The sequence below is a fragment of the Lathamus discolor genome, chromosome 11 (assembly GCF_037157495.1).
Source record: "Lathamus discolor isolate bLatDis1 chromosome 11, bLatDis1.hap1, whole genome shotgun sequence".
Classification (NCBI taxonomy): Eukaryota; Metazoa; Chordata; class Aves; order Psittaciformes; family Psittacidae; genus Lathamus; species Lathamus discolor.
Window position 1 is genome coordinate 1 of NC_088894.1, and position 136,207 is coordinate 136,207.

General features: G+C 43.2%; 9 protein-coding genes and 1 long non-coding RNA gene across 27 annotated transcripts; 7 read left to right on the forward strand and 3 right to left on the reverse strand.

Moving 5' to 3' along the window:
- Window positions 1–4,742: 4,742 nt before the first annotated feature.
- Window positions 4,743–51,655, reverse strand: LOC136020252 (uncharacterized). The gene is made up of 3 exons (XR_010615257.1): window positions 48,353–51,655; window positions 23,798–23,920; window positions 4,743–9,284 (listed from the first exon to the last, which is right to left on the reverse strand). It is a non-coding gene; the product is annotated as an uncharacterized LOC136020252 (long non-coding RNA).
- Window positions 21,943–35,895, forward strand: LOC136020250 (protein-glutamine gamma-glutamyltransferase E-like). 3 transcript variants are annotated; one of them, XM_065691142.1, is made up of 13 exons: window positions 21,943–22,036; window positions 23,892–24,059; window positions 24,371–24,613; window positions 25,160–25,278; window positions 25,793–25,921; window positions 27,568–27,745; window positions 27,908–28,043; window positions 28,951–29,054; window positions 29,535–29,780; window positions 30,996–31,301; window positions 33,052–33,209; window positions 33,418–33,551; window positions 35,449–35,895. In XM_065691142.1, exons 1-13 carry the CDS (start codon window positions 22,027–22,029, stop codon window positions 35,594–35,596), a joined length of 2,079 nt encoding a protein of 692 aa, XP_065547214.1. In that variant the 5' UTR covers window positions 21,943–22,026; the 3' UTR covers window positions 35,597–35,895. The 3 variants fall into 3 exon arrangements, with proteins under 3 accessions (XP_065547214.1, XP_065547216.1, XP_065547215.1); XM_065691144.1 differs by having other exon boundaries at window positions 33,052–33,122; XM_065691143.1 differs by having other exon boundaries at window positions 27,908–28,025.
- LOC136020249 (protein-glutamine gamma-glutamyltransferase 6-like) lies at window positions 37,470–51,243 on the forward strand. Its single transcript, XM_065691141.1, has 14 exons — window positions 37,470–37,523; window positions 38,514–38,638; window positions 39,732–39,905; window positions 40,095–40,334; window positions 42,706–42,824; window positions 43,756–43,884; window positions 44,047–44,227; window positions 44,501–44,636; window positions 45,888–45,991; window positions 46,092–46,334; window positions 47,721–48,038; window positions 48,651–48,814; window positions 49,559–49,683; window positions 50,766–51,243. Exons 2-14 carry the CDS (start codon window positions 38,632–38,634, stop codon window positions 50,914–50,916), a joined length of 2,091 nt encoding a protein of 696 aa, XP_065547213.1. The 5' UTR covers window positions 37,470–37,523; window positions 38,514–38,631; the 3' UTR covers window positions 50,917–51,243.
- A 3,820-nt stretch (window positions 51,656–55,475) lies between the features above and the next one.
- Window positions 55,476–69,026, forward strand: LOC136020643 (protein-glutamine gamma-glutamyltransferase 6-like). Its single transcript, XM_065691917.1, has 13 exons — window positions 55,476–55,513; window positions 55,708–55,919; window positions 56,658–56,897; window positions 57,392–57,510; window positions 58,668–58,796; window positions 59,569–59,746; window positions 60,563–60,698; window positions 61,689–61,792; window positions 63,708–63,950; window positions 64,617–64,961; window positions 65,923–66,080; window positions 67,482–67,615; window positions 68,873–69,026. The coding sequence occupies exons 1-13, from the start codon at window positions 55,476–55,478 to the stop codon at window positions 69,024–69,026; spliced, it is 2,190 nt and encodes a 729-aa protein (XP_065547989.1).
- Window positions 69,027–80,539: 11,513 nt separating this feature from the next.
- LOC136020248 (protein 4.2-like) lies at window positions 80,540–91,355 on the forward strand. 4 transcript variants are annotated; one of them, XM_065691138.1, is made up of 13 exons: window positions 80,546–80,689; window positions 82,563–82,748; window positions 83,469–83,681; window positions 84,257–84,375; window positions 85,091–85,210; window positions 85,624–85,801; window positions 86,176–86,314; window positions 86,697–86,800; window positions 87,099–87,341; window positions 88,525–88,845; window positions 89,157–89,317; window positions 89,758–89,891; window positions 91,092–91,355. In XM_065691138.1, exons 1-13 carry the CDS (start codon window positions 80,680–80,682, stop codon window positions 91,240–91,242), a joined length of 2,079 nt encoding a protein of 692 aa, XP_065547210.1. In that variant the 5' UTR covers window positions 80,546–80,679; the 3' UTR covers window positions 91,243–91,355. The 4 variants fall into 4 exon arrangements, with proteins under 4 accessions (XP_065547212.1, XP_065547210.1, XP_065547211.1 ...); XM_065691139.1 differs by having other exon boundaries at window positions 80,547–80,689; window positions 83,472–83,681; XM_065691137.1 differs by having other exon boundaries at window positions 80,548–80,689; window positions 83,451–83,681.
- Window positions 91,356–91,820: 465 nt separating this feature from the next.
- On the reverse strand, window positions 91,821–99,595 carry CCNDBP1 (cyclin D1 binding protein 1). The gene is made up of 11 exons (XM_065691146.1): window positions 99,439–99,595; window positions 99,305–99,364; window positions 98,592–98,671; window positions 97,561–97,642; window positions 97,030–97,126; window positions 95,904–95,977; window positions 95,527–95,603; window positions 94,782–95,035; window positions 93,639–93,699; window positions 92,591–92,637; window positions 91,821–92,225 (listed from the first exon to the last, which is right to left on the reverse strand). Exons 1-11 carry the CDS (start codon window positions 99,503–99,505, stop codon window positions 92,117–92,119), a joined length of 1,008 nt encoding a protein of 335 aa, XP_065547218.1. The 5' UTR covers window positions 99,506–99,595; the 3' UTR covers window positions 91,821–92,116.
- An 88-nt stretch (window positions 99,596–99,683) lies between these two features.
- On the forward strand, window positions 99,684–106,346 carry DDX27 (DEAD-box helicase 27). 3 transcript variants are annotated; one of them, XM_065691134.1, is made up of 21 exons: window positions 99,684–100,102; window positions 100,321–100,455; window positions 100,548–100,607; window positions 100,891–101,047; window positions 101,350–101,396; window positions 101,539–101,625; window positions 102,358–102,463; window positions 102,545–102,718; window positions 103,013–103,163; window positions 103,318–103,417; window positions 103,525–103,666; window positions 103,765–103,894; window positions 104,010–104,091; window positions 104,167–104,344; window positions 104,480–104,586; window positions 104,732–104,837; window positions 104,942–105,036; window positions 105,137–105,263; window positions 105,495–105,579; window positions 105,788–105,862; window positions 106,133–106,346. In XM_065691134.1, the coding sequence occupies exons 1-21, from the start codon at window positions 100,013–100,015 to the stop codon at window positions 106,146–106,148; spliced, it is 2,250 nt and encodes a 749-aa protein (XP_065547206.1). In that variant the 5' UTR covers window positions 99,684–100,012; the 3' UTR covers window positions 106,149–106,346. The 3 variants fall into 3 exon arrangements, with proteins under 3 accessions (XP_065547206.1, XP_065547207.1, XP_065547205.1); XM_065691133.1 differs by having other exon boundaries at window positions 99,686–100,102; window positions 103,741–103,894; XM_065691135.1 differs by lacking the exon at window positions 106,133–106,346 and having other exon boundaries at window positions 103,741–103,894; window positions 105,495–105,618; window positions 105,788–105,865.
- An 899-nt stretch (window positions 106,347–107,245) lies between these two features.
- On the reverse strand, window positions 107,246–109,802 carry SNRPB (small nuclear ribonucleoprotein polypeptides B and B1). Its single transcript, XM_065691901.1, has 7 exons — window positions 109,672–109,802; window positions 109,449–109,600; window positions 108,902–109,013; window positions 108,479–108,631; window positions 107,947–108,085; window positions 107,647–107,772; window positions 107,246–107,429 (listed from the first exon to the last, which is right to left on the reverse strand). Exons 1-7 carry the CDS (start codon window positions 109,672–109,674, stop codon window positions 107,392–107,394), a joined length of 723 nt encoding a protein of 240 aa, XP_065547973.1. The 5' UTR covers window positions 109,675–109,802; the 3' UTR covers window positions 107,246–107,391.
- A 34-nt stretch (window positions 109,803–109,836) lies between these two features.
- ELMO2 (engulfment and cell motility 2) lies at window positions 109,837–130,039 on the forward strand. 11 transcript variants are annotated; one of them, XM_065691895.1, is made up of 25 exons: window positions 109,837–110,062; window positions 111,236–111,283; window positions 114,206–114,308; window positions 115,304–115,405; window positions 115,910–116,027; window positions 116,159–116,199; window positions 116,704–116,776; window positions 117,095–117,145; window positions 118,061–118,242; window positions 118,891–118,990; window positions 119,193–119,344; window positions 121,476–121,554; window positions 122,166–122,201; window positions 124,689–124,739; window positions 125,075–125,197; window positions 125,836–125,970; window positions 126,411–126,515; window positions 126,592–126,700; window positions 127,198–127,334; window positions 127,607–127,770; window positions 127,849–127,961; window positions 128,267–128,374; window positions 128,710–128,792; window positions 129,101–129,178; window positions 129,758–130,039. In XM_065691895.1, the coding sequence occupies exons 5-25, from the start codon at window positions 115,950–115,952 to the stop codon at window positions 129,956–129,958; spliced, it is 2,199 nt and encodes a 732-aa protein (XP_065547967.1). In that variant the 5' UTR covers window positions 109,837–110,062; window positions 111,236–111,283; window positions 114,206–114,308; window positions 115,304–115,405; window positions 115,910–115,949; the 3' UTR covers window positions 129,959–130,039. The 11 variants fall into 11 exon arrangements, with proteins under 11 accessions (XP_065547967.1, XP_065547961.1, XP_065547963.1 ...); XM_065691889.1 differs by having other exon boundaries at window positions 115,913–116,027; XM_065691892.1 differs by lacking the exon at window positions 109,837–110,062 and adding an exon at window positions 110,282–110,387 and having other exon boundaries at window positions 115,913–116,027.
- A 102-nt stretch (window positions 130,040–130,141) lies between these two features.
- Window positions 130,142–135,081, forward strand: SLC35C2 (solute carrier family 35 member C2). The gene is given in 12 exon segments (XM_065691902.1): window positions 130,142–130,361; window positions 130,363–130,412; window positions 130,415–130,456; window positions 131,697–131,760; window positions 131,964–132,003; window positions 132,005–132,037; window positions 132,219–132,387; window positions 132,641–132,724; window positions 133,058–133,105; window positions 133,108–133,236; window positions 133,926–134,045; window positions 134,192–135,081. Coding segments are annotated over 12 exon segments (966 nt in total). The 5' UTR covers window positions 130,142–130,296; the 3' UTR covers window positions 134,314–135,081.
- Window positions 135,082–136,207: the final 1,126 nt, after the last annotated feature.

Sequence of the window (136,207 nt, forward strand, 5' to 3'; positions counted from 1 at the left end):
ATGGGCGCCGTGGGGGGGCAGAGCGGGAACGGGGCGGGACTGAGAGTGACTGACAGGCGCCTCAGCCAATGGGCGCCGTGGGGGGGCAGAGCGGGAACGGGGCGGCACTGAGAGTGACTGAGAGGCGCCTCAGCCAATGGGCGCCGTGGGGGGGCAGAGCGGGAACGGGGCGGGACTGAGAGTGACTGACAGGCGCCTCAGCCAATGGGCGCCGTGGGGGGGCAGAGCGGGAACGGGGCGGCACTGAGAGTGACTGACAGGCGCCTCAGCCAATGGGCGCCGTGGGGGGGCAGAGCGGGAACGGGGCGGCACTGAGAGTGACTGAGAGGCGCCTCAGCCAATGGGCGCCGTGGGGGGGCAGAGCGGGAACGGGGCGGGACTGAGAGTGACTGACAGGCGCCTCAGCCAATGGGCGCCGTGGGGGGGCAGAGCGGGAACGGGGCGGCACTGAGAGTGACTGACAGGCGCCTCAGCCAATGGGCGCCGTGGGGGGGCAAAGCGGGAACGGGGCGGCACTGAGAGTGACTGACAGGCGCCTCAGCCAATGGGCGCCGTGGGGGGGCAGAGCGGGAACGGGGCGGGACTGAGAGTGACTGACAGGCGCCTCAGCCAATGGGCGCCGTGGGGGGGCAGAGCGGGAACGGGGCGGGACTGAGAGTGACTGACAGGCGCCTCAGCCAATGGGCGCCGTGGGGGGGCAGAGCGGTAACGGGGCGGGACTGAGAGTGACTGACAGGCGCCTCAGCCAATGGGCGCCGTGGGGGGGCAGAGCGGGAACGGGGCGGGACTGAGAGTGACTGACAGGCGCCTCAGCCAATGGGCGCCGTGGGGGGGCAGAGCGGAAACGGGGCGGCACTGAGAGTGACTGACAGGCGCCTCAGCCAATGGGCGCCGTGGGGGGGGCAGAGCGGAAACGGGGCGGGACTTAGAGTGACTGACAGGCGCCTCAGCCAATGGGCGCCGTGGGGTCGCAAAGCGGGAACGGGGCGGGACTGAGAGTGACTGACAGTCGCCTCAGCCAATGGGCGCCGTGGGGGGGCAGAGCGGGAACGGGGCGGGACTGAGAGTGACTGACAGGCGCCTCAGCCAATGGGCGCCGTGGGGGGGGAGAGCGGAAACGGGGCGGCACTGATAGTGACTGACAGGCGCCTCAGCCAATGGGCGCCGTGGGGGGGCAAAGCGGAAACGGGGCGGCACTGAGAGTGACTGACAGGCGCCTCAGCCAATGGGCGCCGTGGGGGGGCAGAGCGGAAACGGGGCGGGACTGAGAGTGACTGACAGGCGCCTCAGCCAATGGGCGCCGTGGGGGGGCAAAGCGGGAACGGGGCGGGACTGAGAGTGACTGACAGGCGCCTCAGCCAATGGGCGCCGTGGGGGGGCAGAGCGGGAACGGGGCGGCACTGAGAGTGACTGACAGGCGCCTCAGCCAATGGGCGCCGTGGGGGGGCAGAGCGGGAACGGGGCGGGACTGAGAGTGACTGACAGGCGCCGCAGCCAATGGGCGCCGTGGGGGGGCAGAGCGGGAACGGGGCGGCACTGAGAGTGACTGACAGGCGCCTCAGCCAATGAGAGCCTGGGGGTTGAGATGCTTAACGGGGCCACTCACCGCCACCCCCCCCCATCTCCAACACCTGCAGTACCGCGTTTTGGCCACAGGATGGCAGCAGCTAGCGCTGCACTGAGCAACTCACTTGCCCCCCCCATCTCTAACACCTGCAGGTTAGAAGTGGCCAAAAATGGGTTAGAAACGGCGAAAACAGTTTAGAAATTGCAAATAAAAGCTTAAAACGGTTTAGAAGTGGGCATAAAAGCGTTAAAAGCGTTAAAATGGGTCAGAATTTTGCAAAAATGGTTTGGAAATGGCCAAAACCACTTTAGAAATACAAAAACAAAACCCTCAAAAAAACAACATTAAAATGGACTACAAATGGGAAAAATGCGTTAAAAAAAAAAAAAAAAAAAAAAAAAAAAGCCAAAATGTCTTTTCTGAAAGCTTCGGCTCCGCTCGGGTCCCTGCGCGAGGCCTCGACCCCCGCGGGCGGCTGCTGCCGCCCTCGGCTCCCTTCGGAAAGCTTCGCCTCCGCTCGGGTCCCGGGGGCGGCTCCGCCCCCTTCGGGAGGCTTTGGCTGTACTCGGTTCCCTTCGGAAGACTTCGGGTCCCTTCGGGTGGCTCCCTCCCTTGGGGCTGCTTCGGCTCTGCTCGTTTCCCTTCGTGACAGCAGCCACTCCCGGCCGCGATTACCCCCCTCCCGCTGCTGGGCTGCCCCAGACCCCCTCGGTGACCCGGTTCTTCGGTTCTCCCCCCTTCGGAGCCGAGCTTTGCCGAGCCGAGCCGAGCCGTACGAGCTGAGCCGTGTCGTGCCTAGCCGTGCGCAGTTCTGTCCAGTTATGGAGGGTAATGGGAGGAAATGAAGGGCGATAAGCGGGCAATGTTAGGTGTCGGCTCCTCTGGGACCCCCTCGGAGGTACTCGAGTCCCTTCAGGCGGCCCCGCCCCCTTCGGGTGGCCTCGACTCCACTCGGGTCCCTTCGGGCGTTTCCCTCTCTTAGGGCTGCTTCGGCTCCGCTCGGTTCCCTTCGTGACAGCAGCCCCTCCCCGCCGCGACTACCCCCCCGCCGCTGCCGGGCTGCCCCAGACCCCCTCGGTGCCCCGGTTCCTCCGGGGGCGGAGCCGCCGGAATGTAGCCGAGCTGGTGCGGAAGCCTCCGAAGGGACCCGAGTGGCTCCCAGGGGGTCCCAGAAGAGCGGACACCTAACATTGCCCGCTTATCACCCTCCATTTCCTCCCATTACCCTCCATAGCTGGGGACAACTCGGCACGGTTCGGCTCGGCACGGCACGGCACGGCTCGGCTCGGCACGGCACGGCACGGCTCGGCACGGCACGGCACGGCACGGCTCGGCTCGGCACGGCACGGCACGGCTCGGCACGGCACGGCACGGCACGGCACGGCTCGGCTCGGCACGGCACGGCACGGCTCGGCTCGGCACGGCACGGCATGGCTCGGCACGGCACGGCACGGCTCGGCACGGCACGGCTCGGCACGGCACGGCACGGCACGGCACGGCACGGCTCGGCACGGCACGGCTCGGCACGGCACGGCACGGCTCGGCACGGCACGGCACGGCACGGCTCGGCACGGCACGGCACGGCTCGGCACGGCACGGCACGGCTCGGCTCGGCACGGCACGGCTCGGCTCGGCTCGGCTCGGCACGGCTCGGCTCGGCTCGGCAAAGCTCGGCTCCATACGTGGGAGAACCGAGGAATCGGGGCACCGAGGGGGTCTGGGGCAGCCCGGCATCGGCAGGGGGTAGTCGGGGCGGGCCGGGGCTGTTGTCACGAAGGGAACCGAGTGGAGCCGAAGCAGCCCAAAGGGGCGGAGCCGACCGAAGGGACCTGAGTGGCTCCGTGGGGTTCGACAGAAGCGGCTTCCCCCTCATTTCCGTTACCCCTCATTAACCCCAGTTACCCCACCCTTGTCCTCTATTAACTCCCTATTACCTCCCCATTGCCTCCCCTTACCTCTCCCTCTCCCCTACTGCCCTCCCCATTGCCCTACATGGGATTCTGTGGGGGGATTTGGGGGTCTGGAGTCCCATTATGGGGGTCTATGGGGAGATTAGGGAGAATATGGGGTTCTGGAGTCCCTACATGGGGGTCTATATGGGGCTTTAGGGGTCTGGAGTACAATTATGGGGATCTATGGGGGGATTTGGGGGTCTGGAGACCCTACATGGGGGTATATAGTGTGATGGAGATCCTTCATGGGGTTCCATGGGGGAATATGGGAGGATACGGGTGTCTGGAGTCACATTATGGGTGTCGATGGGGGGGATTTGGGGGTCTGGAGTCCCTATATGGGAGTCTGTGGGTGGATTAGGGGGCATATGGCAGTCTGGAGTCACTACATGGGGTTCTGTGGTGGTTTGGAGACCCTTTATGGGAGTCTAGGGGGGGATATGGTGTGTCTATTGGGGGATTAAGAGGGACATGGGCATCTGGAGTCTCTACATGGGGGCCTATAGTGGTCTAGAGACCCTTCATGGGGTTCTGTGGGGGAATATGGGAGGATATGGGGGGAATTTGGGGGTCTGGATTCTCTCCATGGGGTTCTGTGGGAGAATATGGGGGGATTTGGGCATCTGGAGTCCCTACATGCGGGTCTATGGGGGGATTAGGGTGCATATGGTGGTCTGGAGTCACTACATGGGGTTCTGTGGTGGTTTGGAGACCCTTTATGGGGGTCTGTGGGGGGATTAAGGGGGACATGGGCGTCTGGAGTCTCTACATGGGGGCCTATAGTGGTCTAGAGACCCTTCATGGGGTTCTGTGGGGGAATATGGGAGGATATGGGGGGATTTGGGGGTTTGGAGTCCCATTATGGGGGTCTGTGGGGGAATATGAGGGGAATTTTGGGGTCTCGAGTCCCATTATGGGGGTCTACGGGGGAATATGGGAGTCAAGTGCCTACATGGCATTCTGTGGGGGGATATGGGGGGAGACAGGGTGTTTATGGGGGGAGATAAGGTGTCTATGTGGGGATATGGCTGGCTGGAGTCCCTAAATGGGATTCTATGAGGTCTATGGGGGGGGATATGGGGTGTTTACAGGGGGATATGGGGGGATTTGAGGGTCTGGAGACCCATAATGGGGTCTGTCGGCATCTATGGGGGGATTAGGGGAGATACGGGGGTCTATGGTGGTTCGGAGAAAATTCCAGGAACAAACTCGCCAACAAAGGGTTCAAGGTTCAAGCAGGTATTCTTTATTGCGGTTCCGGCAGACACGGGGGACAGCTCCTCCTAACCTCTGTCTCCGAATTGCTAAACAATCCATCCTTATATTCATAAGCATACATATTCACTAAGCATACATATTCATTACGTACAGACATGCATATTATAGAATCATAGAATAGTTATGTTTGGATAGAACCTCAAGATCATCCAGTTCCAACCTCCCTGCCATGGGCAGGGACACCTCACCCTAAACCATCCCACCCAAGGCTTCATCCAACCTGGCCTTGAACACTGCCAGGGATGGAGCATTCACAACCTCCCTGGGCAACCAATTCCAGTGCCTCACCACCTTAACAGGAAAGAATTTCTTCCTTGTATGCAATCTAAACTTCCCCTGTTTAAGTTTTAACCCGTTACCCCTTGTCCTATCACTACAGTCCCTGACGAAGAGTCCCTCCCCAGCATCCCTATAGGCCCCCTTCAGATACTGGAAGCTGCTCTGAGGTCCCCACGCAGCCTTCTCTTCTCCAGGCTGAACAGCCCCAACTTCCTCAGCCTGTCTTCATACGGGAGGTGCTCCAGCCCCTGAGCATCCTCGTGGCCTCCTCTGGACTTGTTCCAACAGTTCCATGTCCTTTATATGTTGAGGACACCAGAACTGCACACAGTGCTCCAGGTGAGGTCTCACGAGAGCAGAGGGGCAGGATCACCTCATATTCATCAGGCTACTTACATCATTCTTCCAGAAAGTTTCCCCACAGGCGTACAAAAATGTTTTGCTGATCTCTGAGGGTCGTTTACTTCTTCCAACAATCTTCAGCACTTGTGGCAGCCTCTGAAGCACTCTTTCGAGTGAATTCCCTCTTTCCCAGTACTTTCTAAGGCAAAAGTGAGGGAATACCGGCTTTTGACCGAAGGGAGCCGAGCTGAGCTGAAGCCACCCAAACGGGACAGAGCCGCTCAGCGGCACCGCCGGCCCCTCCTTACCGGGAGGCACCGGCCCGCAGGATCGCGTTGCCACTTCCGGCGAACAGCGATAGGGGGCACAGGAGCACTACGGGGCATGCGCGGGGCACCGGCTGCGGTACCGAATTCCGGAAGCGGGAACGGCAGCAGCGGTAGCATCCTCTGCCACACCCGCCCCCCGCCTGCAGGTCCGGGTTTTGGCCACAGGATGGAAACATCCGCTTATTTACTCGGCACCGCAGAGGCAGCGTGCTGAGCAACTGCCGCTCGCCAGCCCAGCGACGCCAGGTGTACCTCCGGGTACAGCAGCTGCTCACTGGGGGACGGCCCTGACGCGTCTCTGCACCTTTCCCGCGGGCAGCCCCGGCTCCGGCAGTCGTTCCCTCCGTACCAAAAACCACTCCAGGCCTTTGCCACTGACAGGACAAGGCTAGGACTGTTGCTGCCACACTCCCCAAGCGGGAAAAGCAGAGGCACGTTCATGTACAAGATGCTGCTCAGTGGATGGATGACCATAGAGCGCTGGGGCTTCCGGCTGTGATCTGAGCGGCATAGGAGCTCTGAATCCCCCGCCTTTACTGCCAGAGAGCTCAGCGGTTGCACTTCGCTGCTGGCATCACGCAGTACGTGGCAGGCGGGATGGGCTCTTCTGCCGGTGTGGGGCGTACGCCGCTCGGTTCCTCCGGCTTCCCGAGGCGCTTCCTGGAAACAGCTACTCCAGTATTTCAGAACCCTCTACGTATCTTCTAGCCTCCAAGCCAGTTTCAACAACCAACACGGCTGAAATACAGTGCTAGTAAAAAGCCAGCTGTCATCTTGAATTGATATCGAAAAGTGTTTGTAAATTGAACCCCTGACTGCTTTGGGATTAAGACTGCAAGGCAAGAAATACGCCACTGCTTGAACAAGCAAGACCCCTGCCAAGTAGCTGTGTGCAGGGATACGTGGCTGCCTGTGACTGATGCCTTTTTTCTGCTAAACCCAGAGCCTTTTAAAGAGGCACTGGCAGTGCAGAATGTACCTCAACTTTACCTGCACTGGGTCCCCAAAGAACAACATCTTAGTCCAGCTGGTGCATGAGCTCCTTGCCCTTGACAAAGTGGCTGCCTCTAGAGGTAGCAGAACTACTGCTGCGCAAAGAGGAAAGGAATGATTTCCACGTAAAAGCTCTACAGGGTGCCTGTGTCCTGTGTAGTCAATGACCTCAGCAGCCTATACACGGGGCAAAGCTTTTCTGGAACTTTTTGTTCACATTTTGGCTATAACTGTGCTCTGCCTGTTCAGTTAATGCACAAGTGAGATGATCCACTTTTAACACCTGTACAGTAATCTCTACATGTTAATATTAGCACCCACTGTGCTACACAGGTGGATGTTACTTTGCTGCCTACTCATTTACCTGAAATTGGGTACTTCAGGAAGATCTAAGCAGGCTGAATTGCAACCAGGCTATTGATGGCAAAAGGTTTCCTCCAACACCAAAGTAATGCAATTCCAATTGTATTGGTACTCACTTTCACGCACTTCTGCTCTGTAACAGTGCCACTTCCATAGTATCAGTGAATGATAAATACTTATAGTAGAAGGCTGTCCTTGTCTCAGGAACTTTAAGACAGGAGTTTTTACAGCTACTTATTTAAATTAAGGGAAAGCAGCAGCAGCATATTCCTTGTTCCAGCTCCATTCTAATCCTTTCCAGTAATTTTCATTGTGGTCTGCTGATACCAGCAAAATTACACCTTACACTGCTGTGGAAACAAATTTTCCTAGAGTTGCTTTGAATTGGAGTCAAGAAGAAGCAGTGTTTATTCCACATAAAGCTTTAATCTTTCTTCTATCTCTATGTCTTACCATTTACCCTATTACAATTCCTGGGGTAGCACTAATTGAGCCTTACTTAAATTGATCTCTCAACTTTATAATTTACATAGTTCTCCCACTTCCTCTTCTGTAGCCTTGGTCACTTGACAACCATCTACTTAAGATAACAACTTGGTGTCTTGCAGCTTTTAAAAGATAATGCTTCATCACTCACAAATACATGTGTATGTATCATACCTCGTGTTACATATACACACTTTGACATGCTGATAAGCTGTTCTAATCACCAGGAGAAACTTGGTTACTTTTTTGGAGATGGAGGTAGCTTCCAATCGGATATATTTGATTTTACTACTTTAGCTTTGGTCTTTTAAAATTCAGCCATGACATTCTAAAAACTAAGCATGGTACCTTTCTGTTTTAACATATGCATGTAAGATTACTAACAGAACCATCCAAAACAAAGATAAACAAGATATAATTAGCAATAGCAACAGGGTGCAAGTGGGAGACAGAAATAACAAACAGCTGTTATCAGTAGTTATCTTAGTTAACCAAGCTGGAACACTTCCTTTTGTAGCAGCTTTTGGTGATATCAGGGGTCTGCTAAACCCATTCACAGATCTGCTGTTACCTTTTAACATTTGCTGTCACTGGCTCTATCACTATAACAAACAAACTTTACATTTCATTTTAACTGAGATGCTGTTAAATTTACATGTTCTTTTTTCTTTTCAGCCCACAAAGGAAAAGTCCTAATAGTGCACCATAATGCACTACAGGGTTAAAATTTTTGAAACACTAAACACAGCAGTTAACCTTTGGTTATCAGACAGGTAGGAACATCATCTTATACTCACCTGCAACATCTTCCGTAAAACACTGCTTTTTATTCTGGTTCAGTATTATTCTACCGTTTGGTATTTGCTCTCAAACACTCATATAAACATGCTTAATCCCTAGTTCTCTCAACCTTTAATTATCTACAAAATGTATGACATTTAATGACCTTCCAGGAACCCTTCAGGCCATTATTCAACCAAAACCAGATCCATAGGTGAAAGACCAGTGCTAACCGTCTCAAGCAAAGCTACCGGTACCTAAATTCAGGAACTCTTCTTACAAAGCCTCTATAGTACTGTTATTGGGTAACACTCAATGGCACAATATATGAAAGACCACTGACATGTTTACAGTCATTTCAGAGGGTTCATCTCACCATTCTCCTTCCAAAAGTGTTCATAGCATTGAGTTTGGTTACTAAAATATCATGTACCTTTCATGCCTTAACAAGTGAGTGAGCTGGTTTACACTGATGGACTTTCATTGATAATGAATGCTATTCTGCCAGAATGACCAGCACAGAAGTGCCTCCAAATGTAATCTCAGTGTGACAGGTACAGTACTTAACCTGGAATCCTCTTTATAGCTTCTCACATGTTTGAGACTCTGCACTTCCCTTGATAACTTATTTGTGTGACCTAATGTAATTCTGTAATGCAAAGATTTGTAATAGGAGTATTAAGGTTGAAATGAACAAATTACAGACAGAAACACATGTATGATAGTACCAGAAGAAATTACAAAAGGATGGAATGACTTGACTTCACCAGCAGATCGCTGAGATCATGGTCAGAGTCTTGAAATACATGGACTGGGAAAACAAAGGACAATCTAAAACTAGACTACTCACAGAACAGGAGACAAGGATGGGCAGTCAATCAACGACATTGCTTAATGACTGACAGACCTGGGTCCCTGAAGGGTATAAAAGGCACTTTTAAAATGAGCACATGGTCACACAGCAACAAGATTCCAGGAAACATGATGATGACTCCAAATCTAGCATCCTTTGTCCTCTGTTTCACCACAAATAATCCTGATTGGATTAGCCATACATACGTGTCTTGGTCCTTGTGGGTAAGGAAAACAAATACGATACACTGACTGAATGAAATCTTCAGGAGAATGACTGTGAGCACCTGAAATCAGTTTTGTTTAAAATAAAATTGCCTTCTCCTTCTGTACACATTTAGCTTTGCTATATTAATTTTACATCAGTGGCTGCTCCCAGTTGATTATTTAAAAATTTCAATAAAACTTAACAGCGTGTGCTTACAGAACGTCAAAGAAGAGCAAGCTATTAAGGGAAGTGAGGACACAGCAAGCATGGAACAGCTTGCCTTTTTGAAGCAATACCTTTTTCCCCCTTTTACTCAAAGGAAGAGACTTGACACACTTACAATTTCTGCTGTTACACCAACAGCTTCTTATTTCACAGCTCACATAGAAGGAATAACTGTTGAAACAAGCTGATTTCTCAAAACTAGCCCCAGGGATGAAATAACAGGAAATGTTCTAAACATTTTTCTGGAGTGACACATGCACAAGTGTGCTAATATGAGCAACCTGAACAGAGGGAGGGCTAAGAAAATGAATGTTTCTGTTTCCTTGAATATGTGAAGCTTAGAAAACAGATTTCAGATGCAAACCATAAACTGCAGGTTAAAAAGCCCTGCAGATTTCATGGCTCCTCAGAGTGCTACTAAGTATTTTACATTGAATGCAAAGAAAAAAGCCAGAATCATTTGCAATAATCAGTGTTGTTAATACCAACAGCAGTAGTTTAAAAATTGGGGGATACTTGGTGCCAGTGTTCATTTCATTTCCTGTGTAGCCACCGAGTGTGCAAATGATTATTCTTCTAAACACAAAGGATAAATTACTGCAGTGCAATTTATTATGAGGTCATTTGCTCAAAAAAAAAAAAAAAAAACCAAACAAAATCCAAACAGAAATATTAGTCCAGTATTTTTATCATAAAAGATGTGAGTAGGACAAAAGGGCTGACAGTAATGTACTGGCATGAGACTTAGGATATCAGATCACTTACAGTGTCCAGCAGTTTCCTCAGCTATAGAACAGGGATACTATTCACTTCAGATACTAGCATTAAAAAATAAAATTAATAAATAAATGCTAAACAAACAAACAAAAAGTTCAAGGTAAGCTGATAGTGTTATAGATGTTCTTGCTATGAAATTATTATGCTTTCAGGGACATAAAATAGGTAGTATCAAAGTCATATCTCCAAGTAAGAACATCTTACTTGTTAAAAGTGACTTCATTCTTTAAAAAGTAAGTCCTATCCAAAACAGTAAGTTTCTGCTGTTGAAACTGTATCACAGTTACAAATGACAGCAGACAGCAGCATTATTCTTTTCTAATGTAAAGCCCTTGCCTTCTTGTACAGCTAGGGAAGTTTAGTCTCATTCATAAACAGAAGCAAACAAGGCAGCTTCTTTAATTTTTTAATGCTTCTTTAGATTTGCAGTGAGACTCGGGTAACTCTCTAAAATACAAAAGCAGGCTGACCTATTGCCTTGGAAATAATCCTCAGAAAGTCCCTTTTGATTGTTGTGTTTCTTGCTTGCCAATCTCTCCCTAAATCTTGTTTGCTCTGTTTACTCCAGTCAGACTTATAGATTCAGTCTAGTTTGTGAACTAAGTGGTTTATACTATAGTTTAGTCATAGTCATATAGTCCAAACTGACCAGATGCTTTCTTGCTGGAGAAACTCAAAACAAGCGTAGGATGGTCCCAAAGCTAAGTAGATGCCACAGTGGTGGCCAGAAATACCTACAGTCTGATTTGAAACTAAGAAAAGTTGTGTAGTTGTGAGTGAAGATGAGCTACAGAGACAGCACTTGTATACAGTGCTAGATTCTGCAGAACAGGTTTGGTTAGATTACTGCTAAGCTACTGACTGGGGAGAAAACGTTCTCAAAACCCTGACAGAGTGTTTGTAGCCCTGTGTACTGCGGGCATGACTTGTTTCTTGGCACTCATGGATTCCAAAGAATTCCCATTCAGAGAGAGCGTCAGACACAATTATCCACTGTGGAATATACAGTGAACTCCTAACTATCTACTTACTTCTAAAGCTGTCTCTGCTGCCTAAAAGTTGAATAAGGAAAGGGACAGAAGAGCTGTAGGGATCACCCAGAAGAAAGGGGACTGCTGGTATGACAGAAGGTGTGGGTAGTAACTACGGCTTCTGGGAGAGGCAGCTCCTACTCCTGGAGTGGTGGCTACCTGTGACAGCAGCATGTATCCCAATTGGCAGCAGTAACAGCTGCTGGGAACTTCTAATACCCTAATACCAAAAAAAGGTGGCATCTTGCCGACTCCCCAACAGCCGATGTCATGGCAGTTTCATGCTTTACTGACTGTTACAGGTCCAGCTCTCACCAGCCCACTGCCAAAGGAGCCGGTAAATTGTAGAACAATATAGCACTACATGATTTCCTTCTAAAAGGAGAAAATGTCTAGCTATGAATGAAAGGATTTGTGGACAGAGATGCACTTAGATCCAGGTGAACTACTGTTTTAAATTCTTGGAACAAATTCAGCATTGCCAAAATACCAGTGCTATTCTAGTGGTACTGTTGCTGCAGCTGTAATGGTCCAAAGTTACACAATCAAAAAGAGCTGCAGGGTGAAACACTCACTTGTTAGGCCAGCAGATGCTAATGCAAAACACAGAAAAGGTATGGGTACGTGAGATTTCTCATATTAGGTATTGCCAGTTCTATTTTAGAGAGCATGTTTGATTTCAGTACAGGAATCGAAATGCAGTATTTATATATGTGCTGATTTTGTACTTTCTTATTCACGATCATCTCTTCACTTTTCTTGCTTGATTTGGTCTCTGGACCAAATCGATTCTCTTAAAGCTTCCACTTCCTTTGTCCCAGATCTTTTCTCTGTCTCACACTCATATCCCTGCCAACCATTCCCAATACCTCCTCCTCAATGACACAAAGCTGAGGGGTACACTTGACACACCTGAGGGACAGGATGCCATCCAGAGGGACTTGGACAGGCTCGAGGGGTAGGCCCATGTGAACCTCATGAGGTTCAACGGGGCCAAGTGCAGGGTCCTGCATGTGGGTCAGGGCAACCCCCAGAATCAATACAGGCTGGGGGATGGTGGGATTGAGAGTAGCCCTGAGGAGAAGGACTTGGGGGTACTGGTGGATGAAAGATTGGACATGAGCAGGCAATGGGCGCTTGCAGCCCAGAAGGCCAGTCATATCTTCAGCTGCATCCAAAGGAGTGTGGCCAGCAGGTCAAGAGAGGTGATTCTGCCCCTCTGCTCTGACCTGGTGAGACCCCACCTGAAGCACTGCATCCTGCTCTGGAGTCATCAGTACAGGAAAGACATGGACCTGCTGGAGAGGAGAGTGTCCAGAGAAGGGCCACGAATATGATTAGATGGATGAATCGCCTCTGCTATGAGGAAAGGTTGAGAAGGTTGGGGTTGTTCAACCCAGAGAAGAGAAAGTGCTGGGGAAACCTTACTGCAGCCTTTCAGTTCTTAAAAGGGGCCTATAAGAAAAATGGGGAGAGACTTTTTAGCAGGACCTGTTGTGATAGGACGAGGGGTGATGGTTTTAAACTAAAAGAGGGGTGATTAAGGCTGGATATGAGGAAGAAATGTTTTACAATGAGGGTGGTAAAATCCTGGCACAGGTTGTACAGAGAGGTGATGGATGTGCCATCCTGGGGGACATTCAAGGCCAGGCTGGATGTGGTTCTGGGCTACCTGATCTAGTTGAAGATGTCCCGTTCATTGCAGTGGGCTTGGACCATCTAGATGGACTTTGAAGGTCCAACCCAAACTATTCTATGATATTTCTTCAAACTTCATTCTCCTTTTCCTCAATTATACTCTTCTTGCACTTTAATGAATACCAAAGTACCATTCTGGTTCAGTTTTCTACATCTTTGGCTCACCTCTAGTTTTCTTCATTTCTGTGATCTTTTTTCCTCTTGTAGGGGAATATTTCTTCCATGAAGAAAATATCAGAATGTGTGGTTTTCCTTTTCCCCTCAGTTGAACTCCTGCCTAATTTCCATTTTTAATTTCTCCATTTTTCTTTTCTCTCTCAAATGTATGGGGTTTTTTTCTTCCTCTCCACTTTCTAGCGTGCTCCATCCCACTTCCTGCTATGTTCCATCCCAATTATTGATTTCCTTATTTATGCTCTAGTCTTTCACACTTATTTGGCTTCTCTCTAATAACAATATTCTCATCCATCTCAAACAATTAATTCCACTTGCCTTTTATCTATTGCAGCATTTTCCTTACAGTTATCAGCTTTCTGAGCATTCTATTTGCAAGTCCCTTGCAAGTTCATTTCATACACTCCAATCCTAACCTTTCTTATTATGGATTCCACCCAGAACTGTTGTGCAGTCTCTCCTTGTAAGATTTCCAGTATGCCTGCTTTTATTCATTTACGCTGCTAAACATCTTGCCCAGGCTCTCGTTATTTTACATCCCATTATGACAGCATTCCTTTGTATAGGATGGTCAAATACAGCCTTGTATACCCTCGGGCTTAGCTGAGCAAATGCTTAACTAACAAATGAAAACTGTGTTAATAAAAAATAGAACAGGAAAACCTAAATCACTGTCACTATTTTATAGATAGTGTATTCTCCCTGCTGTATCATGTTCAAGTATTTTTCCTTTATAGCAAAAAGTATACAGAAGAAACTGAATGAGTATCAGAAATCCATGACATATTCAAAGATATCAGCATGAAAAGAGACTGAAAAGTCTGAAATTAAGCCATTTGGAGTATTATTGTTTCCTATCATAAGACATAATATTATAGATGAATACAAAGCACTGAACAATAAAATGAAGCAAAGCTACGGGTATCTTTTAACCCTGACAGTGTAAGAACTAGTGGATCTTAAATGAAGAAAGGAAATACTTAGAATATTATTTACACTACTAATAATTAGCATGTGAAACTTATAGCTCTAAGGTACAAAAAAATACCCAGTGAACTTCAATGGATTCTAAAAAGGAAGCAGCATAAGGAAAAGATGTGCTTATTTTCAGGTTACTTATTGACTGAAGGTAGGACAGATTTTCATTTCTTGAGATGAACTAGAAAGGCTACTGTGGGGCTTCCTGGTGATTCTTGTGAACTGGCTTACACTGGCAGAAACCAGAATCTCAACTGATGCAATAACAGGCAGATACAGTGCCAATATCTCTGTTTCTATGCAAAACATTCTATTACTTCTTTTAAATAAGCAGTTTTTAAGATGAACATGACATACAAGAAGTCTGTAGGCTTGTGTGCCATATTAGTCAGGAACTTGGTAACCCTTCACCATAGGACACAATGCAAAGTTTATTCACTCTGAGTAAACAGTCACAGCAATAAAGCAAAGGCAAAATGAGACTGAATCAACACTGGATGCAGAATACTTAAGTTTCCCTACTGAGGCCTTCTCTACATTATACAGTTCAGCATCAAGCACCAAGAGCAGGCAACAAGGTAAAAAAGTGTCACTGTCACAGCTTTCATATCAAAGTAAATTCCCCAAGGACAGCTCAACTACACACATACATACTATTCCTGACAAATGTGCATACAGTCCATTCTTAATCTCCACAGAAAAAATTATTTACAACCTACCTAGAGGGTCTACCTGAGTACTTTTCTTCACTCCCAACATTTTTATTCTATGCTTCACTTCAGTGTCTTTTCAGAGACTGAAGGTTTTAACAGCACGACTCCCCAAGTGGTGTCCTCGTTCTATAACCACTTTTCACCTTTTTTCACTTTTTTTCACTTTTCACTCCTCATCATCCTACGTCGGCAGCTGCATCTGGTTTAGATGGGTGTAACTCTGTCCTTCTAAATTTTTTAAGTTCTCTATTCTTTGTATTGTTGAAATTTGTTAGCCCACGGCTAACACAGTACTTCAGCTGAAGCTTTACTAACAGAAAGGGTCAAAGCTCCAAGGCAGACTTAATGGCACTTCAGTCACTATGCCCTTCCAGTTTTATAGTGATCCATTGAAACAATGCAGCATTTGGGGTTTTTTACAGGGAGTTACGCAATTAACTAATATAAGTCCTGTGTAATTGGTGTTTTCAAAGTGTGCTTATGAAAATACCATGGGGGATCTTGCTGCAAATCAAAGCCAATATGTATGATAGCTGCCAATTCTTACTTCCCTGGTGTATTGATCCGTCAAAGCAAAAAAATAAGACTGAATGACTTCTTGGCTAGCTATTAATCATCTTCATCTTCTAGACATTAACAACTTTATCTATTCCAGTAGTTTCCAGCAATTTACATCAAACTAGTTGATGTCAACAATAATTTCTCAGCTCTTCCTCATGCCACTTGTCCCACTTTATGCATAGATACTGTGCTTGTCCATTTCTGATTGTAGGAAATTTCTGCCCTTCACATTCTTTAAGGTAAGCACTAACATACCAGAGATGGATTGAGTCTCTTCTCATTGTAGATAAGTGAGATGAAGTAATAATAAAATGAGACAAAATACCTTTTTTGAATTGTGTAAGTGTAAGGAAATGAAGGAAATGGAAGTTCCTGTGTAGGGGTGGGCAGAGGGGGAGGAGAGAGAGAGATCCAGGATCAAACTGCTAGAGGGCTTATATGAAAAATGAAGTATTAGCCTGAAAAAAAGAATATTGTGAGGCCATGCCAACACATTAATTTCTTTCTATCTATAAAGTATCCTATATCTGCAGATCAAAGTATTTTCACATTTATTATTGTGTGTTTATAGTCAGAAACTAGATGAGTAACCACCACAGAAGCACAAATTATAGTAGTAATTTGTACCTGATACAAAGTACGTGTTTTATTTTATGAGGATGAAGTTTCTTTTTGTGCAGGGAGAGTTAGAACCTGAGATCCTCTCCTCAGAGCTACTCAGCGTTCAGTGGTTTGTCAAGTTAATAGCAGCTTACGTTACATTTGCAGCATTAATACCATTAGTATTATTCACAGAGACTTTAAGGAGGGGCTGGCACAAACGCATTACTGTGGTGATCCCAAAAAAAGGACTAATGAGGTGAATGAAACATTTTGGGTTTTCCTGCAGACTTACAAATGCACTCATAGGAGAGAACCCTATGACTTTTATTATGAATATATAGTTTTATGGCATGAATACTCATCTATGGATCATACTGGGAAAATACATTAATTCATACTGACTCAAAAAGTATTCCTTCCTGAGTGACACAGCACTGTATGTGAAATTCTGGATTCCAGGTATGCAATTAAATGCTCTACTTTTCTAAGTATCTCTGTCAACTGTCTGGATAAATAGCCTGAATTGCATAAGTGCAATGTATTAAAACCCATGAGCTAATATATGGTCACTAGGAAGTTTACATGCCCACTGGTATGACTTACCTGCCTCACCCACCTAATGTGAATTATAATTGGTTTGAACATGAGGAGAGGCCTGAAGTTTTCTCTATAAATGCTGCCACACAACCAGAGTTGTAAGTCGTATCATATAGGCCTACAATTGCTCACAGAAACACTAAGTCCAAGGCACAGGGGAGCAAGGAAGCATGACTGGTAAGTAAAAAACCAAAATAAATAAAAGGGAAGAAAGCCTTTTTGTGCATAAGGAACGGGCAACTGGTAATGTAATGTCAGCTTTCTCTTTGGGGTTGTGTTTTGTAGAGGGCTCTGAATTGTTGGAGTGCACTACATTTCGAGATTATGAATAGGTTGTTTCAGTATTTTTCTTTCCTGCATTTTCCAAAAGACACAAACAAGCAAAAGAAGATAATCCATCCACTACCATACTGGAGTTAAACATTATAAAACCACAAACAGAGCAAAAGAAGTTATGGCAAACTGCAGACTGGTTTTTAGCATGAAACTTAACGTAACAGAGAGTAGTTCAGGTATGAATGAATCTTGTGTTAATGGGAATATATGTGCCAATAATAGACTACAGGCTAGATTCTTTCCTGCAGATTCAGAGTCAGCAAACTGCAATGCCATTTTAAATACCTGTTAAAACCATTGTGAAAGACAAAGGAACTTTAAAATACAGACAAAGCAAGCAGATGTCCAGCAATAAGGTACTGGAAAGATACTAAGTCAATCCACTTCAGCAAGGTTGGCTGTGGTTTTGCTTAGGCCTGACTAGCTAGGACCTCTGCAAAAATGTATGGTGAGGCCTGAGTGCAGATGACACCAGTTTATCTCTTCTGGGCATAGAGTTCATAGTGGAACATAGACTGGGAGGGAATGAGGTGCATACAATGGTCACAAGGCTATTGATTCCCTCTTAAATGTCCTCCACTGTGCAGAGCTTAAATAAATGGCGAAACACAATTTGACAGGTTAAGCTGAGAGACTGGACTGAACAGAAAAGTAATTTTTTTTTTAACAAAAGAACTATATGGTAAAGTGGACACTAAAAACCTTCATCTACAGCAGTGGTGAAAAACCCACAAACCAATTGTTTCTGCATTGTAACACAGCCTCTTAAGCAATGATTTGCCAATAATTTACCCAAGCCATTTTAGCAAGGTGATTCCTAAAAACTTCCTCTTTAAGTGTCATATACCAGCCTCTTCTTAACCACAATTTTCTCATTGCACAAAATGCAAGAAGCAATAGCAGCATTTACTTAACAAACTGGTATTTGCTGATGATGCTCACCACTTGCTTGTGACATACCCACAGCCTAAGAAATACCCAAGCCCAAGTTCAGTTAGAGATGTCAAAATTGCTCCTCACAGTGCTACATGCAATTGTAATGTGAAAAATTGTAAAGGTCTGTGTGCAGGTGTGTGTGCACATAATTTTTCACTCTCCCTCTCTCCCCCTCCTTCCACACCCTCTGACACACACATCCTGTAAATATACACACTTTTTTCCTCAAAACTTTTAATGCATCTGTGGGCTGATCTGTAATGGATCTACTTCAACAGAATCTAGAAGATAGTGCATAAAGAAAAGCATATAAATGCATAAAAGCACCTATAAAGATTCTATAAATTCCATTGTGTTATTTTTTTAAGGGTTTTGATAGTCTTCAGGACACTACCGCTACTAAGGATTCAGCAATTTTATCTCAGCTTCTGTCTGTCACTTTTAAGCTTCATTGTCATTATAACTAAGACATGAGTCACACCTGCAAGCATCTTGGTTTTGTATTAGAATTAAGAGTGCTTGCCTGCAGAATGGGACAGCATGTCATATTCTTAGAAGAAATCAGCAGAGTGACATAGTGATGGGAGCCTGCAAAGTATTCTTTGCTGATGAGTGTGCAGCAGTAGCTAGAAGTTAGAATTTCCAAATAATGTCTTTACTCCATTCCAACCGATGAGATGTGTGCACAAGCAGGAGAGGTAGGGAAATACATTTAAATATAATAGGCTATAAGTAACAGGTTGTGCGTGACTATGAGGGAGCTATCCAGGGAACATAGCATAGATCCATCCCAGTCTGTACACTGTCAGTTCAGCTTATTCCTGTGTGAAGTTCACATAATAGTACATGTCACTACTGTGTCACTGACAGTCTCCCTTCCGGAACACGCCATCTTATCTGGAATGAACCAGGATCCAAATGAAAGAAATGAGCCCAGCTAACAGAGTATCCTACTTTACACAGACAAGATGGAAACTGACTGTGTCAAGTTTGGCTGCCTCCAAAGTCTGTTGGAGAACTTTGGGGAGGCTTCAGACTACAGGAGGCTGCAGGTTTCAAAATTCAAAATACCCCTGCTATTTGGGGCATTGCAAATGGAAGACGAAGGCAGAAAGTAAGACGTCTTGGACAACATAATAGGGTCCAGAAGAGAGCCAAATGCTTTTTCATATGGACTTGAACAATCTACATTGGAGTACTAGTCCTGAAGACTGCTGATGCGAGTCAAGTCACACCACTGTTCTAGGGGCCCAGGTTTCTCCCTAGTGTGGTTCACAAATGCAGTATAACTGTAAAAAAACAATTCCTGTATCTAGGATGGCAGGAGTGGGCTTTGTTGACAAAATTTCTTGCTTAATTATCCAACAAGGGAATGTGAGGGGAGACAGAATAGCCCAAACTCCTCAGGGTACTGAAGCAGTCCCTAGTGAGTCATGGGCATATGGTTGTAGCATGGTGCTTCATGGGTATGTAAGAAAGAGCTGTGCTCAGAAAGAATAAAGGAGCAAGTAGGCTATTCTGGGGATTTATTTCTTATGCTGAAACAAAGGCACCGTTAATAGTATGCAACATTTAATAGAATTCAAATGTCCCTGTGTATTCATTCACAGAGTTGGTGGTGAAGAGAACAGCAATACAAAAAGGGAGAGAATTGTGGGAAATTAGTCTACTGCAAAAGATGTCCTTCACTAGTCAGTTCTGAACTCTTGTACTATATGTTTCTTTAACACAATTCCTGCAATGAGGAAAGAAATCTGGGTATCTCTGGAAAAGGATGTTGTGAGTTATATGACTGAACCAGTTTGCAAATATGATCCTGATATAGCTTATTCTGGGCATGTGAAACAAAATCCTAAAATGTCTTAGAGCATTCGTTTTCTGAGGTCCGAAAGAATCTTCTCTTTCTGTCCGCCAGAGTTTCAAGCACCTAGCTGTGCAATCCTTACATTTACAGCCACATACAAGCTCTGCAAATACTACTTGTCTTACAGGAAACAACCTGGGCCAGATGCCTTTTGTTTGACTAGTATTCTGACTGGTGTTAATATTTCTCATTAATTCAACCCTCATTTGCAAGCTTTGCCCATAATCTTTAATCCCAGGGTCCGTTATGTATCGTTCATCTGTTTTACAAAGCACAGGAGAGATCTGAAAGGCAACTTAGCCAGAGCTGGTGATAAGCACCAGAAGCTGAAGCAATAGACACAACTTGTTCTCCTTGACATACTATCTTCCAGAATAAATGGACTGCATCTGGTTTTTAGAACATACTGTTTATAACTGTACTATCATTCCATCAAATACCAAACCAATTATGCCATTGACCAATAGAGGACAGTGATATCCAGCACACTACTGCCATCACACAAAAAAGGTGAAATATGTGACCAAATCAGCATCAGCAGCTATACGGTGAATAATTGCTGACTTTTCTTTTTTTTTTTTTTTCCTTTCTTTCAACAGTAACTAATCTTGACGCAAAGAGAAACAGTTTCTATGTATCCAAGGATAGGCTGAAATATTAAATCAAATCTATTCTAAAAATTGTTAGTGTGTCATTTAAGAGAATTTAAAAGTATGGGTAGGAGAGTGTCGCTTAACATCTTTTAACCTCTGAAGTTCGGACTTAACATTTTAAAATTAAATTCTAAGAAATTTAAATTTTAAAGTATTAAAATTTTTAAATCACAGTTGGGCTTTGTGTATGATAAAAATATGGTCCCTCTTAAGATTAAATATTATTAATAAACAGAGATTCAAAGCAGTAGTCTGAATCATACCCAGTTAAAAACTGTTTGCTCTAATAACACCCTTTAATGGGAAATATGAATAAAATATGTCTGTATATGAAATGGGCTGACCAAGTTCCAATTCTAGAATTTCCAAGCATAATCCAAACCTGAAAATGGAACAATTTGGGCTGCTGAATACTGAGCACAGCCAATTGAAACTCTGATTTGGGAAGGCACATAGCTGTGACCAGTCCAGCATAATGAGTATCACTCAGAGGCATCTTTAAGGCTGTGCATTGAGTATATCAAATTTTACAGGTTGTTTCATAAAAGTATCAGAATTAGTCTCTCTCTTAACAGACAGTGGAGCCACCAGCAAAGCATAAGCAAAAATCACTCTCCTTGAAATTAAGGAAAAGATTTTTGTACACAAATTGGCATTGCCAGTTGCATGTTCTGAGACATTCTATGAAAACAAAAAATAGTAGTATACCAGCTGAAAACAATGATAGCTATTTTATTACGAGTCACAGATGAACTTACCTATCATCTCTGTAGTGTGTCATGCAAATACAACATGAAGTGCTTGTCTGTTTGACATTGTTAAAGAGTAATTACGTGATAAATGAAAAATTGGTTCTTTAGCCTGATTAAATCTGTGGCAGAGGCAACAGCTTGCTCATTGCTTTGTGACTATTACAATGCAGCAGGATAAAAAATCAGCGTCAGGAAAACAATGGATTCAGTGAATTAATTTAAAGAAGTCACTGTAAATATTGCTCATGAAGTATTACAAATTAAAAACAATGTGGTGCAAGAAGTAGTTATGCTGTTCCTGTAAATTTATCATTCTAACAGAAAGACAAACAGCTAAATGCCAATATTCTTATAAGTTTGAATACATTAAGAAACTCTTAAATGGACAGACTGTCACGAACAAATGTTGTCCAAGCTTCAGTTGTTAAACTGCAAGGAAATGAGATCAGGATGTGGGGACTGAGAGAGTGAAAAAATGAATGAAAAATGAATCCTCAAGCCTTGTTGGTAAGATAAAGGCTGGGGAGAAAAGAAAGTTATTCAAGCTCCACCCTACAGGAAATATTGCAAACAGGCACCTTTACACCTAGACTTTTAAACAAGTGAAAGGCACCAGCCATTCTGTGAGACAGCAGAAGTAAAGGAGGCCATTCAGAGGAAAGCTTCAGAAGCTGCTTATACAGGACATATTGATCAGATATGGGCCAAGGTGAGCAAGGAGGAAGCCCCTTCTGTGGTGTTGTTTATTATTTTCTTACATCCACACCTCATATTCAGCTCTGTAATGGACACTGAAAGATCACAACTTCTCTAAGGAGTGTTGATCCAATCTAGGGTGGGGGCGGTGGGAAAGAAGGAAGAGAAAAATTCTTCTATGAAGAGTTCAGAGAAGGATTTTTCACAGGCATTGCATGCATGGGAAAAGCAAGATTACCAGAATGAGATTCAGGAGAGCAAGTATATTATCTGATGGAAAAATGCTGTACTTTACTTTGCAAATAGGAAAGAAGGGAAAGTCTGTAGATATTTGAAGTTGTCAGGCAAGTGAAAATGAGAGACTGTCAAATGTGACACAAGAGAAAAACAAAGCAGAACTTGAATGTATTGTTGCAAAGGCTGAGGGAGGCTACAATAAGCAGAGAAGGTTGAAACCTGAAGTTAAAGCAGAGAGGATACAAAAATTTAGAGGATCTTTTTTGGTGGTCTGTTTGTTGCAATAGGCTTTTTTTTTTCTTACATGCAAATATTTGTACGCATGTAAATTGACAAGTCTAATAATTATTATAAATGGTCCCATGTTGCTTTTCCAACCTTGTCAGATAACTCCTGCCTTTCTAAAGGCACATCTTCCCTACCTCTCAGCTTGTTCTAGAATAGATGTGGTTCACTGCTAAGGTTCTAAAGATGTGGATTTTTTTTTTTTAAATAGGTATGTTCCTGAAAAACTGAAGTATGTTCTGCTCACCCCAATGCTGTAAAAAAATGATGTTCCCCACATCTGAACTGTGACTACATTGCTGTAGTTACTTCAAGACTTACCTAAACTTGATAAACTTAAGATCATGCTGTAAAAATATCTTTACACTAATAAATCTGGTTGAACATGGGATAATGATTTTTTACTGAATAATGGCACAGGATAATTGTGTTCCCCTACTAAGGACCACACTCTTACTCTTGTCTAGTCTTGCTTTTTGGGGCTGGGGGGGAAGGATGGAGAAAAATAAAAATATTTTTGAAAAGTACACAGTGCCCTTAGGAAAAGAAATTTAAAAATCACTTTTTCTTCTGTACTTCTGCACTTCATTTAAAACATTTGAGCTTCTACTAGAGAACTATCATAGGCTCTAATGATGCCAGAGCCAAACCAATCTCAGATGCTTATCCTTTGGCCTCTGACTGAAGCCACAGTTCACATGCAAAAGCTTTCTGCAACATATTATTTCACATACATTATTTTAGTAGTGTTCAGTCCAATTTTGCCATCTCTCCCACTGCCAAATAACAGACCAGCGTCCATCAATATATTCTTGTTGGGTGCTTCCCACAGATAGCAGCTGTCAGTTATATCAGAGGCACATGACATGTAAATGGGGCTAAAAATCACGTTGTGGTTTAGAACGCGTGTTTCTCAGCTCAACCAGGCATCTTTATTTTTTATTCAGAAGCAGCGAGGCTACGCTTATGTTAGTACAGCACCATGTCTTGGAATTAGCTGAGTTCAGCCAGATTTTTTATCCAAGTAATTCACAAGTATTCAATTCTCTTAGGGTTCTCCCCTCTTAGATGCCTTTCTGATTTTCCTTTAGTACCAGATACGCTACTCCTTCTATATTTAATTACACAGATAATCTCTAACAGATCTACACAAGGTGGAGTCGTGCTTGAAAAAATAACAGTTAGAAATAACAAAATGCTATAAATAAGTTATTTCTATTTTTGGTGGAAGCCTTACATGGGTAGTAGTTACCTGTAGAAATTAACGCACAATTCTTGAGAGTGTCTGTGCTCCTTCCTCCTTGGATGTCCCCCTCAAGTTTTCTTGCTCTTCTCACTTTTTATAGCTGCAACACAGCCAAGTACCAACTGGCACCTGAAAGAAAATGCAAGAGATCACCACACAAGTAAATTTTCTAGCGAAGAGTTAATTGTGAGGAGAGGACAGGCCTTCACTGTCACCTTCAATGGAACAGGACAGCCTGAACAAAATTTAACATTCATCGCAGAAACAGGTATGGCTCCCCCCTTCTTTCACACAAAGAGTAATGCTATCTTGTGACACTCTTTTGGCCTGATAAGCAGTATAGGGTGGCAAGATAATTCCTCAGAGCCAACATGCTGGTTCACACAATAGTGGAAGTGTTCGAGGTGTTTGTTGTACTACTTCCATCTCAGCTAGCAGTGATAGCTTCCTTCAGTTTCCAACATATGGCACAAATTCATCAGAGGGGAGGGTTACATCCCTTCTGAGTTTATTGACAACTAAATCAGTATTTCAGCAAGCTGGGGGAAAATAATATATGTTGTTTATTTTCCTCAAAAGGTCCAAAACCCTCAAAGCTGGCTAAGACCCAGGCCACATTTGGTATCTCCAGCACAATGAGCACAGAGAGCTGGAGTGCAATCCTGCAGTCTACCAGTTCCAGCTCTGTGAGCATCTCCATTTCCAGCCCACCTAATGCTGTCGTTGGACGTTACAAACTGAGTGTTCAAACTACTTCAAGTGGCAGCTCCTCTCCAGCAATCCTTGGCACTTTTGTTTTGCTCTTTAACCCTTGGTCTTCAGGTAAGAACATGTTGGATTTCGCCAGAAAGAACTAAATTGCTTGTAGCTTCATCAATATTTGCAGCTTCTCCATTTGATCTATGCTTCTTTAATATGTGGGCTGAAGATTCACCACATAATGTATCAGTGAGAATAGGGCTTAACAGTTTGTTAGGACCTTCTGGTACATAAAACCAGCTCTATATCATGTGCTTACTAGAAAGCTTCTTGTCCTAAAAGATTAAGTTATGCTTTTGGCAGACCTTTCCTACTTCTGCACAAGTTTAGAAGAATGAGTCTGGTCTCTGCAGAACCAAAAGTCATATCTACCAGTTGAGAACCAAAAGTCATATCTACCAGTTGCCATCTTCTGCCAGATTTGAGAGTGTCACACCTCTGTCTTCACTCAGACACTCCCCACCCACCCTGAGTTTCATTTTTAACATCATCCATTTGTAACAGCAAGAACAGCAAAGGGTGGATATCTGCAAGCGTTCTTACTGATAGAAAATGAGTGGTTGTACATTGTAATGGAGACTGTGGTTGTAGACTGTTTTGGTTTTTCAGGTGATGATGTGTTCATGCCTAACAAGGCTGAATGTGAGGAATATGTGCTAGAAGAGTTTGGCATCATTTTTGCGGGCAATAAAAATCATATCAACAGCTTTGGATGGAACTTTGGCCAGGTAAATGCCACACTGAATCACTAGACAGCGTTCTGTGCTCTGGTTTGCACATGAACTGGGTGATAAGGGCTTGTTTGCTTTTTCCAGTTCATCACATACACCTCTGAAGAGGAGGACACTGTGGTATTGAAATCAGAACTTGTGACAAGCCCTGTTATATTGATTAATATGAGGATTTGTAATTGACTAGTCAGTGGCATGACCTAGGACTCAGAGGAGCAGCCAGCAGAAACCTTAGTATCTGCTGGGCAGTAAAGTACTGTAGCAATGCTAAGAGTCAAAGACCCAGGCTTAACTCCACAGATTCCAAGTTTTGAAAAGCTCTTTGAGGTCTAACCTTCACAGTTTGCTCAGGCTGCCTTTTTATATGGTAACTCCTGGCTGAGCTGCAGCACTTCTTTAAGCAATTAAAAAAAAAAAAAAAAAGAAAGAAAATGCTCACATGGCTCTATTTATCCTGATTATTAGTAATCTGTGTTTCCAGAACACTAACTTACTGCTCTATCTAAAATAGTTTCAAGGAGATATTCTCAATATTTGCCTTTCCATGCTGGATCGAAGCTTAAACTATCGTCAGGATCCTGCCACAGATGTATCTCACCGAAATGACCCCAAATACCTGGGTCGTGTTCTCAGTGCAATGGTAAGCAACATGTTCAAAAAGTCCGAACTACCAACTCACTGTTCTTTGTAGCAGAAAACTTAAGTGAAAGTAAGTACATATAAGTTCTCAGAAATTTTAGGCCACTAACTGTATGCACCAAAAATGTGGGCCAAAGAAACACCTAGGTGGTCCTTTGATCTAAGCCTGCCAGATTTATGTCATCTGCAGCGTTTCTGACACTTACACTTTGATATCCAGTGGTCAAACTGAAATTATAAGACATGGGGTGGTATGTAAAAGGACCAGACTCTTGGAGGTCTTTAGTCCAACCTTCCAGTTGAAGTGGAACTACAGTGGTGCTAGACCAGCTCAGCCACGGATTTCACAGCCTCTCTGCTGGCCCAGTCCTGAGCTGCACTACCCCTTACTGAGAAATTTTTCTTTTATGTCAAACATGATTTTCCCAAGCTACTACTTCCTTCCACTGCCTCTTTAATATAACCTGCCAGCACAGAGAAAAGTTGTAATCTGACAACTTAGTGTGTTCCATTCACAAGTACTTGTAAGCTGCTATTCCATTCTCTTTATCCCCTTCTTAACCAGAATGAACTAGCTGAGTGCTCTCAATTTCTCTTTGTAGATTTTGTGCTCCAGGGCCCCTGGCTCATGCCCTTCCTCTTCAGTGTCTCAACATCCCCTTGAACTGAGGGACGCTAAAGTGGATAGAGGATTCCTGGCACAGCCTGGCTAGGGATAATGAAAGGGGGCTATGGCTTCCATCAATCTCCTGGTGTCCTGGGTTTACCAGCAGCCGTTTTGCTCCTTCTTAACAATGAGTTTGGCCAATCAAGGGTGTGCTGAAGAGCGAGTGGGACAGTGAGTTTCCAGCATCACCTGCAGTTTTCCCTCAGTTCAGGGAAGCATTTCTGGAGGTCTGGCTTCAACTTGATGGGCTGATGCTGGAATAAATGCTCTTTACTGTGCGTTTTATTGAGTTTGGTGCATGGTGTGTCAGCCCTGGCAGGTTGTGCATGCAGGGGTGTGTAGATGCTTCCTGTTTAGAGAGATGCAGTTTATATTGAACATACCGCAGGTGTCTGCTCACTGCTGGGTTCTGCCCCAGCAAAGGGCATAACAGCAGCTGGGGAAACTGAGTATATTGCAAAGGCAGCTGTGTGATCCCACAGGAGCTATTAGTGCCCTTGGTGGAACTCTTAAGTGCTTGGCCTGTTTGCCTGCATCCAAGCACATGGAGGAGTTGTAGCACCAGGTACTAAGAAGGAGCAAAACGGCTACTGGTAAACCCAGGACACCTGGTCACACTTTTTCTAATGTAGCCCAGCTGCATGATATGCTTTGATGATGACATTCAACCAAACAGGGATGAAGTTGCCACCTCATGTCAGGAAGGTTCATTGAAAACTGGTGTTTGTGTTCTTGCCTGATGCTACTGTATACTTGAGTAGGAGAAGCAGTGATTAAGTGCTCTCCATTTCTTGAGAGGACACATATTTAATTTCCCTAAAAAGATAAGCTGCTTTCTGAAAGATAGCTGCATGAAGCAGTGGACTTTTGTCCACTAAAATGTCATTTGAGACTTTTCTCCTTCCTGCTCCCCAAATGTTACTACATTTGTTGTAAACTCTTAATTTATCTCATCATAATTTTAGTGACTATTTTTATAGGTGAATGCCAATGATGACCAAGGGGTGCTGCTAGGAAACTGGAGTGGAAATTATGAGGGTGGGAAAAGTCCAAACAGCTGGACTGGAAGTGGTGAAATCCTGCAAAACTGGAAGAAATCAGGATTCAAACCTGTTAGATATGGACAATGTTGGGTTTTTGCAGCGGTATTGACTACAGGTATGTTTTATATCATGCACATAACTGACACTGAACAGATTCTATTAAAAGAAGCACTGATAATACTTCACGCATGAAGGCCTTTCAAGACATTAGTATGCTATGTGAAATTTCATATTCCAGAAATACTGCTTTCTGACTGGCTTTCTCTTCACTCTTTAGTGCTTAGATGTCTGGGGATTCCCACTCGTACAATTACAAACTTCAGTTCTGCCCATGATGCAGATGGAAATCTGCGTGTAGATGAGTTTTATGATGCTTCTGGAAATCATCTGGACAGGTCAGCTGACAGCATATGGTAAGGCTTTATGATATTTAATGGTAGGACCTCTCAATTCCTATAGTCTTCAGATGCAGAATACAGATTCTAATGACAAATGCTTTGTCACCTTCTTAAAAATTGCCTTAAAAACAACTACAAACACTATGGATCAATTAAAAATACTGCAATATAATAAGACAAAATTTTGCAATACTGCAAAATAATACAACAAAACTTGGTGCTCTTTTTTGGTTAAGCAGAATTGTGACATGCGTTACAACAGCTAACTGAAGCCAGAGCAGGCAAAGTTAACAGTTATGATGCCACAGATGACTGAAAATTTGTGATATTACACTGCAAATATCAAACAGTCAGACTTCACTTAGTTTGAAACAATTCTTCAAAACAAGTTCATGTTAAAACTGTAAAAGTTCAACAGAACCAGCTTCCCTGACCTTTTTTTTTTTTTTTTGTGACATCATTAACAGTGAAAATGATATAATTAGTGCCACTATTGAGCATCAATGGAATTCAAACAAGCTTGTACTCAGCAAAGAATCGGTGCAGTCCTTCATTTTTTGCCTTTACTCCTCTGCTTGTTCTGGACCCATTCTAAATATAAGTGATACCTGCAGCATTGTGCTATAAGTAAACCAGCTAAAACTAAAGAAGTGCATGTGCTCAGAACTTTTAGAGAAAAACTGGCTCAAGACATTTTGTATAATTTTATAAATTTGCTTTCTGCCCTTGAACTTTTATGTCTGTTCCACAATATTCAATTAATCCAGTTAGGATCAGAATGGAATCAGTCTCAGACAAGAACCTATGCAAAGTAAGGCATTTAATACATTTAACTAAGATGTCTGATTAACAGATATGAACCATTCCAACAGCAATCTAGACATACATACTAGTAGCTTACTTTGTTCATTTTTGCACATAGGAATTTCCATGTCTGGAATGAAAGCTGGTTTTCCCGCAGTGATTTGGGCCCCTCATACAGTGGATGGCAAGTTCTAGATGCAACTCCCCAAGAAGAAAGTGGAGGTACACAGATTTAATTTCAAGAATAATGGTGAAAAATTATAAAGTCAGTCATCTTCACAGAGAAGGGGAAAAAAAAAAAAAAGAAAGTAAAACCACTGTAAAAAGTAATTCTTCATCCTGCTCAGAAAGAAAGTCGCAGAAAAGAATACTTTATCCGTTGCATTAGAAAAGCCTCAGATTATTTGTGGGTGCCAAGAAACAAACTAGACTTCTAGGAGCAGTCTTTTGCAGCAATTCCTGTATTTCCAATGTAGGCATCCTGAGTTACTGAAAATCAAGGAATAAGATAAAATAAATCGTCACTTCAGCATAAACACAAAATACACTGATGCTTGGCCTGGTATGAGGGTCTATATGGATGAAAGGGCTAGAATTGGACAACAGCACTAAGCAATTCAGGAGTCATTGATAGATGTCTGTCTAGTAATCTGCTTACTGTCAGAGAGTTGATTAGGTCAACTTTTTTTTTTGGTGCCATAGGAATTTATCAGTGTGGTCCTGCCTCACGGAATGCCATCAAAGAAGGAGATGTGGATCTGGACTATGACTGCCCATTCGTATTTGCAGAAGTAAATGCCGACTGTATGTACTGGAATTATGAGGCCACAACTGGAAAGAAAACATTAATGTTCTCTAAGTCTACTGTAATTGGCCAATTCATCAGCACAAAGGCAGTTGGTAGAGATGATCGTGTGGATGTCACAATGGATTATAAATATGAAGAAGGTAAATAAAAACACTGGTTCTTCTGGTTACATAGCTACTTCATCCCCAAAAACATATAACCTTGAGGCTAGGAGTCTCTTAGTGTCAATTTTGGGCAACTATAAAGGTAGGAGCAAAGTTTATACTCAGTTTATTAAGTTCTAACAGAAAAGGGAAGAGAAGGTAAAGACTAAAAAAATACTGCCTTGCCCTTTCTGATATGGAGTTGCTTTTTGGGACTTAAGTAAAGGAAGTCTAAGTATCCCTGAGCAGAACATTCACTGTTTCACCTACCTATTGCTAATGTTTACTGACTGCCTCTGCTTTGTGAAAATTAGTCTACAGCCCAGTTATTTGACACCAGAATGAAAGGCCTCGTAAACAAACCTAAACTAAATCAGCACTTAGTCCAGGAAAAGCAACTCTTTCAAAGGGTCAAACAGCAGGTCAAACCTCGCTGCCACAGTGAGTAAATAGTGTGAGGGTGGGCAAGAGGCTGGGAGGGGACTCAGCCAGGACAGTGGACCCAAACTGACCAAAGGGATAGTCCATGCCAGTGTTCAGCAATAACAGCTCAGCAAGAGGTGGAGGAAATGGGGAGGGGAGAGTGGGGGCCTCTGTGGTTATGGCATTTGTATTCCCAAGCAACCATCCTATGTGTTGAAGCCCTGCTTTCCAGGAAGTGGCTGAACATCTGCCTTCTATAGCATGGAGTGGACGGGAGTAGTGAAAATATTCTTCTTTTTGCTTTGTTCATGTGCAGTTTTTGCTTTCCCTGTTGAATTGTCATTATCTTGATTTATGAGTCTTCTCACCTTCCTTTGTTTTCTCCCCATCCTGCAGCAATGGGAAGTGAGAGAGAGGCTTGAGTGGATGTTTGGCTGCTGGCCACATCAACCCACCACATGGTGCTATCAGCCTTCCCTTATATCAGGGCCTTTTCTCTATTAGCAAATTAAGAGTACATTTCTAAGTATTACAACCATATAAAGGGAGAGAAATGGGAAGAGTGACCAACTTTGGACTTAAGATACTGTGTTACCAAAAAAAAGCTATTAGAGGGGCAGTGACATTACTAATGGTAGTACCAGAAAATCAAGTGTGGCTGTAGAAAACAGAGGCTCTGTTCATCTGCAAGTACAGATGCAACATTCTGCTGGCTTATCTCTAGCAGTCACGTAAAATAAGAGATGCATGTTAACCACTAAGAATAAATTTCATGGTTGTCTCTGACAGGCTCTACAAAAGAAAGAGATGTTTTTAAAAAAGCCCGTAAGAAGCTGGGACTTGAGGATAAATTTGATCCTACAGCACCAACGCCACAGGAAATCGATCAAAAGCCTGACATCTCAGGGAGGTTCAAGGTGGCTGGCCCTTTAGAAGTTGGCAAAGACCTCAGTCTAATTCTGGTTCTTGAAAACTTACAGTCTGAGGCTAAGACTGTTCATGTAAATATGACTGCTTGGAGCACTGTGTACACCAGAAGACCAGTTCATGAGATCAGGAAGGACTCCATATCTGCCACTCTGTCTCCTAAGGAAGGTAATTTTTCAAATCACTCCTAATCATAGTTGTAAAATTCTTTTATCAGTAAATGGCCATTAGTAGCTAGTCAAATCCAGGGAAAAAAAAAATAACAAAATGCAATCTTAAATTTCTGTGCAGAAAAGGCTGAAAAAAAATCATGTCACACATATAAACACTGAAAAGGCATGTTTCACACCACCATTTCCTTAAGTAGTATTCACATTTTGAAAAATGTATCTAAAAAAAAGGAAAAGAAGATGGTGAGTAAACATGAGGTTTCATTTAACAAAGTTTGCATAAAGAAAATAAGGGCAACATAAGAGCATAGAAATCAACTCCAACTAAACGTGCTCTGGTCAATTATGAAGGGCCCTACTGAAAGGTAAGAGGACATGGCAAACAGCAGAAACAAGAATCTTATCCATTAGCACATTAGAGAATGGAATTAAAGTGTGAGGAATAGAAAGAGCTGAAACAGCCTGCTAAGGTCCACAGAAAAGAAAGCTTCTATTGAAAAACTGTTGAGGAGTAAAGGACCTCAGATTTTTTTATTTTTTTTTCAGATGCAGTTTGATAACCTTTTGGAAGAAATTCTGTATTGTTGAAATATGACATTAAGTTACTGTTAGCAGCTTGGGATTAATAGATATATCAGCATCCCTAAAGTGAACTGAAAGATCACAGATTTGGAACTGTATATTGTATTAATCTTAGGCTTAGGCTTTGAGTCACTAGTGAGAAGCAGAAATAATACTTCATTTCTTTAATATGTAATTTGATTTCTGAAGTTGGGATCTATCAGCTTCCTCTAAAGCATTAGGAATTGGACTCTCAGTGAAGACACAGTTTATATGCCTAATGGCACTGATGTCATGCAGGCACCTAACAATGTCTTGTACTCACACAGGCTGTGTTAAACCAGTAGCTGAATTTACAATCAGCAGGGAGGGTTTTCCCCAGATCTGATGGCAGGGACCATTGAAAGAGATTTTTTTCCCCTCTTCTGGAGGTATGCTCTGTTTGCTAGGATTTGTAGTTAAATCTGTTTGCTACTGCATGAATCTAAGAAATTCACCCTGCCCCCGTTTTCTTGCTTATGTTTGTGGACTTTGCGTTGGTGACTTGTGATCTTTTCTTGTGTTTTTCATTTGCTGTCTACTGCTGGAAAGTACTTCGAGGCTTACAGTGTTTACAAGCAGCACAGCTACTCTACTTTTTTTCTGGACTTGATGTTTATTGTACAAATAGCCAATAATGTGGAAATGGCCTGGATTCAGAGACAGAGGAGACCCCCTCCCATCCAGTATTCCTTGATTGGAACTACAGCATGGAAACTACCATAAAAACACATTATAATAAAAAGTGACTAGGGAAGACAAAAGAAACGTAAAGATGTCATTCACCTCATCTTGGTGTATCATGAGCAACTAGAACTGATGCGGCCTATCAGATAATGTCCTATAACAAATGGAGTACACTGGTAAACTCCTTAAACTTCAGCTGTCTTATCTTTTGGAGCAACTAGGAAGAAGACAAGCCAGTCAATCTGGTAGTAGGGAATGGAGGAGGGATAACATTACATTGAAAAAAAAACCACTCAGTCTCCGTAGCAAACTGATAGATGTGCATTAATTGAATTTGGCAGTGATGGCTGAAGGCCCTCCTAGTCCCAGACACATCATAAAAGGAACATACTAATTTTAGGTATGAAAATCTGTGGGCTTATGAAAGTGTGTATCAATTTATTATTTTCTTTTTCTTCCAGAAATACAACTTCCCATTAAGATATTGTATACTGAGTATCAACAGCAGTTAACTACAGACAACACTATCCAGGTAACAGCTTTATGTCATGTAGAAGGTGGGATTCAAGTGCTAGTGCAAAGAGACATCACCCTTGACAATCCTGCCATCGACATACAGGTAAATTGCTGTCCCTTTGCTCTAATCACAGTATCAGAGAAAGGGTAAAATGAGCTCTTATAAGCACTTTCTTCACCAAAAATATTCTGCTCACATTCTGCCATGGCCCATCATAACATCTCGTAACACCTCCTCTTCCAGTGACTGAGAAGGCCTGGACAGAAAGGAATACTGAGAACCTGGCCTCTCAAGCATTGTATTTGCACAGGTACTTGGTGAAGCAAAAGTGAATAAAGAAGTGGATGTGGAAGTGATATTTACCAATCCTGTTGATACGGAACTGAAGAACTGTGTGCTGCAGGTAGAAGGCAATGACCTGCTCAGAGGAATCCTTGAGACAGAGTAAGTACAAGAAATGCCTTCTTCCTGCTATTAAAGATACATGAGCAAGAATGTAGGCATGGATGACTTGGAACCGAACAGTGGGATGAGACAGCACTTTCTTCTTGCTAGGAGGCCAGTCAATGTAACATCTCATAATGAAGTACACGACTTAGCACCATCATATCCAAGCTAGGCTTTGCCTGCATAGTTTGAGGAGTCAAATAATTGCTGTCGTAATTGGACAGAACTTGTTTTCCTGCCTATCTAGCAGGACTCACCATTTCAGAAAAAAATACATTCTTACTCATGCAGTAAATTTTACTGTCTATGCTACTACATGCCAGATGGGTTGAACCTTCTTGTTCTGATTACAGGGACAACAATAGGATATGTGACTGTTTCTGTCCATACTATATACAAATTATAGCGTATATTAACCACGGAGGTTTTTTTTCCCTTCACTTTATTAAATGGACTGCAAGTGCCAATCTAGTGTTCAGCCTTCTAAACAATTTGTGTTACATCAAACAGATAGACCTACACATATAAAGTGGATGCACAAGTGTACAAAAATGAGCATAGATAGTTTCGACACAGGTTGTGATCTCAAAGGGTGGTATCTCTAAAAAGTGCAACCTCAGGTATACTTCATGTGTAGCTATTCCAGAGAGAATAAATCACAACTATAAGGAGGACAGCTTTTAAAGAACAGACTAAACCACGACCAGCAGCTATCCCTTAGATGATTGAATTTACCTTACTAAAGTATGGAACTTGAGCACAGCTGAAATCCATAAGGCAAGCAGAAAGAGAATAGGGAAAATGGTGAATATTGCAATTAAAGTTTGTGTTGGGTTTTAATAAAAAAGTAAAAAAATCCAAAACAAGAACTAAACTACAGACACACTGATTTTCAAGCTCTCCTTTCAGAACCCTACAAAATAATTATGTTAGGTTATTAATAAACAAAGTCAAGAAACTATTAGATGGTGTTGTGATAGTGAATAAGAAGACTGGAATAAAATAGGTTCCTTTTACTATAGATCCTAGGTTCCTATTCTTATACTTTGAGGATTTTGTATCTTGTTTTTTTTTCCTTCAGTATTTCACAACTGAAACAGAATTTTTCAGACTGTCCTCCACTTTGTACAGATACAAAATTGCACACCCATTTTCACTTGTGCTAGCAAAGGCAGTTATTTTTTAAAAATACCTGGGATGGACTGACTTTTAACTGAATACACACACATATAAACACAAACACACAAAGCAACTTAACATTGTCATTTGTGCTTGAGCAACTAGTAATGGTCTACCCCATAAGCTCTCTTGAGGGAATTTGGCAACCTCATGTTGCCTTATCACATAGAACTTTATCCTCAGGCAAGAACAAGACAATATGACAGTGTAAGGCTGCTTGGAAAAACCATAAAAATGAGTTTCCAAGAATTATAAAATATACTGGTTTAAAACATCTTAATTTTCATTCAGAAGTTCCTGCCATGTAAGCACTGAGGTTTTCTTGATGCTATAATCTATCCTAATTCAGGATATTAACATTCTCTATTAACATTCTTAATAGTGTAAGGTTATTTTTTTTTTTAATAATTCAGTGATGTGTTTTACATCCTCTGTTCTGCATGAAGCTTTATCTCATATGATACCAATATGTCCACCTTTATGTGCTTATCTTGGTCACTGCATCATGTATTCGTGAGTTACCTTAATGCATGGGTTTGAGTATTTAAATACATATCAAATAACCAAGTCCTGTATGGCCTTTTCATGGTCATCCTACACTGAAATGACAGGAGTTACTTAAGATGGGAGATAGTTAAGAACGTCAAGATGATGCACAAGCCTGTTTACAGCTTATATTTTTCCTTATTTTTTTTTCTCTTTCTCCTACTTTTAGTGTACCACCAGTGAAAGCCAGTGAGAAATCCAGTACAAAGTTTAAACTCATCCCTTTTGAGACGGGTCGCAAACATCTACTTGTTAATTTCTCCTGTGATAAATTTGCAGATATCAAGACCTTTAAGATGGTGAATGTGATTGACTAACATGAAGATATACAATTAATGGTGTGCGTATAAATGGAACAAAATGTCACAAGAAATCTTGTATAAGAAAATAATGAGAAAATTAGCAAAACAAAGTCCTTGCTTCCTGTGATAAGGAGTTACGAACATCAGATCACCAAATTTTTACATTGTAATTTTAAATAAACTGAGGAACAGTTGATTCTTCATTTACCGTTCTGAGTGTCCATGTTGCTAAGAAGAGCATCTTACCTTCTATTCAGAGAGTGTTAGTTTGACATTTGTCTGTTTTTCTTTGGAAATCATTTTATTGTATCTGCAGAAACATTCATAAACTCATTTTTACACATTCAAAGCCTTATACAGTGGACTTTCAAAGCACTGTTTCACTTTATTGCAACCGTGATACTAGAAGGCAGCCAGGATGCATTCCTGGAAAAAAAGGATATTTTTCCTTTTTTGGTAAAATATAGTAACCAAATGAAGCATAGGAAATGTTCAAAAAGAATCTGGGTGGTGCCCAATTTGAGAGCCGACAAACACAGAGATAATGGCTTGGCTCAACACACGTGGTATTTTGCACACCACTATTTTGCACTTGCTGAAAGTCTTCTTTGGGAATCAAAGGGAGGGTAATCTTAAATTTTAACTTGAGAAGAATTAGAAATTCTTCACCATAGCTTGTGCGTCAGGAAGTCATCTTTCAGAATTCAGGTTTAGTAAAGCTTACTTAAACCCTTTATGGGAGGACAGCATTTAAGGCCAAAAGCTGGGTTCCAAGAACAAGTGAACTAGGTGCAGCCCAGGGAGTGACTTGGTTTATGGCCAATAATTGTACACCAGTTAAGTCAATCTCTGACTAAAAATGATCTCTGTAGATGAACTGAATGGAAAGTCAAGCTAATGCTCTATTGCACTTTGGACTGCTGGACCAGGAAACCAGTAAGATCTCAAAAAGCGCCTGGAGGCAGCATTTACCCCCAACTCTACCACATAGCACAAAGTACCTGTGACATGCCAAAGGGACACCTCACTGTTACTTGAGCAGCCCCAGCTCAGATTGACTATAGACTCTTTTTGTGTGCTTACCTGGACATACTCACAGAAGGGAATCCACAACATTCGTGGAAGTTATACCAATCTCTTTCTAGTAAAGAGTAGTAACAATGCAAGTGCCTTGTTACCCTGAGGATATGACAGTGCAATACTTGAACAATAGACAAAAATTATTCAGGAGATGAATGGAATAAAAGAGTATGTTTTTCTGTGCAAGTTAGCAAACTGCACTGTAATGTCAAGGGGAAAAGGAGGAACAAAATATTTTGAACCATTTTGGATGATAGGTGGGTGGAATTGAGCTAGGAAAAACACTTGCAACAGTGTTAAGTCATTAGTCACTTAGGAACCATGACCACTGCATTCCAAAGGGATTACAAAAGCAGCTGCTGATGCTTTACTGTGGTGAAGGTGTGGACTGGCAAGTGCCAGTTTGGGATGTAGGCCAGTCCAAGAGAGAGGTTCTGTTGGCTTGGTGAGCACCGCTGTGGGTGTGTCATACAGAGGTAAAGGTGGTGGTTGCAGCGAAGACAGAAAAAGTGTTTGGAGATTTAATTGCTTATGTGAGTAGCAAGGAAGAAGAAAAGAAATCGTCATATTCCAGTGGGAGCAATGTGTAACATCTGAAGCAATCACTGTAAGTACTGAGCACCTGAACTTAAGAACTGGTCGATGCGGTTTGTCACTAGGGCTGTGTGTGAAGATCAGGTAACATCAGAGGCTTGCGGCTCTTATGGTTTCCAAGGAATATGAATTAAGGAAAAGAGAAAAAGACCAACTAAAGTAGCGCTGAACAGCAATCAAATTCATTTGAGGCAGAATCTGGAACACGCTTTGACAGCCTGAACATCCCAGAAATTTCCAAGAGGAAGAAGAACCTCTGAATTATAATGTAAGTGGAGACACCAAGTGTGAAAAAGTGGTTTTAGTTTGGTTTTGGTTTTGTTTTTCAGGCTAGGGCTAGCATGAATGTCATATAAGTAAGTACTCTCCTATTCTTTGTGGTATCAAAGAGTGTTTCTCAAAAAGGCGCAAGTTTTTTGTTTTGTTTTTTTTTTTTAATCAACCTTAGAAACAGCTGTTGGAGCTGAATGGCTGCTGCTCTTCCAGTTTGTGGGGGTTTTGTTTAGTTGTTTTTTCTTTCGAACTTGAAATTCAGACTTATTTCTTTACTGAGTGCTAAAACATGACCAGTGCAGCTGTATGATCTTAAACAGCTAAATATTCCTTGCCACAACAATGCTACTTTATTATCTGTACATGTTTAAGCAAGGGTACAGAAATATGTTCACAGTTGTGAAGCTAGACAGGCTTAGAGTTTGTACTGATTAAAAACTACTCATGGTTAGTAGTTTGAGAGTTCTTTTTGAAATAAAACTTTTGCTGAAAGAGTAGTATGGAGCTAACCAGCATAACAGGTAAACAGACATCTGTTTCTGTTGAGAGTTTATAATTTCACATAAATCAGGAGGCAGTTGGAGATAATTTGTGACCCCAAAAAACCCTCTAAAACCAACTCACAGCTGCTTAGCAAAACCAGAAGTGACATTAAGCAATCTGGAAGTTAAGTAACCAGGAAATGTTCCTTTTTCCTTCGTATGGCTTTTATGTACCACCACACTCCCCATTTCCTCATCCTTAAAGATAACTTCTTCATGGCACACCTATTATCCTTTGTAGGAAGTTCTTCTTGTCTTGGAATTAATGAGAACGCATTTCCTCTGAGTAAATAATTTGGTATCTCCTCCCATAATTACACCCACGTTGAGTAGGAACATTGGCATTAGCCATACATATATTATAGGAACTAGTTAATTCATTTGACAAGCCTACAGGTATTAATAACAACTGCTAAGTACCTCTCCCTTCTCTCAAATTTCAGCTGACAGCACAAAAAGATTGCTGGTTGTTGGTCTTTTGGGGTTTTTTATGATTGACCTGACTTGGACATCCTTGAAGAACAAAGTAGAAGTTGTATGCAATTCTCATAAGCTAAGGGAATGGCAGGTGAGTTCTGCATGTCATCTGCTTCCCTTCAGCGGGTACTTTATTCAGAATTGTTTCCAAAAGATACATGCCCTGTAGGTATCTGCTCAGATCTCTTATCTGAAGGAAATTTCATACTGTAATTTGTTCTTGTGCTTAATTTTCAATGTTCTATCGTTCTATAATAGTAACACCTGTTAGAGAATATTTTTTGAGCTAAGCAGAGGATACTGGGGGGGGGGGAAGGAGAGAAAAGAAATTCCCATTACTTCAGAAGGCACCATGCAGAACTCCATCTAAACCCTTTATTTTTTAAATGGTATTTCAGAGATGTGTTATGCTTTGTATTAACAAAATTAGCTCCATCCAAATGGAGCTGTGAGCATGGAGTCAACAGGAATTGAAAGATGCACTAAAACTCTACCAAAGGAAAGTGATAGTAACAGTGTATCTGCTTTTTAAAGTTGAAGATGACTATTGAACCAGGCAACTGCCAAGCAGAGTTCTCTCTTGTTTAATGATGAAACAAACGTTTTGAAATCAGTTTTTAAAATGCTGTTTGCAAGGAAAGCAGCAGCCTACTGCAGTTCATTCTTCTCCCAAGAGCATCATGTTAAAGATTCTTTTTTTCAGTCCATCAATGCTTGCTCACATTACTTCTTTGTGTGTCTTAGACTACAAAGAAAAAAATTATTCTTCCTTGAATTTAATTATGGCACTTTTTCTTTTTCCATAAGTTAAATGTTACTTTTACTTCTTCCTCAATGATTATGTATAAATTGTAGTTTAATATGCAGCAATATTGTTTCAGATCTGACGTAGTATTTCATTGCAATGCTATATGGTATGAGACAGACTTAGGACTTGTTTGAAGATCCCTACCATAATAATGCATGGTGCCATAGGCCTTAATTCAGCCTTTCTATCCCACTTTTTTGTTTTGTTTTGTTGTGTTGTTACTGTTTTCTTTTAAATTCCCTTTAAAACAGTGGTGGTCATGTTCCCCCATTCTGTCCCATTCTGTCCCCTCTCCCTCCAACCTCACTGCATTTATGATACTAGCATTAATAAAAGTGATTTGGAAGAATCTTCATCTCTTTCTTTTGTTTTATAGATCTGACACCAACACATATCAGCTGGCAGCCATCAGTAAATGCAAGCGCACACCATACTGACAGGTATGCCAACACCGAGTTGACTGTGAGGCGAGGACAAGCCTTCACTATTACTCTGTACTTCAACAGACCAAAGCAGAATGGAGAGAGCCTAGCATTTGTCACTGAAATAGGTAATACTCCCTTACCTTGATCCACATTCTCACAGAACTGTAATCTTTATCCCTTGTACTTCTCCACTTATTCTATTTAGAGATACAATTTTTCCTGATGTATTTTTAATGCTTTCCCCTGGCTAATGTGCTCATTAATATTGAAACTGCACAATGGAATGGAAACCAATTACCCCTTCTTTCTGGCAGGACCATCCCCCTCAGAATCTCATCGTACAAAGGCTGTATTTAACCTCTCTGAGGTGGGGGCGAGTGGATGGAGTGCTGTCCAAGGACCCAGTGAGGCTGGTTATATGAACTTTACAATATCCAGCCCAGCCAATGCTGTCATTGGACGATACAACCTCATCCTCCATGTAACATCAGGGAACAAGATCTTCTCCAGATTTCTGGGGCAGTTTGTGTTACTCTTCAACCCTTGGTGCCCAGGTAGGTACCAGGGCCTTTGCTCTTGAACGTAACTGACCTATTTGCTTTTGTACCTGCACAGTGAGCTTGCTGCCTCAAGCTGCCTCTCTTTGGGTCACCAGTGGCAGCAATCTCAGCTATCTGTTCAGAGATCTGGTTTTACAACTTTAAAAAGCTATTGCTGCACCTCTCCCCTCGTTTTATCCTAGAGAGTTGTGCTATATGGGGTGATATCAGAGACTCTTTCTTCAGGACTTGAGCAGATCACTTTTCTGTAGATGAGGGCTGACAGACTTTTGTAAATTAATTAACTTCTCAGTAACATCCTTGATTTGCACCTAAATCAAAGCAAGACTGTTCTTACAGATGTTAACTGCAAAGACAATAGCTGAACTAACTGATAGAGGGCTAATGTGAGGAAGATTGACATTTCCCAGGTCTTTTGTCATGGGTTAAAAAGGGATATCTCCTGCTGCTGGTTGGGGTTTTTTTCCTTTTTTTTTTTTCTGCAGCCTCAGCATAATACAGAGGAAATGCAAATTCCTAAACACAGATTTTTGCAAACATGCAATAGTCTAGAAACCTAGATTAGCCTTAAAATATACCACGAGTTACAGGAGCTCTTAGACAACCAAGTGACTAAACAGCTTATAAAAGAAATGGAACCACAATCATCCACTGTTTTCTTCTGTGACCCTACGTTAGTCAAGGGCCCCTAACAAATGTGTCAAGAGCCAAGATGAAAAAAGCTGCTACCTAGCTCAGTCTGTCTTAAAAACAGAAATAATTATAGAACTATGTTCAGGAAACTTGGACTGTCTCTGCATAGACAGTCTTTTGGGAAAAACCTCCCCAGAACCCATTGAAAGATCACCTGTGGTGCAACTTCCATGTAACTTCAGATGGAAACCACACTGCAGGCAAGGACTGAAATATTTGACAGCTCCTGAAAAGCTTGTTCAAAGTACTGGCTCTAGAGCATTATAATTGAGAGCATATGAACTTCAGGAAAAAAAATATTCTTCAAGTGATTATTTTAGGACATTTAGATTGCTCAGAATCATAAACTCATGGGGCTAGAAGGATCTTAGGAAGTTATCCAGTCCCACACCATGGAATATTTAGCACTTAGGTCATTCCTGACAGATCTTTAATTCCTTCTTAACCGTCAGCCATCAGGGAAGCTGCAGTACCTGCCCCTGCAATTCATTCCAATTAAACACTAGCCTTTCCATTAGAATTTTTCCTACTAACCACATTTTTTTGCTTTGATTTCAGCATAAAACTTGTCATCCTACATACGATAGACAAGAAGAACAGATTTTCTCCCCTTTCTGCCCCATCCTCTTCACAAGAATTTCTGGAATTGATTACCGTGCCCCATTCCTCACCCCCATTTTTTTTTTCTACCTTAATAATTGAGTTAATTTATAAGTTATATTTTCTTCATAAGTAGTAATTTCAGGATGGCTGAGCATTCTCAGTGCTCTTCTCCTTCCAACTGATTCACACATTGACGTGCAGCACCTGCAACTGCATGCAGTTCTCCAAGCCTGTGCTGGCTCAAAAGCTTGGGAATCAATAATGATGACATTATTAAAAAAAAACCACCAAAAGTGTGGACAGCCACCACAAGCATAGACATTTTTAAAATAAATTATACTATCTATATATTTGTAGGAAGGGAAGGTAAAAAAATTGACTCATGAAAAGCTGTTTTTAGTATGCATTTCCTGAAATCCTGAAGCTTTTAGAAAATAATTTTAAACATTATGAAATTAAACACTGAGCTAAGTAGGCATTGCTACCTAAAGAGTGATCAAAACCTAAATATCTGCTTTCATAGCAGCTACACGTTGTGCCATAGATTAGGGAACCAACGAGTAACAATAAAAATCAAAGTGAATGGTTAACAGACTATCCTAATAACATTCTTAATAGCACTTTGGATTAAGCAAGTAGACATATTCATTTAGGAATCTTAGAACAAGACAACATGACGGGAAAAGAGAGAGAAATGTCATCTGTGTGATTCTTTTCAAACGTCTATTTTAATTATAACTACCCTGAGAAGGCAGATATATCCAGTGAACTAGCCTGGACTTTTCTCCATCTTCTTCACAAAAATACAACATACAGATAGGGGATACTTAGATAACAAAGATTATAATAGAATTAGGGAAAAAGTTAGATTAGTTTAATGTGGAATCCCTCTTCCCCCCAGCCATATACAATAGCAGGCCTTTTCACTGAACTGTACATGTTCAGGGAGCTATAACAATGCATTTTAAATAGCAGTTTTCCCCCTTGCTAAATCAAGATTCAAATGTTTTTGAAAGGCTGCTAGTATTCCCAGATTCAAGTGTAAAAGCATGTCCAACTTGGGTTTCAGGTGACGATGTCTACATGGATAATGAAAACGAGAGACAAGAATATGTCCTAAATGAAAATGGAATAATCTTCGTGGGTAACGCAAAGTACATTGAAGCAAGAGGATGGTACTATGGGCAGGTGAGCCATAAGGAATTCATTTAGGCTCTTACTCTGTCTCCAATAGCATTTTCTTTTATCATTACTTGCCTCTCTAATTGGCATGCCTATTTATATGGAGACTGAACAAACCTGGCCAGCCTTGCTTGTGGTTTGCTCACTGTGTGCCTGACAGGACTTTCGTGTGAGTGGTGGCTTAACACAGCACTGAAGCTAGGACTGACTTCTACATGTGCTTGAAGCTCATGGTATAAGCGTGGACCTCCTCTGTGACCAAAGCACCACAAATGACAACGTACCTGTGTGCCTCCAACACACTCACTATTTTTGTAATGCTGTAACAATGGGCTAGAACAGACACTGACACAGTCATAGAATGGTTTGGGTTGGAAAGGACCTTTAAAGATAATTTAGTCTGACCTCTTTGCAATAGGCAGGAACATCTTCAACCAGATCACATTGCTCAAAGCCCCATCCAGCTTGACCTTGAATGTCTCCAGGGATATAACTCAAGAGAATGTAATAACTGCAATGAGAATAAGCTGGGCAGTTTTAGTTTTACTTTAGTGATTTCTTCTGATGGCAGAACACAATCCTGACAGATTTTTGCTTTAAATAGTTAGCCATGTCTTTAGCCAGTATCACACTGTGAACTGCACAGTCTTTGTGCCTCACTGTCTCTTTCACCTTTGGGCTGGAATATCATAGAAAGGAAGAATCATAGAATGGTTTGGGTTGGAAAGGATCTTAAGATCATCTAGTTCTGAACCTCCTGCCACTGGCAGGGACACCTCACACTAGACCATGTTGCCCAAGGCTCTGTCCAACCTGGCCTTGAACACTGCCAGGGATGGAGCATTTACCACTTCTTTGGCCAAGAACTGCAGCAGAATTTCCTCTAATTCTCTTTGTGAAAATATTTTCTTTACAAAATTATCTTACTTGATCACAGTTTCAAGATAATCTTCTGAACATCTGTCTCACCATGCTTGATCTGAGCCTGTACTATCGTCAGGACCCAGCCATTGATGTATCCCGAAGAGGAGATCCTAAATATGTAGGCCGAGTAATCAGTTCTATGGTAAGAAATGGACAACTCAATCTGAATTACACATGTTTAAGCAGAAAGCATTAGTTATACCACTGAAACCCAGCCACCTGCACCTTAAACAATATAATTAACTACATATGGTGCATTACACACAATTGATTTTGTGCATTCTGTCCATTTGCTTATTTTTAGATCAATGGAAATGATAATGATAATGGAGTTCTCCTGGGAAAGTGGCAAGGAAGTTTCCATTCAGACGAGAATCCATCCAGATGGGATGGTAGTGTGGTAATCCTCCAGAAATGGCGTCAGGACAACTACAAGCCCGTCCAGTATGGCCAGTGCTGGGTTTTTGCAGGTGTCATGTGTACAGGTAAGCTTTAAGAAAAGAGGACTGTGGTGAAATGGAGGCATTTGTGACCTCTGGTTTTATTAAAACTACAAAGCAATTAATTCTACAAGAGGAACAGTGCTCTGAAGACTGCAAATGCTGAAGAATCACAAAATATTTAGCCACTTAACTTTGTTTCTCAGATATATGCAACCATTAAACTAAAGCTCTGTGTGTGTTTTGTTTGTGTTGCTTGGGAGTTGTTTGGGGGTTTTTGTAGTTTTATTTTTTGTATTATTTTTTAATACATTTCAGTTCTAAGGTGCTTGGGGATTCCTACTCGTTTGGTTTCAAATTTCAACTCTGCCCATGATGTGGACAGAAACCTGAGTATTGATAAGTACTATGACAGCTCTGGAAAGAGTCTTAATATCGGCAAGGATTCCACGTGGTAAATATGATTTTTTTTTTTTTATCTCACCAGTAATTAGAGGATTTAAGAGACTTACAAATAGGAACACCAGCAGTACAAAAGCAACTGAGAGGTGCCTGAATAAAATTTTCTCAAAAATTAATACACACATTTGGAAAGAAAACATTCTTCATGGTTTTGAGATAACAGTTCCAACAACTAGCCTAATTTTTTGCAATCCCTGATCTCCAAAAATTGCAATTTTCTTTAAAAGTATGTTTCCATTGACAATATACCGATTGCCAAGGCTCTTTTAATTACTGGCACCTAATCAGTCTGTTCATAATAATGCAGCTGTGCACCTTTCATGCTCTGAACTGGTTTACTGCTGTCATAACTTCCTCTCATCACCACTATAGATAGATTATTTGGACTTTATCTCACTCAGTATAGCTATTTTGAGTTTCTATTTAAACAAAGCATTTCCCACATTTGAAGTTTACTAAACCAAATCACTAAGTATATAGAATAGTATATAGGATAGTTAGGGTTAGAAAGGACCTCAAGATCATCTAGTTCCAATGCCTCTGCCATGGGCAGGGTGGGATGGTTTAGTGTGAGGTGTCCCTGCCCATGGCAGGGGGGTTGGAACTAGATGATCTTGAGGTCCTTTCCAACCCTAACTATTCTATGATTCTATGTCACCCAAGACTCCATCCAACCTGGCCCTGAACACCGCCAGGGCTGGAGCATTCACAGATTCCTTGGGCAACCCATTCCAGTGCCTCACCACCCTCACAGGGAAGAATTTCTTCCTTATATTTAACCTAAACTTCCCCTGTTTAAGTTTTAACCTGTTACCCCTTGCTGTATCACTACAGTCCCTGAAGAAGAGTCCCTCGCCAACACCCTTGTAGGCCCCCTTCAGACACTGGAAGCTGCTCTGAGGTCTCCACGCAGCCTTCTCTTCTCCAGGCTGAACAGCCCCAACTTTCTCAGCCCGTCTTCATACAGCTCCATATATCCAGAACTTAAATCTTTCACTTATAGTTCATATTGTTCCCAAAGCAAGCTGCCAACATCTATATTCTCTCCTTCCCTGTCTGAGGTCTACACCTCAAAAGCAGCCAGTAAACCTATCCTTTGAAGGAGGCAGTGAGTCGCTGTAACAAGACAGCTTCTGTCAGACCTTAGAGAATTAAAAAAAAAAAAATTCCTTACTCCTTTCAAACGGGAAATTTGTAGGACTCCATAGTACTGTGCTTTGAAGACACTGTTCTTTGCCCCCAGGGATTATCACGTCTGGAATGAAAGCTGGTTCATTCGCCCAGACCTGGGAACATCATACAATGGGTGGCAGGTTTTGGATGCGACTCCACAAGAACAAAGTAAAGGTAGCAGGAGAAGTTCTCATCATGACTAAACATTGTGTCTTCAAACTGAGCACGACTAATGAAATTTGAATTTTTTAATTTTTTTTTTTCCATGTTTTAGGATTATTTCAGTGTGGTCCTGCATCTGTGACAGCCATCAAAGAAGGTGATGTAGACTTGGATTATGACACATTATTTGTGTATACGGAGGTGAATGCTGATTGCAACAGATGGATTGTATACCACGATGGAACTAAGAAAAGAGTTTATTGTGATACCGAAATAATTGGCAGGTTTATCAGCACCAAAGCTGTGGGCAGCAACTCCCGTGTGGATGTCACCTATAGTTACAAATATCCAGAAGGTAAAAGAGTTATCACAAATCTCTCCTACTGAATTATTGGTGCTAGGCTAGGATGGGTAACCAATTTTGTTTGATTATTTCTCTTCTTCCTTCAGAAAATATTTCTGCCCTTGTTTTCAGAGTACTTTCTTAATACAATGGGTATTATATTTCTGGGTTTGTGTATTTAGTAGTGTCCTTATTAAGACACGATACAAAATATAATTTAGTCCCTTACAGAGAAGTATAAAATGTAATATATACACAAAACAGGGCTATAAAATACATTTTACTACCCAAGGCAGACAAACCCTCAAGCTGTCATACCAAAAAGTCTTAAAGCTGAGTCCAACGTGTATCATGAACCACAGGTGTGCAGTATGGGAAGTTATAGTTTACTATATGGGAAGTTTACTGCCATGTCTGGCAGATGAAGCAGGTCAACAACCAAGCCACCAATCCAAAACCTTAAACTCCAGTCCTAGACATCCACGTCCCAGCAGACCTCATGCTCAGTCTTTCTCTGCAAATAACTGTTTTCTTGATGTGTCTATTCCAATTCCTCATGTTTCCTTTTGAAGACCCCATTACATCCCACTGCCAAGAGATGTGACTAATCTCGATCTTTGCCTGGACAAATTCATCAAGTTAGGCTCTCTTGTGCTCCTGCTCTGACATCCAGTCATCACCTTGCCAATTAGTTATGTGTTTGCACAACTGCTGGACTTGGCCTCACATTATTGGATTCTGGAAACAAAATACTAGGAAATGGCAAAGGACGAAGTACCACTCATCTGTACTTCAGAAAAAAATGCAACAAAGGTTAAGAACTGCATAGCCATACATTTGCAGGAATATCTTTATCTTCCCTCAAAATCTTGTACCTATGTCTTTCCATCTTTTTTAAATTCAGGGTTACGGAATTCATATATTAGTTTGCTTTATGTTTGTGGCTCAAAGTCTTAAAAAATTGGAAAAAAAAGGAGGAAGATATATTTAACATTTTTTAGTATTTGCCATTCAGAATCAGTGGCCATATTTCAGTACTTCACTCCTCAAGGTTTTAGTGCAACCATATTTAATACAGAGACTGATTATTATCAGATTAGCAAAGTAACACCACATTAATGTATGTTCTGAACAAAGAAAAAGGAATCCTGCATCCTAAACAAATACAAATGCATTTTATTTTATTTTAGTGACTTATTCACCTTATTACAGTATGTTTATTATTCTCTTGTGAAAAACCTGATCAGAGGCCTAATAAAAGTATGGGGAACTTTTAGGTATTGCAGTATTTCTGTGTGATGCACAGCTGACACCATGTATCATTCTGAAAGCCTTTATGCAGAGAAGGAGCAATAGCAACAGAAGTATGAATTTTACTTGGTTCTTTCCTTTGACCAGGTTCTCCTGAGGAAAGACGAATTTATAAAAAGGCCTTGGCCAAGATTTTTGGACCAAACATCACAGAAAGACACAGAGAATCTCCAGATGAAAGGCCCTCAGAGAATATTAGAAACCCTGGGATCTCTGGGAAATTCAAGCTGGCTGAACCTCCAGTATTTGGCAAAGACATTACCCTGATCTTAATTCTCAGTAATCTATCTTTTGACCACAAGACTGTGAAGGTGGACATGAATGCGTCAGCCATCCTGTACACAAGGAGAGCAGTGGCAGAGATCCTGAAGGCAACCACTTCTGTGGATCTTGGGTCTAAACAAGGTAACTTTTAATGTTCATAAGGAGCCAACAGAGCTCTCTTAGCTACATGAAGTTAACTAGAAGGAAGAAACATCAATATCATATCTGTATCAACCTCATAGTGCATCTGCTTGTTCCATCTCTTAATAGTATTTTTATGAGCACATTTCATAAGATACTTTTTATTCAGAAAACTTTGACTAGTTCAACCAGGAATTGAAGGTCTCATGAAATGTTATATAGAAGGCTACTTTTACATTATAGCTAACATATACATATTATATATATATATAACAAATAGGATATAAGGATGGAATAGATAAAAATGATTATACCTCTAATTTCAAGAAATACGAAGAGACAGGAACCCAGTGAAATGCAGATGAGTAGATCCCCCCAGTTTCAGAATAAAATCCTCCATCCAAAACTGTAGGGGTCAAATGGATTAAGAAAAGGATCACTAGAACAGGGACATACACAACCAGTCTCACACAGAAGAAATACAAACACTCAGCTCTCTTACATTCTGTTCTCTTCAATAATTTCAACACCACCACCACCCACCCAGTAACTCTCTTTTCTTTGGCACTCTTTGAGAATGTAATGATTCCTAAATATATGTCCAAATTCCAGGGAAACATATCCGATTAAAGATCCCTTATTCTTATTATGGAAAATATCTGACTACCGACAAAAGGATCCAAGTTACTGCTTTGTGTGAAGTCATCCACATGCATGGGGTAAAGTTGCTGGTGGAGAAGACAATCATTTTAGAGGACACAAACATTATCATTAAGGTAAACAATTCTCTCTCTGATGCCCTGAACAGACAAAAAGAACTAAAGAGTGTTTCTGGAGCTCAGATTTTAAGACAAGAACGTGGGGATAAATGCATTATTTTAGGCTGCAATTTCAGATGTTGCTCTAAAATTCTGCCTGCTTAAGTTGAGAAAGTAACCATGCAAGTGAGCAATTTCTTTGCCTGAATCTGCCCCCTGTTCTTCTGAACAGCTCTGTTACCTTCTTTCTTTCCCAGTCACAAGTTCACAAAACTTGTTCTCATTTCATCTGTATTCTAGTTATTGGCAAGTGCTTGTGTTGGCTTTGAACAACTTTGCCTGCTCACAAAATATAGACTTAAACCCTTAATTCTAATCTGTGTTAGGGACAGTTTATATTGTTTTAATGCTTTAACCCTAATCAATGATGTGCCAAAATAAACTAAAAAAATAAAAATAAAAATAAGCCACTTAGCAACCCAAACAGCAGACAGGTTTAATGAGATGTGTCCACACAGTCAAGACTATTTACTGAAATAGTGCACAAAATATTGCATACAGCTTGACAGCACTGTTTAGCTAACCCAAGTCCAGCTTCAAGTACTGAGAAAGGCGTACCAGTTGTTAGTTAAATTTCACAGCTCCTACCAATATCTCATTCAGCCTCAAATATGAGAGATGTTCTGCTTGCAGTTTGACTGAAGCCTGACTCAAAAAAAGTGTGAAACAGTGAATGATTAGAAATGTGTCTTTGCCATTCAGATTCCTCGGCGGGTTGTAGTGAACAAAGCTGTTTCTCTAGAGATCTCATATGCCAATCCCCTTCCTGAACCTGTGAAGCGGTGTGTACTGCTAGTGACTTTGATGAATCAACAGGTCAAGATACAGTAAGTGAAAGCTGTAACATTCATTCAGTGCTCTGAACATGACCAACAGCATGTCTAGTTTCCTCAGTCAGAAAAAAATCATAGTTGAACTGTCTTTTTCATATTTTCTATTTATGAAAATAAAAAAGCTACCAAATATATATTGAGATACTATGATTCCTCAATCATGTTTTATCTTTTCTAAGTAGGGACTTGTTTAACAACTAAAACCTGCTAACATTCTTCTTTCATCGGCAAGAAAATGGGCATGTCAAAGTCTTTTCCAAACCAGTTGATTCTATGATTCTGCATGTCAAATTCTTTTGTTTCTCTGATATTTCTTCTACAACTTGGCTTTGTGTTTCTATTTTTATATACAGTACCCTAGCACTACAAAAATAAGTCTGAGTTAAAGCAAACGAGTAAGACACTGCCATAGCTCCCCTTGTTTCAGCCCAAAAGAGAAGTTGCTCTGTTCTCCTTTAAAGTAGGAGAAAAAAACTAAGAGCAAAATGTTCTACTACTTTTTTCTTTTCTTCTGGACTCTCCTGCTTTACAGATTAACTCAGTGCTGAGTAGCTCATATTTCCTAGGGATTTATTATAAAACAACCTGACTTGCTGTGACTCTGTAAATATTTGGACATATTCCATAAAAATATACAGAAAACATTATTCCAGTGAAAGACAACCAATTTAGGCCAAGAGGAGACGAGACAAAACAAAGAACCCCAGTCATTAGAAAAATCAGATTATTGCCAAAATGGATATGAACCAAGCAGGCATTGGACAGAGTGCTGACCTTTGACGTGAGAGTTTTCCTGTTCTGTTTGTGTTGACTATCCAAACTCGCACCCAGCCCTAACAAGGCATGACACAGTGCTGCTCATTTCCACCAGGCTATTCAAGAGTAAATGAAGACAGTACTTTTCTCATTTCCTGGTCTGCAGAGAGCCTCAAACCCTAAGTAATTCTCAAACCCCAAGGCTGGGATTCAAGTAACTGTAGGTGTCCCCATTATCATGCACTTCTGCCTCTTGGGAATCTCAAGGTAAGACAATGCAAGCCTGAATTAATTGATTTTTCTTTCTTTTTTTTCTCCAGTCTGGCACCACTGGCACCAAGAGAGAGATCAAAAATTTATTTTGAATTCACACCTCGCAGGACTGGGCCCTTACAGCTGCAAGTAGACTTCTCCTGTGACAAATTTTCCCATGTCAAGGGATTTGTAACCATTGCAGTAGCACCTGCATAATGCAGTGGAATCAATCTCCCGTTTCAGCATTAACCTGCAAGACATCTTCCTCTATACAGGGACAGTAATGACAGCAAGAAACTTAGCACAAAAGTTGGTGACCTCTTACACTGCAATAGAATCAAGTCTCCTGCTTTCACAGTGCTTAATTCTGTAGTCTCTAATTGTTTGGGGTTTGTTGGGGTTTTTTGTCCTCTTGTCTAGAAAATTGAAGTCCCTTTCTGTAGAAATAGTTTCACTGTTCTATCAAACGTCATTGTGTTAAGCTCCTGGTTTTGACTTTTCCATCAGATTATTAATACATTCACTTTTCAAGCACATTCTAATTGTCAGCAATAAATAAATCTATTCCTAGAACTGTATTCTTTGGTAATGAATTGTACATTCCATGGAAATATGAGAAATCACAAGATTGAGGATGATGCTTTTCCCTTCATTTCTCAAGCTTCTTACCTAAAGAAGTAGAAAATCTAATTTCTGTATTTTGTGACACCTATGAACTCTCTGAATGGGGAGATAAAAAGCCTACAAAGACTGGGAAAAGTAATGTTTGGAGTCCATGACAACAATATTTCTGTAACCTGTGAGCATACGACTGTCGCAGAGTGGACCACACATATACGCAGTCAAGTAGGTAACTTAATTCCTGTGTAATGTGGCAGAGTCCTGAGCACCATTAAACACAAGGGGAGAGCCTTGCATTAATCTGGAAGTTCAGCAACAGAAGGTAACTAACTCTTTATGCCCACCAGCATAAGGTCACTGAAAAGAAGGAACACATTTGTCTTCAAACCTTCCCAATGTAACTCATTCCCAGGCAGCCCCTCCTCCACACCCCTGGCAGTGTTTGCATACAGATGCCTCTTTTGCAGGTTCCTGATCCTACATTGCTGGGTACCAGGTTTCACCTGAAACTCACTTTCAAGTAGCCTTAAGGATTCTCTATTACTGCAGGCAATATAGCTTCTTGAGGGACTGTTAGGAAAGGTAATGACTGACAGGACACAGCAACCACCTGGCCACATTGCTTAAGTGGAGTGTGAAGCAGTAATGATGTACAAACAGGTCTGCCGAGCCTGAAGATTTAGATTTGATGTCAGATGTATAAAATGTTTAAAGCAGAATTAATATGGCCAAAATTCTGAACCACAGGGATGTCAGAAGTTCAATATGGACAACTTTTGTCAGACAGCTGATAATATTTCAGTCTGACACATCCAGACATGATCACAAATTCTTAATGAAGATAATGCACAAGAAACCATAATAAAACTTTATATTCTTCTTTAAAAATAAATTTAAGCTGCAGGCAGTTAATTTGCCCAGGTTGCCATCAATGATGATACGAATTTGTAAACAAAACAGAAAACAGCAACAGACAGAAAAAACACAATGTAGAAGTGTAGGGGTGAGGAAAGTGAGTGATCACTCCTGCCTCCTCGGTACAGTCCACCAAAAGTTGGGAACAGTATGCAACCTCCTCTCAGGACCAATTGGCACGGCATGTTTCTAGATAAATTGTGACACAGGATGAGGGAGGAAAGAGCATGAGCGAGCTTCAGGAGTGGAGAAGAGAGTGTCTGAAATTAGAGTGGGCAGGGCTCACACAGCACAAGAGCTCCATAGCTTCCTTCAGGGCTCAGCTCAAGATGCCATGCCAAATAGCTACAGAGAAACTACATACCTGTGTTGTGAACACCAAGCTATAAAGAAAAATTTTTAAGAGTAGAGGCTGCCATGTAATCCCTGGTACACAGGTGACTGCATAGTAATAATAACAATGTCATCTCAGTGGGATGTACTGCTTCTTACTAAGAAAGGCACATTACAGGTAATCATGTCAGGAACAGATCATCAGCACGTCACACCTCTCAGTATGCTTCCAAGAAAGAATGAATTCTATGCAGTTACGTGAAAAGTCTTCAGGCAGACCTGCCTTTAAAAAAAAAACCCAAAACTGGTTTATGCTATTACAAACTAATCAGATCACCCCATGTTCCATACATCCATGCTGTACGATATGTATATTTGTCTATACCTGCCCTCTGTACATACTGTCAAAACCCTAAACAGACACAAACGAAACCATCCAAAATTAAGCTTCTTCTGTCTACTTCAGACTGTATTTCCTCATTAGGTCCAATGTGGGATGTTTTCCTCTCTTAGTAATTAAGACATCAGGATACTGTTTATCATCTTGCCTCAGCCATTCACCAGTTTTAAATAAGCGTAATTAGAATCAAGACTGTGCAATTAAAGCCATCATAAGTAGATGCTCACGTAGGACATTACTACAAAAACAGCAACCACACTGCAACCACAGGTCACACCCAAGTTGTATAAATTCTAAGTTGTACAGTTGAGTCCTAAACCTTTTGTTGCTCATGCTGGTGGAAGAGGATTCAGAATGCTCTTGCACACTTTTGTACCCATAACCTGAACTACGCACAAGTGTAGAGAAGAAGAAAAAACGTTATGGCAGGTAAGTTAAAAACAGGCTGATTGCTCCAGATATCACTTTTCCAATACAGATGAGTGACATTTGCTGAGGAAACAAGATAAATAACATCTGCCTGTTCAGTTCTTTTTAGGTTAATTGCATTTATGGATTATTCTACTAGAACTACCAATTTTCCTTTTTTTTTTTTTTTAATAATAATACCAAGAACATTCTTCTTTTTTCCTATAACACAGAAAAATAGAGTAAGAAAGTCTTTTTCTACCATATCCATTAACTGGTCCATACAGTGCTTTTGCAGCCACACACTCAGTATTTTTGACTCGTGATTTGGGCAAACTGCCACACAGAAGTTCCAGGCTGTAATTCCTCTGTGATATCAAATTGATGTCTGGCCTCAGACAAGTCACTTGATGGCCTCTGGACTCCCAGTTCACCTCCCTGCAGTGTGTCTACAATTAACCTCTGCTATCTATGTATGACATTGCACTTGCTCTGACTCTTATGCTGACTGGAAAGATTTCTAGTTAGAAAGATGTGTCATGTAACAGATACACATGGAGTCTATCTAGAAGCTGAAAAATTAATATAATCTCAAATCCCACCCTCTCTATTTCTGCAGTAGAACCATATGGATTTCCTCAGATATGAACTTCATTAAATGATTAAAGGTGGTGCTAAACCAAGTCCATTGGTCAGCAAAGGGTTAACATGCTCTAGTCATGGTAGGAAGTTTTTGTCAAGTGAAATTCCTTTGGAATATCATATGGGGACTCTTCATCAAGGACTTTAGCAATAGGACAAGGGGTGATGGGTTTAAACTTCAACAGGGGAAGTTCACGTTAGATATAAGGAAATTCTTGACTGTGAGGGTGGTGAGGCGCTGGCACAGGTTGCCCAAACTGGTAAATGCTCCACCCCCGGCAGTGTTGAAGGCCAGGCTGGACAGAGACTTGGGTGACATGGTCTGTTGTGAGGCATCCTTGCCCATGGCAGAGGGGGGTGGAATGAGATGCTCTTAAGGTCCTCTCCAACACAAACTATTCTATGATTTTATGATTCTGTACTGGGGAAAGGCACTTCTCAAACACATGAATTCTATTAGAGGGTTCTGTATTTTTTCTGCTTTGTTTCTGTTTGTTGTTTTGTTGTTGTCATTGTTTTTTTTAACTGATCAAGGAGGAAGAAAGGTTGAAAGCCTTTGTAACAATCTGTACTTCAGTGTCCCATTTTCAATAGTGGGCAATCTATCATAGAATGGTTAATGTTGGAAAGGACCTTAAAGCTCATCCAGTTCCAACCCCCGGGCAGGGACACCTTCCACTGGAGCAGCTTGCTCCAAGCCCCTGTGTCCAACCTGGCCTTGAGCACTGTCAGGGATGGGGCAGCCACAGCTTCTCTGGGCACCCTGTGCCAGCGCCTCAGCACCCTCACAGGGAAGAACTTCTGTATATCTAACCTGAATCTCCCCTGTTTCAGTTTCAACTCATCACCCCTTGTCCTATCACTACAGTACCTAATGAAGGTCCCTCTCCAGCATCCTTGTAGCCCCCTTCAGACACTGGAAGCTGCTGTGAGGTCTTCATGCAGCTTTTCTTCTCCAGGCTGAACAGCCCCCATGTTCTCAGCCTCTTTGTATGGGAGGTGCTCCAGCCCCTGGTCATCCTTGTGGCCTTCTCTGGACTCACTCCAACAGCTCCATGTCCTTCTTATGCTGGAGACACCAGAACTGCACACAGTGCTCCAAGTAGGGTCTCAGTACCCCAAGTTGGTTTCATCATGATACAATCGAGCAATCCATAGCACCACCTCAAGATATACCGGACCTAATGCTACCATCTGTCCTACAGTGGTTATCTTTCTCCAACATAGCATAAAAAAACAGCTAGCTTCAAGTAACAAAAGTGTAAATAACCGAGATACAAGATATAGAAGATAATGTGCAAGTCCAACAATGAAGATACTAGCCTTTTCTTCATCAGCTGTCATACAGCATTTCTAAGATTAGGCATACACTTGCTCATGAGTTTTAATACTTCTTTCTGTACATCTTTAAAGCACTCTGGGAACTAGAGAACTCCCCCAGAAAAAGAGCAGGAACATGGTACAGCAGAACAGCCTCTTCAAACTTTTTACAAAGTCTGATCTAAATACAATAGCTTTTTTGATTTATTTTTTAAATAAAAGATGAATTCCCTGAGTGGATGTTTTTTTCTGTCTCTGAGAGTTGCCTGCATGAAAGATATGGCAGCTGTTCCTCTAAGTTGTCATTGTAAATCCAGCCATATAATAAAATTAAATTACACAAGCTGAAAAGATGTACATATTTGAAGGAACAATGTTTTAATTAACTTGCCTTGTGTCTTTCTAGCCTTGAAAATAGCAAATGTCAACTGGCAATCCAAACTAAATAAAGCTGCACACCACACCTCTGATTACAGCAGCACAGAAGCAATCTTGAGGAGAGGTCAGGACTTCAACATAACTCTGAACCTCCGAACAACAGTGCAATCTGGGGACAACTTCACCTTTATCGCAAGCACAGGTAATTTCCCCACAACACTCACATCCAAGTCACTGCAGCTCCAAAACACAAGTGCCTTACAGCTATGAGGTCCATTCCTGAATCATTAAACTTTGTCCTGTATAAATTCAGGATCTGTTGTCCTTTTAGGCTTAGGAGCTCCCATTTTAAAGTTCCATCTGTACCTCAAGGCAAAAGACAGTTAAGGTAATAATTAACAGAAAGGTAGGGGCCATTCCCATCCTGTGATCATTCATTTTAAGATCCCCAAACATTTTTATAACTCCACCTCTCTCAGATCACAGACCACCCACTCCTAACTCTCTGCTTCACCTGCTTAAACAATCCTTGATTAACTTTATGTGTTCCCTATTATGAGAACATCTATATGACTCCATTCGTAAACTGCATCTTCCCCAAAAAACTTCTCCAAAAAAGTCTCCTGGCAGCTATTAACTCTTAATGAAATGTGTATTACAATGTGTGACCCATCCTGCCTGCATATTTTGGTTTCAGGACAACAAGCTCATCTAGAATGGTTATGGGTGTACTCACCTTTACTGGGTTGTGCATGTAACAGGTTACAGAGATTCTCTGGATCAGAGTGCAGCTAGTTTACATTGAATAAGCATTTGACCTGACACACCACAATCTCTCAATGTAGTCTTCAAAAAAATACAGAAATAAGATCATCACTGACCCCAAGTTTTGTCACCTACAGCTGTCATTCAGAATTGCTGTCCCTCTTCCCTCTGGCAGGACCATCTCCAGCAGAATCACAGCAGACCAAAGCCATATTTAACCTTTCTGAAGAGGGTGCCAGTGGCTGGAGTGCAACCCAAAAGCCCAGTGAGCCTGGCTGCATGAACATCGTAATATTCAGCCCAGCCAATGCTGTCATTGGACGATACAAACTCAAGCTCCATATTGTTTCTGGGAACAAGAGCTCTTCAACACTCCTGGGCCAATTTGTGCTACTCTTCAATCCCTGGTGTCCAAGTATGTTTTGATGTATCATATCCTTCAAATAACTCATTGTGTCTCAGTCAGGAAATCTGGGTGTCATGGTAAAGCATGCAACTGAGTCACAGCTACAGAAAGATATTGTTTTTATTCAACATCAAGGATTAAGTTTTTGCCCCTTCAGTGCTGCAATGCATCAAAGACCCTGTCTTTTGCTTATAGAGTAAGAAATCAGAGGCAGGAAATATTCCAAATATTTATTCTATATTTTTCCCCCCCTGATACTCGCATTCAGTTATAAACCAAGCGGTATCTACCAGTAAGACATATATTGAGATGAGGACAGGAGCATAGTCAGTTCCCCTTAAAGGAACTTCATGCTTATATTATTCACTCTGTAAATGATTATGGAGTCCTAAGTGTGAACGCACAGGCAGCCTGACCTGTTCTCTGAACTCCCCTTCAAATGAGATTTTCACTTACAGCAAGATAACTTTGCTTTCAGTCAGTATGTCTCATTCTGCTTCCAGATGATGACGTCTATATGGCTAATGAAAAGGAGCGATGGGAGTATGTCCTGAATGAGAGCGGAATCATATTTCAGGGACTGGAAAAACATATTCAACAAGAAGCTTGGAACTATGGACAGGTAAATAGCATCACCTATTTTAGAATGTTGAAAATAAGAACATTATTAGGTAAATAGGCTCTTGAGAAGGGACAAAACTTATCTCATTGCATAAGAGTTCAGAATTCCTCTCTCACTTCTGATTTACTTGCACATACATATCTCATTTATCAACACATTACAGCATCATCAGGATCATCTTCCCTGTCTGGTATGTGCTAATACCGAAATAAAAGAAACAAAGCATAACTTTAATTTTCTTTTGCCTATTATAGAAAATGGCAAAATTCTACTTGTTTCTTGACCCTTGTATAGGGCAAGGAAAAATATTACAGTATTAACCTCTAGGTATTGCAGGGCTAGTACATCTAAATATTTACAGAGCTGGTTCAATAATGGGGCAGAAGATACTAAAAGGATATCCCAAATCTCCTCAACTGAAGTAACTCAAGTTGGGATTTTTGAATACCAGTTTGGCTTTCTAGGCATAACTGCTACAGTCATAGCTCCAGTCTATATGTTATCCTGCAACTCATTGGGACAGTCAAAACCATTCCTGACCCCTTCATGACTCACATTTGCACTAGCAGTTGTACACAGTGCTCTTCCTGATCACTGTGACTACTTTTACACTAATAAATGAAACAAGGCCAGACCTGCTTTCTGTCTTAGAGGTCATGCAGCATCCTAGCCTGACTGCATCCACGCAGCACAGCACTTTAGCACCCTGGACCCAACACAGTGTCCCGGTGAATCTAATCCACAATAATTATTTTTGTGGATCTTTCCATTCAGATCATCTGATATAAGGTATAGACAGTCCATCAGCTTTTATAACATAAAGGTACCTGTGGGAGCATGACAGGATGTGTGAGAGTGAGAAGTGCGCTGAGCCAGATCTGGAGTGGTCTTGTGTGTTCCACCAGGCCATGCAATGTCTTTGTGAATATTAGCAATGGCCCCAAACCATGCTCAGAAATATGCTGTCTTTCAAATACTATGAAGGCTCAGCAGCATAATGCTTGTTTTCTTTGTGGCCCTATTTTCTTTAACAGTATAGAAAATTCCTATATTAGCAACATCACGCTATTGCACTAGGAGAAAGAAAGTAGGTGGGGAGTTCATCCTTGGGTTGATTTATGAAATTAGCCTTTAATTTATTGATTGTTTTATTTCAGTTTGAAGAGGATATCCTTGATATCTCTCTGGCTATACTGGATCGAAGCCTGAACCACTGCCAAGATCCAGCTGTTGATGTATCCAACCGAAACAATCCTATCTATGTGAGCAGGGTTGTCAGTGCTATGGTAAAGTGATCAATTAGTTACAGCTGTACAATGCACTTACTAACAAAGACCCCAATACTTTATGGTGAATCCCTTGATGTTTTATTGGAGTAGCTAACTTTTCTGGAAAAAAAAAAAAAAAAAAAAAAAAAAAAAAGAGACTAAATGGAGATGTATTTTCAAAAACAACAAAATCAAGAATAATAGAATGGTTTGGGGACCTTAAAGCTCATCCAGTTCCACCTCCCTGCCATGTGCAGGGACAGTTGCCACTAGACCAGGCTGCCCCAAGCCCCGTTCAACCTGGCGTTGAACGCAGCCAGGGATGGGGCAGCCACAGCTTCTCTGGGTAACCTGGGAAAAGATCTTTCACTAATTTGGAAAGCTTGTGTCCCTTCTGAAATCATTTGATAAGTTTTTCAAACACCAAGAAAAGCATGAAATATTTTGGAAAACCAGTGTTGGCATAGCTGCATTTCATGTGTGTATTTAGTATTCTCCACTTAAAGGTTCAGGGAGACCTGTGTGTATTTCCTTGAACAGTTACATCTTCTCAACACACCCCCATCCTCACATACTGCACAACTAGACCACTGAAAAGTTTTCCATTTTATAACGAATACATGCCTTACTACCACATTCCAACTGTTGCATGTGAGCAGACAAAATTCTATCTTGGATTCAAATACTATACCCCACCGCTCAGCCAATGAGAAAGGTGGCACAAAGAGAGTCCATTCCCTCTCTCCCTTCTGTAAATGTTTCAATACTCTCATGAGAAGGACTCTTTCAGGTTAACAGCAATGACGAAAAAGGAGTAGTGGAAGGGAAGTGGAATGGCAAGTACCGCTCAGGAACCAACCCCCTGCAGTGGAGTGGAAGCGTGACCATCCTTCGAAAGTGGTACAGGGGGAGATACAAACCTGTCCGGTATGGCCAGTGCTGGGTCTTTGCAGGAGTAATGTGCACAGGTATACATGAAGGGGTGAAGAATACTATCAGAAAGGAAGCTTACTAGAATTTCTGTAGCTTTAACTTTGTGATGTTGAAGCTTTGACAGAGAGAGTGAAGAACCTATGCTTTCCATTCATGAAGGGTTATTTTCTTCTATTTTAAACAGCCATAAGTTGTAGTACTGCACCCCAGTTTTCTGAATCACCAAACAAAATGCAAAGCAGTTTGCAGGCTGAAAACAGCAAGGTTTCCTCTTTCAAAGCTAGAGGTCAAATTAAAACTAGTGCTCTTCTACGTCTATGTCCACACAATGCCAGTGTTGTCTGTCTTACTGATGACAAAAAAAAACAAACCACATTTCTGAGGACCTATAAAAGGAGCTGCAAATTGGGAAAAGCATTTCATCTTAGTAGTTTCCATTCAGAACTGCTCTGAGACAAGAGTCACTTTGGGGAAAATACAAAGGAAAAATAATGTAAATGAGGAGTATGTCTCAGACAAGAAGAAGAAAAAGAAGACAACACAGAAACAAACACAGGGAGAAAATGGGAAAGAAAACAGGATGAAGAATGAAAGATTAAAACAAATGGGTGAATCTAACTCTTAAAAAGAACATGGCAGCTAAGAATGGCATGCGAGTGGAACTGTCTTCTAAGCGATTGTGCACAATGACAGTGACTTGCATCATTATCTAAGAGAGAAGTTTCTGAGGGCTTGTTTCCCCACTGAAAACATATATACTAGACTGCTTTTCCTATAAAAACCCCAGAAAAATACTTTCTAAATGTCTGTATAATGGATTTACAGCACTTTCATGCTATTCTATATTGCAGTTCTGCGATCCTTGGGAATACCTACTCGTGTTATTACAAACTTCAACTCTGCTCATGACAGGAATATAAATCTAAGTGTTGATAAGTACGTTGATGTTTCTGGAAAGACCCTGCACTTGACCGAAGACAGTGTGTGGTAAATACAATTATTTCTTTTTCTTAGTATTTCTTCCATTATATTCTCTTCTAATTAAAACATCATGCTCCTGAAAAAACACATGCTCCCAGTGCTATAAAACCCTATGACAAGTGATCACTGGAGTGTTCAGATATGCAGCATGTGGTCAGTTTCAGCATTACAAAGACTTAGCAGAGGAGATATTTTGTACCACTGCTATTGAACATATAATTTGAAAACATAACTGCTAATTTTGTCTCTACTGTATTAAAGTTCAAATAATAAAAAACCCCAAATTGAAGTGATTCACTTCTTGCCCAAAAATGGAACCAGCTGGTCCCTCGATTCCCAGAGCAGAGCACTCTCAGGAGCCCCAAAGTTTTAAACCCAGTTCCTGTGCTACATGCTGTTGATTGTCTTAAGTCTTTCATGATTACCATTATACACCTCTTGCACAGTACTGTGAGGTTACCAAAGTAAAAATGATACATATAATGCAGCTGAGAAATAAATCCATCCCTTAGGAAGAACATGCCATTTCTTTCTAGACAGAAAATATCACACTGCAGATGAGTTGTACTGCATTCGTAAGTGTTTCAGTCACTAAGCACACTATACTATGTGGACCAAACGGGCTATATGTGACATGAAGTAGAAAGCAACTGTTGAACAAATACCAGCAGATAGCAATGTGCACAGGAGACCTTTAGCTGTAAAGTATATTGCTCTGGAATGTCCAGAATTCTTCAACACTTGACTCTGCAATGAATTATTTTCCTTTTAACATTTTTCTTATAACATCCCAACATTTCTCAGAGATCTGAACACAAAAAACTGGCAAAGAAGGCTAAAGAGGTACTCAAAAAAGGAGTTGGCAGCTAGTCTCTCCACAGAGTTTTCAATCACTCAAGAAGGGTTATTTCATGCACTCTACCAGAAATGTACCAAATCTTTCAATATAAAATTAATTGTATGAATTAGAGGTTCCCTATTCTACCTCCCTTATAGGAATTTCCATGTTTGGAATGAAAGCTGGTTCATTAGAAGAGATCTTGGCTCTTTTTATGATGGATGGCAGGTTCTGGATGCAACACCCCAGGAAAGGAGCAAAGGTAACACTGCTGTAAATATAAAAAGCTGTAGATACTGTTACTCCTAAGGACTGGTTCTGAAATTTCAGGATAGCTCTCTTCCATCTGCTCTGTATATGCAGCATTAATCCAGGTGCAGAAGAAAAGTAATACCCACATCAGTCTCCAGTAAACGCTTTTCTGTCAGCCTCTGGGTTGCCTACCAGCATGCAGTTCTTACTTTTATCTTCTGCCTCCAGAAAAACCAGCACACCTTAAGCTCACCTATCTCACCCTTCCTTGTCTGAGCTCCTAACAGATTCATAAAATGACACAGAATAGCTAAGGTAAACCTTCAGAGTTTGTTTACTCCAACCCCCTGCTCAGCACAGGGTCAATTAGAAAAGGTTTCTCAGGACCCTATCCAGTGGAGTTTTGAATATTTCATAGGATGGATACTCTACAAGCTCCCTGGGCAAACTGTTGCAGAGGTTGACCACCCTCACAGTAAACGTTTTTTCTTTTGTTTAAATGGAATTTTCTGTGTTTCATTTTCTGCCCACTGCTACTTGTCCTTTCACTGGGTATTACTGAGGAGTCTGATTCTGTCTTTACGCCCTCCCACCAGGTATTTATACACACTGATAAGACTCCCTCAAGCCTTCCCTTCAGGTAGAACAGCCTCAGTTATCATCCCTTAATCTTTTTTTGTGGCATTCTGAAGGACTTGCTCACATATGTCCTTATCTTTCCTGTCCAAGGAGCCCAGAACTAGACACAGCACTCCAGATGCGGTCTCACCAGTGCTGATGAGAAAGAAAGGATCATGCCCCTTGACCTGTTGGCAATGGTCTTCCTGATGCGGCCCTGGATGTTGTTGGCCTTCCTTACTGCAAGGGCACACTGATGGCATTAGACACATTTGCTGGCTCGCACTGGACAGAGTTAGCAGCAAAACAAATTAAAACCCCTTTTAGTAAAATGCTAAGTAAAGATTTCAGAGCTTGTAGTCACAGGGCTGAACCAAACAGTTTACATCAGAAAATAAAATATGCCCCATGACTCTACCCTGTATTTTACTGGACACTCTGGAATAGGTAGGAATATATGATATCCCTGTGGCATCCAACAACATAGCATATATATACAAAGCCACATGAAAGAAACTCCAAACTGTTCTCTGGTTCTGAAACCAGGTGACATAGAATGGCTGTTGTTCACAGCACTGAACTCCCCATACCAGACCAAAATAACAGTACAACCTGCTGGGAACAAACCCTGTCCCATTCCCTGAATTCTTCACAGCCACTGTCTGAAAGATATCTCATTGACAAGGGAAGAAATAACAACACTAGGGAGCTCACTGGCAAGTAAACAGTGTTGACAACCAATAGCCAGCACTTGGGTTCACACTTTGGCTCTAGTTTTATTTACTAATACAGACACAACTTATTTGATTACCTCCATCAAAAGAATAATTTATTTGGCCATTTAAAACCTATCAAACTCCAGATAAAGTGCTTCTCATTCCCCACTACTGAGTTTGCCAAACTTAGTTTCCTGGTTCTTCTCAATGCACATACAGCATTGATGGCTTGCATCTCATAAGTCTGACTACACTTGAGACTCAGTGCCCATGCTCTCCTTTCACAAAACAACTTAGCATACAGCTTTGCAAGCTTTGGAGGGTTAGAACATTTCACACAGTACACATCATAAAAAGTGTTAACTTCCTACACCTTAGTGGCCTTACAACCTCCTCTGTGCTCTTACCTTTTGATAGAAAATGCAAGTGGAATATCTGGATATGCTGTTACCATAACACACAGATGTAGGAACAAAGCACTTTATCCTAATGCATCTTTGGAGTGACTATGTCTCCTTCTTGTTGTCAGCATGAGGATTTGTGTTCTTTTGCAACAGGCAGTCATTTAACTTCTCCCTCTCTCTAATACAGGCATATATCAGTGTGGTCCTGCCTCCACTAGAGCCATTAAGGAAGGGGATGTGAACCTGGATTATGACAGTTCATTTGTATTTGCAGCAGTGAATGCTGACTATGTTACTTGGATTCACTATAGCAACAAAAGAAAAGAGAGAATTTATTCCAATACTAGGAAGATTGGAAAATTTATCAGCACCAAAGCAGTGGGCACCAACTCCCGTGTGGATGTCACTGCTAATTACAAATATCCAGAAGGTAAGTTCTTTATTACAGTTGTCTAGCCACTGATGGTCAGAAGTGAAAAGAATTTAGGCCTTCATTGGATTGAGCACTGACTTAATTTCTTTACTTCTTCTGGAGTAAAGGAATTGTGAATTTTCAAAGTTGTAGGGTTCACTGTCAGCTGATCATGACTCAATGTAGCTTTTGTAGCCCTTGATGAAATAGTGATGTATTCAATATAAAGTCAAACCTACTTCTGTAAACATCCTGTCCTAGCTGTTCTGATCAGGTGGTGAGAATATTTCTGTTACAACATGCAGCAATAGCCACTTGGGAGAATTGTCTGGGGAGAGTTCTTGCAAAAGTATTTTTTCACCCTTCTTAATTTCTGATGAGATGGCAATTACAGAAGTTTATGAAGCACTGAGCTCTATGAGCTCTTACAGCTTCATAACTTCTAACAAGTGCCTATGATCAGCCAGCTGAAGCTGACAGGCAGGTTTTACGTTCCAGCCTTTATGGCCATGTACACTCATTTGCTTTTGTATGACAGTTATTTAGGTTAGACCTCACTTTCTCCTCCTGTATATTTTTGCCCGCCTCAGCTTTCCTAAACTTTATGTAATGAGAGCAATTATAGCTGCCTTGCACTATATTCAACATTCACAAGACCTCTGATCATGTTATCTTTCAAAGCAGGATCCCGGAAAGAAAGGCAGGTGTATAAAAAGGCATTGAAGCTGCTTGGTGTGAAAAGCACTGGGAAAAGAACCAAAATTAAAAGACACAGAAGACAATCTTCAGTAGCATGGAGACAAAATATGACACAGCCTGCACAAACCCCCAGTATCTCAGGGAAGCTGATCCTTGATGCATCTCCTGTAATTGGCCAGGACATCCTCCTAACCTTGGCACTCAAGAACTTAATCTCAGATTTCAAGACCGTAAAGGTTAAACTGAGGGCTTCAGCCATTCTCTACACAAGAAAACATAAGGCAGAGATTTTGCAGTTGTCCAGGTGTATCAAACTTGGATCTGAAGAAGGTAATTTTAATTTTATTACAGCTTACAACAAGACATAGCTTTGGTTTGTGGCCAAATCACATAGAAATAACGAATGGCTCAAGAAGTGCAGGACCTGCAAACAGTTGGAGGTTAAGGCTATTCAGGGGAAGAGAAACATGTATTTGCCCTGTCTTAACCATTTGCCTTTGAGCACTGTCAGCAAGGATACTGAGCTGGGTGACCTTTCGTCTGACACAGCAGAGTCATTATTAGTTCTACATTAAGACCTTTTTTGATAAGATAGAACAACTACAAGACATACACAGGAGACTACTCAGGTGTCAGCTCCCCATAAGCAAAATATAAACACAGATTTAAGGAGGAAACATAAACTTACGTCTTTTGCAGCAGAACAGGAACTACCTGCAGATAGTGGCCTTTGCCCTATTTTTATAGGGCCAGTGCTGAAAAACGAGACATGTAGAAGAGATGAATATAGCTACCCTCTGAAGCTAACACACACATGTTGTAAGCCTTTTCACTGTTCCAGCAGTAGATTAACATTTTTTCTCAATGTACTGAGATCCACTGCACACAGGCTGACGGTGCACATTCTTTAAGGCAGAGGCTAGACAGCTGCTTCAGCAAAGGCATTTAAACCAATCCACCCTCTCACTTTTGCCTCCTTTGCAAGGAAGGAGCATTAAATGCTCAGCTTCAGACAGATGAAAAAAACCCCAAACCCACCAGCAGGGGTTGCCACATATATCCATCCTCCAAACTGTCCAGCTACCAAACTGTACCTGAGAATTTATTGTTTGATGTGAATGTAAGTATAAGTCACCCATGAGCATCATTCCTGTCTATGGGCTGTCACACCCACAAATGGACAGCCCCAGGGTGATAGCATCCTTGCTAAAATACAGATAGATTACAGATAGCTGGTACTTAGACACGGGAAAAAGAAGAGAAGGAAACCCTGTTTTTATTTACATTCCAGTGAAAAAGATTTCAATCAAGATCTCCTATTCCCAGTATAAAAATGCTCTGATGGATGACAGGAAGATCCTAGTGACTGCTGTGTGTGAAACCAAACAGGGAGCCTCGCTTCTAGTGGAGAAGGATATTGTACTTCATCATCCTTTTCTAACCATCAAGGTAAAAGCTAGTCCCCTTTGTGTCCCTGTAGAAATGTGTTGAGAAGAACCAGAATCCTTATTCCATTTACTCCTCATGGATAGGAGTGTGAGAAGTGAAATTATGCCTGAGGGCGATTTGATCTTGTTGCTCTAGTAACAAGCCATATGATACAAGTGAAATGAAATACACTAAGGAAAAACAAACTATTCCAAGACATAGCTGTGCTACGGCATTCTTGCCAATGCTTGTTGATATGGCACTGATAAAAGTTCTCAGTGTTACGAAGGTTACAAGGTAAGATTATCTCCAGAGAAGCAGACAGAGGGAAACAGAGACACAGAGATTTAGTTCACATCTAGGACTCCACTGTTGTCTGGGAAGTCTAATTATTCTCTTCCAGTTTATTTAGGAATCATGGTTTTTACAAAAGAATCTACTTAACTGATAATACCTGGAACTGGGGCTGTGAGGCTTCTTATTACTAATCCTCAAAGAAGTTCTTTTAGCTTAAAAGGAAAAGAGGCACTTTTCACCTTATAACATCTTCTCAAATGATGAATAATTAGAACCAGAGGCTATTTTTTTTTTCTTTACTGCCTTAAGACAGATGCGTGACAGGTGTTGCACAATGGATAAAAAGCAAATTTTAGTCTAACTAGCCTAACTTCTTTTGGACAGCTCAGTACATTCACATGCTGCATCAGACATGGGATCGAATGCTGTCTGTCTACTGTACTGTAAACAACATACAGGGAGTATGATAATTTGTGGAGTCTTTCAGAGCTCCAGACTACATTAGCTATTCCAAACCACTCTCAGTAACATATGGGAAAAGCAAAGTTACGCAGAGGAACAAAATGCTGGATTTTTATAGGTCTGGTGATTTCTGAATACCAAGTTTTAGTGAGACTTTGTAAAAAGACTTCTATGCTGTATCATGCAAGTAAGAGTCATCTTATATAAGGCAGGTACCTGAATTAAATTACTTCAATTCAGTGACTAAGTTTCAAGAAGGGTTTATGTTTCTGTTGATTGAAACTTCTGTATAAACATACACTCAACAATGGAGAAATGCTACTGGGGTGTTGGACTTCTCCATTATGTTAATTAACATTAATACTTGCATTCTCATTATGTTCTCAGTCTGGTAAGTATCATACACTGTGTTATACTCAACACCATACACTGACGTAGCTAAAAAGTTCGGACTAGGCTGACTAAATCAGCCAGCCACAATGGGTTCAAACCTGAAGTCTGATGCCCCAAAATAGGTACATATATTAATTCTTGGCTCCTTCCTGTCCAGGAGACCCTAAGAGAAGGTAAATAGCTTGCAATGGGAATTAAATAAAAAAAAAAACAACATGAGAAAGAAGTGAGACTAATGCCGTGGCTGAGCAGAACATTTTCTCTCTCTAGGTCCTTGGTCCAACAGTGGTACACAAGGCTGTCAATGTGCAGGTCACATTTACCAACCCACTGCCTGAAGTGGTGACAGACTGTGTCTTGAGAGCAGAAGGTAGCGGCCTGCTCAAAGAGCAACTCAGAATCAAGTACGTAAACGCTATATGGCTAATAACTTCTTCACTTTTGTGGGAAATCTGGAATAAAAGTGGGGTTTTTTTACAAATCAGCCAACCTCCTGAGTTCTGTCTGCACCAACCTCCTGAGTTCTGTCTGCACAAACCTTGGACAAAATACCACCACATCAGTACTCTCCATATCCTACTTGGAGTTCTTTACACCTCCTTTGCCAAGCCTTGAATTACAGAATGCTCAGGAAGTAGAGGGACGGCCTGCTTCTAATGGCAGTGTGTAACTCAACACTCCTGCAGTTAGTGACTGAATTACTTAAAGGGCAAAAGTTTTAAAACTTTCTTCAAAAAACTTTCTTCAAAATCAAACAATCCTTGAAGGATAAGGGAAAAAAATTTTCCTTCAGATATTAAATTACTGAAGAGCCAGGACATACACTGTAATGAAATGTCTTAAAAATGTGTCCACTGCTATCATACCAATTTACCATACACTGTACTGTACAGAAACTGTTCTCCCATCTCCTCCATGGTTATTATTTTTAAAACATTTTTTAAAGTCTTCAGAATTTTTATGTTGGGGAAGTTTCACAAGGAAACTGTGAGGGGAAAACAAAAACAAGATGGCAAAAGTGGGATAATGATACAAATCACTAAGGCTTCATTTACGCTGAATACAAAATTTAGGCCTAGATTGTGACCTTGAACCTTAATTTGCCTTTCCAGCATTGGGTTTGCTCAGCTTCAATACCTTCTTAGAGCATAGAGGCCCTTTTCCCCACACTCTCTATTTTCTGGTGCTAATATCACTCTCCTTGTGTTGGACAGCCAAGAGCCTTTCAAACTATGGACGTAAAATCAACAGGTAATTATATTTACCACACCAAAATACGGCATGAGCATTATCCACAGTATTATAAATGTTGCGAGTGTTCAGGGTAATATACAGTTGGTTTTGAGCTCTTCTAAAGATAATCCTTCTGATCATTCCTCAGGTGCTCAATAGATTTTGCCCTCATGATACAACTCTTAAACCCCTATCACAGGCTGAGAACTGCAACTATTCCACCACATCCATTCCAGCTTGATTAATTCCTCAAGGATGTCTTGTGGGGGCTGTGAACATGGAAGGTTATGTCCACCTGTGCTAGGAGCATGCAAACACAGCAGTCTCTGACTCTTCCCTTCCATACTGTGTTAGATTTGTGGACTCTGAAGAATACATAGTAAGAATTTTTCATGTGCTTGAACTTACAACTGTATTCTTTCTTTCAGTGTGGCAAGAATGGACCCCATGGAGAGCTCAACAGTCCAATTTGAAATCATACCCTACAGCAGTGGCACAAGGCAGCTTCAGGTGGACTTGGTTTGCATCCATTTTTCAGATATTAAGGGGTTTGTGATGCTTGATGTGGCTCCTGCTCAGTGATATCACCTGTACATCAGTACAGTTTTGGCTGTTTATAAGACTGATGTAGCATTCATACATTATTCTGACTGGCTGCTGAGAAGCACAGACTACTCAGCCACAGCACAGTGACACAATATGAACAGAAATTAAGAAAAAGGTACTAGACATTATACTTGTAAAGACAATGTCATCTTTTTCATTCCCTAACCTGTTTTATGGTCCTTCATGAATAAAATTACTAGTGGAAATCGTTACATAATTTAACTTGAAGGAGAGGATCAAGTATGATGGTTTTCAGCATTAGTGCCTGTAGCAATGGTAACAGCTAGTTTTTCAAGGAACATCATTTAAAATCACTGTTGTGTAAGCTTCATTGAACACAACTTAAATATAATCACTAAATATAAGTTCTACTCAATAGCCAAAATACTATCCAAATAGCTGACATAATTCAATTCCAGAATTAAATTTATTATTTCATTTAATTATTAGGAGGAAAATGCAGCAATAAGATATCACAGCATTACAACAGAATTCTCTTTTTATGAATGAAAAAAATAGAAGCTATTCAATAAGCAATACTCTTTGATTCACAGTTGTCCTATTCAGATCATGACTTAATCATGTGATAAATCATTAATAATTAAATGTTTGGCAAAGACATGACTGGGAGTAACAGTACAAAAGCAGATAAAAGAAACAAGTCCTTGATTAAGGAGTGGCAAGTACTAGAGTATCTGAAATAGTAATAGGCTGAAATAGCTATTCCAGAAAACAGAAATTAAGCAGAACACCATTAAACAGTAAAAATGTGACCTGTCATCTGGACTGACACATTTATTCACACACATATCTATCTCATCACACATGCACCACAGTCTCAAAACGCACAGAGTTCCTTCTGAATGAACCACAAGAAAGAATGAAACTTCTCCAAATATAACTGAATACATCATTACTACAGCAAATCTGACTGAAACCAAAGCACATAACTGAACATGAGCTGGCAGTGTGCACTCGCAGCCCAGAAACCAACCATATCCTGGGCTGCATCAAAAGGAGCGTGACCAGCAGGTCGAAGGAGGTGAGCCTGCCCCTCTACTCTGCTCTTGTGAGACCTCACTTGGGGCACTGTGAACAGTAATGGTGTCCCCACCATAAGAAGGACATGGAGCTGTTGGAGTGAGTCCAAAGGAGGCCTCGAGGATGATCAGGGGACTGGAGCACCTCCCATATGGAGACAGGCTGAGAAAGTTGGGGCTGTTCAGCCGAGAAGAGAAGCTGTGTGGAGACCTCATAGCAGCCTTCCAGTATCTGAAGAGGGAGGATGCTGGGGAGGGACTCTTCACCAGGGACTGTAGTGACAGGACAAGGGCTGATGGGTTCAAACTTAAACAGGGGAAGCTTAGGTTAGATATAAGAAGCTCTCTACTGTGAGGTGGTGAGGCGCTGGCACAAGTTGCCCAAAGAAGTGATAAACGCTCCAATCCCTGGCAGTGTTCAAGGTTGGACTGGACAAAGCCTTGCGTGGCATGGTTTAGTGTGTAGTGTCCCTGCCCATGGCAGGGGGGCTGGAACTGGATGATCTTGAGGTCCTTTCCAACCGGAACTATTCTACAATTCTGTCACTGATACACTATAGTTAAACACCATGCAAATTTTCATGTATACACATCTTTCTTACAAATTTACCTTCTCATTACAGCCTCAATTATCACTTACTTCAGTTAGCTCTACCAGGAAAAGAAAGTATTTGACTCCTGAGAAGGAGGAAAAAGATAGTTGCCAAGGAAAATACAACAAAACATGTCTTATAGCCCCTATCCTACAAGTTCAGCCCCAAAACTTGTTCAACTGGCCACATGTCTACAATCACCCTCTCTTCCACAGAAGCTTATGGATAATAAATTTAAAGTAAATTTACATTTTAATGTAAAATTGTATTTGAATTGATTAAGGAAATAAGAGATGTCACAGCAAGTGCACTCAGAAGGAGTGCAGTTGCACATATAAAATCTCCTCTGTACCAGAAGCATAATGTTTTATCCAAGTCTTAAAGGCCCATTTGCTAAAGTCTTCTTCTTCTATCAATCACATACACAGAAGTATCATTATGACATCTGTTGGAACAACGGTACTGCACGGCACAAGCAATCCAGGAGGTTCCTTGATTGTGTGGCAGACAACTTCCTTCTGCAAGTAATAGAGGAGCCGACAAGGAGAGATGCCATGCTTGACCTTGTGCTCACCAACAGGGAAGGGCTCGTTGAGAATGTGGTGCTCCAGGGCAGCCTTGGATGCAGCGATCACGAGATGGTCAAATTTGAGATCCCCAGGACAGTGAGAAGAGCGGCAGCAAGCTCACTGCCCTGGACTTCAAAAGAGCAGACTTTGGCCTCTTCAGGAGCCTGCTTAGTAAGGTTCCATGGGATATAGCCCTGGAGGGCAGGGGGGCCCAAGACTCTTGGTTGATATTCAAGGATCACCTGCTACAAGCTCAGGAGTGTTGCATCCCAACTAGAAGGAAGTGCAGCAGGAGGGCCAGGAGACCTCCTTGGATGGATAAGGAGCTGCAGAGGAAAATTCAAATGAAAAAACAGGCTTATAAAAAGTGGAAGCAAGGACAGGGTGCCTGGGAAGAATACAGGGATGTTGTCCGGGAAGCTAGGGACCAGGTTAGGAAGGCTAAGGCCCAGTTAGAATTAAACCTAGCCAGGGATGTTAAGGATAACAGGAAGAGATTCTACAGGTACATAGCAAACAAAAAACAGACTAGGGACAACATAGGCCCCCTGAGGAAGCTCTCAGGAGAACTGGCTACACAGGATTTGGAGAAGGCTGAGGTTCTGAATGACTTCTTTGCCTCAGTCTTCACTGGCAAAGGCTCTGACCGCACCACCCAAGTCTTAGAAGGTAGACGCAGGGACTGTGAGAATGAAGACCTTGGGCCCACTGTAGGAGAGGATCTGGTTCGAGACTATCTTAAAAATCTGAACGTGCACAAGTCCATGGGACCTGATGGAATCCATCCGCGGGTCCTGAAGGAGCTGGCGAATTAAGTTGCTAAGCCACTGGCCATCGTATTTGAAAAATCATGGCAGTCAGGCGAAGTTCCTGATAACTAGAAAAAGGGAAATATAACCCCCATTTTCAAGAAGGGGAAAATGAAAGACCCGGGGAATTACAGACCAGTCAGTCTCACCTCTGTGCCTGGCAAAATCTTGGAGCACATTCTCCTGGAAGGCATGCTGAGGCACATGAAAAACAACAAGGTGCTTGGTGACAGCCAGCATGGCTTCACTAAGGGGAAATCCTGCCTGACCAGTTTGGTGGCCGCCTATGATGGGGCTACAGAACTGATGGACAAGGGTAGAGCAGTTGATGTCATCTATGTGGACTTGTGCAAAGCGTTCGACACTGTCCCACACAACATCCTTGTCTCTAAATTGGAGAGACATCAATTTGACAGGTGGACCACTCGGTGGACAAAGAACTGGCTGGAAGGCCACACACAAAGAGTTGTGATCAATGGCTCAATGTCCAGCTGGAGACCAGTAACGAGTGGTGTCCCTCAGGGATCGGTGTTGGAACCGGTCTTGTTTAACATCTTCATTGTTGACATTGACAGTGGGATTGAGCACGCCCTCAGCAAGTTTGCTGATGACACCAAGCTGTGTAGTCCGGTTGATACAATGGAAGGCATGCCATCCAGAGGGACCTCGACACGCTTATGAGGTGGGCTGATACCAAACTTATGAAGTTCAACCATGCCAAGTGCAAGGTCCTACACGTGGGTTGGCGCAATCCCAGGCACAGCTACAGATTGGGCAAAGAAGAGGTTCAGAGCAGCCCTGCAGAGAAGGACTTGGGGGTGCTGGTTGATGAGAAAATTAACATGAGCCGGCTTCAGTGCGCGCTCGCAGCCCAGAAAGCCAACCGTATCCTGGGCTGCATCAAAAGGAGCTTGACCAGCAGGTCAAAAGAGGTGATCCTGCCCCTCTACTCTGCTCTTGTGAGACCTCACCTGGAGCATTGTGTGCAGTTCTGGTGTCCTCAACATAAAAGGGACATGGAACTCCTGGAACAAGTCCAGAGGAGGGCCACGAGGATGATCAGGGGACTGGAGCACCTCCCATATGAAGACAGGCTGAGAAAGTTGGGGCTGTTCAGCCTGGAGAAGAGAAGGCTGCGTGGAGACCTCAGAGCAGCCTTCCAGTATCTGAAGGGGGCCTATAGGGATGCTGGGGAGGGACTCTTCATCAGGGACTGTAGTGACAGGACAAGGGGTAACGGGTTAAAACTTAAACAGGGGAAGTTTAGATTGGATCTAAGGAGGAAATTCTTTACTGTTAGGGTGGTGAGGCACTGGAATCGGTTGCCCAGGGAGGTTGTGAATGCTCCATCCCTGGCAGTGTTCAAGGCCAGGCTGGATGAAGCCTTGGGTTGGATGGTTTAGTGTGAGGTGGCCCTGCCCATGGCGGGGGGGTTGGAACTAGATGATCCTGAGGTCCATTCCAACCCTAACTATTCTATGATTCTGTGATTCCTACTTTTATCTAAGACAATATCATCTTTAGAGATATATTATTTATGTAGCTGCATGAATATACACAACATTCTTTTAAAAGAAGTGGTAAGGAAAAGCCTTTACCCCACTTTACTCTTTTAATGAGCATTAAAAAGAAAATATAAAGGGAGGGGGGGAGGAAGGGAAGAGAGAGAAGAAAGGGGGTGGGGGGGGGAAGTTAATTTAGAAAGAGTTAAATGAGTTTACCAGAGGGGAAAACCTGGTTCCCATTCCCATTGGGCAGAGACAGGAAAAAATGCAGCTGATGTAACAAGTAAATTTCTCAATACTCTGCTGACTTAGGTGCTCAGTTTCACAAGGCAACTGCAGAAACAGATACCTGTACTGTTTAGTTTGCAGAAACTACCTAAACACTTTCTACTATAACTTTTCTAACTTGGACAGCTAAAAGCTTTTAGGACTTACATGTAACTCTGAGATGGACTGCTACATTTCACTGCATTTTAAATACAAATTATGGACAAGTTTAAGGTGCCAATTTGGAAGATATATTGCAAGAAAAACTAACTGAGCTATCACAGTCCCACAGCAAAAGATCCTCATAAGGAACAGCTGCAGTTGCCCAGGAGAATTTACAAAAGCTTTGCTAAGCATAAATACAAGCAGTTTCCCAAGGAGAAAATTAATGTGTGTGGGGACGCACCCTACAATGCCCTCTGGCTTTGCGATCTCATCCCCTACTAGTCTGAATCTATTCTAGATCTAATAGGCAGTAGAGGTGATCAGAAACCATAACCAACACAGGCAATCAGTCAATGCACTGGTCCAAATTATTTTTGCATTATGCATATTAATAAAATGGGAGTGGGGGCTGAAGGAAAGTTTGGGTGACTTTTCTCTTGGTCAGAAACTTCCTACTGTACTACCAGGAGGATTGGTCAAACTTGTCCACAAGACCACATGAGAAAAAGCAGCCTATGACATGTATTTTTGTTTTGCACTGGCACTACCACCAAGGTTGACACTTGCCCACGCCTGCTGCCACACTTCACCCAGCCCTTTATATGTATCCTAGAAAGTCATTGAGTCTACCTTCCTAACTTATGCCACAAGAAGTTCCACCAGTTTCCTTTCATACAGGTATCATAAAGCAGACAGAAAAAAAATGATTTTTCTGTTTGCAGAGGAAGATACTTTGCAAAGTGCTCAGAAAGCACAGGATTGGAATAAAAGGCTCAAGACCATATAATTAGAAGGATATATGAAAATTCACAATTGACAGTTACACATCCTCGTTCTACAAAGCTACTTAAAGCAGATCATCATCTTCCATGAGGAAGGCACCATGCCACCCATGTCTAACTCCCAGCGCTGTGTTTACTTTTTCCTTGAAGAGTTAACAAGCCAAAATGGCAAAGATCTGAATGTTCCTAAAAGATAATTTGACCTTTTCCTCCTGACAGTGCCTAGTACTGTCCAGCAATGTAGTCCAAACTTCCCCCAGAAAGAATGTTTCATGGACACAAACTGACGTTGTGACACAGATTAAACTGAGGTTTCATTTAAATGGCTTTGATTTAAAGCCAACAAAATCTTCAAAACATACGAACTCCTACTTTATTACAGCTATTACAATATTTTGCCACCAACTCACGTATTTACAAGGGACGCAGGAGCTTGTCAAAACTAGTCAGCCCAGAAGACTGGAATGAAGATTGAAAGGACACACACACAGAGGAATTCAGATTTCTCCAGGCAAAGGAGAAGGGAATAGGTAGCTTTGCACCCATCAATTAAGTCTTGCAGCATCTTGCAAAGTCAGGGTATGCAGTCCTGCACTAACCTCAAAAGCAGCCTTGAGGTAGTGATGGTATTTAAAAAAAATCTCATTAAATTTTGCAAGAATGCAGACTGCCATTATATTTAACACACAGTACAGCCAAGTCATTCAAATTCTTTCAGTATTTCATTGTACATACAATCCGGGAAATTATTTCAGACAGTGTTTGTCACATAAGCTTAGAATGACCTCATCCTAATTAACTCTTTGTAAAGGAAGCTTGCTATTCAAAGGAAAATCAACCCTAAAGCTTGTGCCAAGTTCCAAGCTTTGCAGCATTGTGGGTACTGGGGTTTCAGGCTGTCAGCATTATTAACTGCCCTCAGCCAGCACACTCAGTTCAGTTTCAGTGTTAAAATGCAGATCTGGCCAGTGCCATGTACAAGAAATACACATTCTTCCTGTGTTGGACAGGAGAGACAAGAGAACTATTCAATTAAACTAATTGTTAGTACAGAGAAAAATGGGTAAGTGTCCAAGTCAGGATTTAAATAGCTTTTTGCCAAACCTACAATCTTCATTTAGCTCTTAGTCAGAACTCAGTGGGTGTTCATGGAGTAAAATACAGCTAATTATCAGCATTTTTCTTTATAAATACACAGTTTAAATCTTAGCATGTCCAAGAGGCTGACACAGCCACATTCCATTCAGATCACTCAAAAAAGTCAAGAGAGCGCTGGCAGACATGACACATTCATACTATGAACTGTCCTTGAAAGATATTAAAAACAGTCCCAAGATAGTGAATGGTTCTCTTCACCATTCTGTTCTCCTAATCTAAGCTTCCAGAGCCTTGATTTAGCCAGTCAATTAAACTACTACTCTTTTACAGGTTAAAAAACCAGTTACTTTACCACCTGGTATCTATCACTGTGTACCGAATGCACAGGGTACTGATCGCAATAAAAGCTGGAACAGAAGTAGTCACAATGTAAACATTTCTTCTTGCTCTAAAGAAACAAGAAATTCCACCAAAAAGGAAAATTCACATCTAATTCATGGATGTGCCATGTCAGAGCCGAAAAAGTAGACCCAATAAAAGGGAAAATTACATGCATGAATTCTGTTATCACTACATTCAGAAAGAGACAGTTATTAAATATGCCCAGGTAACATTTTAAACTTCTATTTTTACATGTAATAAAAATTAGACTTTTATGGATTTATGTTGGGACCTGTAAAGCACCAAGAACCCCCAAGCACGATGAAGATAATAATGCAGTAATATCCAGCCAGGATGGATACTTTCCAGGATCCTATGGGTCACTTTTCCTTTCAATTTCTACGAGCATGTCAGGGATGTAGTGGATGCAGAACAGTGACAACACTTGCTTAGACCTGGATGATTTTTTTCAAAAGAAGCAGTGCCAAGAAGTGAGTGCAAAAAGGGTGCAAAATCTACTCACAACATATATCCTTTTAAATTACTGAGGACTAAAAAACCATCAGGAACTTCAGAGAGTTCCAAACAAGGCAAAGTGGATGACAGTATAACAATCAGTAAATTCAGCTTGGTAAATGAACAGCAGGAAAGCAATTTTTAGTATGCCATCACACAGAGTGTTAGATCAGCCACGTCAACTGCAGAAGGAGATCTCAGTATAAACAAACAGCTCAATTGAGACTACAGCCCCTTGTGTTTCTGTGATTCCTACTAATGACGTTAGACTGCAAAGTAGACAGGAGGGGACTACTACAAGGAATATTTATCACTAATAAGAACTCCCAGAGTGGTATTAAATCTTGCATTATCACAACATTCTCAGTCTTGAAAATCAACTACAAGATAATGCCTCACTTGCTGGGGGTGAAGCTCATGCACATTCTTCTGAGGCATCTGGCATTGTATACCATCAGAGGATAGACTACACTGGATGAACCTCCATCCTGATCCAGTTTAGCAAGTTGCACATGCTTCTGCTTTTGTTGCATTTTAGAGACAAGTATAGGTTTGGACGTGGTTAACTGTGAGTGAGTAAATGTTAATTCTTACTGAATCCTTATAACAAAGAAAGGAATTCACTTAGTTGATTTCATGGATATTGGGTACATAAGGTTACACATGCTAACACTGATGTTAATGCAACCTCAGGTTCAGAGGTTAAAATCAGCATAAGCAGAATGTTATTCGATCACAACTGCATTGTTTATAAACAATGGCACATATCAGAAGCATGATTAATGTGTTAAATGCATGAGCAAATTATGTTCACAAGTAGCACCTGTGCAGGACAATGGACCAGAATCCATATTATAATAAAATGACAGCTTGAGTTTATATGCTTTGACTTCTTGAATAAAAGGAAGCCTGAAAAATAAACCCGATTTCAAGTTGACTTTGCAACTGGAGAGATCACTGAGAACGACTTCCAGGAGGGGTGGACTTTGCAGGGAAAAAAACCAAACCCAGTCTTTTCAAAAGAATGTCATAATGAATTATTATTCCTGGAGTTCCCACAAAGGTAAGTTGCTCTTTATGGAGCCAGAAATATGTAAGTAATAGCTATGTGGAAAGCATATGAAAGAATCACCCTTCCAACAAATGTGCAAGACAAAGTAAGTCAAAAGGTTATTGAATTTGCCCTGTACAGTTCAGATTAAAAAACCAAAAGCCAACGCCTATTTTTCTGAAGTGTCTGATCTTTGCTGGAAGATCTTAGGGCAACAGCTTTGGAGGATCCATACAGTAGAGCTACCTGTCACTGTATCTGAAGGACTGTCAATTTGACCACTTCCTGACACAGAACATAACATTATCAACAGGCAATATTGTACTGAAGTTAGGCAACCAGTAAGAGAGGAGAAACTTCGTGCAAAATTACAAATACAGTTATGCTGAGTGCATGGAAGAAATACTACTCTAAAGTGCCAGTGTGACCACCTTTTAACCACCAAAATATAAAAAATAAAAATTCTTGTATGTACACATCAGAAATACCTATCAACACATCTGAAAGTTTGGACTGTCTGCACAGAGACATGCAAATTGCTGGTTGCAAGTTATAGAGTAAAACAGCTGAACCAATCCAAACTCAGATTTTCACAGTACATTTACCACTGCAAGATACAGAAATAACTACACCATTTTAGTACCATCAGTAATAAAGACCGTGTTTTAGGTTTGCCTTTACCAAACACAAGTGTTGGATCAGATATGAATGGCAGTTAAGCTAACAGGTGAAACAACTGACAACTGAAAAAAAAAAAAAATCAACATATGAGAACCCCGTATTCCAGAGAGAAAGAAGGGTGATTTACAAGTAGGAAATATCAGCACTTCTGCTAAATATTTTGAGCTCTGTAGTGGCCAACTCATTTCCTTCTCTCAGATCTTGGATAGAAAACCTCAGATATCTAACCTAGGATTGCAAATCCTCACCAGATGGAATACCAGTACAAGCACTTAAGCACTGGATGCAGGAGACTCTTTTGAGCGCTAACCTTTTTAGTATGTTTTTTTAGCCCTTTTCCGTGTAATGAAAACTACAAAGGGGCAATAGGTAGCTCTCTGTTCAGTTTTCAACGTGCATCCTACGTAACGAATATTACTTGCAGTTACCAAGTTGACCAAGAGATGGCACTATCCTATACGCAGCCACACGTGTGTGCCAAAAAACCGAGCAAAGCGGAGGTTTGACTAAGAGCAGAAACCAGGCATTGCATACCGCACGTAGCGTTAAGACACTTAGTTCCAGTATCTGAAGGGGCCTATAAGGATGCTGGGGAGGGACTCTTCAATAGAGACTGTAGTGATAGGACAAGGGGTAACGGGTTCAAACATAAACCAGGGAAGTTTAGATTGGATATAAGGAGGAAGTTCTTTACTGTGAGGGTGGTGAGGCACTGGAACGGGTTGCCCAAGGAAGTTGTGAATGCTCCCATCTCCGGCAGTGTTCGAGGCTGGGTTGGACAAACCCTTGAGTGACACGGTTTAGTGCGAGGCATCCCTGGCCATGGCAGGGGGGTTGGAAGTAGATGAGCTCAAGGTCCTTTCCGACCCTAACTATTCTATGATTCTTTGTTAACAATACACTCACAGAGTTTACTGAAGTATCTCCCCAGTGTGCTTACATTTATTGTTTCTCAATTTCTGCAAATCTGGTGACCTCCATGCTTCCTAATGAAAGTCAAAGCTAACATAAAGTAGCAATGTGTCCTTGTCACAAAGAAGGCTAATGATATCCCGGGGTGCATTAGGTAAAGTATTGCCAGCAGGTCAGAAGACTTGATCCTTCCTCTTTACTGAGCACTGCTGAGGCCACAACCAGCATACAAGAGACATGGACATACTGGAGAGAGTCCAGCAAAAAGACACAAACATTATGAAGGGACTGGAGCATGTCATGTACGAGGAAATACTGTGAGAGCCACGACTCTTCAGCCTGGAGAAGACATGGGGAGAATCTTATCCATGTAGATGTAACTGAAGTGTGGGCGAAAAGAGGACAAAGCCAGGCTCTTTTCAGTGGTGCCCCGCGCCTGTACCAGAGGCAATGGGCACAAACTGGAAATGCTTTTTCCCTGTGAGGGCAACCGAGTGCTGGCACAGGTTGCCCTGACAGGTTGCAGTCTCCATCCTTAGATACTCAAAAGCCATCATCTGGACATGGTCCTGGCCAACCAGCTCTAAATGGCCCTGCTTAGCGGGAGACTGGGACAAGATGACCTCCAGAGGTCCCTTCCAACCTCAGCCATTCTACGATTTTATGACAAGTCTAACTCAAGGCAGCATCCACACTTTGCAAAAACTGGTTAACAGGCTTCCTCATTTTGAAGTGGTTTCATTTTTCTCAATTAGGCACAAGGTTAATGGATGTATTGGTTTTTGTTTTTTACTTCCTGAAGGGTTTAGGAGCTAAACAGTTTAGGGCCAATGTTGGAGAGCAGCTCTTCAGCACTTACATTTGAAATGCGTTCCTTGCATTGTTTAGAGCCAAATTAAGATTTGAATTTCCTACTCTCTTTTCTATACTGGCATCTCCAAAACTTTTGAAATAAATTCACACTGCCTGTCTTTAAAGACTTCACATCTCACTGTGGAATTTAGCCTCATCTGTACATAGGAAGCTACCCCTTTCTTTGAGTCTCTAGTGTGGTCTGAGAGATAAAGGAGTCCTCAACATCTGCACAGCAGGCCAACAAGATAAGCTGAAGGAGACGTCTCCACATCACGTCCCACCCCATATAAAGAAATTGAGCAAACAACTCTGCAAGTGGATAATTTTGAAAGAAAGCTGAAGGAAGGAGCAATTGCCCATCAGAGCAAGAGAAGGTGAAGACTTTCAGAGTACAGGGAACTAGACATGGGTCAAGGTAAGCAAAAATCACTTTGGCTAGTCCTAAGCATTTGCTGGTTGTTTGTCAGGTATAGCAACTGTCCCTGCTCCAAGACAGTGTTCATGAGTTTTGTAAAAGAGTTGAGCTTCTCACAGGGCAAGAGCCAAGGAAATTCTCTAAAGGCTAAGGGAACTCAATTCACACAGAGCACTGCCCCAAAAGGGGGAGCAAACAAAAGCTAGTATCAATGCCTAAGGGGCATTTGAGAGAAGCAGGAAGAAGCAGCTAAAGCAGACATCTGAAAGTTTAGAAGCAAAGGCAAGTGAGTTATCCTTAGCACTGGAGATGGGGAAGGTAAGCAAAACTACAAAACTGAAGCAGAAAGATTATGAAGTGTTTTACCTACTTGAGCAAGAAGACAGTCTAGGTTCCAAGCAACCTTTCAAGAAAGTTAGATCCACAAAAAAGTCATATGAAAAAAAAGGAACCAGACTGCATATGACTGACTCACCAGTCTACAAGATAGCCAGAACAGACATATTCATCACAAAGAAGAAAATATACGAGGTCAGAGCTGGCTCTGTAAAGCTTAAACTGGTGCAGAGCTATGAGCTGGGACAGTCATAAAGGGATCTGAAAGCCAGACCAGAATCATTCACTGAAAACAACACATGACAAAATTAGTGTTGGAAAAACAAAACACAACGAACACAGAAGGAACAATAGCAACAGGAGAAGGTATCAATGCAGAGGACAAGGCAAGTCAGATGTAACAGAGCAAACCACTGATAACTGCAAAGAGCACTCACTGCGGCTTTAACACAGGAGCAATGGCTTTAGACAGCAAGGAATGCTCCATGGATTATTTTTCTTTTAGCTGGAACAAGGGGAGAGCCTAGGTCAGCAAGGCAGAGTAAGTGACAGAATGTGTCATGTAACAGACAGCAGTTTACAAAACACAGGTTCAAGGATCTAACTGATGAGTTGAAAGATGAAGAGATAAGTGAGGTCAGCATGATCCCAAGGCGGAGGAAAACAACGCTGAGAAGAAAACAGGGTGTTATCTGCTTCTCAGCAGGAAGTCTGGAAATATTAAAACCACCAGCAAAACTGTAAGACAAGTGCAAATACATTATCTCAGTACAGCCACTGAGCACCAAATTGGGTACTTGACAATTTTTTTCTCTCTTTTGGTGCTGGACAAAAGCACGTATGATGTGTATGATGCATGTGTAGGAGACAGGAGGAGGAGCCTCCTGCAGCTCTGGGTGTGAGACTGATAATTGTATGTGGTGCAAAGAAGGAAACCGTCTTACTTGCTGTGATCCAGTATAGTTCCAGGACTATATTGGCACATTACATTCGAACCAGCAGTGAGGTTTGCGCCAGCTGTTGTTCTTTGCACATATTAGACATACGCAGTACAGTAACTGCTGGAACACACCACACCCACACTGCAAGTGGAGCGTAATAGCTTGGTTCCTGTGCACAATTTCAACCATGTAACCATGTGGAGAGGTGCTGCTTTGAGTGCCATCTGTGCCACTGAGTACAGAGAACAAGACTCCAAATGTAGCCACAGTGCATGCTCAATACTAACATACATCTATGCCATCTGAATGCTCAGGCCTGTTCTATGTCCTTTCCTGGGCAGGAAAGAGCTTTTGTACCATCACTTACTGATCCTCAGGTATAAGCAAAGGCAGCTCATTAGCCACATGACACAAGAACAACTAAGTTCAGAGCAAAGGCCCTTACAGTTAGTTGGCAGAAAGTCTCAAAGGTAGGGGGTCACTCTCTGAGTGGAGAAACACATGATCAGTTGCTTGCGTGTCTCAAGATGTGGTCCAGCGCCAGACTGTGGGCAGCTCACAGCCCCAAACTCATTCTATATCTTCTCATACTACAGGTCTGAGCATCAAAAAATGTGATTTCAAGGTCACAATGAACAACAATAACCACCACACAGAAGAAATCAGCACTGAAAGGCTTATGGTGAGGCGAGGGCAGCCCTTCACTATCACTGTATGCTTCTCAGCTCCAATACACAACTACCTGTGGCAGCTGAAGAGGATCCTCCTCATAGTACAGACAGGTAACACCATTACCATTGCTATCAGAGCTCTGGTTCTCCATCCACCTTAAGAACAGAGCTGGTGGCAAAAGCCATGTCCAGAGCTGGACAGGGGTGCCCAAACTTAGAAATGAGGCCAGTTAACTGTTTATCTAAGGCAGAGAAGAGTCTCCTGCTGCTGTGACTGCAGGGTCAAAATTAAACCACTTTCCGGAAGAGACACTGCATCACAATAACCAATGCAGATTCACTACTCTCTGATTTGAAAGTACTCATGTGATCTCTCCTCTCTCTTGGAGAGGAATGGTTTAGGAATGTTCAAACTTAGCTAGCCTGTTACAGATGTTTGCTGTTACAGAGCGTTTCCTAGTAAAACACCTGAGAAAGGTAGCAGCATTCATCCCCAGCTTGTTTTAGCATAATCTGAGCATCTGGCTGTAACTTTTGTTACGAGACACTGAAATGGAGAAGCAGCAGGCCTGTGCCATCCTGGCTGTTCCTGGTTTTTACAAATCTATGAAATACACATCCCATTTTCAAACATGGAGGCCTGAGCACAGTACTGACCTTAAGAAGATTCACTAGGCATTAAACTGCTAAAGGGTTAAGACTCTCTCACAAGAAAGGAGAGTCATGTCTCCAGATCTAGTCTAGGTCCCTGCAGTCTGCATGGGGTGAGGGTGTGTGTCTGGAATAGACACAACCAGCTCTCTTTGGCTGCAGGATCCCATCCTTCTAAAGCAGATGGAACCCAGACCGAATTTCCCATCTCCAGCCTGGGAGACCAGAAGCAGTGGAGTGCAGCACTGGAAGAACAGGACCCATGCTTCTGGACCATCTCTGTGAACACACCTGCCAATGCTCCCATTGGCCAGTATACTCTACTTTTACACACCTCCAAGTCTGACCATCTCCTGGGCAACTTCACCCTTCTCTTTAATCCATGGTGCCAAGGTACGTAGTCAGAAACAGTAAAGGCAGGATAGGATCAGTCACCTCACAAAATCAGCTTTTGAGCTCTTGCACTCTGCCTTCGTGGAAGCTGAGGCTGACTCACCTAGCACTGACTGCTACTCCTGCCCCCTCCTCACAGCACCTTAGCAAGGAGTAAGGGCTAATAAAAGCTCAAAGCTACCTGCCTCAGCACTTCTGCCCCTTCCTGGAGTACTCCACTGCCAGAGACCTGTCCTCCTGTAATAAAGATTTTAAGATGAGTCAAGATTATAATTGGTCTGATTATAACCACTGTATGTTTTTTAGGAATAGAGAAGTCAGCAACAGCCAGGAGAGTAAAAGAGCCAGCTAGCGCAATAGCCTAGGTCTGGAGAAACTTTTTCAAAAAAGTAAACAGATATGACAATGAAATTCTTCTTTCCTGTGTGAATCAACATTTGTCATATTTTTCAGGGCACAATGCCAGGGACTGCTGAAGTCCCTGGAGTGCAGTGGAATCTGCTGGTGTAAGAGAGATGCAAGTGCATCTGAGACCAGGAATGCTCTCTTCCTGATGTTTTTTTCTTCTAATCTAGAAGATGAGGTGTTCTTGGCTAATGAGGCACAAAGGCAGGAGTACATTTTAAACCAAGACGGTGTCATCTACTGGGGGACAGAAAACACAGTCCTAGCACAACCCTGGGACTTCAGTCAGGTAAGCAAGAGGTCCAGCATGTCTGTGCTCTCTTATACCCACCAGCAAAGGAAGGACGCATATCTCCTGTGTGCATGCCATTCATTTCCATACTGTGGCTTTGAAAGAACTTGCACTCTGCACTCCCTGTCTTTGTCTAAGACTGTGCAGGAGGACATGGACCTGTGCATGAAGTCCCATAAACCAGTACATGTAATTTTAGCTACCTTCTCAGGCTGTCCTCTATGAAGAAATGCAGTGATCTATACCTGGGCTTTGTGTGCCTTCCTTTATCAACAGATATAAAAGCATTTAACAAAGCTTAGTTACTTTCTCTATTTTACAGGCAAAGTGCAAACAAGTAGATCTTCCAGTCTGCCTAAGGTATCTGATACAGACAGTGATTAGAAAAGGACTTTATCCCATTTCAGTGCACCAGACTGAAAAAAGTACCTCTGTGTCAACCCGGAGAGTGCTTCAGAAAAGCAACAATTGCCTCAGACAGGGAATGCAGTATCATGCTAATGCATTTCTCACCTTGCTTCAGTAAAGTTGTAAGTCTGCCTTTAGTATGTTGTGCTCCCTCTCCAAATCTCTGCCTGAACCTCTACAGCCCACTTCTATAAGACTATCAGTGGAAAGAGAGAAATAATCTGCAGAGTTACAAATCCTTGCAGGGACTCCAGAGAACAAATGTTCAGGCTAAATTTTCTGAAATGATGTGTTCTTATTTCAGTTTGAGGAGGATATTGTTGACATCTGCTTCACACTGCTGGATGTAGGTGAACGCCATCGATACAAGGATCACATCCAGCGCAAGAACCCCGTTTACATCTGCCGCACAGTTGCTGCCATGGTAAGGAGAGCTGCCAGCAGCCCTGACCCTAGTAGAGAAGGCCCTAATACAGAGCAAAGGCCAGCATCTCTCAATTCCAGTTTATGGCAACACAATACACTTTCCAAAGAGGAAGCCTTCTCAGGGCTCTTCCGAACAACACCTCCTGCCCAACTCCAGCCCAACTCCAGCCCTGATATTCCTGCAGCAAACAAGTAGGGCTGCAGGAGTTTCTTAGCAATGGCAGTACACTTACTGAATAAATCTCAGGGGAAGGTGTTGTACTTGTACTGCACAGCCACAATCTTCATTCTTTGCACAAAACACCCTTTGGGTTTCATCTGCCTTGGGGGTAGCTTCAGGGAACAGGATGAGGCATACCTATCAAAGAGAGGCAACTCCTTAATCCATCTTTCTCTCCTCCTTCTCTGCAGCTGAACTGTGATGAGTTTAGAGGAATCCTGACAGAATGTGGGACTGGGCAATACTTTAATGGGACACCCCCTTCCAAGTGGCTGGGAAGCAGTCCCATCCTCCGGCAGTGGGTTGCATCGCAGTGCAAGCCTGTACGCTATGGGCAGTGCTGGGTGTTTGCTGCAGTCATGTGTTCAGGTATAGTGGTGATTCAAAGACTTTTGTGCTGAGCAAAGCCTTATTTGCAGAATCTCTAGCATATGACTAAATTCTTGGATTGACACAGAACCCAGTAAAATAACCTTTAATTTTTAGGTGACAGGCAGATCCTCAGTTTCTTCATCAACATTCACCATCGCTACCTCTAAGATAGAAGAGTATCAGTACACAACATTCACTGAACACACCTATGACAGCTTATTTCCTGAGGCAAGGTGCAATGCCTCTTGCGAAGTCCAAACAGCAGGCATGGTGCCATTCCTAATAGGCCTAGCACCAAAAAATGCATCACATCACTAGAAGACCCTTAGGGCAGGATGTACAACCAATTCACAGCTCTTTCTTCTGCACAGTTTTAAGGTGCCTGGGAATTCCTACCAGGGTGGTCACAGGCTTTACATGGGCTCACAATACTAACAGCAGCCTGAGTGTGGATGAGTATTATGATGAAGATGGGACACTGCTAAAACAAGACAACAATGCCCGTGTCTGGTAAGAAAACATGGCAGGGCCCAAGTACAAATCTGAAATACCTGTATCTAGGAAGTGACAGAGGTGGGGAAAAAGAGGTAAACCCCTGCAAAGAGGTCGTTACAAGACAGCTCAGCTGAAATCCTGTCTACATGACGTGTTCTTGAGAAATCACCACAACCCAAACTGAAAAGCACCCTATTACTAGGGTCCACAAAGGAAGAATGATAGTCTCCAGTCCAGCTGGAGAAACTCCATTTGTGTCAAAACCCCTAGTCTCTGCACTCCTTAACATGCACTGAGCTCTTCCAAAGGAGCATTAATTGGCTGTGGTTTGGCTAAAACTTTACTGTACCTCAGATCTTAGTCCCTTGGTATAAGCACATGATGCTGTCTCTTGCAGGACCTTCCATGTTTGGAATGAATGCTGGATGGTTCGAGCAGACTTGCTACCAGAATACAGTGGGTGGCAGGCACTGGATGCCACCTGCCAGGAAAAAAGCAAAGGTAAAATATCAAAGATGGGCTTTGGGGAGGTACAGAGGTGGGAGTGGAATGGTGAACAAACAAAGCAGTTCAATATTCCTGCCTTCCCAACTTCCAGTGGAAGGATGCAAAAGGACAGGGACTCACCCTGTTGAATTTAAGCACTAAATCATCATGCATCTGTTTGGTTTGTGTATAGCACTGCTCCCTAATGATCTCCAAAACTAGATACGTCACCACTCCTGGCATCGGTCTAAACTAGGCATGGGTCCAGCTTGTAAAGCATCTGAGTCTTAGCTAGGCCACAATTTCTCTTCAGGTCCATCCTTTTGTGGGCCAGCCCCTGTTCAAGCCATCAAGGAAGGGGACATAGAAGCCGATTATGATGTCTGCTACTTCTTTGCTGCCATCAATGCCAAGTGCCAGGTCTGGATACAAAAAACAGATGACACCCTCAAGCCAGCTCTCGGAAGCACAAAGTACACTGGCAACAACATCAGCACCAAGAGTGTGGACAGTGAACGCTGTGAGGATATCACACACAACTACAAATATCCTGAAGGTACAGAATCATAGAATAGTTAGGGTTGGAAAGGACCTTAAGGTCATCTAGTACCAACCCCCCTCTCATGGGCAGAAAAACTGGCACTAAACCATGTCACCCAAGGCTCTGTCCAACCTGGCCTTGAACACTGCCAGAGATGGAACATTCCCAGCTTCCTTGGGCAACCCATTCCAGTGCCTCACCACCCTCACAGGGAAGAATTTCTTCCTTCTAGCTAACCTGAACTTCCTCCGCTTCACTTTAAGCCCATCACCCCTTGTCCTCTTGCTACAGTCCCTGATCAAGAGTCCCTCCCCAGCATCCTTGTAGGCCCCCTTCAGATACTAGAAGGCTGCTGTGAGGTCTCCATGCAGCTTTTTCTTCTCCAGGCTGAACAGTATGGAGTAGGCAAGTGGTTGAACATATTCTCTGCCAGCATTAGAAACAAAGAGTGAAGGACTAGAGAGCAGAGCTGTACCAGAGCATTAGGGTCACCCACTTCTCACTACTTCCCCCTTCTCAGTGGCACAAGGACACCTTACTCTTGCTGTCTACAGAAGTCATGCACAAATTTCATTCTGCTTCATTGCATTAATGAGTTCTCCCAAGGGCAAGACCTTTCTTCAACAGGTACTTTCCTGTCTGGAAAACCTTTCCTGATTTCTGTTACCTGTACACTCTGTATCTTCACCTCCCATTATCTCTGTAATATATAGAGATATATTTCAGACTCCAGCTTCCTGAAAAGGACCGCTCCCAGATATTGTCTAAATCCCTCCCTCAAAAAGTAGCTCCCCCTTCAGAATCTATTACTGAGTGCTATTTCCCTTACCCAAGCCTACCATCCCATCTTAAGACCATGGCATGTTGTCTCCTTGGCTGCAGTGCATCACAACATAGTCCTGTGCCCTAGCTACAGCTATGGCTAAAAAGGCAACTGCCTCTTTTATTCCGACAGATGTTAGCACGAAGGTGCTTTAAAAACTAAGGCAAACATTTCCTAATAGAATCTTTCAGGTATATCCAATGACTGTCCTGTCAGTTGAAATTCTCAATCTGCTGCAACTGAAGCACAGCAAGCTCTCTCGCTATAAAGACAAATAGTTATCTACAGTACTGCCAGGATAATTCAATGCCATCCTTCTGCATCTACTGCTTCCTACTAGTAAAAAATTCTAAAATATGTGCTCCCTTGTGACAGGCTCTCTTCAGGAAAAAATAGTACTTGACAAAGCCTACACAACAATAAAGAAGCTTGAGACAATCAGCAGCAGCAGCAAAACACAGTTTAGCTTCATTCCTACTGCCCTTGAAGAGCCAGTTAACCTCTTCATCCACCTCCAACTGAGGGATTCTCTGCTACGGGGACAAGATGTTCCGCTTTCCATTGAAGTATTTAACCACAGTGGTGGAGAAAAGGCTACTCACCTGCTAGTTGCGGCGCAGTCTCTACATTATAATGGTGTTCCCATTACCCAACTTTGGAAGGAAGAGTTTCATTTTACCCTAAGAAGCAATGAAGGTAAGGATTCTACTGGGTGCATGGCTAGAAAAGTGTGTCTAGGCCTCTCACTTCAGGAAAAATGCACTTAGCCATAACTTTACAAAAGGTTCCTAAACAGTTGATTGTAGGGGACAGAAATAAAACATTTCTCAATGTCAACTTAAAGAAATTTTGAATCTGCAAATGCAATCAGGATCACTTAAGCTTTTAAATGCTGTGGCTTTTAGTACAATATTGGGCATTAAACACTCTTAGGCGCTATGCAGCCTAAGACCAAATAGTACTTATCATCTGCATTGTCATCTGTATTTCACCACTCTGTATTCCAGCTAACAACCTGCAAGTCTTTGTGCCTTACTCACAGTACAAAGAAGAATTGGGACAGGACCACCTGCTTAGGCTGACTGCCATATTGAAAGATGAGGACTCCTTCTACGTATACTTTGTACAGGAAGAGATCATCATTTGTGATCCCCCTCTCACTATTGAGGTTAGATCAGTTGTTCTGTTACTGCAGTAATGAGAAAACAGCTTTCATAGTCATAAAGAGAAAAAGAAAAATCTGCTGGGTTGAGTAGCTCTCCTCAGCCTGTCTTTTTTCAAAGCACTGACACATCAGTTTGGGAAAGGTGAGTTGTGCCACACTGTTGTATACAGTACTCCCTCTTCTACCTTGTCTATGTGTGAGCATAAGGAAATCCCAATGACTCCCAACTCACTCATCAGTATGGAAATCGCATGATGCAGAACAGAACTACAGCAGAATACTGTAGTCAAGAAGAAAGTAAGCTGGACTTTGCCCCTTCTGGCAATTGGCAGCTCAGACTGAAACCTCTCACACAAAAAATAATAATAATAATATATCTCCCGTTAACGACAGAGGGATCTCTTTCCTTCTCTCAGTTTCAGCTAATTTCCTTCTTCCAACAGTTTCCAGAAAACATAGTACAGTATCAGCCAAGCACAGCAAAGATCAGCCTCCTGAACCCTCTCACCGAACCCCTGGAGAAGTGTGTGATAGTGGTTGCAGGGAGAGGGCTCATTTACAGACAAAGAAAATACAAGTAAGTACAAACTGAGTTATCTAAGAACAGCTAGAGAAACCCTTGTGCAGGAAAGGATGTCCCCAAAACTAAGCAAGCAACAGCATGGCAAGAAGAAACTACAGCACCATGAAAGTCCCAGGCATCCCGCCCTTTATTTACAGCTAATACAGAAGATTTTCACTGAGGAAGAGAAAATCCAGGTAACAGAACTTTCAACAGATATGTAATACGTAAGTTGAAGTCAGTATGACATTTGTGAAAGTTTCAACCCCAAAAGCCTAGACAGCAGAAAGCAAGCTCCCTGCCAACAAGAAGGGTAATGAGAAGTACCACAAGACCTAGGGAGAAATACACATTAAATAAGACAACAGTTACAGGCTGCTGAAATGAGCTACAAAATTGAGAAATTATTTGCTGCTGAGAAATCAATTGTTTTTTAGATAGCCACATGAACATATATGAATTGGGTGAAACTATACTATTTGTGATATATCTTTCCACATACTACCCACTGTCAGCAATAAAGACAGTCCCTGGGTACAATTTTAACAGTGTCTTCCCCTTCTCTGAAGAACAAATATGTAAAGGGTAGGTGTCAGGATGATGGAGCTAGGCTTTTTTCAGTGATATCCAGTGATAGGACAAGGGGCAATGGGTGTAAACTGGAGCATAGGAAGTTCCACGTTAACATCAGGAAGAACTTCTTTACTGTAAGAGTGACAGAGCACTGGAACAGGTTGCCCAGGGGGGTTGTGGAGTCTCCTACACTGGAGATATTCAAGGCCCGCCTGGACAAGTTCCTGTGTGATGTACTGTAGGTTACCCTGCTCTTGCAGGGGGGTTGGACTAGATGATCTTTTTAGGTCCCTTCCAACCCTTGGGATTCTGTGATTCTGTGATTCTGGCTTAGCTGAGTCACCCAAAAAGGCATTAACCCTGCCTACACACACACTGCTCTCAAGAAGCTGCATTAGGGCAAAGTAACCTTCGATGACTCCATGGGGAGTTCAACCCTCCCGACATATATCCCTCCCCAAATCATCACCACATCACAGATCTATTGGGGTAGGTTCAGGTAACCACTACCTGCCACCTTCACCCCCTCAACCCCCTTTCTTTTTCTGGCCCCACACTTGTGTTGATCAAATGCACCTCCTGGGCCGGGAACTAGAACTACAAAGAGGTGCACTTCCTGTATAATCCCTTCTCACCTTTCAGGTTGGGCTCTGTGCAACCTAAAAGCACTCAACAGCTGCAAATCCCATTCACCCCCACCCAAGCTGGGCCCAGAAGACTCACTGCACATTTTACCTGCCTTCAACTCCAGAACCTGAAGAGCTACAAAACTATCAACATTGCAACTGCCTGATACCCAATTTAGGACAGATCCTGCTGCCTGTTTACAGAAGAGCAGTCATGATCTGTGCCCTGGTCTCAGGCAAGCACAGATGTTAACAGCTGAATTAAAGATATTTAAAACCATGACTGACTTTGATTATTTGTACAAACTTAACTCTTCCATCTGCCACTATGCCCACTTTCCAGTTTTTAAGCTCCACCTTGTTATGGCAAAGATGGGGCAAATGCTCAAGCAAATGCTGCATTTCTCACCATGCGTATGTGCTGAACCCACCACTGCTTAGCCATTTTTCCCTACCATGGCAAAAAGGAATATCCTAGAACTTCAAAGTGATGACAGATGTAACATATCTCTAGAAAAATATTATTCCCCTACAGATCCTTGACACTGGCAAAGTAGTAAATAGTATTTTCTACTGCTTTCTGAGGAAACAGTAAAGAGAAAGATAGTTCACTCTTCTCTAAGGTTAGACAGGAAGTAGCAGCAGTACTACGTGTTTTTAATGGCTCATTAAGCTTCCTGGAAAAGAAGCAAGACCCCTTCCTTCTGTACATATCCTCTGCCACCTGAAAAGATAAAGCCACTCATTCAAATCTAGCAATGTTTTATTGTTCTTTGAACCCATACTAGTTGCAATGTCTGAAGAACGGGGCATATTCACAGCATTAAGATGCAGCCCTGCACCATTACAGGATCCCAGGAATCCAAGCAAAATGGTACCTTCTGCAACAGCAAAGAGCAATTCCCTGGGAAAGTTTTACCAAGTGGCAGTAAAGTTCTCTCCTAAAAACACTTATCATTCTCCCAATAGCTGGAGAATACCAAGATTCACCAGAAAAGTACAAGCCGGAAACAGTGGCAGCAACACACACACACAGAAGAACTAAAGTTGACCCTGTGTGAAGTTCTTGATTTTGTTCATGTTGTGATCTACTGCACCAGTTAGAAACTGCACCCAGCCTTCCTCTGATGGTGGACATACATGGCTTGTCCTGCAAAAGTGGAGGAAATTCATTAGGAAAGCCTCCTGGGTGTCTTTACACCTATGCATCCAGACAACACATGGGTACTGTGAAGTGCTGCATTACCACAGCATTAAAACAGGACTGCTATAGCCCAAGTGCTTTGGGCAAGGAAGAACCCAGATCTACATCTCTAGTGCCAAACCTTAACTTATATGTGTGTGTCTTCAGTGGGACCCACTTTTATCCCTACCATCCTGTTCTTACTTTCATCCCTTTGTGACTAACTAACATCATAATTATTGCAAAATGCCAGCACTTGCTGCCTAGAAATAAGTCACCTTAGGAAGCAGAATGATAGGGGACACACACATATAAAACTAACTCACACTCACCTTGTAATCTCTAAGACTTTCTTTAGTACCGAGGCCAACTTAGCAGCCTAGAAAGAAACAAAAGGGAAATAACATCACCCAAACATGGAAAAAAAGGAACTCAGTAGCACTGGAAAAGAAAGTAGGGTGCACAGCCAAGAATGAGTAAAACTGCCACAGATCTGATGCACGAAGAAGTTACCTATTACTGCCATGGAGGGAGTGTCTCCCAACCTACTGCTGGCTGGGACAGACGAAAATAAAGACAGACTTTTTTAAAGCATATGTTGAAATGCTTTTTTCTTTAAAAAGATAAAGCCTATTAGAAATTAGTAACTGATATTAAGGTATGAACTTACAAGTGATCGACTGTCATGCAATTTGGTATTAAGCAATATTTTCTTTTTTACCCCCCCCCCAAAAAAAAAAAAAAAAACAAGCCACTGGCCAAAGGCATGAAATCAAAATTAAGAAAAAAAAAAAATCTCAGATATGAGAAGATAATCAATAAGATTCAAGGGAGACCTGGAAGTAATCTAATACAGCCTCCTACTCAAAATAAGGCCTACGTCAAAGTTCAGTCAGGTTGTTCAGGGCCTTGCCCAGTCAAGTTCTGAGTATTGCTGGAGATGGGGATTCCACTGCTGCTCAGAGCAGTTTCTTTCGGTACTTAACCATGCTCACTGTGAGAATTTTTAATACATATTTTTAATTTACATAACTTTATTTGAGCAAGTCTACATTACCCAAGGAGAAAGCAGACATACAGTAAGAGACAGCCTTAGACCTCACTTTCCTGAGGTACTGTCACTGGATGTCTCTATGGCTTATAGTTCACAGCCAAAGCTTAAGTGGCCACCCTCTTCCCTGACAAAGTAAAGATGAGGAATGCACTTCCACCTGAAGGAAGCTAAGTCTGCAGGAACCAAAGGGGGACTCTTCATCCCTAAAAACCTGTTACTGAGACAGTCGCTAACACCCTCTCCCTGACAGTCATTTCCCCAGTTCAGTTTCTTCCCCTTCTCTACAGCCAAGTGAGTAGAGCTGCATGCAGGCTGCAGATACTTACATTAAGCCGCACAGCCAGCTGGTTCATAGGTGGATACATGCTCAGTGCCAGTTCATCAACACTAGAACAGAAGAGGGGAGCAATGGAAGAAAAGTCCAGATAGCACAACTCATAGATCCTGGTCAAAGTTTACACCCACCCTGAATATGTATCAGGAACAGCACTGCGTAACGAGGACACAATGTCAGTCATAACCATGGGATACTTTTCACTGCCTTCTCAGACAACTGCATGCCACTCTCACCTCAAGAGAGAGACAGTGAGACATGGCCACAACTCCACACCGAAGTGCTGCTAACAGGCTTGGGGAAGACTGGCTGGGAAGCTGTCCATGGAAAAAGATTTGGGGTGCTAATTGACAGAGCTAAGGCAGCCAAGAATTTCAACAGCATCCTGGTCTGTATCAGAAATAGTGTAGCCAGCAGGGCCAGGGAAACAATAATCCCCCTGCACTGGGCACTGGTGGGGCTGCACCTCGAATCCTGCCTTCAGTTCTGGGCCATTCAATAATAGAGAGACACTGAGGTGCTGGAGCAGGTCCAGAGGAGAAGGGCAATAAGGCTGATGAAGGACTGGAGGACAAGTATGATGAAGAATGGCTGAGGTACCTCAGGGAGATTAGCGTGGAAGGCTCAGGGGAGACCTTATCTCTACAACTACCTAAAAGGAGAAGAGGTGGCTGACTTCTTCTCCCAAGTAAGAAGTGATAAGACAAAAGGAAACAGTCTCAAGCTGTGCCAGAGGATTTTTAAACTGGTATTAGGAGAAATTTCTTCACCAAAAGGGTGGTCAGGCATTGGAACAGGCTGCCCAGGAAAGTAGTGGAATTACCACCCCTGAAGTGCTCAAAATACATGTGGATGAGGCCCTCAGTGACATTGGTTAGTGGTGGCCTTGACAGTCCTGGGGGAATAGTTGGACTTGATGATCTTAAAGGTCTTTTCCAGCCCACTTGATTCTATGTTCCTCTCTTATCTTGCACAACTCTAAACAGCCTACACCTTAATAGTCTTCCCACCACACCTGCTTCCACCACCATCTCACAGTTTCAGTATCATACAAGGTTTTCCTTGTCTGTTCTCTACACCTCAAGGACAGGGATTGCTCTGGAGCAAAAGTGGCAAAAGGGAGAGACCTCCTTACCTTGGACTGATCTCATTAGCAATGTCTGCAAGATCGTCCAGCTGAGCAATCTGGTCTGGAGAATCAGCTTTCCCGTAAGTCTTCACTACGCCCAAGACCTTCTTCAGGCAAGCTTTAGAAGCCTTCATTAATCCCATGCAGGGGCTAAGCAGCTTCCGGTCAGCTTCTGACCAATACGTATCTCTGTTACCTCGAAAGCCCAGCTCTTCATCTTCCATTATGTCACTGTATGGGTCTTGCCCTTCCACCAGAGCCTAAAAACACAGATGCACTGAAACCCCAGAGCCTAATAGCAATTCCAGCAATACCCAAGCAATACTCAGGAGGAAAACATACTCTAGAAATCACACAACTAATTTGAGGAATTTCTCTCCAACCAGAACCTCAGTTACCAGATTCTGTTAATCCTAGCAGGACTTAATTAAGAAAAACTAATCCTCCAACCCAATTCAACACAGCAAACAGCAAGAATCTGGCAAGTAATGCCACTGTTACACCAACCTGCCCTGCTGTCCCAACATCCCCCTGCAATTCAGGGCACAGATTTATGGAAACCTTACATAAAGTAAAGCAGGCTTGAGTTTAAACACTCATTAAGATCCAGCTAGGTCATAGAACCAATCTAAGTCATATCAGCACAAATTTAAACCAAAGCCTGTATATAAAACAATCCTTGTATTCCATCACTAAACCATCACTGCAATTCACTACTGCAGGTTCCTCAAAAGCTGAGGGGCTTCCTTACATGTTCCATCTCCTCCAGAGCATCCTTGACCACACCTAGACATGCAGCCAGAGTTGACGCAACTGCTGCCTGGTTATCTGAAAATGTAAAAGGATGAAAAGTGTGGCACTACAACGATTCAAACTGGTTTGCAACAACATTCATCTCAGTTTGCAATCATTAGGTCTTGAGATTATGGGATCAAACTTCTTGCTGAGCTCAGAGCTGCACGGCTGCAATGCAAAGCATATGGCCTGGTTTCTAAGCATTTCAAACCCAGACAGGTTTTGCAGAATGAGTGACCCTTCACTATAGTAGCTAGAATGTCCCTTGCAAGGGCTATTGATATTCCAAGGCAACATGTCCTAGTTCTGTTGTTCTGCATATACAATACTCACCTCGTGGAAGACTGGACACTTGTTCACATGCCTCCCAAACACCACCAGTGGAGACAAGCTGCTCCTGAGACAAGCTGTAATGAAACAAAGCCCCCCCAAGTTAAACCCAGTAACGCCACTCTGCTAGACTATTTACTTTCTGCACCAAAGATGCACACTAGTAGAAACTCTGCTGGAAAGATGTCACCAACCAGCTTGTCACTAGTATTTCATGTCTGTGTAAAGCTAAAAGTGCTTGTTTCTCCTGAGTTTAATTATCCACCGGAACAAGCAGCAGAAGCCTCTTACAAATGCCTCTCAAGGTGCTTAGGCATGTATCTTTCAGTATCTATGCAAACCAGAAGTCTGTATTAGAGACTGCTGACCTCTGCCTAAGTGCAGTGGCATGTAATGCATAAAGACAAGAAGCAGTCTGTATCGGTCCAGTGACAAGCTTTATAAAGCGTCACAATCATTGTGTATGACAGTTCACTCCAAGGGCAAAAACTGTCAGAGTAAATGCTATGCAGCACCTTCACGGTAAACCTGCTCTCAGCATCTTTTCTTGTCTCAGGATGAAAATCTGTTCTCCATGAAGACAAACATACCCGACTCAGGTCACTGGAACAAGAGGGCACTGTGACGGCCCTGAAGTGCATTCCACCCTCCCAGGAGTTTAGTTGGCTATATACAAGGTAGAAGTCTCCTACTCATATCAAAGGGGTATGAGACTTCTCTTTGATTCTGACCTGGATCCTGACCAATTGATTTGACCCGCCTGCCTTCACCTCAGACCCAACTCATCATAACGGATGTGCTGGGCAATCACTAGATGGTGTATGATGCTGTTTACTCTCTCTGGAGCTAACCCTGATCCTGACTTGCTGGCCTGACTTTCCAGCTTGACCTCACTGCTACAGGCTTGTCTTATCAACTGGACTCTCAACTGAACCTCAGCAGCACTGCTCTGCTCACTCAGGCACTGGTGTACAGGGTCTTTGCTGATGAGGCCACTGCCTCTTCCTGCTTCATAACAATGCTCTGCTTCTGCCTTCCCCCTTCCCTCAGGAAGCAGTTTGCACTTGCAGCTTCCTAACAAGTATGCTTGTAACTTTCTCTCCTTTTTTTTCCCCTTGAAAATCACTACCTCTCCAATGGAGCACTGAGAATTGTTTCTGTGAGTTGGATCATTCCTTGCACTACTTCAGTGGTAGCATCTCGTACCATCTTCCGAAGAGTAGTACCTGGTGAAGATTGAGAAAGAGCAAGAAAGTTGCCAAAAAGTCAGCACCAACAGAAAGCAACTGCCAAGATGGACACACAGACTACTCCATCTGTGTGGATACACTGTATAAATGAAGTTATAAATTACTTTGGACAAGGATCTCAACACTTCATAAATACGAAAACTTTATAAATATGAACACTCAACTATACAACTTCCAACATTATCACTCTTTCACAGATGGAAATCTGAAGGAGTAGACAGAAAAGTGGTTCACTCAAACATGTTGCAAGTCTACAGAACAGCTGATAATGTGACTACCTGCTCAAGATAACTTGCTTTCCTGCAGATGCCAGATCTTACATTAGGCACTGGAATACTGGGTTTCTTTATACAGTGGCAAAAGAACCAGCACCCTATATACTGGTGCCTGCCCCGCTGTCATTATCCCACCTTGGCCTTTGGGGAGCCAGTAGTACACTGTGGCAACTGCAAGAATGGCATTTTGGACATCTTCACTCAGCTTCTGGCAATCCTGAAAATGGACAGGTAAAAGGTTAATTGTGAATAGTCCATGGCTGCACAGAATTTAGAAGGTCTCACAAGCAATCACATTCAGATTGCTTTGAGAAAAGGGAAGCACAGTAACAGCCACCTTGCTTGAGAAACAAATACAGCACAAGAAGAAGATACAGTAAGCAAGCTGTACACCTCTTAAGTCACCTCATGATTTGGCAGCAAAACATGTCCTGATGTAGCAGTCATGCATTAAAGAGAAGTACCTTAGACCATTATTCTGAACTAGATGGCTTTCTTTTTTCTTATCTGAACACAGGTGTTACAAATGTCTCTGAATTAACAGCAAAAATGTAGAATGACAGACTAGTTTGCGTTGGAAGGGACCTTTAAGCTCATCCAGTTCCAACCTCCTGCCACAGGTAGGGACACCTTCCACTAGGGCAGGCTACTCCAAAACCCTGCGTCCAACCTGGCCTTGAACACTGCCACAAATGGGGCAGCCACAGCTTCTCTGGGCAACCTGTGCCAGAGCCTCACCAACCTCATACCAAGGACTTCTTCCTAACACCTCATCTCAATCTCCCCTCTGTCAATTTAAAGACATACCCCCTTTTCCTGTCCCTACAGGCCCTTGTAAACAGTCCCTCTCCAGCATTCTTGCAGACCCCCTTTAGGTACTGGAAAGTTAGATCTAAGGTCTGTATTGTCCAATATCCTTTATCTATCAGCAATCAGCTGTAGATATTAAATAAAAGAATGCAAGATTACTTCTATTCGGTATGTCTTCCTAATTTACAGAAATTAGTTTCCTGGAGAATTCCTGAACTTCATTAATACACCCTACAGTGGATAGCCCACACAGACATCCCTTTTTTGTGCTGAACCAGATGAGTTTGCTTAGTCAAATGAACCAAGCGGTACCAAAACACACACTGCTATTTCACTCTGTGAGGGCTTTCACTCACCTCAGCAGAAGTCAGTGGAGGCCTTGAGAATGCCAGACTCAGCTTTGTAGCTTCCTGTGATGTTACTTTGAATGTCTGACCTAGAAAAGATCCAATGGGAACAAAAGAACAGAAAGTAACTTGGGTAAAAGATGAAAGAACAGAGCAGCCAGATGAGCAACACCTCTGATGCTACTTCCCCTGCTGCTTGATTATAGTTTCTTCCTCCCAAGCAATACACAAAAAGAAAAAATTCACAGTACATTTTTCTTATGTTTATTCCATGTTTTTTTTTACATAACTGCTAGTGACATCCACAACCACATTTTGTGTCCTGGTCCATGATACCTTCACCAGGATGCTGTAAGGCTTTAACTGAGACCAAATGTTTTCAAAAACACAGAATGACAGACTGTTTTGTGTTGGAAGGCACCTTAAAACTCATCTATTTCCACCCCCCTGCCATGGGCAGGGGCACTTTCCACTAGATCAGGTTGCTCCAAGCCCCTTTGTAGCTTGTTTTGTACCAGCTGATACTGGCCGCTGCTGTACCAACGCCAGCGCCTTGCAGTAGAGGGCAAGTGCCAAGGCCGTGGCCAAAAACACGCCGGGATCTCTCCCGCAGGGCAGACCCGCGCCTCGGCCCGCCTCGCGCCGGTCTTGACCCAGCCCAGCACCTTCTGAGCGGCCCACGCCGCGCGCGGCCCACCGCCGGCCCGCTCCCCTACCCGTACCTAGCGCGTCCCAGAAGAGGGGCAGCTCGAACGGCTCACGGCCCTCACCCGGTTCGCCCTCTGTAACGGCAGAAAGAAACTTCAGTCAGCGAAGAGTCAGCTCGGCCCAGACCCCACTCGGCACCAAAACCCACCTCGGACCCGTGCCAGCACCGCCCGCAGCGCGCCGCGCAGAACCAGCAGCGGCTCCCTAACCTCCATGGCTTCAAGAGGGGCCAGCGGCACACCCCACCCCTGCGGTCACCGACGCACTGTGCGTCAAGTCCGCTTCCGGGTAACGGAAGACCGCTACACCACCTCTTCCGGGCAGCCGGAGCTCTGCAGAGCGAGGGCACCCGAACACCTGCGGCGTCGCACTCTGCGGTTGAGCCGAGCCGAGCCGAGCCGAGCCCAGGCAGGCCGGTAGGCAGGCCGGTAGGCAGGCCGGTAGGCAGGCAGGCAGGCAGGCAGGCAGGCAGGCAGGCAGGCAGGCAGGCAGGCAGGCAGGCAGGCAGGCAGGCAGGCAGGCAGCGCTCCGCCATCGGCCGCCGGTGCAGGACCAGCCGCAGGCGCTCCGCAGCCCCGCCCCATTGCTCCCAACTTTTGTCCCGCCCGGGAGGGGCAGCCACTGCCCCACCCACAAGCGCGGGGTCGGTCGCCATTGCGCATGCCTGGTAGGCAGAACACGGTGACGGGAGCGGTTTCGCAGTGGAGGTGTTAGCTGCGGCCATGCTGCAGAGCCTGGGCCTGGTGGGCACCATCGCAGAGGGAGACGCGGGGCCTCAGGACCCCGAGTCCGGCGACTCCGAGGATGAGGAGGTGGGGCCGGGCAATGTCTCTTGCCTGGGTCGAGGATGGGCTGGGCCGGACTGGCTGGTGAGGGGCCCGGTTCGAATTGGATCGCGCTGGGTTGGCCCACGTTGCGTTGAGTCGAGTCGGGTCGGGTCGGGTCGGGTTGGATCGCTCCGAGGCGGGGCCGGGGTCTGCGCGGTCCGGTGTGACCGTCTTGCGGACGTTGCTCACTGGTGCTGCAACAGGATCTGCCCCGGGCGCCGGGTCCCAGGCGGCGCGGGCCAGCAGGCGGGGACTTCAGCGCCGCTTTCGTCTTTGGTGAGGCGGAGGCCGGTGGGGAAGGCTCGTGGGCGGAGACCCTGCGCCACCTCCGCAGCAAGGTGAGGCCTGAGGCTGGGGCCGCAGTGTCAAAGCACAGTGCCCCGTGCTTTCCCACGCATCTGTTACAGGTCTCTTGTGATTTTCTGCCTAGAGAGCAGCTACGACACTGGATGAGAAGATTGAGAAAGTGAGACAGAGAAGGAAGTTACAGGTCAGACCCTTTCTCTCATTACTGAAAAGACTGGCATGGGTTTGGCCTCCTACTGTGTTCCCTCCAGGGGCACAGGCTCTGACAGCATCCTGAGCTCATGACCTCAGGTGGTTTTGCAGCCACACCTGATGGGAATGCAGAATTGTTAATGCCTAAAGTTATGCAAAACCATGGATCTATGAATGGGCTGATAATAGCAACAAACCGAAGTCACAAAGGATTGATGTTTCTTTTTTATCCTTTATTTTTAAAAACCTTTGTTTTTTTTTTAATCTCTTCTTAGGAAAGAGAGGCTGAGCAAGCAAAAGTGAGAGATGGAGATGTGGAGACTGAGGATAATCAAATAAAAAAGAGGGAGTGTGAGGATTTCAGTAGGGATGAAGAAGAAGATGTGGAGTCTCAGTGTTTATTGGATGATGAAGCTATCTTCACAAAAGCAGGTATTAGCAGTACATAGGGAGATGGTTGAGGGGCAAGAATCTGACAGACTCCTGGCTCACTAGAGAAAAGTCTGTAGTGAAATTTTGCTGGGAGTGAGCAAGAACTTGTTATCTTCCTTCTGTTATATTGCTTCTGATTTTGTTCAAGCATTTTACTCTATTGCCTGCCTGTACTTGTTTCTGAGGCTTCTCCCTCAATAACTCATTCAGACCAAAAAAAAAAGAGATTATGGTCATTGCCATATCTTGTTATGTGTTTAGCTGTGCTTGTCAATTACTATCATATTTCTCTCTCTCTGCAGATACAGTCAAAGTGAAGGAACGGAGGAGATCAAAAAAGGGAGAAACAGTAAGTGTTAAACAGAGTGACACTAGGTCATTCTCCACCGTTTCTTGTGGAGGAATTTGACTTTGGTTAACAAAGTGAACTCAAAAAAAACAGCCCAGAGCCTGCTGGTAACATGTTGTGGTGGTCATGTTGCTGTTTCTAGGAAGCAGGGAGCTTTTTTGAAGATGGGTCTCAATATGATGATAACTTGTCATTCCAGGACATGAATCTTTCACGACCTTTGCTAAAGGTATTTACCTAGTTTAGTTATTACATGTTACTCTGAAGAATGTTGTACTCCAATCAGAATTGTCAAATTCCTCTTCTCTTTGCAGCCTCACTGAAAAGGAAATTTTGTGGGAGCTAGTCTGATAGCCCTTTAAGAGCTATTATTCCCAAACAAAGGAAACCATTATTTGATTTCAGAGTATTAACACTGTCTTGAGTAAGACTTGTCACAAAATCACAGAGTGGCTGAGGTTGGAAAGGACCTCTGGAGGTCATCTTATCCAACCCTCTGCTCAGACAGAGCCCCATATTGCTTGTTGGCCAGGACCATGTCCAGATGATGGCTTTTGAGTATCTCTAAGGATGGAGACTGCAGCCTGTCAGGGCAACCTGTGCCAGCACTCAGTCACCCTTACAGTGAAAAAGCATTTCCAGTTTGTGCCCATTGCCTCTGGTACAGTCACGGGGTACCACTGAAAAGAGCCTGGCTTTGTCCTCTTTTCACTGACACTTCAGTTGTTTATATCTACGTGGATAAGATTCTCCCCATGTCTTCTCCAGGCTGAAGAGTCGTGGCTCTCACAGCATTTCCTCGTACATGAGGTGCTCCAGTCCCTTCATAATGTTTGTGTCTTTTTGCTGGACTCTCTCCAGTATGTCCATGTCTCTTGTACTGATGAGCCCAGCACGGGGCACAGTATTCCAGGTGTGATTGTATTAGAGGCAGAATTTAATTGCTCTGTGTCCTTTGTAGGCAATCACAGTTCTTGGCTTCAAGCAACCAACTCCAATTCAGAAGGCTTGTATCCCAGTGGGTCTTCTGGGGAAGGATATTTGTGCCTGTGCTGCCACTGGGACAGGTAGGGGGTTGAGCAGGGCACAGGAAAACATCAAAAGTTAGATATTCACAATAATTGGTAATTCTTACTCTTCTTCCTTAGGTAAAACAGCTGCCTTCATCTTGCCTGTCTTGGAACGCCTGATTTATAAGCCTCGCCAGGCTCCAGTAACAAGGGTGTTGGTTCTTGTGCCAACACGAGAACTGGGTATACAGGTGCACTCTGTCACAAAACAGCTGGCACAGTTCAGCAGCGTCACAACCTGTCTTGCTGTAGGTGAGTGTTAAGTTGGTCAGGTGAACTGTACAGCTCAGTATAAACTGCTGCACTGTTGTGAAACTGGAGACTGTATGGTTATTGCAGGTACACCTCTAGTGGGTGTACTGTGGTTTAAAATCTTATTTCTAATACTGTGCCACGCTTTTTACTTGCTGGTTTCTGAGAAAGAAAAGGTGGAGTCACTTCTTACTGTGAATGTGGTTTTAATCTGAATTGTTTCCCATTCCTCAGGCAATTTGCATCTGTGCATCCTGATGAGGTAGTCAGTAGTCCATGTTCGCTCTCTTTCAGGTGGCCTAGATGTGAAGACTCAGGAAGCAGCTCTGCGCTCTGGGCCAGACATTCTTATTGCCACCCCTGGGCGACTGATTGATCATCTCCACAACTGCCCTTCTTTTCATCTGAGCAGTGTTGAGGTGCTGATTTTGGATGAAGCAGACAGGTAAGCTAAGCAGGTCAGCAGTGAAAAATGAGATGGTAGTCTCCTGCTTTCCATTTCCCATAATATAGGGCAGTCTTTGTTGCCCTGCCTTAAGAAATGTTTCTAGCTAGAATCAAATGAAGCTGCCTTACATTGCTGTTTTTCTCCTGTGTAGGATGCTGGATGAATACTTTGAGGAACAGATGAAGGAAATTATCAGGTTGTGCTCCAACCACCGTCAGACAATGCTTTTCTCTGCCACAATGACGGAGGAGGTAAGATAGGCTGCTGAGAGACTTTATTGTGGCAGCAAGTTGAATGCAGCTTTGTGTAATCTTTTACCAGAGATTATGGGAACTTTTTTCTCTTAATGTTTTGCTAGGTGAAAGATTTGGCTTCTGTTTCCCTGAAAAATCCCATTCGAATTTTTGTGAACAGCAACACAGATGTTGCCCCTTTCCTGCGGCAGGAATTTATCCGAATCAGACCCAACCGAGAGGGGGATCGTGAGGCCATTGTATCAGGTTAGTGATGAGCAAAGAAAAGCTGGAATCAGCAGGTGACTGTGAAGTAGGCTCCTGAGAAGACTTTCTTTCAGCTCTTCTGACTCGAACCTTCCCAGATCATGTGATGCTTTTCACCCAGACCAAGAAGCAAGCTCACCGTATGCACATCCTACTGGGGCTGATGGGTCTGCGGGTTGGTGAGCTTCATGGGAACCTCTCTCAGGCACAGCGTCTGGAAGCACTCAGGTATTAGCAGGCTTATTTTGGCAGTCACAGGCAAAAGAGAATTTAGGAGGTAGAATACTTGGGGTAGAAACGGATGGCTGTATTAATTGCTAATGCATTTGCTATCTCTGCTCAGGCGCTTTAAGGATGAGCAGATTGATATTTTGGTAGCTACAGATGTGGCTGCACGTGGACTTGATATTGAAGGTGTTAAAACAGTGAGTATTTGCAATGTTGAGCTTTTTAATGATTCCTTTAATGTTGTTTCCCTACTAACAGTTTTCCTGCTATAGGTAATCAATTTTACCATGCCAAACACCATTAAGCACTATGTTCATCGAGTGGGTCGGACAGCAAGAGCAGGCAGGGCTGGTCGTTCAGTTTCACTTGTGGGTGAGGAAGAGCGCAAGATGCTGAAGGATATCGTGAAGACTGCCAAAACCCCAGTGAAAGCCAGAATTCTCCCTCAAGGTACACACTTCACTGAGGTAAAAAGCAAGCAGTACACAGGGAATATTGTGGTACAGAGGGACACTGAGAGATGTACTGAAAAATACGATGGACTTACATGAGCTGCTTCTAATGTTCATGCTGTATTGTTCTCAGATGTCATACTAAAATTTCGAGAGAAGATTGAGAATCTAGAGAAAGATGTTTATGCAGTTCTGTGCTTGGAACGTGAGGAACGTGAGATGCAGCAGTCAGAGGCCCAGGTAAGCTTTGATTTAGGCATTACTTCTTTTTACCTTACTTTTTTAAGGATCTGGAGGTTGCTGTAATGTACTTAACCTGCCTACTTTAGAAAAGAAAGATCTTTTTTATCCACCATGAGCTCACTTTTTGCCTGAATTATCTCAGATCAATAAGGCAAAGAAGCAGCTGGAGACAGGAAGGCAAGAGACTGCGAGTGAGGGTTTGGAGCGGAGTTGGTTTCAGACCCGCGAGGAGAGGAAGAAAGAGAAATGTGAGTCATTGACACTGCTGCCATTTTAAATTCCATAGCTACAACTGGACTCTTCTTTGTACTTTAAGAGGTTCTTTATTCTATGTTTTTCTTTACCTCTCCAGTGGCTAAAGCCCTGCAGGAGTTTGACTTAGCATTACGAGGCAAAAAGAAAAGGAAGAAATTTATGCAGGACAGACAGAAAAAAGTCCAAATGACAGTGAGTATATTTATGGACAAGCAAGAACTTGGGTGGACTATCCTAGTTTTGCTTGGCAAAACCTCACCTCCCTGCAAACTTGTATTTTAACACCTTTCAGCCAGAGGAGAGGTCACAGTTTGAAATCTTGAAATCTCAAATGTATGCTGAGCGGCTGGCAAAAAGGAATCGCCGAGCAAAGCGAGCCAGAGTCTTGCCAGAAGAGGAACCAGCAGCAGTACCAGCAGGTGGAGATTTACTTTTGTCACTTACTTTGCTACAAACAAGTAAACCAAATGAATTTGTTTAGAGGGAGACACTGATCTGTGAAAGAATGGCTACAGGTGCTGGCCAGGGTGCATGTTTGCTTTTCCTGATGGTTAGGATAACCATGTGGTCAAGGCTACTGGGCTCTAGTAAACAAGGTGATGCTGTGGCCATCTCTCTACAGTGAACGTTCTGACTATTGTCTCTGTTAGGCCTCAAAAGGAAGAAAAAAGTGTCTGTGTTTGACGAAGAGCTCACCAACACGAGCAGAAGGGCACTGCAGCAGTACCGAGCTGGGTAATGGCTTACAGTAATACATGGTCCACACTTCAGTAGGTGGGAATTTTTTTCTTTGCATCTCTGGACTTTCTCAGGGATACTTCGAGGGATATTGGGGGAAAAGGTGGGCAGAGCAGAGAAGGGAGTGTCACAATATGTACCTGTGCTATTGATGTACTTTAGTGTTTTTTATCTTACCTCCCCCTCTCTCCTCTCTTATAAAAAGCCCGTCATATGAAGATCGAAAACGCTTGGGTATGGCTCAGCATAGGAAAGGAGGAAACTTCAAATCCAAGTCCAGGTATAGCTCCTTTTACTTGCTTATTCAAGATTTTTTTTCCCCCTGCTCTTTCATCTTCTTGTGATTATTTAAACATCCTTGCTTAAAGCGTTGGTTGGTTGTGCAGTCTTACTATAGGTCTGACACTGGGGCAATCAGGGATACTGCCTTAAAAGCCTAGGAATGTGCTGTTACTGTGAGAGAGCATTGCCTCGATAAGGAACAGCACTGAGCATTTTCTATCAATCAGTTGGGCTGATGGAATGTAATTTCAAGTATCTTCTCTTTCAGGTACAAGAGAAAGTAAGAACTGTTGGCCATTACCAAATGGGTATATCAGATGTGCTATATTTGTACTGCAAGGAGACAACTTCAGTAAAATTCAATAGTTTTTCTTAAAGTTCTGGAATAGCTTTGGGATGTTTGTTAATACCTGTTTGAAGATGCTGTGTGAAAACGTCTTCAGCAGACCATGCAATAAAGGATTTTTTTTTTTCCCCCTAAACCATTTCCTCTGCTTATAGAATAGCTAGAGCAATTGAGAGCTGGGATGTGTTACGTCTTTCTAGCATACTTCTAGTTCATGAAAGTCAAATTGTCTTTAGGGCAAATCCTGGAGCACATAGTGCTTTGCTCATGTAGTTCTGTGGTCTTGATTAATTAATCTGGCTGAAAAGGATTTCCACAGTTAAGAGCCTATTTCTGAAACAATGGCTTTATGAAACTAAAACAACTCAAAGAGACTGCTCGCAGAAGAAAGGATTATCTTCAAAAGGGGAGGAGGGGGCAGGCAGACAGCTCCCTCCTTACTGAAAAGAAAGTAGCTATAAAGTGAAGCCAACAACCAGAATGCAGGCTGGTTTACATTATTGTATGTAGTTAATGTAGTCTCTCCCCTTGTTATTTCCCTTATCATTATTATTGATAATGATGATGGTTTTATGTTATACCTTAGTTACTGGACTGTTCTTATCTCAACCTATGGGAGTTACATTCTTTCCATTCTCCTCCTCATCCCTCTGGGAGTTGGGGAAGTCAGTGAGTGAACAAGGGGTGGCGTGGTTCTGAGTTACTGGCTGGGCTTAAACCATGACACTAATACAGCCACCACTGTAGTTGTTCCACTGTGAGAATTCAGAACAGTGAAGTGTTAAAACCCTTTCTTTGAATTTTTATAATTTCCACCACCCCAACATTTCCCCCTCCCCTCCATCAGCCTTAATAAATTTACATGCATATGTTTTAATTCCCATAAGAAATAGACTTAAATGGCCCAGATCAACTGTTAACATCTGAGCTGTCACTACAGACTGAGCTTTTTGCCTCAAACCCCCTCTTCTTCTGGGGTGACCAAAGCACAGCAGGGAATAATAACAGCTCCACTCCTGAAATAGACCAGTGAAGTCCAGGGTTTTCGAACTTTATTAAAAAAGGCAAACTTCACAAGCAGCAAATCTAAAATATACATAGCAAGGTTCTGAGAGGCGGTACTGCTCGGTACATTCCCTTAACTGGTCTTCCCACAGTTTTAAGGTATGTTATAGGGTAGCTTATGGCCTTGGTGGACGCATGCCAGGTGGAGGGGGTCCTGAGAATAAAGCAAAGAGTTGAGTAGTGAAAAGGAAATAAGCAGAAAAGCCAAACCAGAAACATTTTCTTCACCATGCTCAAAGTGGCCTTAGGGACCCTTTTTATTGCATTGAGGTATTTATTGACAACTACCAGAGCTAGGGCACTAGAACATACCACCCTTCAGACATTTATGTTACAGCTGCTTCTAGGCATTTAAGATAACCTCCACTCACCTCTCATTCCTGGGGGTGGTGGTCTCATGCCTGGTGGGGGCATTCCCATAGGAGCACCTCGGCCAGGTGGCATTCCCATTGGTGGGCCCATAGGTGGTCTCATGCCAGGAGGAGGTCCCATCATTCCTTAGAGAAAGAATAAACATATAAACCCAGCTGAATATTCAAGGCACTAGTTGGATATCAGAAAAATCATCCATAATACCAGCTCTTGAGCAGACTTGATAAACATCTTTTTATCACCAGTTTTGCCACATAACACACGCTCCTTGCTGCCCCACTCTATAGAGCGATTCTTACCTGGAGGAGGTGCTCCTCTGCTCATGGGTGGGGGAGGACCTCCACGCCCTGGTGTATATTGAGTTGGGGCTCCTGCTATGCTTGCAGTGGCTGCAGCAGCAGCAGCTGCAACTGTTCCACGACCCTGAGGTGTCATCACCTGCAAACAAAACAGAAGTTCACAAAGAAACAGCACAACATCTGCTTTACATTAATACTGAAAAGATAGGCAAAATTCATTATTACCCCTTTATAAATTATGCTACTCCCCTTTTAATGTATTGAATAATGCTAAAACCCTGTAATACAATTCAAGGGATAACACTTGAATTTCATGCGAGAAGCTACACTTTTCAAGCCTCATCTTCCATCATACAAAACAGAGTTCCTAGGGGGATCTAGTACCAAAAAAAGCCTTGCCAGGTTCAAACTCCCTGGTAATAGAAACTAAAGGTACAGTTCCTCCACCAATTTCTTGCATCATATTTGGTACAACGAATTAAAAGCCACCCCAGAGTATACCAAACAATTTTAATGGGTCATAGCACTTAACCTGTTGAGATGGTCCTCCCACTCCTCTGACAGGGCCAGCTAATCCTGCTGGAGCCTGTGGCATGGGTGCACCAGCTGGTACTCCTCTGCCCGCTGCTCTCCCAACTCCTGGTCCTCCAGCAGCTCCAGCAAGAGGTACCCGGGCAATTCCAGTCTGAAAACAGACCCCCCAAAAGAAACATTATTGACAAAGAAATCCTCAGATCCTAGAGATGCTCACAGACTTCCTCTATCCAATTAATGCCCTATCTCTTTGTGGGCTTGGGCATTAATTGGACAACTTCCTACAGCCAAAATTTGTTGGACCTGGTCACAATAGCATCTAGAAGTGCAGGACAACACTGTAGTAGCATCCTTCTGCAAGGCAGCAAATTTATCAGACATCCCTTCCCTTTCTCCTTAGTTCTGTGCTCATTCTCCTTACATCTTTCGGAGGTGGTCCTTCAACTGTCATGGACACTAGGTTTTCTCCTCGCAGCAACACAAGACCAAGGACTCGCTTCTCTTCCCGCTCCGGCTGCTTGGAATTTTTAGGTCTGGTAAGAAGAGAAAGAAAACATCACAAGTCAGAGGTCAAAAACCAAACAAAACCCAAAGCTACTCTTTGCATTTGCAATGGAATATATAAGTAGGCTACTGCCAAGAGGAGAACCTACTGTAAACCCATTTTTATATGCCTCAAACTAGACGAGTCTAAACACAAGATGTGCATTATCTCCCTGATTTTTTCCTCATAATCTCAACTGTTCACTAACTGTTGGCATGATGTAAAGGTATAATTCGCTTATTAAGAAATAATTTAAAATGTCCGTCGAGCCTCGGTGGTTTGGGGATTTGACAGACGAGGCTAAACCCACGGCTGCAGGTGCACAAGGGGGCAGCAGACCCTGCCCGCTGCTGGCCCGCTCGCCGCAGGCAGCCGGTACCGGGAGGCAGCGCCTGGGACTCCCAGCGCGACCCGCGCCGCTCACTTGATCTTGCGGAACTCGTCGCAGTCGCAGAGGATGAGGTTCATGTGCTTGTCGAAGGCCTTGAAGGTGCCGATGAAGACGCGCCCGTCCTGCAGGATGCACCGCATGCGGTAGTCGATGTGCTGCAGCATCTTGCTGCTCTTCCCCACCGTCTGCAAGACACCGCGGTTACACCGGGGGCCGGCGCTGCGCGGCCCGTGCCGCCCGCCGGCGCGCAGCTCACCATGGCTGCAACCCCCACGCTCCCGCCGCCGCCGCCGCCGCCGCTCCCGAGGTGTCGCCCGCTCCGCCGGAAGATCCTGCGCGCCGCACAAGCCGCTTCCGTCCGCCAGCACGCGGCAGCTCAGCCCGGCCCTTCCGGCGCGTGTTTGACGTACTTCCGGGGGCGGAGCTGGTCGGAGGGGCCGCCTGCCGGCGGGGCGGGCGGAGGCGGAGCTGCGGCCCTGCGCGCGGCCGCGCCACCACTCCGGTGCTCCCTGCCAGCTCCGGGCGCGGTGGTCGGCGGAGCGGCAGGAACGCTGCGCTGCATGAGCCGGTGGATGCCGGTGGATACCCGGTCCTGGGCAGTCGCAGCCAGTTCCCGAGGCGGGGCACCGTTGGGACGGGGAACTGACGTGAGCTCTCCCGCGGCGGCCCCGAAGGAGCGGCGGGGCGCGGGTGCCCGGGAGGCTCGGTTACCGCGATTCATTCGGGCTGCCGGAGGGGGCAGGACGTCTGGTCGCGGGGCAACCCGCGGCAGCTTCCTCCTGCGTCGCGCTGGGGCGGGGCCTTCCGCCCGTGGTTTCCATGGCAGCTGGCGCGTGACGCGCGTGTTGCGGCCAATCGGTGGCGAGGCGGCTGAGTGGCAGCCTGCGGCACCAGTGGCCAGCGGCGTCTGGGGGGGCGCCGCCGAAGCTGTCGGGCGGCCGGCCGGGCGCGGAGCGGCCGTGGTGGGGCCGGGTGAGCGCAGAGCGGTAGGAGGGGACGGGGAGCCCGGAGCCCGCCGGGGGCTGGGCAGCACACCGCTATCCGCTGTCTAGTGGGTCCAGGCGCCGGTGCTGCTTTCCCGGGCCCATTGCGTCTCCGCGCCCGCGGTCCTTCCTGTGGTGGCCCGTCGTGCCGGGAGGGCCTGGCGTAGGGCCATCTTCCGCGAGGTCGCCTGCCCCGTGTTGCGCCCGTCTTAGCCTCCGCAGTTGCCGCCGTTCTGCGGCTGCTGGAGCCGCGGTGCACTGGGTGTGCGGGGCCCACTGCGGAGACTGGGGAGGGGCCGCGGTCGGGCCGTTCAGGGTGCGGTTCGCGGCTGCTCGGGAGGTGAGCAGGCAGCGCTTCCTCAGGAAAGCAATCGTTTAGCGTTTTAAATTGAGCTTTGGTCTAAGGATGCTTTCAGCTCGCCTCACTGACTAACAGTGAAAGAGCGGTTCTCTCTATTTGCCTGTTGCTCACTTTCTGTCTCTGCCTAGCTGTGGTGGAATGTGCAAGGTGACAATCCAGTATTATAGGCTTAGTGTTTTATAGCCAAAATGCAGCAGCGGAAGGCCTTTGGAGGAACATACATAGGATTCCAGAGATGGAAAATTTGCCTGGTTCTTTTGTTTGTCTAGTAAAGTATGTTTCTCTTTGTTTGCTTTATGAGGTAACATAGAAAGCTGTATGTAATCCTCAGGTTGCACTCTGCGGTCTGCTGCCCTCTGATGCTTCTCAGTCAAGGAAACTGTCTTTGCACACTTATCCAGTTAGTGTCTCTACTACATCTGTTCCAGCTGTTTGGCTTGTGGAGAGCTGATCAGGATGTTTTGTCACATCTACAGGTTTCAGAAGCTGCAGCTATTTGCTTGTTAACTGTGGGATTCTACCAGGTAGCTATTCTTTTTCATGGAATGTTCTTTCATCCTCATTTTCATTCTGTGTGCAGCACACTTTGTTCTCTATCTGTAATGAAAAGAAGATTGAGTCTGTGACTAAGGAAATTTTGTTTTAAGTACTCTAGTTGCCTTAGCTTGCAGCTTCTCAGAAGTCTCTTGAATGGTGTGTTATTAGTGGCTCTGCTGATTTCTCCTTGTCTTGCAGCTTACCCCCACACCACTGCTTTGTTTGAAGGAACTTACTCTGTAGAAGCAGAGTAAATTGATCTTTAATGTATTTCAGCTTGCCTGCTCTTTCCCTGTGAAAATTACTTATGTGCTGTTGTTGAGAAGAATGTGCGGAGCGACCCGTAAGCAAACGATAATCCCGATGATGCAAACTGGCAGCCTATGCTTCTCCCCAAGAACTTTCCAACAGTTATTTTATCAGATACACCACAGGTGCACTGCAAAATATCATTGTAAAATTCAATCTCTGTCACCTCTCTTGTCTGCAGCCATGCAAAAATCTTTTCAAAAACCACTTTTGACAGACAACCTTGTGTTAACATGCTAACTTGAAGTACTCTCTGTATTTGTCCTCTTCTGGAAAGCTGCTTCAAAGGGTTTTTTGATTCAGAGTGTCTGATGAGTAGGTGCTTACTTATGGAAGAAATTTTGGGCAGAAATAGTCTAACTTATCATGATGAGTTACTTTTTGAGTTTGCATGCAGCTGAAAGCGTTTTTTGAGATCTGAAGGTAATGAATCACAGTGTAGTTGGTTTTCAGTGGCAAGTATATGGGGAAGCTGCACGTAGAGTGCATTGCCTCTAGGAGCTGTGGGCTACCCTCTGCAGTACTTTTTTGATGAAACAAGGGACTTTATTTCTGTTTATATGGTGTTTAGGGACGTGGTTTAGTGGTGGACTTGGCAGTGTTAGTTTTTAAAGTTGGACTCGATCTTAAGAGTCTTTTCCAACCTAAATGGTTCTATGATTTCTGAAGAATTTTCCATAGTATCAATGTTTTAATGTGCACTTCTCTTGTGGAGTGATGCATGTTCTTTACAAGGAAGATGACAAGTTAGGTATTTGTAAAAGCTTACATCTATAGTAATCTGGACATCTTTATTTTGGCATGTGAAGTACTTTTCCTTGTAGTCCTCACAGAAAACTTACGTTGCATGTTGCAGTACAAATAAAAAGGCTGTGACCATACTGCTGGAGGCTGAAGGGAAAAGTGGTAATTAGATGCTAATTATGGATATTTTAATGAAGAATTCCAGATTCAGTTGTTTGTACTCAAGCAATCTTTGAGCCTTGTCTCTTCACAGTGCATTTGCTGGCGCACCTCCAGTATAAAGATGGGCTGAGGAAGTTGGGGCTGTTCAGCCTGGAGGAGACAAGGCTGTGTGGAGACCTCATAGCAGCCTTCCAGTATCTGAAGGGGCCTATAAGGATGCTGAGGCAGGACTCTTCATTAGGGACTGTAGTGATAGGACAAGGGGTAACGGGATAAAACTGAAACAGGGGAAGTTTAGATTGGATATAAGGAAGAAATTCTTTACTGTAAGGGTGGTGAGGCACTGGAATGGGTTGCCCACGGAAGCTGTGAATGCTCCATCCCTGGGGGTGTTCAAGGCCAGGTTGGACAGAGTCTTGGGTGGCATGGTTTAGTGTGAAGTGCTAAATGCAGAACAGTGAGTGGAAATCAAATACCACTTGGGAACTGTTTGTCTGTTTCTAGACTACATGTAGAATGTAAACCTGCAGTTCTGGGGTTGTGCAAAGTGGCTACTTTGGGGAGTTTGTACAGAGCCATCCTACTGCTTGTATACTAGCAATTACCGTAGTGACTTAAAGATTTAGAGATAAATTATGCCTCTTTTGAGCTATTGCTGCAAGACATTTGAAAGTCTAAATAATTTTTTATTTCTTTCTTTTGCATGTGTGATTAAAGAAGTGTGGAAAACCAATTCATAGTTTTATTAGGTTCTTCTACCTCTTTGTGAGACAGAAGGATTGGGTGTGTTCCAAATTACTAGGGCAGTGCTACAGAGTACATTGATTCAGCTTTCTTGGTTCCTGTCTGTATGCAGAAGCCTTAGTGCCTTGTGCGGCTTAGGCAGTGAGCTACAGTGCTATTCTGCTCCTGGGTTCCTTACGCTTTATTGCCTGAATTCCTAGATTACTTTGGACAAGAAGATAGTTTGGTTCAGGATAGGTGTAGAAGAAAGGACTAGAGCCCAATTTACTGGTTGTAAAGGGTATGAAAATAGCACCAGCAGCTGTATGTGCCTTCAGGGTTAGAGGCCTCTTGAGGACATACTTTGCTGCAAGTTATGAGGTCTCTCCTAACAAAGAGTAAGTTATATGTTTCTGTATTGCAGTAAGAGAATAGAACATTGGCAATCAAATTTTGTGAAGAAAGGGCATGTTAGCCCATGCTCATGGGATTTGGGGACCATGTTTCCATAGGACAGCATACACTGTGCTGTCTGTGATTTAGCTCTGTTGGCTTTGAAGGCTTCTTTGAAACACTGATTTAATTGACCTCTCATACGAGCAGTCTTCCTTTGTGTAATCTTTGCTTGTCCAAACAGGAGTTTTTACCTGATGGACCCTTTCTGAAGGGCAGGCTTTCCTGTTCATTGTCAAGATGAGAGTGGTAAAATTTTTATCCAGAGTGAATCTTGAGGCAGGATAAGGCTTGGTTTTCTTTCCTGCGGGATTAGGAAGTAAAATATCAGGTGTTGCATGTAAAACTCCCTGACTCTAACTTGCAATTTTGTGTGATAGGAGTCATACAAATGCTTTTGTATTATCACCCCTAAGACCTGCTGAACCTGATTAAGGCACTGAGTCTGTTGCTATTCTGAGGCCAGATCTTCATTGCAAACCTAACTTGACTGGGACTTTTCCGTGTGATGTGCTTAGTCTTACAGTCATTTTATGGGTTTTAAGAAAACAAGCTGCTCTTGGGATTGATGCTAAAAAGGAGAGAAGGCCAGAGGAATACTGACTGTAGCCAGCTCTTGAGGTAAGCTGTGCATTTTCAAAATATCATGGAATTCCTAATCTGGCATGCCAGATATTATCTGAGGGTGGAATGGTAGAGTGGACAAAGTCTGGCTGTTGTAAAGCATGGAGGAGGATGGTGTTGCTGTGCATATGCAATACCAGTCTCACTTCTGAATTGGCTGAAGCCCCAGATGGCTTTGGAGTTCAGGCTTCCTGGATTCCTGCAGGAACTGCAAAGACCATACACATGCTGAGAATAAATTGATCAAGGCAGCTTCAGAAGGGCTTCTCATGATAAACAGTGCTTGGTTTAACAGAGGAATGGCTGATTTTCCTCTGCATCAAGTACCTTCATTGTGAAGTAAGTATGTCTGATCTGGTGGAGACTTGGTAGCTGCAGTGATAACATTGAGCATTTCCAGGAGCTGCTATGAAAGAAATGCTAAACTTGCATCCTGCATCCTCAATTTCAGCAGGCAGGGGCGGTATCTCAGAAGCCTGCACCAGGAGATCATAGTACTGTTAGTCTAGGTGAGGAAGCTGCCTAAACTGGAGTGAGAAGACAGTCACAGGGGTCTGTGACTTTATCAGGGGGTTTATAAAGAGGTCTGTGTATGTACAAGTGCAGGGAAACATCAGTGCACCTGAGTTTCATGTCTTTCCATGCAGCGATACCAGTCTCTATGAGGGAACGAAGTGGCATATGAGCTACATTAATTGAGATTGTCAGTGTATTTCTTGGTCAACATTCTATCCTGACCAGGCATACCCAGCTTTTGTGGTAGACTCAACTAATTTTATAGAAGTTTCATTTTCAAGGACAGTCACGTAGTTCAGTTTCCTGGGCCAGGTATCTCTGCAGCTGCTTGGTCTTTCCTGATCTGTGGGAAGTCCTCAGGGAGGGTGGTCTCTCTCCCATGTGACTTTCTCTTTGGTGCTGTGGGAGAGAGCAGGGCTACTCACTCCAGCCAGGAGAGGATTAAAAAAGAACTGAACAAGTACGTTTCTTTGCAGCCGCTTACTACCAGATGAAGCACAAACCACCATGTCTGACAGCTGTCTGGGACCAAACCCTGAACACAAGCTTATGTTCTAAGGCAGATAAAGGAGTGGAAGGTAGACCTTCAGAGCAAATGCTGAGTTAACTTTTCTTCTGCGATGGATATTCATGTTTTGGATTTATGATGTTATAGGAAGGGACTTGGGATAAAGCTAAGTGCTGCAACTCTGCCTAGGAGCCTCTTTGGGTATCCTGAGTGGATTAAGGTATCTCAGAAATATGGGGCATCAGTAAACACCAGCCCATGGGAGGGAGGCTGCCTGGCCTGCATGTTCCCTCCCTCGCGTACAGACAGTAGCTGAGTCAGAGGAGCTCTTGTTTTACTAGTCCTGTAAACTGACCTGGCAGTACAGAGAGGGGGTAGCAGATAGGGCTTTGCTGATCAGAGCCACTCTCCTTTCTGTGTGAGTACCCCAGCAAGCTCTCAGAAGTATTCCTTAGGTTATAAGGTTGGGTATTCAATTTCACTATGTGCTTTTTTAGTGTGAGGCCTTGATCTCTGGTACAATGCAATGTAACAATTGAGAGTTTTCAGAGCTGCTCACTATCCTTTCTCTTAGCAGGTGTGGGTTGTATGCTGTTGTAAAGGCATCTGGAGCAATGCCACCACCTTCGGACATTGTGAAAGTAGCTGTTGAGTGGCCAGGTGCCAATGCCCAGCTGCTGGAAATAGATCAGGTGAGACCTGGTAACCAGATGGAGGAGAAAATGCCTGAACTGTGATACCGGAATGTGGGAAGTGTAGAAATGGGCAGTATTTCTTTCTACTTGAGAACTAGGCTACTGAGGACTCTCTCTTTCTGTTCTAGAAAAGGCCTCTTGCATCCATCATCAAGGAGGTTTGTGATGGGTGAGTAGTTCTCTGGGAACCCTTTTGGAGAAAGTCTGTCACCCTGACAGATCTTGCTGGTGTAATGCAGAAAGTATCTGTGGCTTGTCTATGTGCCGCTGGCACGATCCATGCTGCACGCTATTGGGTTTGGCTATGGAATGGGCCAGGGTTTAAATCAGGAAGGATCTCCTGGAAAACGAAGGCTTTGCATCTTTATTTCAATTCTGAGTGTGTGCATATGTATGCTGCTCAGGTCAGTGCCTCTGAAGATTGGCCCATCTTGCTGTTTGTGAAGAGCAGGCCTCATCAGCAATTTTACAGACCTTAACTTAGAGCGGGCTGAAGTCCCATTTTCCTCTCAAGAGAAAGTTGCTTTCTCCTCTTTGGGAGACCTAATTTCCCATGCTAAAGCTTTACTCAAAGGTTCTTTTCAGCCCTTCTGGGGTTAAGCTCCTCTTCCTAATTGAGAATAAGAAGAAAGAGGAGGAAGAAGTTTACGTAATCTTCTTCTCCCTCTGCCAGGTGGTCATTGCCAAACCCTGAATACTACACCCTGCGGTATGCTGATGGTCCTCAGCTGTACATCACAGAGCAGGTCAGTGTGAGAGGTAGCAATTTGCTGATGTCCTGGGCAAGAGTGCAGAATGCCTTGGACCAGTGTCATGGAACAATATTGTCACTAATCCTTGAGGGGCAGCATCTCTTCTATCAAAAAAAACCTCTGACTTGAATGGTGTCATTCAACTGAGGAGCCTTGCGCTTCTCCCTCTGCATGCCCATAGATGCAAGGACCCAGTGACTCAATGCCCTCGGTAGGGTTGTGTGGTACAGGAGCCCTTATGTGCACTGTAGATCCAGTTGCATTCCTTTCCCTGCACTTTCCAGTGGTTTGAAGTTTTATGTTTCCTTTCAGACTCGCTGTGACATCAAGAATGGAACTATCCTACAGCTGGCAGTCTCCCCGGTAAATGCTTCCTCGCATCCCTTTTTCTCAGTAGCTATCCTCATATGACAGGCTGTTTCTTACCTCCGCTTTTCTTTCTCCCTACAGTGAGGTGCACACTCTTATTTTCCTTCCTGGTTGTGGTGTGTATCTTTTGTTTGGATACTTTGCCCTTTGACAGGACTTTCTGTAATAAATTCTACCCTTTTATTGCATTTCCTAGACTAGTGTATTACAAAGCACCTGACAAATACGTTCTCTGTATGGATGCAGTCAGTATTATTAGTCAGAAAGTAGTAAATAGTACTGATGATTTAATGCTGAAGTTAAGAGGCAAATTTGATGCAGAGTGGGTTGTTCCTTGTGAATTCCTGCTATTGTGACCTCAACAGCTGTCTTTTGCAGGATTGCTGAAGCTTCCTTTTCACTGAAATTCTTAAACCTTTTTTGTGCAAGTGTCATGGCATATAGCTGAGAGTGAATAGAAAAGGGAGAAGTTATTTGTGCAAGAGGTGGTTGAGAGGATATCATTGACAAAATTTTACAGAATATTGTGTGCATACACCAAATGCACTTGTGCTTCTCTTTGAACGTCTGAGATTTTTTTTTAACACTGTATTTCTTTAATGGTCTCACTCCATGTTTCTATATCCACCTCCATTCACCTCACTGAGAACAAAAGCAAGCATTTACTCTAACATGTAAAAAGCATTTTACTCACCTTCTGCTTGGCTGTAACTGTTGCTGAGTGCAACTTTTTTTAGTCTATCTTAGACTTGCTGACTGCTGTTACTTATCCTGTCATTGCTGGTATTTCTCTTCCCTCGCTGTGCTCCCTCTGCCCATTCATGGATTCCTGATGGAAAGCTGTTGCTGGCAGAGCTCAGTCTGCAGGTGACTAGTCTGTTACTTGGCATGATTCCTCTTTCCTCCCAGTCTAGGGCAGCTCGCCAGCTGATGGACAGGATCCAATCACACAGTATGGAAGCCCGACTGGATGCCATGAAGGAACTGGCTAAACTTTCAGCTGATGTGACCTTTGCCACAGAGTTCATCAACATGGAAGGGATTACAGTACTGACACGACTTGTGGAGAGCGGGACCAAGCTTCTGTCCCAGTAAGTTTCCTGTATTCCAGGATTCTGGAACAGAAACTCAAATAAGTAGCTGTATTACCATGACAATAAACAAACAAACAAAAACCCTGAAAAAAAAGAACCCTCAAACACTGATCTGGAAGTTTCCCCAAGTATATTCATGGCGAACTTTGATGCACTTGGCTTTTCCACTGTAGTTGTTCTGTTTCATTGAAAGCACTTTTAAAGTCATGATAATTTATTGTTGTAACATTTATAGGTCTTCTGTTTCCTCATATATTAGCAACTAACATGTTTTCAGCATGTTTATCAATCTTTCCCTCAGTCTTTTTACCTTTCTGTCCTGTGGTTATGTATTAAATTTTCCGCAGTTCATGCTGTGCTTTCATTTTGTTTCAAGCCAGGTCCCAATGGTTACAGAATGACTTAATTTCTAAAGATTTTTGCATGTTTTATGATATAAACATACTCAAAACATTAAGTATGATACTACAAAAAACATTATCTTCATAAATATGACTACTTTATTTCTTCCCCAGTGCCAAACTGTGGCCTGTTTTATTAGGAGAAGTTGGTAAAATTTTTCTCTTGTCCAGCTTATTCAGCTTGGACAGGCTTTCTGAAACCTTGCTACCAGATCTCTTGTAACCCCATTCTTCATTTTCTCAGTTACAGTGAGATGTTGGCTTTCACCCTGACTGCCTTCTTGGAGCTCATGGACCATGGTATTGTCTCCTGGGACATGGTCTCAATCACCTTCATCAAACAGGTGAGTTAAAGGGGGTAAATGATGCTATTTCTTTTCATGCTTTAATGTAGCTTCCAGGAACTGCAAAATGACTGAGAAGCTGAGTACTCATTGAGAGCACGGTGCACCCAGCTTTCTGAGCTGTGTCTTCCTTGACAGGTCGTTCACATCACAAGGTTTCCTGGACGGGCACCTGTTGATCTGCTGCTTTGTCTGGTTTTAGATTGCAGGGTATGTGAGCCAGCCTATGGTAGATGTCTCCATTCTCCAGCGATCCCTAGCCATTCTCGAAAGTATGGTGCTAAACAGTCAGACTCTGTATCAGAAGATAGCAGAAGAGATCACTGTGGGGCAGCTCATTTCTCATCTGCAAGTGTGAGTGTCCACCCAATAGTGGTGTGATTTAAATCAATTTTGTGAATATCTGTTAATTTGAAAATACATCATTTTGTTTATAACACTTGAAGATGCTATTTTTTAAGTATTACTGATAAGACATCTTGAACTTCAGGATTTCTAATGTATTGAAAAAAGTAAAGTAAGATTCTTATACAGAGTAAGTTTTCGCAGGTTAGGTCATAACACAGGACACAACTTGTGCAATTGTTCAAGCAAAATACCTTTGTTGAAGACATGCGTAAGTGCTTCTAGAACACACTGTTGCTGAAGAAAGTATCTATGCAGGGAATATTGTAGAAAGTAAGGCTGGAGAGTGAGTCAGAAGTTGCTAGTGTGTATTTGGCAAGACTGTCAGGAGTGTACAATCTTTATTAGAGCATAGGTTCTGGGAAAACAAGTCCATGGAAAAATCTGAAAGAGATGAGTTAGAAGAGGAAAAATTAATTGAAGTATTATTTTGCTGTGTCAGAAAGCAAGCAGTGTGGTGAAAATAGCAGCAAACCCTGAAAAGGAGGGTAGAAGAGGTTAAGTGACAGACTTCAGAGACCTACAATGCTTAGAAGCCCAAGTAAAACCTAAGATGATGCATGAACATTTATATGTTTGAAGATTGGCAGCTTGAGCAAACTGAAGAAGATTTGGAAGGAAGCAGTGGAAGAGAGAATATGGTTGTTATCCACATTTATGCCAGGGATAAATGCTAAAGTGAAAATAATAGTATTTAGGCTAAAAGTTGTTTTAGCTTTAGATGTTTTATAAAAGTTTAATTTTATAAATATAAATATTTTCTTAAAAGTTATACATACACACAAATTCACTCAGATTATGCACTGGACTTGTGTTAATCAGAAGGGCTTGAACTTCTGCAGAAGTCTCCCAAGAGTGTATTGGGTCTGGCTGAGATTGAGTGAATTTACCCCATAGCAGCCCTCCTAGTGCTGTGCATTGTACTGATAATTATAAAGGTGCTCGTAACACACCAGTGTTCTGGCTGCTGCCAAGCAGTGCTCCCACAGCATCAAGACTCTCCCACCAGCATTCCCTCCTCAACAGTAGGCTGAGGTTGGGCGAGATCTCGGGAGGGGACAGAGCCAGGACAGCTGACCCAAACTGACCAAGGGGGTACCCCAAACCACATGATGTCTGTTCAGCAATAAAAGCTAAGAGAAGGGGGTAGGGAGGAGGCATTCATTGTTATGTTTGTCTTCTGGAGCAACAATTATGCATACTGAAGCCCTGCTTCCTGGGAAATGGCTGGACATTGCCTGTTAATGGGAAGTAGAGAATAAGTCTTCTGTTTTCGTTTGCTCTGCACGTGGCCTTTGCTTGTGCTTTATTAAACTGCCTTGATCTTAACCCATGAGGGATTTACCATCTTATTTTCTCCCCTGCCTTGTTCTGCTGAGAGGAGTGCTAGAGTGGCTTGGTGGGCACCTGGCATCCAGCTATACTATTACCCTTTGTGAGTAATAGTATAGCTGAAAACAACTGGATTTAATACAGCATCAATATGAGGGTAGAAAACAGTATGATTGACATTTTGAAGGTTTGTTGAAAATATCACAAGTGAAAACACATGCTGGGTGTGATCGAGGAAAGGACTAAGCACCCTTGGCCTGAAGAAGCTCTTCAGTGAAAATAAGAAAAAGATGTGTGAGTTAGGCCAAACTGTTGAGGTTGGAAGGCAATTCCATGAAGAGAGGCATACTTCTCCTTAGTTTACTTTGCATTTGGTGGCTTCCACTGATATAGGAGAGAAAAATTACTTACTCTGTGTATATTTCTAGCTGTATGTATATAACAGGCTGCAGTGTACCTAGGCTTTGCAGAGGTAATTTCAGCATTGGAAAAAACTGATGGTGCTGAAGTCTGAGCTCTGCCCTGTTTTCTGAATAATGGAGCTATCATGTCAGCAATTTCTGTCAGCTTTTGCAGGCTTTATGAAGAGTTGAATGGCATGAAAATAGGTTACCTGAATCTTCCTTGTCTGTTGAAATGCAAGGTAGCTGGAGTAAATGTTCTTACGATGCAGGCAAAGCAGCAAACTTTGCTTGTAATGTTTTATACTGTCTGTTATCTTATGATCTTCCCATTTTTGTTTCTGCAGCTCAAACCAAGAGATTCAGACGTATGCCATTGCCCTGATCAATGCCCTCTTCCTGAAGGCTCCTGAGGACAAGAGACAGGTTTGTTCTTATGTTTTGACTTAAACCTGAATAATGCTTACTTGCCCACTTTTTATGCCTCAGAAATTGTATTCTCTGGGCAAGGCAGACTTCAGACCTTGCCAAGAACTTACGTAGCTGGTTTAGTTTGGCAGCATAGGAGAAAAAGTACCATCCCATTAATAATGTGTTCTGGAGCAGCACGTTTTGTTTAGGAGGTCCTCAGAAAGGAATCTGAAAGGCCTCGAGAGACAGAAAGCCGTCCTCTCTACAGCATCGAAGTTAATTGTGTATAGGAGAGGTGGGGAGTGAGTCCCTGGGGCTGTGTGTACTTCATAAACAAATACCCAATCTCCTCCCCCACCCCCAGGCACGGGACCTGTCTGAAGCCGCAGGGGATATTCCTGCTGACAAATTTGAGAAATGGAACACCTGTCTTGCTCTGAGGAAACCCTGAGATCTTGGCTATGTGCGGGACATGCATATGTCTGTATTGTGTAGCTTTGCTGTGTTAAGCCTTTCTTCTCTAGTGCCCTGTTTGTGCCTTATTTCTGGACTCCCAGCTAAATCCTGTCTGCTTTTCTTTGTGCCCTTTTTTTTTTTTTTTTTTTTTTTTTGCTTTCTGCCAGCAGGACAAGCTGCTTAACCCACTAGACCTGCCCATCACTGTAAGTAACTCAAGCCTGGGGGCTGGTCATGTGAAACTGCAGGCATGTTAGCTTTTCTCCAGTTACACCTCCTTGTATCTCAGACATGATGCATACAGGCTTCAGATAGTGGATGAGCCTAGGGAGAAAGGCAGAAGGACTCCTGGGGATGCACTCATATTGTTAAGGGAAGACAAACAGTAGCAAGTGAAATCTGGAATGACGTATTGTGCACACAAGATAATAAAGATGATCATAAAAGGAAATGGATACAACAAGACTGATCAGGTGAACCAATTGTAAAACTAGAACCAGTTCTTTAGTAGTCTGGGTCTCCTTAAACTTACTACAGCCTGAGTTTATACCACAGATCTTGCTTGCGTTAATGACAGTTTCATACCCAACTGCATCCTTCTAAAAGTAGAGCTGTTTGTCTCTAAAGAGCAGTCACAAAACTTCTGCCTGTGACTTTGTCCTTATGAAACTTGTACTGTAAGAATGTTTTTTGCCCTGTGCTGTCTCCAGAGGAAGAGAGAAGGCTCAGGGTGGTCTTATCAGTATTTATAAACATGTGATGGAAGGGAATAAAGGAGAGGGAGCCTAACTTTTCTCAGTAGTGACTGCTGACAGGACAAGAGGTGCAGCTTAAAACAGGAGTTTCCACATGAACACACACAAACAAAAAAATTAGGGTGGTCAAACACTGGGCTAGGATACCCAGAAAGACTGGAGTGTCTATCAGGAGATACCACAACCTGACTGGGCATGTGCTGTGCAACCTGCTCTGTCTGATATTGCTTGAACCAGGGGACTTGGATTAGATGACCTCAAAACATCTCTTCCAACATAAATGATTCTGTGATGCCATCAAACAGCAAAGTGGGCATTACTGGACTCTCAGCAGAACACAGAACCCTTAGCAGTGGCTGGGCTTTGTGTGTGCTCATGCTTCTTACTATGCTGCTTAGAATTGTCTTTGTCCTTACCACTCTTTATCTGCTTCAACCGCCTGTTACTTCATCCCATGTACAAACTAATTCCTTCAGAGTAAGGCTTACTTGTGTTGCATGCATGAACAAATCTTAAGAGCAGGCCTTGCTCTATTCTCAGTACTACATCTCTTGAATCACAGTAAAAAATGATGAGTCAGAGGGCAGTTGTGTTATCTGTGAAACCACTTCCTACTCCATCTACATGCTTCTTAGATATCTTCCACTCAAGCACTTACTCATTTTGGTTGTAATATGAGTTCTGCTGAACTTGCAGCTATTATGGCTTGGCTATCAGCCATCATATCGCTTTCTTGTTTTAGGAGGTTTCTGTCTGGAGTAAAAGTGGTAACAGGAACTTGGAATGAAGTTAATACATTTTACCAGACTCCTTATAAAGCCTGTCAAGAACAGGGCTGATATGAGCAGTTGGAACAGTCTTGGATTGCTCAGAATGTACAGCTGCTTGAGTGCCATTGTCTGCACATCTGTTTCCAGTTCTCAGTCTGCAGTGCATAGGAATGTGAAGACCTCTCTGACAGTTCTTTTGGACTTCTTCCGGATGATATATTGCCAAGCATATTTTTCTTACCCAAAAGTTTTGCTTATAACAGCAAACTTCTGATAATATTCCATCTTGTCATTAGCACTTGTGCCGCTAATTGTGCTGCCCCCTAAGTAGGTCTGGTGAGATCACTGGTGTTTTAAGAAGTGCATCTTCACAATTTACAAGGAAAGCTCAGGTTAGGTTTTTGCAGGTGCTTGTGTAATTGGTCCCAGAACTGAAGAATTGCAGTAGATGCTTGCAGTAGATATTTACGTTTGCTGTTTGTCATCATGACCTGGTGGTTGGGAAACCCTCTGTCGTGGTTTAAACCACGACACCCTCTAATCTGGGGAAGGAAGCCATGTATTAAACAGGGAGACTGGAAGCTTCCCTTTAAGCATGAAAATTCTTTACCCTTAATTTTTGTAACTGAAATGCTTCTGCAAATTGTCCTTAAACTGATTTCTAGCTACCTCTTTAGGAACTGAGACAAAGGAAGTGTGAATTTCAGAGGGAGAGTTTTTGAGAGGGAGGCGGCACAGGCCTTTCTATCTGGGTGTATACATACATATCAAAAATTTTGACATGCTAATTGAAGGAACCTCTTACAGATGACAGATTCTTCTCGGCAACACGCAGTATGCTCCCTGCTGCCATATCTCCTGATATTGAAGTATCATTAGATACTTCAATAGTTCTTTGACTATGCTAGTGCCTTTTTCTCCATTGACAGTGTTTTGTAGGGGAGCCATCCAGGAGTTGTGCCATGGTAAAGATGACACTTGCATCGCAACTTGATGCTTGCTTTGTGGTGAGGTGCCATGCTAAATTGACAGTCTGTAGTAAAAGCACTTTCTTGTGTGCCAGTGTTATCTCCAGTTCATAGGCCAATTCATTCTTTCCCTCCTTTCTGCAGAATGTGGGCTTTTTGTTTATGCTTCACTCATGTTACTTCATCTCTAAATTCCACAGGAAATGGCTAATGCATTTGCGCAGAAGCACCTGAGGTCTATAATCCTGAATGTAAGTATGTCTGGAATGACAAAGCACTTCCTAACATTCTCTCTATTGAGAGGTTTCACTTGTTCAGAGTGTAAATTATGCTGCCCTCAGGGCACTTCCAGAAAAGTGATTCTTTCTAACGTGAAATTTGAGCCACTCGTTCAAAAGGAGTTATCAGGATGCTTCTTTCTGCTGTTATAGAGCATTATCATTATGCTTCTGATTGGAATATGGGTGTTAAAAAGTAGCTGAGTCTTCATATACATAGATATATGTGCATCATGGCATATACTACAGCTAATAGTTCAGGTTTTATTTGTATTCTCTTAATTTCTACCCTATCCTTTATTTTGCAGCATGTGATCAGAGGAAACCGTCCAATTAAAACAGAAATGGCACATCAGCTGTATGTGCTGCAGGTTCTCACCTTTAATCTCCTGGAAGAGAGAATGATGACCAAGATGGATCCCAATGACCAGGTCACTGTTAAAGCTGAGTACGATCTGATAGAATAGGAGAAACAAGAGGCCTTATTCCTGAGCTCCTTGGCTCCATTGGGTTTGAAGTGGATGGTGCATAGTTTCCAAACCACCTCTCGCATTGTAGTCCTTGAGATTAGGGTATTTAATGACTATCCTGCTGTATGCTAAGGGACTTTGAGAGATGTAGGCAGTCACTGGAAGCCTCGTGTTGGTTGCTTGACCAGCGTGATGCCAGTTGTCAAACTAATTACTCCACCTTTATGGGGGGCACATAATTTTATCCATTCCCTTGCTGTGTACAAGGAAGGTGGGCATTTTTAAGGTGTCTCTTACTCAGTTCTTAGATGCATTGTAGTCCTGAGTGTCATATGCCTTAGCATTATCTGAACGCCTAAAAATGCTTTTAACTAAACTTGTGGCAGTTAAAGGAAAATGCAAATATTTTGCATTACCAGTATACTGAGACTTGCCATTTTGAAATGGATTGCCTCTTGTTATGTAGTGTTAATGGCCTTTGGCATCTCTCTGTAATCATTGTCTGAGCTCTGGATGGGGGGAAGACTACTGTGCATTATGTGAAAATACTGCTGTAATGATTGACTATGTTACTGTTTCCCTGCCTTCTCCTCCTTCAGGCACAGAGAGACATCATTTTTGAGTTGAGAAGAATTGCGTTTGATGCAGAGACTGATGGCAACACCATTCCTGGCAGTGGAACAGAAAAACGCAAAGCCATGTACACCAAGGACTACAAGATGCTGGGATTCACTGTACGCATTTAGAGAGAGTGCTAACTGTAAAGCATATGAATACAGTCTAAGTGATCTCTGTCAGAGTTGTGGGGAAATAAGGAACAGATATAGAAGTTTGCTTCACCATACTTCTGTATCTGAGTTTTAGAAATTCAGCTACACTCAGGCTCCCAGGGAAGATCATTATGAAGTTGCTGACTGGTTAAATGCCAGGGCTCATGAAGCACATTCTCTGGAAGTATTTACTTGCCATACACACCTATTCTATGAAGAACTGGAATCAGCCTCTCTTCTAGAAAGTTCGGATAATGTTGTCAGCAGGTATCCAAGATTACCTCTTGGATATATGTGAGGAAATGTTTGATGGACTGGCAATTGTAAAATTAATTCAGAAAAGGTTCTCATACAATTTATTCAAGCTAATTTTTTGGGTTCTTTCTATACACTTTTTTTCACAGAATCACATCAATCCAGCTATGGACTTTACTCAGACTCCTCCAGGGATGCTGGCATTGGACAACATGCTCTACCTGGCCAAATTTCATCAGGACACCTACATCAGGGTAGGTGAAGCTGCTGTTTTCTGCAGATAGCAACACCTCAGCAGCTCTTCTTAGTGTGTGTTTTATCCTCTTTTAGATTGTGCTGGAGAATAGCAGTCGAGAAGATAAGCATGAATGTCCCTTTGGGCGCAGTGCCATTGAGCTTACCAGGATGCTTTGTGAGATCTTGCAAGTTGGGGAACTCCGTAAGTACCATTTATTACCTTGTCTTTCCAAGTTGCTGAGCTTATGCTTCTGGAAGTAAGTTACAGGCTGACCAATATTCACAAGCATTTGCACCTCAGTCTCGCTTTTGCTGTGTAAGGGCAAAAGAAGCTTGGAGGTGCGATGTCAGTGTCCCAGTGATAATACCAGTATCAAGGTACAGTAAGACATTCTGTCGTGTGCACTCAGGAAAAGAAATCCTGCTGGAGAAAAGTCAGAAACAACTGCAAGTAGTCATCTGGGGAGATGAGTATGAAAAGGGCACATGAGACAGAGGCTTGCATGGTGAAGCATGGGGATAGTTGTCATTCCCAATATAGAATGCCTATGGGGAGCTGAAGCATTGAACTGTCTTAATCCCTTTGAGTTAGTACTGTTGTACACCATCAGGATTCTGTCACTGTAGTGGACTTCAGTTACTTTTAGTAGCTCTTGTGCAACATGCTCACATGGTTGTGGTTTCTGTTTCTTCCTGAAGCCAATGAAGGCCGGAATGACTATCATCCCATGTTTTTCACCCATGACCGTGCATTTGAGGAGCTGTTTGCCATCTGCATCCAGCTGTTGAACAAGACCTGGAAAGAAATGAGGGCGACAGCAGAAGATTTTAATAAGGTCAGAGTGGAGGAGAAGTATTTTTGTAGAGTCTTCTGCAGAACAGCACATGTTTGCTCAGCCTATACACTTGATTAAAGAGTAGGGTACAGAAGGTATGACAGGGCATTGATGTGGGCTGTAAGGGAGAATAGTCCAATTTTTATTTGGTATGACTTGAGTTCAGTTGTTCCATGTGAGTTCTTTGCTGCCACTGAGCTGTGCCCCTGGTCCTCTGCTGCCATTAAGCAGCAAGAATGCGACTTGCTTTTCTTCCTGCCCAACCTCTTTAGGTTATGCAGGTTGTGAGGGAACAGATCACACGGGCTCTCCCCTCTAAACCAAACTCTTTGGACCAGTTCAAGAGCAAACTGCGCAGTCTGAGCTATTCTGAGATTCTCCGCCTACGCCAGTCTGAGAGAATGAGCCAAGATGACTTCCAGTCACCGCCTATTGTGTAAGTGCGTAACAGAAAAGGTTGCCTTCTATGCTTGCTGTTACCTCCATTTTCTGAGTACTCTTCCATATTTGCCAGGGAGCTGAGGGAGAAAATCCAACCTGAGATCTTGGAGCTGATAAAGCAACAGCGCCTGAACAGGCTTTGTGAGGGAAGTAGCTTTCGCAAAATTGGAAATCGCAGAAGACAAGGTAAGGTGACAGCATCTACTGCATTCTTTTCATGTGAAGAACTCTAGGCAAACAAGATCTAATGAATTAATCTGGTGTGTTGCCAGAAAGAAAAGCTGCTTACTCGGGCTTTCTCTACCAGCCAGTAGTCTGGTATGGAACAGATGTGCATTTCTAAGAACACAGCCATCCTCGCATGAACAGGAAGCAGTACTGAGGAGCTGGGAAGGGGGTAGAGGAATTAGGTGGGGTAACTGCAATGTAGGGGGTATAAGACCTTATGTTAATGAACTTGCTTAGCTTACTCTACTTGATGTGTATTCCAGAAAGATTCTGGTATTGTCGCCTGGCTCTGAATCACAAGGTGCTACATTATGGAGATCTGGAAGATAATGCCCAGGGGGAAGTGACCTTTGAATCTCTACAGGAAAAAAGTAAGTTCTGGTTACTGCTTTGAGCACACTGTGCAGTGTTCTGTGTATTGCCATCTAGAGGCTGTTATGAAGTACCCTCCTAGAGATGAGAGAAAAGGAGCTGTGGATGAAGCCCTGACAAAGACAAGATAAACTTATGGTTCTCGCAGAGATCCTTTGAATCTCAAAATTGCTTTCTGTTTCTTGTACAGCCAACTGTAGGGATGTGTTACTGGTAATGTGTTTTGGAAAACTGCAGTAATGAGCTGCAAAACCAGGAACAATGCTCAGTTGCAAAGACAAAACAAAGTCCTGGTTAGGTTTTCTTGTTTGTGAGTTTTACTTTTTACTGTTAGTTCCAGTTGCAGATATCAAAGCCATTGTCACGGGGAAGGATTGTCCACACATGAAGGAGAAAAGTGCATTGAAACAGAACAAGGTAAGTGCTCCCTTTTTGCCTGTAATTAACATCTTATGCTGTAGAGTTGAAGACTGTGACAGCAAGCAACAGGAGCAGATGGTCTTCCACACTGCAGGTATTTTGTTTACAAACCCCATCTCATATCTGGGTCTTCTCCTAGTACTTGTTTGTGATTGCTATAGGCTCTTTGAAGCTGCTCAGAATACTGATTCAGGAAAGTGCACTGAGCTGCAGCAAGGCAACTTCTCTGGTTGGGTTAGCAGGCAGAAAGTGCTGTGATGTTTTGTTTTGTTTAGTCCATGAGTGAAAGATTCTTTTCCATTTAGGAAGTGTTAGAATTGGCCTTCTCCATATTGTATGATCCTGATGAGACCTTGAACTTCATTGCACCTAATAAATATGAGGTAAGAAACATAACGTGTAAACAGTAGACTATAAAGCAATTAACTTCAGAGATGAAGAAGGATCAGTTGCTTCTCATAAAAGCCTTGAGCAGGATGTCTCCCACTAGCTTCACTCCTAGAAAATGTTGCTGATGCTCAGCATGAATCTTTTTTAGTTGGTTTTTTTTTTTTTTGGTTGTTTTTAATACAAGAAATTCCTACACTCATTTCCCATAGTCTGGGCTGCTGCTTTCTTTCTTCCTATGCAGTCAGTTGTTCCCTTTTCACTATTCTGTAAGATACTGGTGCCTAAAATAGCTTTGCTTTTTCTGTTGTTATGCTACAATAAAAACTCAGCCCTCTCCTGGAGTCATGAGGTCAAGCTTACCTCTAGACTTCCACCTTCCATTGGAAATAAATGGGGGCACTGTTTTGGGATGGCTTTTCTCCCCCTGCCCCCCCCCCTTCCTCCCCAGATGGTTAACTCCCATGTTTGCTGTTTTGGAGCTGTATTAGGAGTATCTCTAATTGTTGTATGGATGGAAAGATTCAACATATCCTTTATGCCTGGAGTTGTGAGTTATCCTTTTTTCCCCATAGTACTGTATCTGGATTGATGGGCTCAATGCTCTCTTGGGCAAGGACATGTCTAGCGAGCTGACTAAAAGTGACCTGGACACGTTGCTGAGCATGGAAATGAAGCTAAGGCTCCTGGACTTGGAGAATATCCAGATACCCGAGGCGCCGCCACCCATCCCCAAGGAGCCGAGCAGCTACGACTTCGTGTACCACTACGGCTGAGGGCGCGGGGGCGCGCGGGGGCGTAGGGGCCGCGCGTTCCCTTTTGTATTTCACAATAACAACCGGTAGCGTCGCTCCCGCCGCCTCCGCCTCGTTCCGCGCTCGATCCGCCCCCCGCGTACCCTCCTTCCGCCCGGCCCCGCCCCGCGCACCCTCCTTTCCCCGCAGGCAGCCCCCGGCCCGGGCGGGCAGTCGCGGCGCATGGCGGCGGGCGGTGCCCGTGGAGCCGCTGCGCTACGGCGTCTCCATCGGCGTCACTTTCCGCAGCAAGTGGCCCGTGAAGGCGTGGGGCAGCTCGGCGCGGGGCGGTGGCATGCAGGCGGCGGCAGTGCCCGCGCATGTCGGCCCCGCAGAGCTTTCCTTCCCCGCTGCTTGCGACGCTGCTGCGCCTCCTCCTCACCTTCGGTCTCGGCGCTCGCCCGCGCCCCGGCGCGCTGCCGCTCGGGCCGGCGGCCGCGGTCTCCTGGGCCGCCTGCCTCGGCCGGGCGGCCCCCGCAGGTACAGCCGGCGCGGGAGGGCCTGGGGCCTGGGCAGGGGAGCGAGAGCTCGCGGCGCGCTCTCGGGCCTCTTTCGAGGAGCGTTTGCTGCGGCTTTCGGGCCGCGTCCCTCCGTGATCTTCAGCAGGCGGGCGCCTGCCGCGCCGCGGGGGCGAGCGTGAGCCGGGCGGAGCGGCGCGTCCGTGCGCTTCTCGTGCGGGGAAGGTGGAGGCGTTGCTTAAAGCTTTAGCTTCAGACGCGCTGTCGCCATCGGGCCTAACAAAAACTGGTTAGAACGTGGAGAGGCGTCACTAAATGTGTGTTTCTGAAGGAGCCACTGGCACATGAGAACAAACAATGAGAACCTTGTACAATATCTCTGGCAATTGTCTGCAAGTTATTTTTTCCTCCTTAACATGGTATCAAGCCATGCATTTGTTATTTCAGGAGCTTTCTCTGGTTGGAACTTAGTCTTCATGATGCAGAAGTTCATCATACGTGACACACAGAACTGCTGTAGCTGAGGCTGAGGAGTGAAGCTCCTCAGAACACACAGCTTAGCTACTTCATCAGTGCTTTGGCTGTGTACGACGTTGGTTCAGTTGCTGTCATACTGCCTCGCACAGAACAGTCTGTATCTAAGATCTTGGGGAGGGTTTGCAATACCTTAGGTATCATGCCCCATGATTTTCTGAGAACTGCCAGAGCTGTAGCAGTGCTGCTTCTCAGTGTAGCACCCTGTGATCAGTAAAGCTGTTTCTTGTGGTAGGAAGCTTTTGTACCAGGGAGAATACACTGTAACAAGAGCGGCGTGTGATGCTGAGGACTGTTGCCAGACTTGCTTCTTTAGCCTCTTTGCAGTAGCCCCTGGTACTCACTAGTTCTCATGCTGGGATACGTTCAGAGCAGACTGTGGAAATCCACGATGGTTTTCCCTCGCAGGGAGGGCAGATGTTACTTCTGTGCTTCTGCACGGTTTGTTCAGAGAGTGCAGTGCTGAGCCCAGCTCAAATTATAGGGAAGAGGATGGTAGTGTAAAGAACTGAAGATCTCTGAGCTATGTTGGTACTGAAGAGTAAACTTGAGGAAGATGTTTTGGGTTTTTCCCCCAAGTCAGTTCTCTATGTTTCTGGTCAAGTAGCAGGGATTTGGTTGGTTGAACGGGTTTGGTTTTTTATTTGGGATTGTTTTGTTTTGGTTTTGTGGGTTTAATGCAGCAGAAGGCAGTTAACTTAAGGCTTTTTTTTTCTTTGATTCCTTAGCTCTGTCAATTTCCTTGGATATTGGGCTGAGTAACTGGAGCTCCCTATACATCACTGTCTCCCTGTGAGTACAAACAGCATCATCTGATGAGCTTTAGAAGGGGTCAGTTCCTTCAGATGAGTGTCTGGCTCAGTGGGGTCGGCATGCAGGGACAGTGATAGCTTGTTGGTAGCAATGTAGAAGTGGGTGATCTGGTTCCTAATAGTACTTTCCTGGGAAGGACTACACTGGAGGAAACTGATAGTGTATTTTGCTCCTTACACATCCTACACGATGACCAAATCCTCTGCCATTCTCTTCATCCTGTTTTTTTTCACTGCTCTTCAAGCTGGAGGAAGTGGTAAGGGTCCCACATAGTGCCTTAGGGAGGAAGAAAGTCAGGCCTAGCAAAATAGGCAGTACATGTACAAGCAACATATAAGTAGAGGAAGAGTGCAGCTTTGTGGATGAATCTGAAAGAAAGTAGCTGTCTCTGTTCAGCTCCAGGAGTCTTTAGTGACTTTGTGTTTGCTCTCATCCAGAGGGTAGCATTGCTGCTGGTGGTTCTACTTATCGCTTGGGGGCTCTTCATGTACACCTACAAGTCCACAAAGTTCAACACATTGGGGTTTGTGGTGGTGCCATGTGCCTCTTTCATTGGGGGTATTTGCTGGACTCTCATGCAGATACTTATGCAAAAGGCTGAGTTGGGTATGTGGGGTGTTAGGAAGTGTGGGGTGGTGCTGGTAATGGGGAGGGGATTAAGGAGATGGTAGCCCTTGCTGCAGAAACAAAGCATCTTGTGTAAGGGGCAAGGATTATCTGTTGATGGGTAATGAAAATGGCTTGGCATCTGTGGCAGCACAGGCGTGGGCATTACAAAGTACTGGGGATGGCACTAATAAAGGCTCTAGGCACTGTGTTATAGCCTGGCTTGTTGCTACCTGGTCTGTTATTCTTTCAGGGCTCCAGAACCCCATTGATACCATGTTTCAGCTGTAGCCCCTCATGTTCCTGGGGCTCTTCCCACTATTTGTGGTGTCTGAGGGTATGTGAGTTAACGGGAGAAAGCAGGGATAGCTTTGTAGAGTGGCTGGGGAGATTGCTTAGCAGTTCTTTGTTTAAGATGATTGATTTAGATAAGTGAACAGCTATGAACTTTACAAAGCCATTTGAGACCTGAAATCATAAGGACCTAGATATGCCTTATGCTGGCAGAACATTAAAGAGTACATAGGAATGGTAGCCTGCCACACTTGTGGAAGGTTGTGAAGAACTGGCTCCATGTTATCATTGGAATGTGAACAGCTCACCCCTGTCTTGTTGTGAGGAGTCCTGGGAGTTGGGAAACATATGCTGCGACTCACTCTCTTGTTCCTAGGCCTGCCTTTGTCCATATTGGAGAAGCTGTTCTGTTTCCATGAAGCAGGAAAATGCTGGTAGGGAAGCTGTTCTTGTGTGGAATTCTTGCCTTTGGTCTAGGTTTTTCTGAGTTCCTCTTGGTTTCCAGAACATCTAGTCTCACACTTTCCATTGCTGGTGTTTTTAAGGTAAGGCATGGTTCCTGTGCTAATACTAGAAGGCAAGAACCCAGTTGTCCCTAATGGCCCTCACATGGTGGGAACTTCCTTGGAGCCTTAGAAATAATCTGTTATTTTTGCTCTCCTTGCACAGGAGCTTGATGCTTTGCCTTGCAGTCTCTGCAGTGAAGTCCCTTGGTCCCTGATAGCAAGGGTTAGAGACTGGTGGCTATTCTATAAAAAATATCATGAAGGTCCAAAGTTTGGTGGTATCTGGGATAGACTAAAACACATGAGCCTCATGAGCAATGGATGGGGAGGGAGAAGGGGTAAGAAAATCTCTTGCATCAGATCTGGATATGAACAAGCCACTGGTTTTAGCTATGTCTTTAATTTAGTTTGGCACATCCTCCTGTCCTCTGAGGAATCCACATACATACTTTTGAGTTAAATAGTAACTTGTGAAATTTGTCTGATCTGGAAGTCACAGGATTCCCATGTAGCCAAGTTGTGCGGTCAGAGGACTGAAAATCCCACATCCCAGTTTAACAGGTAGTTCTGTTTCTAGAAACTGTTTTTAGAACTCTCTGCACATGGAAGAATGTGCTGATGGAAATTAGCAGCCTGACATCGTGATCTAGGCTTGAGCTTTAAAACATCTCGTGCATATCTCCTCAGGTCCTGCCCGACCACTTATCATGTTTTTTTGTTTCCACAGGAAATCTGCAGTTTTGTTCCTTGCCACACATTTGCTGGGAGACCGCCTCAGTCTCTTGAACTGGCTGGGCTTTGCTGTCTGTCTGTCAGGAATCTGCCTTCATGTCATTCTCAAAGCCATGAATTCTAAAGGTAATTCTGTTTTAAATCCCATCCTATTTTTCTTTAGGCAGTCTGGCAGCTTCAGTAGGAGCTGTATCTAGTTCCAGCTCCTTGACAGCGCCAGGTTTGATGTGTCCTCTGTTGAGTTTATCACTAAATGGGCTGTCTGCATGCAGGTGAAAAATCACTGAAGCTACACAAAGAGGCCAGCTCTGACCCTGACCTGGAGCTGCTGCTGCACCCCAGTGAACATGGTGAGGAGGAGGAAGAGGATCTTGAAACCCCACAGCAACACTGACTGAACATGAAGCACAAAGCCTTCTGCTCTGTTCTTACCAAACCTGATTGACAGCAGCCTGGGAGGAAGGTACAAGAGTCTCTGCCTGTGACCACCCAAAAGAGCCAGGGCCTGATAAGATTGTCCTGCTGCTCTGCTACAGTGTGGATCTGTAGATGCTGCACAAGAAACAGGCAAAATCCCTTTCACAGAGAGCGAACTTGGAAGACAAGTCCTGGTTCAGTGGAAGTAGAACAATGCAGTGAGACTGGGAAAAAGCTATAGGAAGCTTATTGGGGAATCCCTGAAGGCTGTATATTGAGAGCATAGATAATGAGCTGTAGAACTAGCATGGACATGTCTGGACTGCAGGCTGAGTGGTTCAGGATGATTTGAGTGTTGCTTGAGCTTTGGCTTCAAAAGAGAAACCATTCCATACTTTATGGTTCTGCTAAGTAGGACCTTCCATCTTGGTGGGAGCAGATGACTACACATAAATCTGTAGACTTGTCCTAGTGAGAAGGAGCCTTTGTGCCTGGTGACTTCCATGTTCTGTATGCACAGTATGGAGAGAATTAAATGCTGGTGTTTGGGACCAGTTGAACATAGCCAAATGATGTTGTTTGGAGGAAGGACAGAGATGTGTGAGCACTTACGGCCCCACAGGCTAAGGAGAGGTAGAACAGTATCGCAGGAGATCTAGTTTAAGCAATAAGCTTGTCTGAAATTATGTAGGTGCTTGAGTGGGGGGGATATTCTTTTTTTAAATAAACTGTTTTCCTAATTCTCCTTTGTCTACATGTTATGCACATATGCTTCAGCAGCAGAGGTCATTTGTCTTCTAAACTGCTTTTCTTTTAGACCCACACTGACCTTGCATGCCCAATTATTTTTGAGGCCTGGCATGCAAAACACTTGCCCATGAACAGGATTTTTTTATCTCTAGGACTAGGGGCATCTTTCTAGAGCCGTCATATTTGTGCAGGCCAAGAGAGCTTTCTGCCATCACGCATGAACAAGATGCTGGATCCTAAGAAGACTTCTAGTGTTGTGGGGTTTTGTAGAAATCTTACCTCTTTGCCCCATTGGATTGGAGCAGTTAGTGCTGCAGCCTTGTCCAGGAAAGGGAAGTGAAGCAGGATTTAAGATGTCTTTTTCTTTCCTGCTAAACCACAAGTGCTGTTGGGCAGGTGGCCTTATTTATTTATTTATTTTTATTGTTTTTTCAATGCCTCCTCTTGACAGTTTTGTTTGATGCTAGCTTTTGGAGGTTTTGCAGTGAAACTACCTTGGGAGAGCTTCCCAAAGGCACAACAGTGCAGTTTTCCTCCTGAGTGGAGCTTGATACTAAAGTGAACTCCTTGTACTCTGTGAATCTGAACCATTTTGACGTGACTGTTACTCTGTTGATCTTGCATTGTAGTTTTCAGATATGTAGTCTTTCTTGGTGTCTTTGATCAAGAGCATGTCCTGCAAAAAACTCATTCTGAAGAAGAAAACTTGTTAATAACGATAATTTTTAATGCTGTTCTGACACTGGTAACTTCCTTCAGAGCAGACAGCAGGTGGTGCAGCTACCTCACATAAAGCTAGTGAACCAAACGTTCAGGCCAGGGTGGCATCTTGTGCACCAAGTAGGATGCCTGGAGCTAAGAATAGTTTGGTCTGTCCCTAGCTGGATTTTCCAATAGCTGGGACTTGTGATGATTCGAGTTGGATTCACCCTGTTTGCTGTCGTGCACTCGCAGCCATGTGTGCAGGGTTAGCTGTAGATCTATAAATTAAGAATGGAAATGCATCTCCTTCGCTGGAGTTTCAGAGTTCCAGCATAGACATTTCCACTTAAAAGCAGTTTAGTGTTGGGTATGAATGTCATTGCTGCAGGTGCCTGACCGGGATTACCAAACAATAAGCA

Coding starts and splice junctions, on each gene's coding strand:
- LOC136020250 (XM_065691142.1), top strand. Junction 25,279..25,792: donor TTGGATGGAACTTTGGCCAG/GTAAATGCCACA, acceptor TATCTAAAATAG/TTTCAAGGAGATATTCTCAA. Junction 27,746..27,907: donor TGCAGCGGTATTGACTACAG/GTATGTTTTATA, acceptor TTCACTCTTTAG/TGCTTAGATGTCTGGGGATT.
- LOC136020249 (XM_065691141.1), top strand. Junction 39,906..40,094: donor AGCATTTGTCACTGAAATAG/GTAATACTCCCT, acceptor TCTTTCTGGCAG/GACCATCCCCCTCAGAATCT. Junction 42,825..43,755: donor GAGGATGGTACTATGGGCAG/GTGAGCCATAAG, acceptor ACTTGATCACAG/TTTCAAGATAATCTTCTGAA.
- LOC136020643 (XM_065691917.1), top strand. CDS start 55,476: ATGGTACAGCAGAACAGCCTCTTCAAACTTTTTACAAA. Junction 56,898..57,391: donor CTTCAATCCCTGGTGTCCAA/GTATGTTTTGAT, acceptor TTCTGCTTCCAG/ATGATGACGTCTATATGGCT. Junction 58,797..59,568: donor GCAGGGTTGTCAGTGCTATG/GTAAAGTGATCA, acceptor GGACTCTTTCAG/GTTAACAGCAATGACGAAAA.
- LOC136020248 (XM_065691137.1), top strand. Junction 84,376..85,090: donor AACCCTGGGACTTCAGTCAG/GTAAGCAAGAGG, acceptor TTCTTATTTCAG/TTTGAGGAGGATATTGTTGA. Junction 89,892..91,091: donor TACAGACAAAGAAAATACAA/GTAAGTACAAAC, acceptor CTCACCTTTCAG/GTTGGGCTCTGTGCAACCTA.
- CCNDBP1 (XM_065691146.1), bottom strand. CDS start 99,505: ATGGAGGTTAGGGAGCCGCTGCTGGTTCTGCGCGGCGCGCTGCGGGCG. Junction 97,127..97,560: donor CTGGCTCCCCAAAGGCCAAG/GTGGGATAATGA, acceptor AATCTTCACCAG/GTACTACTCTTCGGAAGATG. Junction 93,700..94,781: donor GCTAATGAGATCAGTCCAAG/GTAAGGAGGTCT, acceptor CTTCTGTTCTAG/TGTTGATGAACTGGCACTGA.
- DDX27 (XM_065691133.1), top strand. CDS start 100,013: ATGCTGCAGAGCCTGGGCCTGGTGGGCACCATCGCAGAGGGAGACGCG. Junction 101,626..102,357: donor TTTCACGACCTTTGCTAAAG/GTATTTACCTAG, acceptor TGTCCTTTGTAG/GCAATCACAGTTCTTGGCTT. Junction 103,164..103,317: donor ATTTTGGATGAAGCAGACAG/GTAAGCTAAGCA, acceptor TCTCCTGTGTAG/GATGCTGGATGAATACTTTG.
- SNRPB (XM_065691901.1), bottom strand. Junction 108,632..108,901: donor AAGGACCACCTCCGAAAGAT/GTAAGGAGAATG, acceptor GTCTGTTTTCAG/ACTGGAATTGCCCGGGTACC. Junction 108,086..108,478: donor TGGGAGGACCATCTCAACAG/GTTAAGTGCTAT, acceptor TTTTGTTTGCAG/GTGATGACACCTCAGGGTCG.
- ELMO2 (XM_065691895.1), top strand. CDS start 115,950: ATGCCACCACCTTCGGACATTGTGAAAGTAGCTGTTGAGTGGCCAGGT. Junction 122,202..124,688: donor CACTAGACCTGCCCATCACT/GTAAGTAACTCA, acceptor TAAATTCCACAG/GAAATGGCTAATGCATTTGC. Junction 129,179..129,757: donor TTGCACCTAATAAATATGAG/GTAAGAAACATA, acceptor TTTTCCCCATAG/TACTGTATCTGGATTGATGG.